Below are 121,896 nucleotides of genomic sequence, written 5' to 3'. Positions count from 1 at the left end.
TAACTAGACAGCAACACATCACATCAGTGTAATCTAATGTTAACTAGACAGTAACACATCACATCAGTGCAATCTAATGTTAACTAGACAGTAACACATCACATCAGTATAATCTAATGTTAACTAGACAACAACACATCACATCAGTATAATGTTAACTAGACAACAACACATCACATCAGTATAATCTAATGTTAACTAGACAACACATCACATCAGTATAATCTAATGTTAACTATACAACAACACATCACATCAGTATAATCTAATGTTAACTAGACAACAACACATCACATCAGTGTAATCTAATGTTAACTAGACAACAACACATCACATCAGTATAATCTAATGTGAACTATACAACAACACATCACATCAATATAATCTAATGTTAACTAGACAACAACACATCACGTCAGTGTAATCTAATGTGAACTAGACAGTAACACATCACATCAGTGCAATCTAATGTTAACTAGACAGCAACACACCACATCAGTATAATATAATGTTAACTAAACAACAACACATCACATCAGTATAATCTAATGTTAACTAGACAACACATCACATCAGTATAATCTAATGTTAACTATACAACAACACATCACATCAGTATAATCTAATGTTAACTAGACAACAACACATCACATCAGTATAATCTAATGTTAACTATACAACAACACATCACATCAGTATAATCTAATGTTAACTAGACAACAACACATCACATCAGTATAATCTAATGTTAACTATACAACAACACATCACATCAGTATAATCTAATGTTAACTAGACAACAACACATCACATCAGTGTAATCTAATGTTAACTAGACAACAACACATCACATCAGTATAATGTTAACTAGACAACAACACATCACATCAGTATAATCTAATGTTAACTATACAACAACACATCACATCAATATAATCTAATGTTAACTAGACAACAACACATCACATCAGTGTAATCTAATGTTAACTAGACAACAACACATCACATCAGTATAATCTAATGTTAACTATACAACAACACATCACATCAATATAATATAATGTTAACTAGACAACAACACATCACATCAGTGTAATCTAATGTTAACTAGACAACAACACATCACATCAGTATAATCTAATGTTAACTAGACAGTAACACATCACATCAGTATAATCTAATGTGAACTATACAACAACACATCACATCAGTATAATCTAATGTTAACTAGACAGTAACACATCACATCAGTATAATCTAATGTGAACGATTTCACCATGTTATAATTTCTGCTTGCCATGGCCACACTGCAGAGTTGTTGCAACATCATAGCCAGGTTTTCTAACCCAGGGGATATTCCAGCATCATGTCCAAATCATTTTAAACTTAATTGAGGTAGACAATCCATTTAGACACTTTAAGATGATTTGGACATGGAAGACCATGGACTGCTTATAGGGTGAGGAATTTAGTAATTTGGGTGAACTATCCCTTTAAGGAGGATTTTAAATATGTGAGATAGAAGATAATGTAGTGATATTATTATGGATATTTGAAGAGTTTCATTCCAAAACGCTGTATCCATTTTCAGAAATGTTGGTAAATTAGCTTTTATTGTTCAAAGAACTTATGTTTTGGAAAAAAAACTCTACATTTGGTCGCAATAACTAGAAAATCTCTTTCCTTTTCCAAGGCCAGCAATAGTTTGGCCTGAGGTGCCCTGCCAACTGCAGAAGCAATGAGTAGTCTTGGATTAGATCTTAGAGAAAATTGTATTAGATTTGTTCATATTTTATTACTTTTTGCATGATGGGAAGTCCAGGTTAAATTCGATTTACCCATATTGCATTAGTTGTTTTTAATTCAACAGAGGAGGCCAAACTAAATAAAGAAGGACCACAGGGCATAGAATCTAAAGATGTGATGACCATCTCTAATCAGTGCAGTTTATTGAAGTAAGTTTTCACTGCAATCATCACCCATCACACACGATATCTGAGAATCGGGTCTCGGACCAATAGGCTCTGAGAGAGCTACTACCCCTAGGCCATCAGACTGCTGAACAGCTAACCATAGCTATCTCCCTGCACAGACCTGCACTTTAGAGACTATTTGCTGCTCAGAGAATATCTGCACCTTGGAGATTGTTCGCACTGACTACACACACATCCAACCCTTACACACAAAGTTACAAATGAACCCACACACACAAACACCAATAAACACACACACACACACACACACACACACACACACACACACACACACACACACACACACACACACACACACACACACACACACACACACACACACACAAGCACAGAGTCTACAGTGCTGTTCTATTACATATTATATTGTAAATACAGTGTAGTCCAGTCCATTAATACTATGCAGACTACCCACTCCATTACTTCAACTACTTGTTATTTTTGACTTGATTATTTTATTGTTGTTATTGTTATTGATTTATGTACTGCATTGTTGAGGGAGCTAGCACATAATCATTTCGCCCACACCTTTTATAACTGCTGATTTGATTTTATATTAAATGTTCAGCCAAACGGTCTTATACTAACAAAGTTCCTAGTTGTGATGTTGTCAGATTTCCACACCACAAGTTGCCTTCTCACATCATACCTCGTAGTCCTTTCCTGCAGTCAAATGACCTAGTGGCCTCGAGTTATTGATTTTCTCATCATTTCATAATTAACATAATTTTAAAAACCAGCAGAAAATCCAGTGTTTCTATGTCAGTCTTCTGTGATGTATATAAAGTGTAATATTGGGAAGCAAACTAAAAATGGAATACATTTCAACTCTATATCTGACATGGTACAGGTGTCTTATTTTTTTAAAGTCCATAACCATGTGTGTGAGGTGGATACTTTAGTTTCAAAGTAGATTTGTTTAAGACTACCAAGAACCACACTGTGTGATCCTGGTCTAGCCCACTGCAGTAAAAGGATAAATGCTACAAAGTCGTCTTTCACTGTTGATGATTTCATCGCTCAAGAAATGTTTAGTTTCCCCCTTGAAAGTTTAGTTTCCCAAGCTACTGTTCACTTGCCACTAAAATCTCACTGAAACAGACACTTGTGCATTAGAATATTGCATATACTCTGACAAACCTGGCACTAATGATTACGTTACATGACACTGACAGCAACTTCTGATATCACACATAAATAAGCACTTCTCCAGCCTGTCTCAAACTCATCTCTGCACCATTCTTCTCCAGATATATAAAGGATGCTGTTGCCTAGTGCTCTTGTATGGGTATTATCTTGCATGCTGAAGGAAACAAGTATATGATTACAAAGCAGGTTCTATTGGAATATTGGAGGTCTGTTACATCAGACTGCCTATTCTCTTTTATTGGAGGTCTGTTACATCAGAATGCCTATTCTCTTTTATTGGAGGTCTGTTACATCAGACTGCCTATTCTCTTTTATTGGAGGTCTGTTACATCACACTTTGCCTATTCTCTTTGCTCTGAGGCACAGCTGATGTGTAGGTCAGGAATACATTTGGCCTAAGGCTACACTGTGAGCTTGAATGCTACATTTCTGGTTTTGTAGGGTTTATTTCCTCATGGTTTCAGAATGCCCAGCTCTAGGGTTAGGGGTTAATGTTAGGGTTAGGGTTAAGGTTAAGGTTAGGGTTAGGTTAAGGGTTACGGGTTAGGGAAAATAGGATTTAAAATTGGAATCAAACGTGTGTGTGTGTGTGTGTCTTCCTTGTTGTACAAAGGTGACTGTTTGAAGTTTTCCATGTTCATGTTTAAATTCCATATTGTCTCTTGTCAGACTGTAACTACGGGTGAGTGATGAGTGAGGAGTCAAATGCAGAGAGCGAAGTGAATGGGAAAAACGCTTTAATGTCCTTCAAAACGTAACAGGTCCAAACATGGGTGAGTGCCCTAAAACACTGGCGCTAAACAAACCCAAAACCTAGTTACAAACACTGGACAGCGAAAACCCAAAACAAACACGATACATCACCAAACGTAACAAACCAGCAAGCCCGCACAAACATCAGCGGGCAAAACGAACTTAAATAACACCCATCCCAAAACCCCAACAAGGAACAGGTGAAAACAATTAGACAAAAACAAACAAAAAGGAAAAAGGGATCGGTGGCAGCTAATAGACCGGCGACAACGACCACCGAGCGCCACCGGAACAGGAAGGTATTCGTGACAGTACCCCCCCCCCGACGCGCCGACACCGGACGGCCTCGGGGACGACCTGGGGGGCGAGGCGTAGGGCGATCCGGATGGAGGCGATGGAACTCCCTTAGTATAGTGGGATCCAAAATATCCCCCACCGGGACCCAGCACCTCTCCTCCGGCCCGTACCCCTCCCAGTCCACGAGGTACTGCAGGCCCCTCACCCGGCGTCTGGAGTCCAGAATGGACCGTATCGTGTACGCTGGGGACCCCTCGATGTCCAGAGGGGGCGGAGGGACCTCCGGAACCTCACTTTCCTGCATGGGACCAGCTACCACCAGCCTGAGGAGAGACACATGAAATGAGGGGTTAATACGATAATACGAAGGGAGTAACAATCAATAACACACCTCATTTATTCTCCTCAGGACTTTAAATGGCCCTACACACTGCGGACCCAGCTTCCAGCAGGGCAGGCGGAGGGGCAGGTTTCGGGTTGAGAGCCAGACCCTGTCCCCCGGTGCAAACACGGGGGCCTCACTGCGGTGACGGTCAGCGCTCTTCTTCTGCCGTCCACTTGCCTGACGCAATGACTCCTGGACGGCTCTCCAGGTCTCCTTAGAACGCTGCACCCACTCCTCCACCGCAGGAGCCTCGGTCTGGCTCTGATGCCATGGTGCCAGAACCGGCTGGTACCCCAACACGCACTCAAACGGTGACATGTTGGTAGAGGAGTGGCTTAGTGAGTTCTGTATCTCGCCCACTCCCCTGGCCGGTCCTGGCAATACGACCGCAGAAACCTACCCACCTCCTGGTTCACTCTCTCCACCTGCCCATTACTCTTTGGGTGATAACCCGAGGTCAGGTTGACCGAGAACCCCAGCTGCTCCATAAACGCCTTCCATACTCTGGACGTAAACTCGGGACCCCGATCAGAAACGATATCCTCGGGCAAAAAGACATGGGTGAATAGTGCCTCCGCAGTCTGCAGGGCCGTAGGGAGACCGGGCAACGGGATAAGACAGCAGGACTTAGAGAACCGATCCACAACGACCAGGATCGTCGTGTTCCCGTGAGAAAATCCACCGATAGATGGGACCCCGGCCGTTGTGGAACGGGGAGGGGTTGTAATTTCCCTCGTGGCAAATGCCTAGGAGCCTTACTCTGAGCGCATACCGAACAGGAGGAGACATAGAATCGCACGTCTCTCACCAAGGTAGGCCACCAGTACTTCCCTCTAAGACTTCGCACCGTCCTCGAAATACCCGGGTGACCTGATGAGGGTAGACTATGTGCCCATCGAATCAATTGATCACGAACAGCGAGACCAGGCTGTTAATCCCCCACCTGAACACTACGGTTTTAAAGCAGAATCCTCCAATCCCAGATCCCAAAGGCTGTAGTTAGACCAACTTGCACCTCTCTGGCTGGAGACTTTATCTACATTCCAAATGGCAATCCAGTGTTAAACACTGTTAAATAACACAAATATGGAAAACAATATTTTTTGTGAACAACTGTTTAATTTTGTCAATATGCAGTAACAAGATTGGTTGGCTATCTAGGTAGCTAGCTAGCAAACATAGCTAAATACAATAATAAAAGAGTCAATATCAGCATGTGAATTAACTACCTCGCTGTAAAATTGCCTAAACAAACTGCACTGTCAATTTATGAGTCTATCTCACTGAGGTCAACTTGCAGTTTGCCTCTGCCCAGAGCGAATGCAGAGTACGTTGCTAAGGCAACAATGGCCCTTTCCCAAATATCATACTGACACACAGATGGTACTTGAAGGAGAAACTGAGCTGTATAATTTGGTACACTGTTTAGATTAAGCACATCTAAGCGGGAATATATTCTTTGTCATGACTATATGAATGGATGGATCTTTTCTAGACAAGTAGGCCCATACTATCTATTGGCTCATTTGGCGATCTGGGGTGCAGGTAATTGTTTTAAAAGCTTTATGAAATGTGATAGTGTGTTATCCCCTATCTCCAGTGATGAGAACCATGTAGTTATGACGAGTTCCCACATGGGACAACTTAGAAGTTAAATCATGGGAAAATGTTTTATTTTACTCACGATAGAACACATGCTTTCACCAAATTGACAGGAGTTTCATGACTTTTATTTCTGGGGATGGACTATCCCTTTAAAAGGGGTTGTATTTACCCCAGCCTCATCCTTCAGTTGTATACCAAAACAAGTGGACTGCCATTTTGTTGTTTTTCAAATCCCAGATTGTAACTTTGAGTCCTGTATCGCCTGGGGAGAGGAGTTAATAGTATCTGTATGAAGCCTCTACTTCAGCCAGACTCATTAGCAGCTTGGCTCCTGGATAAGAGTTGGAGAAGCATCCGGTTTTGGAATGGATAGAGTGCAGACGGATAGGATATTTTTCAGGGTAACAATGCACTGTCGTAGGACACATTCAATCCCACTTATTGTTTGCAAGACAACCCGAGGCCCAAGTATAATTTCTCTTGATAGTTTTTTTGCAGAGATATTTATTATAGAGTTTTTTTGGTTTTGCTATGGCTCAGACACCAGGCTCACAATAAACACAAGAACAGTGTGACTAAACAACACCAATAAAGGATGGAATTGTGCCGCCTCGTCCTCAAACTTTCACTTTGGGGGTGTATCTGTTGTTCTTAGTGATTAAGCTTAGCTTGGAGAGTCGCCACAAAAAGTTATGTTTTCTCTTTGTCTTGTGCTTCTGGTTGACGGACAGTAGAGTTACACTGGCTGGTTTAAGCCTGAGGGCAATCCATTAACTTGAAACTGACAATAACTTTGAGATGAACTTGATCTACAACCATCACACATCTCTTCGGATCTGACTGACTGTGTAAGAGTTATGTTTTGTCTTTGTCTTGTGCTTGACCAGATCATTGAGTTCATCTGCCTGATTATAGATAGCCTAAAAGATCTAGCCATTAGATCCCTATGTATTTGTTATTATTCTTATGACAGGACAGTAGGAAGCAAGTAGGCTAGGGAGAAAGAAAAGGAATGGCACAGACAGATGACTGAGTCACGTCTCGAACCCCTGTCACCAAGATAGCATGTGTGGTCCAGAGTCGAGACTTATCGCTTGACCAAACTCCAACTTAGATAGCCTGCAGGCATTCTAATAACTCTGGAAATACTTTGAGATAGACTTTATACCAACTTCTAAAATACATCTACACAGTGCTTAACTTGGGATGAAAGAAGTGCAGGAGCTGTCCAAGACTTCTCCATGACGTTGAACCAAATGTTCCTGACTATTATTATAGCCTACATGGAATAGTAAGCATTATTGACACTGGAAGGCTGCTGTGTCTGATCCCATGCAGACCTACCATCTCCTGTTGTTGTGCCCTTGATCAAGGAACTTAACCCCCAACAAAGTGGAACTGTATTGTTAGTCACATGTTGTCAACACGTGGTCAACTCTCCATCTGGAGAGCTCCTGGGTGTTCAGGCTTGGCTTTTGATCCAGCCCCGAAACACCCAAGTATGCCTATCAAGGTCCTGTTGAGCAGCTGATGTTTAGGCTACAATGTGGTTAGACCAGGGCATGAACAAACGCCTGCAAAAGCCTGCAGTAGCTATCCTGGAGGATGGTTGCCACCCTTGATATCAAATATTGCAACATTACAACCAAATAGTTTTATTCAAAAAAGTATTCCCTTATTCAATGAATCAGGGATCAAATAGATAAGGTAGGCTACTTCAAAGCAAGTTATCTAACTAGACATGTTTATATAGCCTACAGCATAAGGCTAAAATATGAATATTTCAGGGGAGATCTATGGACATCAAGTTATATGTCAATTAAGATATTCTTATAATATTCTTTAGCGTTGTTGCAAAAAGGGAGGTTGCTTGCAAGTTTATGGTGTATTGCTATTTGAACTGTATTGATGTGGGGTGATACTATTGACATGTTGCCGGGAAGATTCATACCCTCTGCACTCGCCACTGGGAGGTAATACAGATTATTGCAAATCCTCTAATGTTGATGACTGGGTTCTTTCTTGGAAATTGTTTCTATGAAGTTGCAGTTAAATTGCTCTGCCATTTTTATTGTATCGGGTATTATTGGTTGGGTTACCCCTGTGCTGTGATGGGTGTTTTATATGGTGTGTCTTGTCTTTTCTCTCTACCGGCTAACCGTCAAACAGGCTATACTCTAGGCAGTCTCTTCTGCTGATGTGTGTGGGTAGTGGTACTCTATCCTACTCTTTTCCTTTCGACAGCAGTGTTGCCAACTTAACGACTTTGTCGCTATATTTAGCAAGTTTTCAGACCCCTCTAGTGACACATTTTCAAAAAAGCAACTAGCGACAAATCTATCGACTTTTTCTGGTGTTATTGAAGACTTTTGTAGACTCTGACGTGAAATCAAATCAAATCAAAGTTTATTTGTCACGTGTGCCGAATACAACAGGTTTAGACCTTACAGTGAAATGCTTACTTACAGGCTCTAACCAATTGTGCAAAAAAGTTGTTAGCTGAACAATAGGTAAGTAAAGAAATAGAACAACAGTAAAAAGACAGGCTATATACAGTAGCGAGGCTATTGGAGAGGGTAGTAAGTTTTAAGTTCCTTGGCGTACACATCACAGACAAACTGAATTGGTCCAGCCACACAGACAACATTGTGAAGAAGGCGCAGCAGTGCCTCTTCAACCTCAGGAGGCTGAAGAAATTTGGCTTGTCACCAAAAGCACGCACAAACTTCTACAGATGCACAATCGAGAGCATCCTGTTGGGCTGTATCACCGCCTGGTACGGCAACTGCTCCGCCCACAACCGTAAGGCTCTCCAGAGGGTAGTGAGGTCTGCACAACGCATCACCGGGGGCAAACTACCTGCCTTCCAGGACATCTACACCACCCGATGTCACAGGAAGGCCATAAAGATCATCAAGGACATCAACCACCCGAGCCACTGCCTGTTCACCCCGCTATCATCCAGAAGGCGAGGTCAGTACAGGTGCATCAAAGCAGGGACTGAGAGACTGAAAAACAGCTTCTATCTCAAGGCCATCAGACTCTTAAACAGGCATCACTAACATTGAGTGGCTGCTGCCAACACACTGACTCAACTCCAGCCACTTTAATAATGGGAATTGATTGAAATTGATGGAAAATACACTGCTCAAAAAAATAAAGGGAACACTTAAACAACACAATGTAACTCCAAGTCAATCACACTTCTGTGAAATCAAACTGTCCGCTTAGGAAGCAACACTGATTGACAATACGTTTCACATGCTGTTGTGCAAATGGAATAGACAACAGGTGGAAATTATAGGCAATTAGCAAGACACCCCCAATAAAGGAGTGGTTCTGCAGGTGATGACCACAGACCACTTCTCAGTTCCTATGCTTCCTAGCTGATGTTTTGGTCACTTTTGAATGCTGGCGGTACTTTCACTCTAGTGGTAGCATGAGACGGAGTCTACAACCCACACAAGTGGCTCAGGTAGTGCAGCTCATCCAGGATGGCACATCAATGCGAGCTGTGGCAAGAAGGTTTGCTGTGTCTGTCAGCGTAGTGTCCAGAGCATGGAGGCGCTACCAGGAGACAGGCCAGTACATCAGGAGACGTGGAGGAGGCCGTAGGAGGGCAACAACCCAGCAGCAGGACCGCTACCTCCGCCTTTGTGCAAGGAAGAGCAAGAGGAGCACTGCCAGAGCCCTGCAAAATGACCTCCAGCAGGCCACAAATGTGCATGTGTTTGCTCAAACGGTCAGAAACAGACTCCATGAGGGTGGTATGAGGCCCCGACGTCCACAGGTGGGGGTTGCGCTTACAGCCCAACACCGTGCAGGACGTTTGGCATTTGCCAGAGAACACCAAGATTGGCAAATTCGCCACTGGCGCACTGTGCTCTTCACAGATGAAAGCAGGTTCACACTGAGCACGTGACAGACGTGACAGAGTCTGGAGACGCCGTGGAGGACGTTCTGCTGTCTGCAACATCCTCCAGCATGACCGGTTTGGCGGTGGATCAGTCATGGTGTGGGGTGGCATTTCTTTGGGGGGCCGCACAGCCCCCCATGTGCTCGCCAAAGATAGCCTGACTGCCATTAGGTACCGAGATGAGATCCTCAGACCCCTTGTGAGACCATATGCTGGTGCGGTTGGCCCTGGGTTCCTCCTAATGCAAGACAATGCTAGACCTCATGTGGCTGGAGTGTGTCAGCAGTTCCTGCAAGAGGAAGGCATTGATGCTATGGACTGGCCCGCCCGTTCCCCAGACTTGAATCCAATTGAGCACATCTGGGACATCATGTCTCGCTCCATCCACCAATGCCACATTGCACCACAGACTGTCCAGGAGTTGGCGGATGCTTTAGTCCAGGTCTGGGAGGAGATCCCTCAGGATACCATCCGCCACCTCATCAGGAGCATGCCCAGGCATTGTAGGGAGGTCACACAGGCACGTGGAGGCCACACACACTACTGAGCCTCATTTTGACTTGTTTTAAGGACATTACACCAAAGTTGGATCAGCCTGTAGTGTGGTTTTCCACTTTAATTTTGAGTGTGACTCCAAATCCAGACCTCCATGGGTTGATAAATTTGATTTCCATTGATATTTTTTGTGTGATTTTGTTGTCAAAAGTATTTAATAAGAATATTTCATTCATTCAGATCTAGGATGTGTTATTTTAGTGTTCCCTTTATTTTTTTGAGCAGTGTATATCACTAGCCACTTTAAACAATGCTTAATATAATGTTTACATACGCTACATTACTCATCTCATATGTATATGTATATACTGTACTCTATATCATCTACTGCATCTTTATGTAATACATGTATCACTAGCCACTTTAAACTATGCCACTTTGTTTACATACCCTACATTACTCATCTCATATGTATATACTGTACTCGATACCATCTACTGCATCTTGCCTATGCCGTTCTGTACCATCACTCATTCATATATCTTTATGTACATCTCTTTATCCCTTTACACTTTTGTGTATAAGGCAGTAGTTTTGGAATTGTTAGGTTAGATTACTCGTTGGTTATTTCTGCACTGTCGGAACTAGAAGCACAAGCATTTCGCTACACTCACATTAACATCTGCTCACCATGTGTATGTGACAAATACATTTGATTTGATTTGATTTAAAAGTAGCGATGCGACATACAGACACCAGTTAGTCAGGCTGATTGAGGTAGTATGTACATGTAGATATGGTTAAAGTGACTATGCATATATGATGAAGAGAGAGTAGCAGTGGCGTAAAAGAGGGGCTGGTGGGTGGTGGGACACAATGCAGATAGCCCGGTTAGCCAATGTGCGGGAGCACTGGTTGGTCGGCCCAATTGAGGTAGTATGTACATGAATGTATAGTTAAAGTGACTATGCATATATGATAAACAGAGAGTAGCAGCAGCGTAAAAAGAGGGTTTAGGGGGGCACACAATGCGAATAGTCCGGGTAGCCATTTGATTACCTGTTCAGGAGTCTTATGGCTTGGGGATAAAAACTGTTGAGAAGCCTTTTTGTCCTAGACTTGGCACTCTGGTACCTCTTGCCATGCGGCAGTAGAGAGAACAGTCTATGACTGAAGTGACTGGGGCCTTCGACAATTTTTAGGGCCTTCCGCTGACACCGTCTGGTGTAGAGGTCCTGGATGGCAGGCAGCTTAGCCCCAGTGATGTACTGGGCCGCACGCACTACCCTCTGTAGTACCTTGATGAATCGCGCATGCGGGAAGCCGCCGCTGGCTGATCCCGCCCTGGCTAACATTTTTTTTTAAAGAACAAAATCTTTATCTTTACCCCTCTCTAATAATACCGCTACAACATGGCTACTGTTTAATGGAGGGGAATCCCAGCTTTCCACTGGTGCAGATTTATTTAGGATATCTACAGTGCCAATGTAAAGGTGACAATGACATTAATGCCTTGTTAGCTATAGTTTACTAGCGAGAAACTGCTACTAATTAGGTTTTGAATTGGCTATCTAGGTAGTCTGTGTCTGGAATTATTTTATATCCGCTGCTGAAATGTCGAGCTCTCTCTCCTCCGACAATGGCCCACTCGCACTGGCACGTAAACAGCACACACAAACATACACTGAAGGGGCATTACGATAATGGCTGATGTGTAGATTTTTTAAGTGATTGATAATATTTAAGTGTGTCTTCATGAATTACATTAACAAAAATGATGAAACAAATTTCTTTACAAATTTTACAACTTGGAACAGTGCACCATGCTCATTCAGGCTGGCGCATTTTCAATCTGTGTAATTACTGTCACCCAGATTCACACACTAGCGGCAAATAATCTTGAACAAAACGGAATCAGGTAATGAAAGCCCACTCTCTATAGCTATTCAATGTAGATCTCACCCTCCATTCCGCATTGATCAGCCTTTTTGCCTCTGTCTGTGAGTCTGGGCCGGCAATAGGCTACTTGGTCAAGCACTGCGTCTACAACTATAGAACGTGTCGTATACTTTGCCAATCTCCAGTCAGTACTAACTTCCACTGGTAGCATTTATAGTGATGACCATAGTAATATATTCAATTTAGCAGACGCATTTATCCGAAGCATTTTACAGTCATGCGCGGATACCAGAGGAGGCTGATGCGAGGAGCTATAGGAGGACGGGCTCATTGTAATGGCTGAAATGGAAAATTTCGAACTGAGTCAAACATGTGGTTTCCATATGTTTGATACCGTTCTATTTATTCCATTAATTCCAATGAGACCGTCCTTCTATAGCTCCTCCCACCAGCCTCCTATGGTGGATATATTTTAGGTATGGCGGACCCCTGGAATCAAACCCACAATCCCAGTGGGGGGGCAGAACACAGACATGTTTTATTCAGCATTAATAACATCCATAACAATAGGATCATCAGGAGAACTTCACCCCTATAGACAGACAAGAAGTCGCAGGGGAACTTCACCCCTATAGACAGACAGGAAGTCTCTATGGTCCATGGGAAGTGGATGGAAACACGTCACAGGAGGCTGCTGATAATGGCCAGAATGGAGCAAATGGAATGTCCTCAAATACCTAGAAACCATGTGTTTGATGTACTATTTGATACCATTCCACTGATTCCTCTATAGTCATTACCACAAGCGTGTTCTCCCCAATTAAGGTTCCACGACCTCCTGTGAAACACATTCAGGTATTATTCTCCATCCAAGGTCTGTTTATTAGGCCTATCTACAGAGCATTGTCATTCATTCACAGAAGGTAAAAGTAAAGCAGGTAGTGGAGAATTAATTACAGTAAAACTACATTCAGGAGAAAAGGGGCTTTAATACAATTTGATCATTAAAAGTCCATGACATTTACACAGTCATTGATCGAGCCATGAGCCTAATCCAGTATAATAAGATTTGAGTCAACGTTTACACACTTCCAGTCTTGACTGCTCCATGGGTCGGCTTTTCTTTCATCTCAGCCAGAACATATGAAATCAATATTACACATTTAGTAACAGCAAGGTGCAGACTTAATATGAATTTTGCAGATTAGTAGTATATAATTGCATTTTCCAATACATTCGTATCCAATGCATGAATCCTTTCTGAATAGGTTGAGAAAGTGTTCCGACTGTAAGAGACTGTTTGGTGTGTTGGTTTGAAAGGTTGATGAGGAAGTAGATGGGATAGAGGAGGAAGTTCTAAAACATTACCACAGATTACAGTACTGTATATTAGTCCCCCTGAGGCTCATTACTTTCCAGGTAAAACTAATCAAAATATTACTGTTGTCCACCTCCCTGAGAGAGTAGGCAGTACTAAGCATGGGTCGGAATATTACACAGACAAGCAGATTGTTATTTTCTTCCTGATGAATCCTTGTTTATAACAGGCATAAACAAAGGAGTAAAGACAGCCCTGGCCGAGACAATGCCTGAGAATAGTAGTGCATTGACACACACACACACTCACACACACACACACACACACACACACACACACACACACATTGGTGGTCTTCCGTAAAGGATACAAAAAGTGTTATAAAGCCTCCCAGGCCACCAAACAACTCGTTATAGGACTGTGTTGGGTAATTGGACATTCGTTATGTTTTTTTATTTTTATTAAACTGTCTTCTAGCTTCAAATAATACCATTGTCTAGTGTCAAACGGTGTTAACAAGGTTGTAAAGACAGTGGGCATAGTTGGCACAAACACTGAATCTCTAAATGGCTGGGAATCTACCAACCTAGGAAGACTGGGGACAAAATCGATGCAGTTAAATTGGGGTTAGCTGGGGTTTGTCCGCAAAACAAAACACAATCAGAATTCTATTTTGAAAACCTACTCTCTAATTGAGATAATAACTGTATTCTAAGAAGACAGAGAAAAGGCAATTGAATGATAGACGGTCCTATAAATTAAAAGTTGATTCTAGACCAAAACAACTTTTGATTAAAACCCCAAACTTTCCATAATTTTCATATACACAAGGAGGGATATCACATCACATATTTTCAGATATGATTAGTCCAGGTGTGAAAGTAGTGCAGAACAATGTAAATTAGAGAAACATTTCACTGTCATGAAGCAGACATCAAATTTACTTTGATGTCTGCTAATGATGAACTGCAGACACATCGTCGATCTACATCATTGTGCAGGTTAATTCAAACAGAAGGAATATATTAATGCTTCATTATGCTATTCATAGTGTTTGGGTCCACACTTATTGAACTAAATGAACAAAGGAGCCCTGCGGGACAGTTCATGCACTGTTACTGAGTCCCAAATGGCACCAGATTTGCTATAGTGCACTACTTATAGTGCACTAAAGTAGTGCAATATGTAGAGAATAGGTGGCCATTTGGGAGGAAACCTTTGAGTCAACTTTCATGGCTGCTTCTCAAGGCTAAGAGCCTCCAGAAAAGGTTCAACCCCCGGCATGTACAAAACCAGAATCTGTTTATGTGTGTGATTGCACACTACCATGATAGATTGATTGCATTTGAATAGCGTCTCTCACTGATTCTTCCGAACACTAACACCATATGTTGGAAACTTATAGCAATCACACAGCATGTCATCTATTTCAACTTCACAATCCAATTGTTTTCTTTCTGTCCATCTTTTCAAAAACAAACACTTGCATTACTGCCGGTAAACAATTCAGTGACTGTGAGGGGCATTGCCATGCAAAGGGATTTATTATACCACTGTAAAGGGGTGGGAATAGATCAATATACTAACATGAATGTTGGACAACTTTAATCGTATTTTATTTTCTGCATTGAAAAAAAATATTGTTCTATATATTTGATTGAATTGTATAACTTGTGAAATGAGAAGCAAAGGGTTGGGATTGGATGAGGGTCTGTAGTGTCCATCTCCGTGATGGAAGCCACAATCTATCTGCAATAATAAAGCTGATCTACCCCCTTAAAAAATACACTAACTTCCAACTTTGCCAGCACTGTGAGCAGAGGTGTAACGTTCGTCGTTGGGAGAGAGAGGACCAATGCGCAGCGTGGTAAGTGTTCATCTTGTTTTAATAAGAAATACTGAACACTGAACAAAACAATAAAACGACAAAACGAACAGTCCTGAACGGTGAAACAAAACACAGAACAGAAAATAAATCACCCACAACTCAAGGGTGAAAACAGGCTGCCTAAGTATGGTTCTCAATCAGGGACAACGATTGACAGCTGCCTCTGATTGAGAACCATACCAGGCCAAACACAGAAATACCAAATCATAGAAAAAAGAACATAGACTACCCACCCAACTCAGGCGGGAGCTCAAATGATTGCCTCGCCTGGTTTACCAACTACTTCTCTGATAGAGTTCAGTGTGTCAAATCGGAGGGCCTGTTGTCTGGACCTCTGACAGTCTCTATGGGTGTGCCACAGGGTTCAATTCTCGGGCCGACTCTCTTTTCTGTATACATCAATGATGTTGCTCTTGCTGCTGGGGATTCTCTGATCCACCTCTATGCAGACGACACCATTCTGTATACTTCTGGCCCCTCCTTGGACACTGTGTTAACTAACCTCCAGACAAGCTTCAATGCCATACAACTCTCCTTCCGTGGCTTCCAACTGCTCGTAAACGCAAGTAAAACTAAATGCATGCTTTTCAATCGATCACTGCCCGCACCTGCTCGCCCGTCCAGCATCACTACTCTGGACGGCTCTGACTTAGAATACGTGGACAACTACAAATACCTGGGTGTCTGGTTAGAATGTAAATTATCCTTCCAGACTCACATTAAGCATCTCCAATCCAAAATTAAATCTAGAATCTGCTTTCTATATCGCAACAAAGCATCCTTCACTCATGCTGCCAAACATGCCCTTGTAAAACTGACCATCCTACCGATCCTCGACTTCGGTGATGTCATCTATAAAATAGCCTCCAACACTCTACTCAACAAACTGGATGCAGTCTATCACAGTGCCATCCGTTTTGTCACCAAAGCCCCATACACTACCCACCATTGCGACCTGTACACTCTCGTTGGTTAGCCCTCGCTTCATACTCATCGCCAAACCCACTGGTTATCTACAAGTCTCTGCTAGGTAAAGCCCCGCCTTATCTCAGCTCACTGGTCACCATAGCAGCACCCACTCGTAGCACGCGGGTATTTCTCACTGGTCACCCCCAAAGCCAATTCCTCCTTTGGTCGTCTTTCCTTCCAGTTCTCTGCTGCCCATGACTGGAACGAATTGCAAAAATCTCTGAAGCTGGAGAATCACATCTCCCTCACTAGCTTTAAGCACCAGCTGTCAGAGAAGTTTACAGATCACTGCACCTGTACATAGCCTATCTGTAAACAGCCCATCTATCTACCTACCTCATCCCCATACTGGTATTTATTTATCTTGCTCCTTTGCACAACAGTATCTCTACCTGCACATTCATCTTCTGCCGATCTACCATTCCAGTGTTTAATTGCTATATTGTAATTACTTCGCCACCATGGCCTATTTATTTCCTTAACTTACCTCATTTGCACTCACTGTATATAGACTTTTTGTTTTCTTTTGTTCTACTGTATTATTGACTGTATGTTTTGTTTATTCAATGTGTAACTCTGTGTTGTTGTATGTGTTGAATTGCTACGCTTTATCTTGGCCAGGTCGCAGTTGCAAATGAGAACTACCTGGTTAAATAAAGGTGAAACAAATTTTAAACATTTAAAAAATACTGCACTATTTTTAATCAGAGCCCTATGGGTACCATGGGGGACATTTGGGACTCGAGATAATGGCAAACGTCCATAAAGATGGCAGAATTCAGATACGACGTCATTATTTTAGCACTATCCACTGAGGTTTTAAACAAAAGCGCTCAACATGGTTCAATGCACCTGTATACGGTGCTAGTAAAAATATTAACGGAGAACAATGTCCAATACAGGCACTACCTTTTATTTGAAGGATCTCAGTCGGGGTCTCAACTTACTGCTGAGAGTTCTAGTAGTAGAAAACACCAGGTACAAGCGGGCCCAGGTACGACTCCCAGCTAATCTGCCACTGCCACAATGGACATCAGAAATTGGCTTCGCCACAGTACCCAAACAAAGCAGAAAAAAAAGAGAAGCAGAGCGATGAGCAGCATCAAACCAATGAGGCTGCCACCAAGCCCAGGAGTGATGATGCTGCCGAGCTCCAGCTAGCTTCATGTGCAGAGCCTACTTTCAGCATTTGGTTTGCATTATTTTGGCAAGACAGCTGTGTGTACAGCTGCATTCACAAAGGCTGTTTGTAATAGATGCATTACCATATCTATCTTGTAGCCAATATTCATTACCAAAACGGCCTTGTGTAGGGCGCTGTCCATCGTGCTGATACAGCGCAGCGAAGGTAGGCTACAGACTTTGAGCAAATGTGTAACTTAAAAAAAACTCAATCAATGGTCTTGGAGTCTCGGCATTTGAACGTTATGTTTATTGTGGTATAATGTGATATAAGCTGAATTCAATATAATTCCGATGCAAGAACCCCAACAACTGTGCCCCCTCAACGATATCAACTGCCCCTTAATCACTTCATCCTTGCGCCGGGACTGGTGACAGTGTTGTGTTTATGAGGAGTTCCCTTGTGCCAGGCCCAGCCAATCCGAATGAGGTTTTCCCCACAAAATGGATTTATTACAGACAGAAATACTCCTCAGTACCACCTCAGACGATTCTGCCGGTGAAGAAGCCGGATGTGGAGGTCCTTTGCTGGCGTGGTTACACATGGTCTGCGGTTGTGAGACTGGTTGGAAGTACTGCCAAATTCTCTAAAAGGACGTAGAGAAATTAATATTAAATTCTCTGGCAACAGCTCTGGTGGACATTACTGAAGTCATTATGCCAATTGCACGCGCCCTCAAAACTTGAGACATCCGTGGTATTGTGTTGTGTGACAAAACTGCACATTTTAGAGTGAACTTGTATTGTCCCCAGCACAAGGTGCACCTGTGTAATGATCATGCTGTTTAATCAGCTTCTTGATATGCCACACCTGTCAGGTGGATGGTTTATTTTGGCAAAGGAGAAATGTTCACTAACAGGGATGTAAACTTTTTGTGTGTATGGAACATGTCTGGGATCTTTAATTTCAGCTCATGAAACATGGGACCTACACTTAACATGTTGCATTTATATTTTAGTTCAGTATTTTATATATATATGATCTTAAAACCACTTAGTGGGTTGAGGACAATTTGACCTGAAATTGACTCATAATTACAATAACTAAATATTTATTTATTTAACTAAATATTTCAATGCAGCTATGGGATACATGGGGGGTTAAATGTTCTCTTGTCAACGTCCTATATATAGTCTAATGATTATTGAGTGATGACGCATGCCAGCGTGCGATGCAGCGGTTGAGTAGTAGCCTGGGAGAGCTAGCATGGCACAACTGGAGCCTCCACACGGAGAGAGGAATAGGCTACTCACGCATTTTCGCACACGTCTCGGGTGGTGCACAGGACACCGCAGGGGTTTTATCACGACTTATCGCTTCAATAAGTCTCTAATAAGGACCCCGCTCTGCCTAAATAAAGGTGAAATAAATTAGCCAGACAGCAAATTAAATAATAGTAATCCGTCACTTACTATGGGGAATACGAAAATAACTCCAGAGGCCCTGCAAGAGCTACTTTACCGTTATAATTTAACGCGTCGGGAGTTTATTGAAATCTACAAAATCCAACCGCTGGTTTATACGCCTGAGCTTCCACCTGGAGCCAAGACAGCGTTCGTGATTGTGTACGCGGTTATTTTCTTGCTGGCACTACTTGGAAATAGTTTGGTTGTTTACATCGTGGTGAGAAAGCGGGGAATCCAAACTGCCACGAACATCTTCATTTGTTCTCTAGCAGTGAGCGACCTCCTGATTTCGTTCTTCTGCATCCCGTTCACTTTACTGCAGAACATCTCATCCGAGTGGCTAGGAGGTGAGAGAGTATTATCTATCTGTGTTTTATGAAGTGATTCACTTATAAATTGAGCCTGTTTTGTAAAAATTAACCTAACATGAATTCTGGATGGTTAGGGCTATTATGATAATGGGAGAGCCACGACTTTCAAAACCACAGCTATTGAGTCATCTACAATTTACTGCATCACCTTATAAAATAAATTCAAAATCGAAGATTTAATATAACTTAATTGACTTTTTTTCTGATGGTAATATAACCTATTTCGTTCACTACAGACAACCCAATAATAACTGAGGCTTTACAGTTTGCTGGTATAAGTTCTGACTATATAACAAATAATGTGAGAAAGCAGAGGTAAAGTGGAGGCTACTAAACATTCACACTAAAAAGCAATGGCTCCATTGGGGTTTCAAAGCTGTGGCTCCATGGGGTTTCAAAGCTGTGGCTCTATGGGGATTTCAAAGCTGTGGCTCTATGGGGTTTCAAATCTGTGGATCTATGGGGTTTCAAATCTGTGGCTCCATGGGGTTTCAAATCTGTGGCCCCATGGGGTTTCAAATCTGTGGCTCCATGGGGTTTCAAATATGTGGCTCTATGGGGTTTCTAATCTGTGGCTCCTTGGGGGTTTCAAAGCTGTGGCTCCATGGGGATTCAAAGCTGTGGCTCTATGGGGATTTCAAAGCTGTGGTTCTATGGGGTTTCAAATCTGTGGCTCTATGGGGTTTCAAATCTGTGGCTCTATGAGGTCTCAAATCTGTGACTCAATGGGGTTTCAAAACTGTGGCTCTATGGGGTTTAAAATCTGTGGCTCTATGGGGTTTCTAATCTGTGGCTCCATGGGGTTTCAAAGCTGTGGCTCCATGGGGTTTCAAAGCTGTGGCTCCATGGGGTTTCAAATCTGTGGCTCTATGGGGTTTCAAATATGTGGCTCTATGGGGTTTCAAAGCTGTGGCTCCATGGGGTTTCATGTCTTCATATTGATTGGTCTACTTAATTTCATTACATAAAACGTTAACTTTAAATCATGTCTAGTTTCAACATGGTGACAATTTAATGAGGACCACTGATTAGAAATGATGAATGCAACCAGAATGGGATGTTTCATCATTAGGCTACAACACCACAGATATGTCCCAAATAGCACCCTATTCTCTAGGTAGTACACTACTTTTGACCAGAGCCCATAGGGTCCTGGTCAAAAGTGGCACACTATATAGGCAGCATGCTACCGTTTAGGACACACGCACCCTATTTTCGTAAAGAATCACGCAATTTGTTGAATAAGGTCCATGTTTGCAAAAGTAGAGATTCTCATGATTCAAGAATAATTTCCCCTGTCTCTGTAAGGTCCCTCAGTTGGATAGTGAATGTCAAACAAGGATTCAACCTCAGAGCAACCAATGAGCTTTAAAAGTATGGAATACATTCTTAGACAGGCACAGATCAGGGCAGGTAAAAAATAAAATCCTAGCCACTGAATATCTCTTTGAGTTTGGTAATCTGTGGGTGGTGTGTCATATTTTTATTTTACCTTCATTTAACTAGGCAAGTCAATTAAGAACACATTCTTATTTACAATGATGTCCTAGGAACAGTGGATTGTTCAAGGGCAGAACAACAGATTTTTACCTTGTCAGCTCAGGGGTTTGATCTCTTGATCTTTTGGTTACTGGCCCAACGCTCTAACCACTAGGATACCTGCCGCCACAGACCCCATATCCCCCAGATACTGTAAAGATCTGGCCATCCTTCCTTACTGAGCTGCAGAATAAAATGGAAACTGCTCATGGATATTTCTCTGAGGCTGAAGATGATTTTAAACAGTCTTCATTGGCTGAGCTCATTGCATTCACTCCACATTACTGGCCTGTATGACAAAGTGAAAAGAAGGAAGTCTGGTTTAAAAATAAAAAAATCCCTTTCCAAATTACCATCCTGTTTGCAAAGCTCTTAAAATAAATAATGCAAGACAGCATCGTAAAGAAATGAACTTTTTGGCCTAAATTAAATTAATCAGGTTTTGATCAAATCCAACATAACACATCACAGAGTGAAACCCTCTCTAAAGCTCATTTCCTGCCATTCTAAACATTTTGCCATGTTCATATGATATCTGAGTGAGAGAGACTAAAAAAATCAATTGGGGCCCCCTAGGGGTCAGGGCCCCAGGCCACGTGCCTTGCGTGCCTGGTCAGTAATTCGGCCATGATTACTACAAGGTTTAGATAGCTGGCTAGACTAACTTAACCAGTAATCTATAAAATGTTAGATGACATGGTCTAACTGAGTGACTGTCAGTGACTGATATAACAAGAGGAAAACTGCTCAAATTTTGAAATTGCATGTTGTGTATCCTACTATCCTTACTAACAGTAAGCTGAGACCCCAACTGACTAGTGTGCATGGCTAAAGAGCTCTATTTTCATGTCATCTGACCAGAAAGTCAAATAAAATTTGATTCGATCTTTGGCCACGCACACCATTACTTGCCAAACAAAATATCTTTATCTGAGCAATTGTATTAGTATAAGATAATATAATTTCCCATTTTTTTGAGCTTTCAATATAGCTCAGTATTTATATTATTTATTTTATACAGTCTTTTTTGCTCAGCTTTATCAAGGGTGCCGATCATTTTGGACCTGTAACTGACATTTTCCCAATACCTCTTCCATTGTCCTGCCAACAAACTAATTCTGGTAAAAGCATTCAAACATCATTTCTATGATTTGCCTTAATTGTCTGGCAAAAAGAACCCATTTCTAGGAAAATCATTCAAGTATCATTATCCTGCGAACAGACACATCACTGAAATACCTCTAAGTCGATCCTCTGTCAGTCAAATAAACAGATTCTAGTAAAAGCATTCAAGCATCAATGTCAACCTTCTGTTATCAATCAAAAGGACACATTTTTGGGAAAATCATTCAATTATTATTATGTCCTCATTATATCATACATCATCCTTCCATTGTTAAGCAAACAGATACATACAGTGTAAGTAAGTTAAAACACAATGCATAACATTTTTGTAAGCCTTCCATTGATTAGCAACAAGACACATTCCTAGGAAAAGCATTCAGGTATTTCACCTTCATAAGCACTAACGCGTTTGACTAAACCGTTACACAAGATACAGATTTGTATAAGACTGGCGGTAAAGAAGAACAATATTTGCTGTCACATCTCTGGTCATGCATATAAGAATTGAATTGTGCACCAAATCAAGTAGAAAATTGGCCATTGCATGATTTATTATTTCTTTATTAGCAACCCTGGTGTCCACTAGCACCAGGGTTTTCATTGGCACCAGGTTGTCCACTAGCACCAGGTTGTCCACTAGCACCAGGTTATCCACTAGCACCGGGGTTTTCACTAGCACCAGGTTGTCCACTAGCACCAGGTTGTCCACTAGCACCAGGTTGTCCACTAGACCCAGGGTTTCCACTGGCACCAGGTTGTCCACTGGCACCAGGTTGTCCACTAGCACCAGGGTTTTCACTGGCACCAGGGTTTTCACTGGCACCAGGTTGTCCACTAGCACCAGGTTGTCCACTAGCACCAGAGTTTTCACTGGCACCAGGTTGTCCACTAGCACCAGGTTGTCCACTAGCACCAGGGTTTTCACTGGCACCAGGTTGTCCACTAGCACCAGGTTGTCCACTAGCACCAGGTTGTCCACTAGCACCAGGTTGTTCACTAGCACCAGGTTGTTCACTAGCACCAGGTTGTCCACTAGCACCAGGGTTGTCCACTAGCACCAGGGTTTTTACTAGCACCAGGTTGTCCACTAGCACCAGGTTGTCCACTAGCACCAGGTTGTCCACTAGCACCAGGTTGTCCACTGGCACCAGGTTGTCCACTAGCACCAGGTTGTCCACTAGCACCAGGTTGTCCACTAGCACCAGGTTGTCCACTAGCACCAGGTTGTCCACTAGCACCCTTTCGGACACAGAAAAGGACTCCTGTGGATCCCATGCATTGGGCCTGGTCAAAGGTAGTGCACTACATAGGAATTAGGTTGCCATTTCAGACACAGGCTTTGTCCCTCTCCTCTTATAGGTGTTCTGGTGTGCAAGACCATTCCCTTTGTCCAGACGACAGCAGTGGTGACAGGTATACTCACCATGGCGTGCATCGCTCTGGAGAGGTACCAAGGCATCGTCCATCCACTCAGCATGAAGAGACAGTACACACCACAGAGAGCCTACAGGATGCTGGGTAAAGTAAATATATGGTCCTGTATTAACAAATTGTCTTAGAGTAGACAGTAAGTAGATAGTAATTTTTGCTATTCTCTTTAGGGGAGAGAGGAACAAAGTCACCTTTAACCCTCCTCAGGGTTCGAAGTAGAGGCGTTGTTTTATTCTTCTGAGATACAAGAATTTAAGTCAAATCAGGTTTGACCTTCCTCAGAGCCTTATTTACAAAGCGTATCGGAATAGGAATACTGATCTAGGACCAGATTGTCCTTTCAGATATTAATGAGTAAGATTATATGGATACAGGGAGCAGCGGCGATTGGACAACAAAAAAAATAGATATATTTTTGGTACAGTGCCAGTCAAAGGTTGGACACACCTACTCATTCAAGGGTTTTTCTTTATTTTTACTAGTTTCTACATTAGTCCCGTAGTCGCCTCTTCACTGTTGACATTGAGACTGGTGTTTTGCGGGTACTATTTAATGAAGCTGCCAGTTGAGGACTCTAGTTTCTAAAACTAGACTATAGTTGTCCTTTTGCTCAGTTGTGCACCGGGGCCTCCCACTCCTCTTTCTATTCTGGTTAGAGACAGTTTGCCCTGTTCTGTGAAGGGATTAGTACACAGCGTTGTACGAGATCTTCAGTTTCTTGGCAATTTCTCGCATGGAATAGCCTTCATTTCTCAGAACAAGAATAGACTGACGAGGTTCAGAAGAAAGGTCTTTGTTTCTGTCCATTTTGAGCCTGTAATCGAACCCACAAATGCTAATGCTCCAGATACTCAACTTGTCTAAAGAAGGGCAGTTTTATTAGTTCTTTAATCAGAACAATATTTTTCATCTGTGCTAACAATTGCAAAAGGGTTTTCTAATGATCAATTAGCCTTTTAAAATGATACACCTGGATTAGCTAACACAACGTGCCATTGGAACACAGGAGTGATGGTTGCTGATAATGGGCCTCTGTAATCCTATGTAGATGTTCCATTAAAAAACGGCCATTTCCAGGGCCTCCCGGGTGTTCTAGGGCACTGGTCTAATGGTCTAGGGCACTACATTGCTGTGCTACCTGTGCCACCAGAGACTCTGGGTTCGCGCCCAGGCTCTGTCGCAGCCGGCCGCGACCGGGAGGTCCGTGGGGCGACGCACAATTGGCCTAGCGTCGTCCGGGTTAGGGAGGGTTTGGCTGTTAGGGATATCCTTGTCTCATCGTGCACTAGCGACTCCTGTGGCGGGCCGGGTGCAGTGCACGCTAACCAGGTCGCCAGGTGCATGGTGTTTCCTCCGACACATTGGTGCGGCTGGCTTCCGGGTTGGATGCGGGCTGTGTTAAGAAGCAGTGCGCCTTGGTTGGGTTGTGTTTTGGAGGACGCATGGCTTTCGACCTTCGTCTCTCCCGAGCCCATACAGGAGTTGTAGCGATGAGACAAGATAGTAACTACTAACAATTGGATACCACGAAATTGGGGAGAAAACGGGGTACATTTTTTTTTTTTTTTATTTTTTTTTTTTTTATCTGCCGTTTCCAGCTACAATAGTCATTTAAAACATTAACAATGTCTACACTGTATTTCTGATAAATGTTGTTATTTTAATGGGCAAAAAATGTTGCTTTTCTTTCAAAAACATGGGCATTTATTTGTGACTCCAAACTTTTGAATGGTAGTGTATATAGTGTATATATATATATATATATATATATATATATATATATATATATATATATATATATATATATATATATATATATATATATATATATTTTTTTTTTTTTTACTGAGGTCCGGACCTCTGTGTTCTCATATGTAGTTACGGCACTGGTAGAACCATGTCTTCATTTTGCTTTGTTCTCTTTGACTAGGAGTTGTTTGGCTTGCATCCATGATTGTTGGATCTCCCATGTTGTTGGTGCAACAGTTAGAGGTGGGTAAGATACTACACTCTGCGTAGTACTCCTGCCAATTGCTTTTAAGCTATTTCCCTGTCCAGATGTGTTAGATCTGTGATTACTTTGTGTGTGTGTGTGTGTTTGTGTGTGTGTTTGTGTATTCACACTTATGTCTCTCTCCAGGTGAAGTATGACTTCCTATACGACCTACACCACGTGTGCTGCCAGGAGCGTTGGCGCTCGGCCTCACACAGACAGCTGTATGCCACCTTCATCCTGGTAGTTCTGTTCCTCCTGCCCCTGGCGGCCATGTTGATCCTCTACACACGGATAGGGATCGAACTGTGGATCCGCAAGAGGGTGGGCGACTCCTTTGTACTTAACACCATGAACCAGGGAGAGGTGGGAAAGATCTCCAGGTCTGTATAGAGATACTGTATGACTCCATAAAAACACTTGTGTGTTCAACAACCTATACACATACATGGTAGTTACGTTCTGTAGGTACAGAGTGATTGCAGCGGACATGAGTCGGTACATGGTTGCTCATGGTCTTTTGATAAGGTAGCCCCTCTGCCTGCGACTTCAAAATCCGTGTCTAGAAAGAATATCCTGTTGGTCTGGTGGTCAAGATGTTGGTTACTCCTGTGGAAGATCCTGTCCGTGACATAATTATGATAATTTCACTGAATACTGAATATAAGAATATTATCATATGATCCAAAACGTTTCTTCATGTTAACCCGACAGATTAATATGTGTTTCTTATTCTTTGTTGGTGATTAGAAGGAAGAGGAGAGCCATCAAGATGATGATTACCATTGTGGTGCTATTCACTGTGTGCTGGGCCCCATTCCACACCGTCCACATGCTCTCTGACTACAGTAAGTCTGTCTGAGAAGCCAATAGCCATAAGACACTTCTCTTCTATACATCAATCAGTTGATCTGAAATAACACATGAATTCATGTAGTAACCAAAAAAAGTGTTAAACAAAACAAAACAAATCAAATATTCTTCAAAGTAGCCACCCTTTGCCTTGATGACAGCTTTGCACACTCTTGGCATTCTCTCAACCAGCTTCATGAAGAATGCTTTTCCAACAGTCTTGAAGGAGTTCCCACATATGCTGAGCACTTGTTGGATGCTTTTCCTTCACACTGCGGTCCAACTTATCCCAAACCATCTCAATTGGGTTGAGGTCGGGTGTTTGTGGAGGCCAGGTCATCAGATGCAGCACTCCATCACTCTCCTTATTGGTCAAATAGCCCTTATACAGCCTGGAGGTGTGTTTGGGGTCATTGTCCTGTTGAAAAACAAATGATAGTCCCACTAAGCGCAAACCAGATGGGATGGCGTAATGCTGCAGAATGCTGTGGTAGCCATGCTAGTTAAGTGTGCCTTGAATTCTAAATACATCACAGACAGTGTCACCAGAAAAGCACCACCACACCTCCTCCTCCGTGCTTCACAGTGGGAACCACACATCCAGAGATCATCTGTTCACTTGCTCTGCATTTCACAAAGACACGGCGGTTGGAACCAAAAATCTCAAATTTGGACTAATCAGACCAAAGGACAGATTTACACTGGTCTAATGTCCCTTGCTCGTGTTTCTTGGCCCAAGCAAGTCTTTTCTTATTATTGGTGTTCTTTAGTAGTGGTTTCTTTGCAGCAATTCGACCATGAAGACCGGATTCACACACAGTCTCCTCTGAACAGTTGATGTTGAGATGTCTATTACTTGAACTATGTGAAGCATTTATTTGGGCTGCAATCTGAGGTGCAGTTAATGAACTTATTCTCTGCAGCAGAGGTAACTAGTTATTCATTTTCTGTGGTGGTCCTCATGAGAGCCTGTTTCATCATAGCGCTTGGTGGTTTTTGTGACTGCTCTTGAAGAAACTTTCAAAGTTCTTAAAAATTTCCAGGATGATTGTCATGTCTTTAAGTAATGATGGACTGTTGTCTCTCTTTGCTTATTTGAGCTGTTCTTGCCATAATATGGACCTTGTCACAACACAACTGATTGGCTCAAACAAGGCAGACCTGTTAATTGAAATGCATTCCAGGTGACTGCCTCATGAAGCTGGTTGAGAGAATACCAAGGGTGTACAAAGCTGTCAAGGCAAAAGGTGGCTACTTTGAAGAATCTCAAGTATAAAATCTATTTTGATTTGTTTAACACACATTTTTGGTTACTACATGATTCCATATGTGTTATTTAATCATTTTGATGACTTCACTATGCCCTAAGGGTCGAAACATTGTTAATAAATATCACCTGGTAGCATGAGCAGCAGTCTGCGGCATGTTCCTTTCTGTTTTCCATGAGTTTGCCTCACTCCAGCACCCATGGAAAGTACCTGGACGTGTGTATGTTCTTCAGCTTTTGTTCACTATTCTACAATGTAGAAAATAGTCAAAATAAAGAAAAACCCTTGAATGAGTAAGTGTATCCAAACTTTTGACGGGTACTGTATATGTTTGATGAATTATTGAATTTGGCCTTTACTACTTTAGCCCATTGAAATGCACTGAATAACGCATTCAGAAATGGCAAAAGACAAAACATAAAAAATAAGGAAAAAGGTTTTGAAGTGTCTGTCCTATATCTAGGAGCTTTAAGAAAAGCTCAGGAAATATATGTTTTGGTACACATATTTAACCCCCTTTTTTTGTTGGCACAAAACTGCTTCTATACTTCAATATTATTATTATTTTTTTTACCGGTACCTCGTTACCTTCAGACAAGTCCCGTGACACTTGTGGGTGTTACGGTTTTCTTCGGGTGAAGGAGAGTCGGACCAAAATGCAGCGTGGTAATTTTCATACATGTTTAATGAAGACAAAACGAACAATACAAAAACAAGAAACAGACCGTGAAAACCTATACAGCCTATCTAGTTACAACAAACACAGAGACAGGAACAATCACCCATGAAACACTCAAAGAATATGGCTGACTAAATATGGCTCCCAATCAGAGACAACGATAATCACCTGCCTCTGATTGAGAACCAATTCAGACAGCCATAGACTTTGCTAGAGAACCCCACTAAACCCCAATCCCAATACCTACGAAAACCCCAAGACAAAACACACCACATAAATAAACCCATGTCACACCCTGGCCTGACCAAAATAATAAAGAAAACACAAAATACTTTGACCAGGGCGTGACAGTGGGAGTCATAGAGCAAAGCCGAGTCTCGTCTTTCCATAGAGTGGTCATATTAGTTTGTAGCCCAAACGGTTATGACGCTACAGACATAAGTTGGCACATTGGCTACCACTTCAGACGAGTCCCGTGGGGCTTGTGGGGGGTCATAGAGCAAAATGTAGAACACCATTGTGTTCATGAGAGTCTCATCTTTCCATAGTGTGGTCAAACTGTTCAGACGCTATAGATGTTTTTGTGAGAAGACCAATTTTAGGGATGTCTCCTGGTCTGACAAACAGCGCTGTAGCACTGCCACATTCCACCGCAGATGCGGAAGGCTGACATGGTGTTCATGAGTTTATCTGACACTGGGGAAGTAGATAAAGAACTTCAGTGCCAAAATTCGGAAGTATCCCTTTAAACAGATGGATATTGTTGGGTATTTTTGTATTATGTTAATTAGATTGACACATGGATGCGTCAATTGATTATTAAGGATTAAGTACCAGATGATCTAACAATCCCACCTATATCAATTCCACATTATCATTCCCATCCTCAGATTACCTGGACGAGCAGTTCAACGACATCACGGTGAACATGATCATGGCCATCGCCCAGGCCATCGGTTTCTCCAACTCCTTCAACAACCCTATCGTCTACGCCTTCATGAATGAGAACTTCCAGAAGAAATGTGTGTCCACCTTCTCCCAGTGCTGCCGACGGCCAAACCAGAGGGTTGGAGCTCTAGACGTCACCAGTAGATCCAAACTACATGTCCGTTTTACCCGACCGAGGGACAGACAAGAGGCGGCCATCTTGGAAGACATGTCCATCGTACAGGCCACCAGGACACAGATTAGTGGGATTGAGAATGGTGCCTTAAAGCTAAATACAGCTCCATCCTATGCAGAGGAGGAGATCTTGTTTGTGACCTGTGAGCCACAGACATGAGTGGAAGTCCGATGTAGATATGCCTATATTAGATTTGGGACTTCTATTCCCTAATGTGGTCCTGCTTGGCTCAGTTGGTAGAGCTTGCCCCGCCAGGGTTGTGGGTTCGATTCCCGGGGCCACCCATACGTAGAATGTATGTATGCATGACTGTAAGTCACTTTAGATGGAAGCGTCTGCTAAATGGCATCTATTATCAACAGTGAGGTTACAATTGAATCAAGTGATTGATGATCCTAAATAAAAGGACCAGTCATTCACACCTTACTTTTAAAGGACACCTAAAATCAGTGTGTAGGTTTCTTTTCTGGATTAGATTTGTATCTGAAAAATAATGGATATGACCACTCTACTCATGTGTGACCTTAGACATGAGATTCTGAACTCTGGAGAGAGCATATATGGCATCAATCATCCATATTGTATTTATCTACCTTGTTTTCCTCCACTTAGGGCCTGTCTGGTTTTATAGTGCTGCCTTTGAAAACTGACTATAGGTAGGGTATTGGTATCCTCCAGAGTTATGTATTATTTGTGAAGTTTGTGCGTACATTGTTGTGACATTATATAAAACTGTGCTGTGAAGTATTTCTCCATTTTCTTTGACAACAGATGAAAGCGTTGGAATGTGTCATGCAGGGGAGGTTAGTGAAATCACTGAAATCCTAAACAAAGAGTTGCAGTTTGCTTTAGAATGGGTTACCAGTAATAAACTGGTCCTGAACATCTCTAAAACTAAGAGCATTGTATTTGGTCAAATCATTCCCTAAGTTCTAGGCCTCGGCTGAATCTGGTAATGAATGGTGTGGCTGTTGAACAGGTTGGCAGATGTAGATAGGCCTGACTGCATGGCTTCTTGTTTTCATAAGAGACAATGTGATGGAAATTCCAAATTGTTTGCTTAGTCAACTTACACACAGCACTGACATACACACTTACCCCACCAGACATGCCACCAGGGGTCTTTTCACAGTCCCCAGGTACAGAAGAAATGAAAGAAAACAGACTGCCTCCCAAGTAAATCACCCATGTCCACACATGTCTGTGCCTCTACCCAGTCATGTGAAAGCCATAGTTTAGGGCCTAATGATTTTTTTTGTTGAAAATTGACTGATTTCCTTCTATGAACTGTATCTCAGTAAAATCTTTGAAATTGTTGCGTTTATATTTTTGTTCAGTATATGTAAATTGTAAAGTATTTTGTAATGTATTTTCGTTATGTGTCGGAACCCAGTAAGACTAGCTGTCGCCATTGATGTTTGCTAATGGGACCTTAATAAAATCAAATCAAAAATGTCATGCACCCATTATTTTAGAGGGTGCACGAAGTACATGAGAATGGAAGGTGGGTGGTATTCGGAGAAATTTGCTTTTTTCTAAAAACCTGAAACATTTTCCTGCAATCTAGAGCCATAATCATTATTCTTAATTCTATGTAAAAAAATAAATAAATAATAAGTATATTTTTCTGCATAGGTTATCTAAGCATACATCTTTAAAATTGTCATTTTAATTAATGATGGACATTGATTCTTTAAGAACTTTTATGCCTTAGTAGTTTTGTACATCTGCCACACTGGTATAGTATCATAACCCAAGAGTTAAAGCTATTTTAGTTTTTTCTAAAGTATAAAAACCTTGCCAGCAGGTATGCCAGCTAAAATAGACAAGCTACTCTAACTTGATTGATAGCCTGAAATAGCTTGGTAGCTAGTTATGAGGTTAGGAGATTGGGAACCTATCAACTGGCTAGTGTTGATAATGGGATATGTAGGAGGGTGAGCCGGTCAAGGATCGATTCAGACAAGGTGGTAAATTGTATGACAAGTGACAGTTTAATTATGAGTAAAGATATCTGGTACAACGTATACGGGCCCATTTCATTCGGTTCTTAAGGAACCAGCAGAAAAGAAGCCCCGCTAACAGTTTGCACATGTCTCATATACAGAACAGAAAGTAGGTTGATTCTAGAAGATCGGGTCTTCGGGTTGGTTCAGGCTGAGGTGTAGTCTTCTTGGATTGGCCCTGTTGGGCCGTCCGTCATCCCTCTGAGTCTTGTCGTGCCGTTCCTTGTCACACAATGTTCAGCTAAAAAAGGAGATTAGGTGTGTGCGCTGGTTTCTGCAAGTCAAGGCTGTCTCTTCCTCCCAATGTGTGGGTGTATGTCTTATCTGTGTGTCCTCGGCAGTTAGTGTGTGTAATGTGTGTGTGCTGTGTGTGTGGGTGTGGGAGCTATCCTGTATGGGACCTAACATGTTTTACTGTGAAAATACGTTGTCTCAGTTATAGCAATGTAATAGCAGTAGGCTGGTCACCTGCATAAGAAATAGCACTTCCTTACACTAGCTAAAGCCAATTTAATAAAATTGCTAGGTGGCTAGAATTACAGAGAAACAACAAAACATGTTTGCTTTATTTAATCATCAAGAAGGAATCAATCGGCTACATAACTTGATCAAATGAATTTACAAACATACCTCCTGTGAGTACTGACTATCACCGGAAGCTAAAATCCAATCACTTGACACTTTCTCTCCTACACTGACAATACTGTCTGCATACACTAGAGCAGGAGTATCTAGCGTCCTGCCTAGCATATCTTTGCTCAGTGGTGCACCTTGGAAGGAACTACTTAATATGGAAAATACCGCCGACAGATATGTTTATAAATAATTATGATATAACGTGGTCTAAAAAGGAAGTTAAGTAATTAATTTAACATCTGATAAATGTAACATCTGAAAAAAATTATCTGAAATTCCACTCTCTGGAATGTGATTCTTTGAGGTTCGAATCCATAAAAATAAATTAAATAACCATGTTACTGTGCATTTTAAGTCCAGTTTCTCATGGATTTCAATATGTGAAATCCGTGGTTCTGTTATCTTGGCCAGGTCGCAGTTGCAAATGAGAACTTGTTCTCAACTAGCCTACCTGGTTAAATAAAGGTGAAATAAAATAAAAATAAATGTTAATTGTTGGACATAAGAGACTGTAGAAACACCAGGAAATCAGCTCCAAGTGATTTTAATTTTGGAAATCTGCTCCCAAGTATTCCCATGCATAATACAGAGATGCGATCGTATACAAATGTAATCAAGGTTTGAAAAAATTATGATTTAATCTAATATCATATATCTTCGGGCTTCTTGCGGTCAATTTGCAGTCTACAAATTATTTGTAATTATGTCTGGCCCGCCGACCAGCCGCTCAAGAAAAAATCGGCCTGCGGCTGAATCTACTTGATGGTCCCTGCTCTACAAACAAGTAGTGGACACTGGAAATGTGTCTATTTTAATCCATGACCCAAATCACGGCCCAGGCTGTCATTGACGCTACTTGACTGACATCTAGAGGTATAGGTAGGATTTTCTCTCTATGATTTCTCTACTTCTCCATTACCGCCAATTTTCATGAATGACGTGGATAAAAATATTTCCATGTCATTCAATAATAAACAAAAGTATACATTAACATACATTGTTGCGTTAATAAATAATAATGTGGTGGACTACTTTTGGAAAAAGGGCATCAGAGCATGATTGTGTAACTGCTAATTGAATAAAATGGCCACCAATTAATACATGTGTAATCAATAAACATGTCATTTCTGAATGTATTGCATACAATTTTATATAGGATACTCATACTCACACATATAGGATACTCATACTCAATATAAATACATATACATTCACGTCAGTAGGTACAGAAAATAAAATACAGATTAATCATGGAGTATTTTTGGATAACACAAATGTGTCTGCCAAAATTACATGGGCATTTATTTTATTTTGTGACGTTTGATCTATTGTCATATACACTTAAGAAAATAGTACATACAAAGGACAAAACGACACGTTATATTTTCCTCCGTGTGCTCTCAAATAATCTGCATGTATTTTTAGTCAGGCAAGAATTTTGGTCGCACCGCTTCCATTCAGGCATTTGGTTGGCCAGCTTCGGGCCCTTCCTCCTTTTCCGCATCCCTGAGAGGCTGATGCCAAGATGGTGAGTCTTGTGGCATAAAATGTATAATTAAATCCTTCATATATCTTAAGCATCCTTTCGTCGTTGTTAAAGTCATGAAGTCCGAATACATTGACAAGCCATCCCTGATAGGAATATTACAACATTTACGTTGTAAAAGTTATTTTTAGTCCTTTAAGAACTGGTGGCCTAACCGAGCTCTGGCTTTTGGACCGCCTCTTCATTCGGTTGTGCGAGCCATTCAGTAATTTTATAACACATGACTTCTACTTTTCCACGACTACAAGTTGGTGACTACATTGTGTTTTTTTTACAGTATGATATAATGCCGTTATTTGGCCAGCACGGGCTTAATGGCTAGCTGTGGCTAACGGTAGTCTCCCTGACACAGCATGTCAGTTGTAAAGCAGCATTGTTATTCTGGATACTATCTAGCTAACGTTAAATGCCACAAGATGACTAACGTTAACTTACCACAAATGCATGATATTTGGCATGTACCTTGTAATCAATCCAACCAGAAGTACTCATGTCTTTGAAGTAGTTAGCTAACTACCTTCCATCTAAACCGGTCTAGCAAACGTTGTCCGGCTAACGTTAGTTAGGTTGCGAACTAAGGTCAGTGACGCTAGCAACCTGTCAGCATGATTTGGTTTGTAAGTACTTGGCATATTTTCCACGTAGCTAGCTACTAAATCTTACCTATGTAAGTCACGAAATACAAGGTAATGAAGTTGGCTAACTACCTCTAGCTGCCTGGTGTGAGCTGATGTGTTATTGTCATGCAACAAGTAACTTTTTTTTTATTTTGCCCCGCTAATCAACTAGCTACCTGACAGCCATCGTCTTTTTCAATACTTGTTGCTGTTTACTACTTGTATATATTATGTGTGTAGGGTCCCCAGCGTATCAGGATCCTGTTCCAGTCGTAATTTCCAGATTTTGTTGAAAGTAGTGGCTAGAATATAAACACTTCAATTACTGTAAAAAATTAACAATGTGTTCACCTGCAAGAAGGGGTCTGAAAAGCTACCTATAACGGTATTGTCAATCCAGTATTGTAAATGCTAACCTCTGTTTTCCATCTACTTGCAGAACGACACAGTAACAGTCAGAACCCGGAAGTTTATGACAAACCGGCTGCTTCAGAGGAAGCAAATGGTAAGCCCAAATGTTTCTTTCCTACCACTATAACATCAACACATGACCTCAATTGCTGTATACTGAGTGTTCAGCACACATTATTTATTGAAGCAATTGTCTGCAGTTTCCTTTCATTTTTATAAGTGCTGCGTGGTCTATAACTGTTTCTCCATTGTCTCCTTTTCTAGGTTGTTGATGTCCTCCATCCAGGCAAAGCCACAGTCCCTAAGACTGAGATCAGGGAGAAGCTGGCCAAAATGTACAAGACCACCCCCGATGTGGTGTTCGTCTTCGGCTTCAGGACACAGTTTGGTGGTGGCAAGACGACAGGTTTCGCCATGGTCTACGACTCTCTCGACTACGCTAAGAAGAACGAGCCCAAGCACAGACTGGCCAGGGTGAGTGGATGCTGAAAAAATGGAAATAAGTGTTGATGTTTTTTATTTTGGGGGGGGGGCTTTATTATTTTAATTTGTATGACACTATGTCTGTGTATAGTTTGTCCCATCAGTATCATCTATTGTCTGCTAGTGATGCACATTGCAAGCAGTGCTATTTTGGTAAATGTTTTTGTTCTCGCAGCACGGTCTCTATGAGAAGAAGAAGTCCTCCAGAAAACAGCGCAAGGAACGCAAGAACAGAATGAAGAAAGTACGAGGTACCAAGAAAGCCAGTGTGGGTGCTGCTGGCAAAAAGGTAACTTGGCTGTTCCTCCTATGGTGCATTCCTCTTGCTACAGTATGGGTGCGTCTCAATAGTCACCATTTTACACAAGCTGCTTTTGTTGTCCTTCCTCTGCTTTGATTTGAAAACGCAGTGGGTATAATGATGTATGTACAAGATGGTGTATGTACAAGATTTATGTTTTCACCCAAGAGAACTTCACATCTGTGCAGATGGAGGGGGCAGCTTAAGACTATTGAAACACCCCACATCACTTCATTCTTATTAGTTAATTATTCATTACATGCATATCTTTTCCACTTCCTAAGTGTTAGTTTTGTCTTTATTTATGTGTGCTTACTGTTTTAATGAGTCATCTTTTTCTCTCAAACTGTTCTTTGGGACTGTAGAAGGTAAATGTTTTCATCAGTAGACTAACTGCTGTGTGTAGATAATGCTACTGTGGTGTTCCTAGCTGACTTCATCCCAATCCTCCCTTTTTATATAACCAAAAAAGCTACTGCTACATGTGGATTTCTTTAACGTCCACATTGGGTTTCAGTTCAGTCCCCTACCAGTTAGAATGAGCAACTAAGTATTCACTCATGACCCTAATTTTGGTGAGTGTGAACTGAACACTAATAGTGGTTTAGATCCCAAGTTAAACCATATTGTGTGGTCTTAAGACTCAATAGTAGGTCGCCAAGTGGATCTCTGAAAGACTAGAAACTAGAGCCGTTTCTCAATTCATTCCCGGACGACCCCAATGGAGAACATATGTTTGTTTTAGTCCAGCACTAACACATAATTCAACTAGTCAAGTCTTAGTGCTGGGTTAGAACACAAATATGCACCCCCCCAAGAATGGATTGATAGACTTTCTAGCTGCATTTGTGTGTATTTATTGAAATTCCCACATCTAGTGCTCAGCACAGTTTGGCTTGTATTCTTTTCCTGGGTGGAGTTGACTGAATTTTGTAATTCATCTTCGGTGCAAATCTTATGCCTTTCAGGGGTCTACTCTGTGAGTAAAGTATTTAAGTAAAATAGCTTAACATTATCTTCATCCTTTTGCCTTTCTTTTGCCACCTGTGGATTTCTTTTACAGAAATGAGGTCTGTTCCAGGTATTAAGCAAAGCGGGCATGGCGTGCTGTTATTCATGTGTTGAAATCAACATAGACTCTTATATCCTGGTAGCGCTAGTTGAGACCGGTCTCTGCATGTCTCACCTGTAGTCTTTCCACAACCTTTTATCTACCAATACCAACCTTCCCTCTTCAACCCACCCTAATTCCCTAAACTCCTAAAGTTGGTACTTATACCCTGACAAATAATCTTATGTCCACTAACGTCATATCAACGTAAAGAAAGTCTAAATTACACTACTACTTTGCTTCTAAAAGTTATTATTCTTATTCTGCTGTTAAACTATTACATATTTGTATTTGTCAACCGCTGAGTACACTTATGCTAACATGCAGTACACGCGGTGGCCTCCGCTTGGCATGTAGTAAAGCAAGTCTAGAGTGATACATTGGAAAATAAGTTATAACCAACTACTGTCTGTGTGAGACAACTGAACCACATGTCCACTTATACAACTTTTCTGAAACATTAACCATCATAATTTCATTTAGGCATGTATTTAATGTAATGTTCTTTTATATATATGTTGATGTTTTATTATACTAGACTGCCAAATTGGTGTCTTCACTGAGCTGAAAATGTTAAGATGCACTATGCAGAAAGTTAGCCTAATTTGAGTTTGTGACAAAACAAGGAAGTATTGTCGAATCATTGTACCATCTAAACCACTGTGAAACATCTTTTCTATAACCATAACATATTGTATTTTCGGCAGTTTGAAGCTGGTGTACAAAACCAAAAGTAAGACACAAACCGAACTTAAGAACGGAAAGCATTGAAATAATGCACATAGAACAGATCTACTGCTTCTTAGACTTGCTTTCAATGAGAATGACAGATCTATAACACATTTCTGTGAATTTGGTTGGTTGCCCAATAAGTTTCATTGCGGCTTTATCTGTAATTTTGCAGTTGAAATTTTGGTGCATTTACTATAACCAATATGTAGGTTGAGCCCACGTCCCTAGCAAATGCATCTGTTCCCACACCCAATTTCAATACTATTACCCTCCTTCAAACCCTCAGCCCAAAAATGAGTTGGACCCCCCCTTGAGTATAGTGGTGGATAGATTGTAAACTTCTGTTTTGCAGATGAACTAACTTCCCTTCCTCTGTTTTCCTACAGTGAGCCCGGAGAATCAGGGATGGTCCTCGTGCTCAAGATGTTCTTGTATATTGTCATCAAATAAAACGTTTGGAAAAGTCACTCCTGTTTTCACAACTTATTTTTATATGCCCTGGACAAATTTGACACGTTTGTGTATACTGTTACATTTGCAGTGTGCGGTAAATATACTGAACAAAAATATCAATGCAACATGTAAAGTGTTTCATGAGTGAAATGAAAGATCCCAGAAATGGTCCATATGCACAAAATGCTTCTTTCTCATGTTTTGCACAAGTTGGTTTAGATCCCTGTTAGTGAGAAGTTCTCCTTTGCCGAGATAATCCATTTGGCATTGATTAAACAGCATGATCATTAAACAGGTGCACCTTGTTCTGGGGACTATAAAAGGCCACTAATGTGCAGTTTTGTCACGAGACTCGGATGTCTCAAATTTTGAGGGACTGCAATTGGTATGCTGATTGCAGGAATGTCCACCAGCGCTGTTGCCAAATAATGTTAATTTCTCTACCATAAACTGCCTCTGTTTTACAGTAGTTTAGGGGATAGAGGGATAATGAGGTAAATTGTTACTTGTACTACTGCGTTGATCTTGCATAAGTAATCTTGTGAGATTTGTGTGGTTGTACAAGCAGAGATGTAAGCGGAAGCGAGACATCCCACTTGCTCATTTTTTCCTGGTTACTTTCTTGGATCATATAGGCAATGAACTAAGCAGACCAGACCCAGCTGATATTGCATTGGTGTCGATGGGAGAGACGTTAAGCAGACCAGAACAAACGTTTTTTTTTTCCATTTGTAAGCGGCCTGAGTTAGACCTTAATTTATCCACCATCTACGGTACAAAGCTAACAGTAGGAGGCCCTAACAATAGGTGGGAAGGCAAGCGGTCTGCTTATTGCTTCAACCCCTCGTGAACAGATTGATGCGAGTCGACCCTGTCACTTTGTCTCTTATGCTGGTAAATGTAGTAATGGACCAGAAAATGAAGACTTCGGGGTCAAAGATTCAGAATTGTCTGGAGAGTGCCCCCTACTGGCCAACCAACATTACAGACTCCTGCTACATTCTCCTTTTAATACTGTTGAATGGTGTTCCCTTTGTATGAGTCTGAAAATATCCAATATTACCAAATGCATTGAATGTTGAATTACTGAGGTGATTTGTGGATAAACTATTGTCCTATATGATAATGGTCTCATACACTGGTCCAGTGTGTTCTTACTCTTTGTAGACATTTCGTTTGCTCTTATGACTTGAATATTTCTCACGATGAGAGAAGACATAAATGAAAGGCTTCATTCTAATGAAGTTGAAAATATTTAAAGTGTTTCGTAAAAATGGTTCCATTGTGTTCACCAAGACTGAAGACCCTTGGTGTGAGCACAGAGCTGAACCAATGGTGCTACGTTGCTGTAATTCATACTGATTTGTCTTGGGCTATGCACTTTGTTGACAACATACCTGGCTCCTACCAGGTGACATGGAAAGGTCAGCGTCCGCACCTCATTACTGCTGTCCCTGATGTCTCAACACTAGGTTCCTCTGGGTTCTCTGTACACAAACTTGCTTCTGTCACATCCTTACATGGTCTCATCACTTATGCTGATGGCACTCAACTCTTTCTCACATTCCATATGTGTATGATTTCTGTGTGGCTGGCAGACATCTCTGCTTGGATGTTGGCCTGCCACGTCAAGCTCAAACTATACAGCACAGCACTGCTATTCCTTCCTGGGGAAGGCGTGCCAGATCCAAGACCTCTCCATCACAGTTGACATACTCTACCTTCCAGACTAAATCATCTCTGTGGTTTTGGTCACGTTGAACTGATGGTGCTACAATGCAAGACTACTAATGCTGTAACCCATTGATTCACAGATTAGTTCAACCTGTACATGTTTATTCAATTGTATGTCTCAGGCTCTGCACTCTTGTCACCTTGGCATGACAGGTGAAGTGAAACAATGTGAGCGTGTGAGATCAGGCTAGTTTAACAAGGCAAGCTTTTGATACAACCGGGTAGTCATAAAAACATGCAGCCTGACCTTCACCTCAGTCTGGCGAACACACAATACATCAGTAGCCTTGTGTTAGCCAGAACAGATCACAGGGTAGCAGCTTGATGTAGAAGTACACCCCTGGACAGGACACTAGTCTATTGCGGATCTTTACCCCAAATCTAGCTTAATGCTGAGTGCCAAGCAGAGACGCATCAGGTTTTGTTTTTCAATTCTTTGGTATGACTCAGCCAGCGATTGAACTCGCAACCTTCCAATCTCAGTGCGGACACTAACCACAAGGCCACTGAGTTGTTACATTAGCTAGTTAGTTACAGTGTGGCATTCCTGGGACTATCGCTGACGATCAGGGTACTTCACCAGGACATCATTTTGTTAGCTGGGTAACCGCACCCAACCACCTACAATCTCATAATTTCAACAAAGGACAAAGAGTATGATTTGTAGTTCAACATGAGAGAGCACCCCAGACTTCTTCTGGCCCCACACACATTCAAATAAAATGTATTTACAGTGCCTTGCGAAAGTATTCGGCCCCCTTGAACTTTGCGACCTTTTGCCACATTTCAGGCTTCAAACATAAAGATATAAAACTTTATTTTTTTGTGAAGAATCAACAACAAGTGGGACACAATCATGAAGTGGAACGACATTTATTGGATATTTCAAACTTTTTTAACAAATCAAAAACTGTAGCGCCACCTTTTGCTGCGATTACAGCTGTAAGTCGCTTGGGGTATGTCACTATCAGTTTTGCACATCGAGAGACTGACATTTTTTCCCATTCCTCCTTGCAAAACAGCTCAAGCTCAGTGAGGTTGGATGGAGAGCATTTGTGAACAGCAGTTTTCAGTTCTTTCCACAGATTCTCTATTGGATTCAGGTCTGGACTTTGACTTGGCCATTCTAACACCTGGATATGTTTATTTTTGAACCATTCCATTGTAGATTTTGCTTTATGTTTTGGATCATTGTCTTGTTGGAAGACAAATCTCCGTCCCAGTCTCAGGTCTTTTGCAGACTCCATCAGGTTTTCTTCCAGAATGGTCCTGTATTTGGTTCCATCCATCTTCCCATCAATTTTAACCATCTTCCCTGTCGCCGCTGAAGAAAAGCAGGCCCAAACCATGATGCTGCCACCACCATGTTTGACAGTGGGGATGGTGTGTTCACGGTGATGAGCTGTGTTGCTTTTACGCCAAACATAACGTTTTGCATTGTTGCCAAAAAGTTCAATTTTGGTTTCATCTGACGAGAGCACCTTCTTCCACATGTTTGGTGTGTCTCCCAGGTGGCTTGTGGCAAACTTTAAACAACACTCTTCCATAAAGGCCAGATTTTTGCAATATACGACTGATTGTTGTCCTATGGACAGAGTCTCCCACCTCAGCTGTAGATCTCTGCAGTTCATCCAGAGTGATCATGGGCCTCTTGGCTGCATCTCTGATCAGACTTCTCCTTGTATGAGCTGAAAGTTTAGAGGGACGGCCAGGTCTTGGTAGATTTGCAGTGGTCTGATACTCCTTCCATTTCAATATTATCGCTTGCACAGTGCTCCTTGGGATGTTTAAAGCTTGGGACATTTTTTGTTTCCAAATCCGGCTTTAAACTTCTTCACAACAGTATCTCGGACCTGCCTGGTGTGTTCCTTGTTCTTCATGATGCTCTCTGCGCTTTTAACGGACCTCTGAGACTATCACAGTGCAGGTGCATTTATACGGAGACTTGATTACACACAGGTGGATTGTATTTATCATCATTAGTCATTTAGGTCAACATTGGATCATTCAGAGATCCTCACTGAACTTCTGGAGAGAGTTTACTGCACTGAAAGTAAAGGGGCTGAATAATTTAGCACGCCCAATTTTTCAGTTTTTGATTTGTTAAAAAACGTTTGAAATATCCAATAAATGTTGTTCCACTTCATGATTGTGTCCCACTTGTTGTTGATTCTTCACAAAAAATACAGTTTTATATCTTTATGTTTGAAGCCTGAAATGTGGCAAAAGGTCACAAAGTTCAAGGGGGCCAAATACTTTCGCAAGGCACTGTATAAAGCCCTTCTTACATCAGCTGATATCTCAAAGTGCTGTACAGTAACCCAGCCTAAAACCCCAAACAGCAAGCAAAGAACAGTGGCTAGGAAAAACTCCCTATAAAGGCCAGAACCTAGGAAGATCGAGAGGAACCAGGCTATGAGGGGTGGCCAGTCCTCTTCTGGCTGTGCCTAGTGGAGATTACAACAGAACATGGCCAAGATGTTCAATTGTTCATAAATGACCAGCAGGGTCAAATAATAATAATCACAGTGGTTGTCGAGGGTGCAACAGGTCCGCACCTCAGGAGTAAATGTCAGTTGGTTTTTCATAGCCGATCATTCAGAGTATCTCTACCGCTCCTGCTGTCCCTAGAGAGTTGAAAACAGCAGGTCTGGGACAGGTAGCACGTCCGGTGAACGGGTCAGGGTTCCATAGCCGCAGGCAGAACAGTTGAAACTGGAGCAGCAGCACGGCCAGGTGGACTGGGGACAGCAAGGAGTCACCCACTTTGCCAAAGCACAGCCCCCACACCACTAGAGGGATATCTTCAACCACCAACTTACCATCCTGAGACAAGGCCGAGTATAGCCCACAAAGATCTCCGCCACGGCACAACCCAACCAAGACAGGAATATCCCGTCAGTGACTCAACCCACTTAAGTGACGCACCCCTCCTAGGGACGGCATGGAAGAGCACTAGTAAGCTAGTGACTCAGCCCCTGTAATAGGGTTAGAGGCAGAGAATCCCAGTGGAGAGAGGGGAACCGGCCAGGCAGAGACAGCAAGGGTGGTTCGTTGCTCCACTGCCTTTCTGTTCACCTTCACACTCCTGGGCCAGACTACACTCAATCTTAGGACCTACTGAAGAGATGAGTCTTCAATAAAGACTTTAAGGTTGAGACCGAGTCTGCATCTCTCACATGGGTAGGCAGACCATTTCATAAAAATGGAGCTCTATAGGCTGTTTGCTTAGAAATTCTAGGGACAGTTAGGAGGCTTGCATCTTGTGACGGCAGGACCAAATCTGTATGTACGGCAGGACCAAATCGGAAAGATAGGTAGGAGCAAGCCCATGTAATCCTTTGTAGGTTAGCAGTAAAACCTTGAAATCAGCCCTTGCCTTAACAGGAAGACAGTGTAGAGAGGCTAGCACTGGAGTAATATGATCAAATATTTTGGTTCTAGAAAAGATTTTAGCAGCTGTGTTTAGCACTAACTGAAGTTTATTTAGTGCTTTATCCGGGTAGCCGGAAAATAGAGCATTGCAGTGGTCTAACCTAGAAGTGACAAAAGCATGGATGAATTTTTCTGCATCATTTTTGGACAGAAAGTGTCAGATTTTTTGCAATGCTACGTAGATGGAAAAAAGCTGTTCTTGAAACAGTCTTGATATGTTCGTCAAAAGAGAGATCAGGGTCCAGAGTAACGCCGAGGTCCTTCACAGTTTTATTTGAGACGACTGTACAACCATCAAGATTAATTGTCAGATCCAACAGAAGATCTCTTTGTTTCTTGGGACCTAGAACAAGCATCTCTGTTTTGTCCGAGTTTAAAAGTAGAACATTTGCAGCCATCCACTTCCTTATGTCTGAAGCACAGGCTTCCAGCGAGGGCAATGTTGGGGCTTCACCATGTTTCATCGAAATGTACAGCTGTGTATCATCCGCATAGCCGTGAAAGTTAACATTATGTTTCCAAATGACATCACCAAGAGGTAAAATATATAGTGAAAACAATAGGGGTCCTAAAACAGAACCCTGAGGAACACCGAAAATTACAGTTGATTTGTCAGAGGACAAACCATCCACAGAGACAGTAGGAAGAGGAGGAAGGGAAGCGCTACTAATGTACACAATAGTACATTTTAGTAGATAGGTGCTCTTTGGTAAAAGGGGTAAATTGGTCATCAAAAAGAAAGGAGGACCAAGGCACTCTTCATACAATTAATTAAAATGCCTTTATTAGTATGGCATGTTCAATAGAAACAAAGTTTTTTTTAAACCGACACGTTTCGGCTGCATGGCCTTCATCAGGAAGTACAAAAAAAAATACAATGTCCTCACTTGAACAGCTTTTCCAATTAGCCCTAATTGGAAGAGGGAGTGGTTACAAAATTGATTAGACACACCTAGTAAGAAATACTATACACATTAAAAGGTGAAATACTGTAGCTAGGTTATCATGCAAATACAACTCCAAGCTAGAAGTATCAGAACACTTAGAAAGGTAGTTGTAACCTTAAATATGACTGGGAGAAGTGTCAAGAATAAGAAAGCAATATATTCTATAGTACACTAGAACACAGCAAAACATGAACAACAACAGTCTAAACATAGCTGAGGGCAATTGAACAAAATGTTCACAAGATGACAGCAAATGGACCCATCACGACCCTACAGGAAGGGTGAGAAATCCATATCTTCATTTAAACCAGGGTATTTGGTGTCCTGTAGTTTGTAAATCCAAAAACGTTCCCTTTGATTTAACTGTTTAAGACCCCTTTTCTAATAGAGGCTGGAATATGATCAATACCCATAGCTTGTAGGGAGGCAGGGTTGCCATGGTGTAGGGACTTGTAGTGCCTTGCCATGGTGTAGGGACTTGTAGTGTCTTGCCATGGTGTAGGGACTTGTAGTGCCTTGCCATGGTGTAGGGACTTGTAGTGCCTTGCCATGGTGTAGGGACTTGTAGTGTCTTGCCATGGTGTAGGGACTTGTAGTGCCTTGCCATGGTGTAGGGACTTGTAGTGTCTTGCCATGGTGTAGGGACTTGTAGTGTCTTGCCATGGTGTAGGGACTTGTAGTGCCTTGCCATGGTGTAGGGACTTGTTGTGCCTTGCCATGGTGTAAGGACTTGTAGTGCCTTGACATGGTGTAGGGACTTGTTGTGCCTTGCCATGGTGTAGGGACTTGTAGTGCCTTGCCATGGTGTAGGGACTTGTAGTGCCTTGCCATGGTGTAAGGACTTGTAGTGCCTTGCCATGGTGTAGGGACTTGTAGTGCCTTGCCATGGTGTAAGGACTTGTAGTGCCTTGCCATGGTGTAGGGACTTGTAGTGCCTTGCCATGGTGTAGGGACTTGTAGTGCCTTGCCATGGTGTAGGGACTTGTAGTGCCTTGCCATGGTGTAGGGACTTGTAGTGCCTTGCCATGGTGTAGGGACTTGTAGTGCCTTGCCATGGGGTAGTCTTCATTACCTACCTGTATGGCGTACTTGTGTTCCACTAAGCAGTCTTGAAGGCGTCTCTTTGTCCGTCCAATATATAACACCTTGCACTGTGGACATTCCAATCTATAGATGTCATGAGTGGTTTTATAGTTAATGAAATGCTTGACGTAATACGCCATTTTGGAAGCTGTGTCAACAAAATACTTCTCCTGTGCAATATTTCTGCAATGGTTGCACTGGTTACATTTAAAAGAGCCCTTGGGTTTGTGGTCAAGCCAAGTTTTTGAGAGTCACCAGGAAGATAGCTGTGGACTAATTTGTCATTTAGGGTCGGACATCTCTTAAAGCTTATGACTGGTGGCGAGGGGAACACTTGGCGTGTAGTAGCGTATCACTTTGGATGATTCCCCAATTATTTTTAATGATTCTTTTAATGTTCTCTGCTTCAGTGCTGTATTTCATAACAAAATACACTCTCTCTGATGTATCACGAGACGCTCCCCTTCGCAACAAGTTCTCTCTGTCAAGTAATCCAGCCCTTATACCTGCATCTTTCAGGACCTGAACGCTATAGCCCCGATTCAAGAAGTGATTCTCCAATTCAGCAGATATGACACTGTAGTCTGTTTCCTGATCGCAAATTCTGCGGACTCTTTGGAATTGGCCATATGGAATGTTTTCTTTTAGCCTTTTGGGGTGAAATCTGTCTGCCCTCAGAATGGTATTCACATCTTCCTAAAGATTGATGTGTGCAAACAACCTTTGTCATTTTTACTAATGTCGAGGTCCAACAAATGAATGTTATACTTGCTGTACTCCATAGTTAGTTTGATGTTAGGGTTAATGTTGTAAAGGTATTGGTGGAAGGAAATAAGTTAATCTTCCGAGCCGGACCAAAACAGGCAAACATCATCAATATAGCGTCCCCACCATATAATCTGGTCAAAGAAATGGATATTAGAAGGATTCAAAATGAAGTCCTTTTCCCATTTACCCAAGTACAAACCAGCGTAGGAAGGGCTGTAGCTCCCATGGCACATCCTTTATTTAGAAATACGGTCCTGAAAGATAAAGATGTTACGATTAAGAGTCCATTCAGTCAGTGAGACAATGAATTCTGTAGGAGGCATCTCAGTCTCAGGCCGGGTACTCAAGAAATGGTGCATAGCTGCCAAACCCTGTTCATGCTCAATGGTGGTGTATAGAGACTCCACATCCATGGTGACTAAAAAAGAAGCTGTACCTACAGTATTTTGTTCAATTCTTTAATGTTGTTCAACACATCTGTGGTATCTTGACAATAGGCTGGGAGTAACGTCAGAAAAGGCTTAATGAAGTAATTGATGTTCTTAGAGATGGGTTCTGTCAGACTTTCATTACCACTAATGACTGGTCTGCTGGGGGATTTCAAGATTTTTGTGGACCTTTGGAAGAAGGTAAAAAGAAGCCAGACTGCCATTGAAAAGACATTTGAACTTATTGTCTGAAATGTAGCCATTCTCCTTAGCTTCTGTGAGGGTCCCTTTCAATTCAGTTTTTAGGTCCTCTGTAGGGTTGAAGGTAAGAGATTGGTAAAATTCATCATTGTCTAATTGACGGTAGACTTCTGTCACATATGTCTTTACTCCACACTACTGTAGCACCACCTTTGTCTGCTTTTTTAACCACAATCTGTTCATTTATGGACAATGATTCAATTGCATCCCTCTCTGTCTTAGAAAGATTACGTTGTGTTTGGTTGGAGTCAGTTTACCCTTAAACAGATTCTCCACATCAAAATTCACTTTCCTGGCAAATGTATTTAGTGTGGCATTCTGGACAATGGGACAAAAAGTGGACTTGGGCTTAAAAGGTGTTTTTGAGGGAACAGAAACTGGCGTCTGTAGTTGGAGAGAAGTTTTGCTTGTGCCAGGCCTTCAGATGTAGATTCCTGTAGAAACGAAATAGGTCAATCTTTGTATTAAATTCATTAGTTGAATATGTGGGGGCAAAGGACAGTCCTTTAGACAATACCCTTATGCAATCATCAGAAAGGGGTTCTCCAGAAATGTTGATCACAGCCTTGTTCTGGTCCTGCTCCGTGTGGTTGGATAATCTTGATTTCTTCCTCCCCCTCCGTGTTGGCCTCTTCCGCGTCCTCTCCCTCTCTTGTTTTGTTGAGGAACCTGCGTGACTCCTCTTCCTGATTCTGAATTCTTGCGTGTTGGTTTTCTCCACCTTGCCATCTCTATAGTCTACTTCATATCTTCTAAATTTTCTTAGCTTGTCTTGCTTCAGTGTCAGAGTGAATGTGTCTACTTTCTCTTTCAAGATCTCATCACATTGTGCTTTGTTAGAATTGTCAATGTGTTCTGTGATTTTCTTTTTACTTCAATTATCTGTTTGGGCTACTTGTCTGTCCTTTTTAGATTCTTCTATTCGAAGTAGCATTAGGTCAAAAGAACACTTGTTGAGAATAGCCTCCCATTTATCTCTAAATGCAGTTTTACCTTGTGCTCCATTAGTTGGAAACTTCATAATATGGAGGCCTCTGGGGATTAGGCCTTTCCTCCAATAGTCAGACAAGGTGATAGAATTGAGGTCAAGTTTGGTATATTTCTCCATAAGGTGTTGCAAGTCTCTGTAAGCCTTGTTTTCCAGTATTCTTTGTGGCTGTCCTCTCATCTAGCAATGAGGTAGTGGTAATAATCCTTTGGCCCTCTTCATGGGAATAGGAAAATCTTGTAGCCTCTTGAGTAAAATCCATAGTTTGAGTTGTAAAATGTCCTCAAAAACACAGAAAGTAATGACTGTGGAGCTGCTTCCTCTAAGCACCAACCAAGTGCTATGCTTAACTAGTAGAAGAGGAGGAAGTCCGTAATTTGCATTCTAATGATCATGATCTTTTCCTCAAAGAAGTTCATGAATTTATCACTGTTAAAGTGAAAGCCATCCTCTCTTGGGGAATGTTGCTTTTTAGTTTGCTTTGCGACAGTATCAAAATAAATGTAGGATTGTTCTTATTTTCCTCAATTAAGTTGGAAAAATAGGATGATCGAGCAGCAGTGAGGGCTCTGCACGGTACTGCCTTTCCAAGCTAGTCGGAAGACTTCCAGTTTGGTGTGGCGCCATTTCTGTTCCAATTTTCTGGAAGCTTGCTTCCGAGCTCGGGTATTTTCTGTATACCAGGGAGCTAGTTTCTTATGACAAATGTTTTTTGTTTTTAGTGGTGCGACATTGAGTGTAGCTACATATCAGGCCTATGAGGCTGTATGAATGACGCTCTAGACTTCTCTTTGGAGACATTTCATTCTCCCCATTAGCATAGCAGTAAACACTAATCAAATATGCACATAATCAGTGCAGTTAGTGACAGATACTCCCTCAGGACCCCTGAGGTTTGCATTGCATTACAATGGCTTGTGTCCCAAAGGGTGTCATTTCGGACGTAAGCCAATGCTTATTCTCTAAGCAGATGCCCCTACTACTCAAGGCAGCGCAGAATAATTATCTATAGTATCCAACTTACAATGCCTAATGTGGGCCCAGTTTCAAGGCTACTTAAAAAGTGTGATTTTAACGGAAATGAACAAGCCAAAGGAATGCAGTGCAAAATATGATGCAATAATAGACAGAATAGAACTCTGGTTTTAGAAGGGTGGGGCATCATTATTAGTATTTTAGTTACTTTCTAACACCAGGGTCAGTGCACTCTCGAATGTTGTTTTTTGCCATCATTGTAAACCTGCCACACACACACACTACACATACATTTATTAAACATAAGAAAGAGTGAGTTTTTGTCACAACCCAGCTGGTGGGAAGTGACAAAGAGCTCTTATAGGACCAGGGCACAAATAATAATATAATAATAATCAATAATTTTGCTCTTTATTTAGCCATCTCACATATACAATCTTATTTGTTCATCAAAAATTGTGAATAACTCACCACAGGTTAATGAGAAGGGTGTGCTTGAAAGGATGCACATAACTCTGCAATGTTGTACTGGAGAGAGTCTCAGTCTTAAATCATTTTCCACACACAGGCTGTGCCTGTATTTAGTTTTCATGCTAGTGAGGGCCGAGAATCCACTCTTACATAGGTACGTGGTTGCAAAGGGCATCAGTGTCTTAACAGTAATCCTAGATTCAGATCAAAACATCACCCAGATAGGCCAGTCGTGTGAGAAACTCGTCATCGTGCAAGCGGTCAAACAAGTGAAAATTATGGTCAGTAAAGAGAACTTTAAGCTCTTCTCTCAATAAAAAAAAACGTGTCAATACTTTTCCCCTTGATAACCATTGCTGTAAAAGCGTTACATAGTCGCTGCCCAAATCATTGCATAATGCAGAAAATCCACGAGAGTTCAGGGGCCATGCTTTAAAAGTTAACCATTTCCACTGTAGTGTCCAAAACATCTTTCAAGCTGTCCAGCATTTCCTTGGCATCAAGAGCCTCTCGGTGGATGCTGCTTGCACGCGCATTACCACTCCACTATGTCTCCCTGTCATATGGCTTTTGCGCCATTAGTACAGATACCAACACATCTTGACCACCAAGTCCATTTGATGTCACACATCTGTCCAGTACTTTAAACATATCCTCTCATGTTGTCCTGGTTTCCAGTCGTTTGCAGAAGAGGATGTCTTCCTTTATTGACCCCCCATAAACGTAACGGACCAGGAGCTGTGCCAGGCCCGACACGTCTGACTCACCCAGCTGTAATGCACATAATTCACTGGCTTGTATGCGAAGCAGTAATTATTACAAAACATCTCCTGCCATGTCACTGATGCATCATGAAACAGTGTTGTTTGATGGAGGATTGTCTGTATAGTTTTTTTGGCCTTTTCCCCAGGCATTGCCACAGCCATATCCGCTGCAGCAGAAATAATTAAGTCCTAGCCACTCGGTAGCGCACCATAATAGACGCTTCTAGCCCCTTCTTATTAATGGTATCTGTTGCTTTTATACATGTCTCACTACTCGAAAGTCGTTTATTCTCGCTCAAAAAACTCTCGCGGCTTATTTAAAAAAAAATTGTCATGCTTCGTTTCTAAATGTCTGCGCAAGTGTGACGGTTTCCCCCAAGAGGTTAATGTGATTGGATTTTAATTATCTGAATAGCTACCTGTATTTTTACATTGAATTGTTATTTCGCTGAACACTAGATTGTTTAATTAGATTTTTGGCAGTGAAACGAAGCTACTCAGGCGATAAAAAAAACTCACCCAAATGTATAGCCCCGTTGGAAAATATAAATGGACTGCTTTAAAATGTGAGAAAAAAAACTGTGTTCACGCGTACCCGAGTTTGGGAATACCTAATCTAGAGTTTAGCGTTGATAAGAACAAACAAAGGTTGTAGTAACAGAAGTTGCCACATGAGGGCTCTCCTTCCCTATCTGTCAGGGGCTGATACTTTGTAAAAAGACACACACACACACACACACACACACTCCCTCCCTCCCTCCCTCCCTCCCTCCCTCCCTCCCGGCAGCAGGCCTGTTTCAATATGCATGGCAATCCTCAGGAATAGCAGACAGAAAGGACAGAACCTGGGCCAGGGTTGTGGATGTGGAAGAAATACCCACATCCACAGTGTCACTGCAGCAACTCTCTGAAGCCTCTGTCAATAATATATTGAGCAACAGAACAATCACCACCCACAGTTTGACACACTTGGGATCCTAGAGTGGGAGATGCACAACTCAGTAGTCAAAAGTGGCTTCCTATCCTTAACTGTCTCCTTTTCTTGTCTCCTTTCCTTTCGAATCGGCTTCCAGCACATTGCTTTCACCATTCCTTTGTTTATGGACCAATGCAGGAGAGGGGACTGTGAAAGGAAGTCAGATGGAGTAGAGCGTATACAAGGAGAGCTAGCCAGAATGAGAGGAGATGAGGAGAGGAAGTGGTGATAGACTATTGAGATGCACCCTGGGTCTGTGGCAGAGCTGCTGCACGACAGAGACCAACAGCGGAGAAGTGAGACGTGTGTAAACTGCTGATTGGTAACGCTCTGGTGTCTGACTGCAGTCATTTCACTTGTCAAAACCTCCCCGTCGCCCTGTCTGTCCTTCTCAGTTTTCATTCAGTGTGTTGTGTCAATTGGAAAATATGCCACTTGTCTCCTCTGGGCGATGCGTTACTGTAGATTACCCTCTAGACAGTAACCATTTTTCCATCCACAGTTTTTATGCTAGTAAAGTCATACCATGTCAAAATAAAATCAGGACTGCTGTGATGGAAAAAAGGACGTTCAGTACAATTTGATAAATGCTGACAGATAATTTGCTCTATCAACATGGTCGGATCATTTTGTGTTGGTAAAATTAATTATGCAATAAATGGCAGTGGTAACTCCTTTATGTGCAAATATTTATATTATAACCATCATATTGAAGTAAACTTGGAGTCACTCAATGAGTGGTCCTCCCACTACAACTCGGGAAACCATGCGGTTTATTAGGCTACACATGAAATAAGTTATGATGAAGCCCCTGAGCCCAAGCCAATAAACATATATACAGTCTACAATACCAGTAAAAAATGTGGACACACTTACTCATTCAAGGGTTTTTATTTATTTGTACTATTTTCTACATTGTAGAATAATAGTGGAGACATCAAAACTATGAATTAACACATATGGAATCATGTAGTAACCAAAAAAGTATTAAACAAATCAAAATATATTTCAAAGTAGCCCCCTTTGCCTTGATGACAGCTTTGCACACTCTTGGCATTCTCTCAACCAGCTTCACCTGGAATGCTTTTCCAACAGTCTTGAAGGAGTTCCCACTATGCTGAGAACTTGTTGACTGCTTTTCCTTCACTCTGCGGTCCAACTCATCCCAAACCATGTCAATTGAGTTAAGGTCTGGGGATTGTGTAGGCAGGTCATCTGATGTAGCACTCCATCACTCTCCTTCTTGGTCAAATAGCCCTTACACAGCCTGGAGGTGTGATGGGTCATTGTCCTGTTGGAAAAAAAATGATAGTCCCACTATGTGCAAACCAGATGGGATGGCGTATCGCTGCAGAATGCTGTGGTAGCCATGCTGGTTAAATGTGCCTTGAATTCTAAATAAATCACAGACAGTGTCACCAGCAAAGCAACCCCACACCATCACACCTCCTCCTCCGTGCTTCACGGTGGGAACCACACATGTAGTGATTATCCGTTCACCTACTCTTCTCACAAAGACACGGCTGTTGGAACTAAAAATCACAAATTTGGACTCATCAGACCAAAGGACAGATTTCCACTGGTCTAATGTCCATTGCTCGAGTTTCCTCTTTCCCAGGCAAGTCTCTTCTTCTTATTGGTGTCATTTAGTAGTGGTTTCTTTGTAGCAATTCGACCATGAAGGCCTGATTCACGCAGTCTCCTCTGAACAGTTGATGTTGAGATGTGTCTGTTACTTGAACTCTGTGAAGATTTATTTGGGCTGCAATTTCTGAGGCTGGTAACTGTAATGAACGTATCCTTTGCATCAGAGGTAACTCTGGGTCTTCTATTCCTGTGGTGGTCCTCATGAGAGCCAGTTTCATCATAGCGCTTGATGTTTATTTTGCGACTGCACTTGAAGAATCTTTCAAAGTTCTTGACATTTTCCGCATTGACTGACATTCATGTCTTAAAGTAATGATGGACTGTTGTTTGTCTTTGCTTATTTGAGCTGTTCTTGCCATAATCTGGACTTGGTCTTTTACCTATTAGACGGAAGCCACTCCTCAGTAGAAGACACATGACAGCCCACTTGGAGTTTGCCAAAAGGCACCTAAAGGACTCACAGACCATGAGAAACAAGATTCTCTGGTCTGATGAATCCAAGATTGAACTCTTTGGCCTGAATGCCAAGCGCCACGTCTGTAGGGAACCTGGCACCATCCCTACGGTGAAGCATGGTGGTGGCAGCATCATGCTGTGGGGATGTTTTTCAGCAGCATGGACTGGGAGACTAGTCAAGATCGAGGAAAAGATGAATGGCGCAAAGTACAGTACCTTGATGAAAAGCTGCTCCAGAGCACTCAGGATGTTAGACTGGGGTGAAGTTTCATCTTCCAACAGGACAACGACCCTAAGCACACAGCCAAGACAACGTAGGAGTGACTTTGGGACAAGTCTCTGAATGTCCTTGAGTGGCCCAGCCAGAGCCCGGACTTGAACCCAATCTGACATCTGTGGAGAGACCTGAAAATAGATGTGCAGCGACGATCCCCATCCAACCTGATAGAGCTTGAGAGAATCTGCAGAGAAGAATGGGAGAAACTCCCCAAATACAGGTGTGCCAAACTTCTAGCATCATATCCAAGAAGACTCGAAGCTGTAATAGCTGGCAATTATAATTGTCTGAATACTTATATAAACGTGATATTTCAGTTTTAAAAACCTGTTCTTGCTTTTACCATTATGGGTGTATTGTTAGTAGATTGATGAGTAAAACACATTTTAAAATCCATTTTAGAATAAGGCTGTAACGTAACAAAATGTGTAAGAAGTCAAGGGGTCTGAATACTTTCCGAATGCACTGTATTAGGTAAGTAGTAGATATTTTTGTATTTGTCTTTACTGCAAATGCCAACCACAGAAGGATTCAGGAGCCCACCCTCAATGAGTGTAGACAGCCTGCTGCTGCCTGCTGCTGCCTGCCGCCGCTCTGACTAATCGTCAGATGGGGGAGTTGAAGAGGTAGGGGGCCCACGTGGGTAACTGGAGGGCCCTGCCTTGATTGGGTAACTGATTAATATTATTATTATTTGTAATTCATAATGAATGAATGTGACTGGTCAATTGTGTGAGTCAGGGGCTGGGCCCAAGCCCATAGGCAGTGGTGGGAAAAGTACCCAATTGTCATATTGAATAAAAGTAAAGATACCTTAATATAAAATGACTCAAGTAGAGGTGAAAGTCAGCCAGTAAAAAACTACTTGAGTAAAATTCTAAAAGTATTTTGGTTTTAAAAATACTTAAGTATCAAAAGTAAATGTAATTGCTAAAATGTACTTAAGAGGCCTCCCGGGTGGCGCAGTGGTTAAGGGCACTGCACTGCAGCGCCAGCTGTGCCACCAGAGACTCTCTGTTGCAACCGGCTGCGACCGGGAGATCCGTGGGGCGACGCACAATTGGCCTAGCGTCGTCCGGGTTTGGGAGGGTTTGGCCGGTAGGGATATCCTTGTCTCATCGCGCACCAGCGACTCCTGTGGCGGGCCGGGCGCAGTGCACGCTAACCAAGGTTGCCAGGTGCACGGTGTTTCCTCCGACACATTGGTGCGGCTGGCTTCCAGGTTGGATGCGCGCTGTGTTAAGAAGCAGTGTGGCTTGGTTGGGTTGTGCATTGGAGGACACATGACTTTCGGCCTTCGTCTCTCCCGAGCCCGTACAGGAATTGTAGTGATGAGACAAGATAGTAGCTACTAACAATTGGATACCATGAAATTGGAGAGAAAAAGGGGGTACATTTTTTTTTTTTTTTAATGTACTTAAGTATCAAATGTAAAAGGATAAATCATTTCAAATTCCTTATATGATGCAAAGCAGCTGGCCACATTTTCTAGTTTATTATTTATTTAAGCATAGCCAGGGGCACGCTCCAACTCAAACATAATTTACAAACAAAGCATGTGTTTAGTGAGTCCGCCAGATCAGAGGCAGTAGGGATGACCAGGAATATTCTCTAGATATTTATGTGAATTTGACCATTTTCCTGTCTTGCTAAGCAGTCAAAATGTAACTAGTACTTTTACGGGTTTTTTTGTGTCTATTTATCCGACCACAGGAGCCCACTCTCAATGTTCAAAATACACCATTGAGCATAATTTAGCCACAGAGGATCAATAGTTTTAAAAAACTAACTGTGGATAGAATGTTATCACAAGCCATACAGGTAACTGCCAAAATATAGGAAACAGCAACATAAAACGTCTTGCAAGGGTGTTGGGCCACCACGAGCTGCCAGAACAGCTTCAAAGCTCCTTGGCATAGATTCTACAAGTGGACCTAAACCATACCAAGAAAATGCACCCCACATACCATAACATAAACCATGTATCCATAGTTTAGTCAAGTGTTTCCTTTATTTTGGCAGTTACCAGTTGCCTACAGTCAGGAAGGCCGCAATGTGGGCAGCATGCACATCAAATATACAGCTTGTTGCGTTGCTGCCATAGACACATAATCCATAGAAGGGTTTTGGAACCTCTTACCCTGGAAATTTGACTGTTAAACTCATGGGTACACTAGCAATGGATGCCAGTCCTGACTTGAATGGGAACGGCCAACTATGGATTATTTTTCTATGGTTGGTTGCAGCTGTCTGTTTACCTTTTGCAAATGTAAAATATAATCGTGTGAAAAATGTACAGTTTGGAAAGCAAATGCCTGCCGCTGAAAAGAGAAGACTAATCTGTCTATAGAACCATTACAACATTTTTTCCTTAACAACTAATTCTGAACATCAGAATGCTGCACTTTGTTTCTCCCGGTTACTGATAGGCATGCGCCCATCAAGAAACTGACTGTTAGAACGGCCAAATGGATAGATGATGAATTGAATAAATGTATGGCTGAGAGGGATGAGGCAAAGGGAATAGAAAATAAGTCTGACAACACAGCAGACAGGCAAACATACAGTAAATTGAGAAATCACGGAACTAAACTAAACAAAAAGAAGAAGAACTATACTATGGAACAAAGATAAATGATATAAAGAATGATAGTAAAACGCTCTGGAGTACTTTAAATTAAATTCTAGGCAAGAAAGCAAACTTGGCTCCATCTTTCATTGAGGCAGATGGCTTATTCATAACAAAACCCTTGATATTGCCAACCACTTTAATATGTTTTTTGTTGACAAGATTAGTAATCTTAGGTAGGACATGCAAACAACAAATGCTGAGTCTTCATATTCATGCATAATATACCAAATAATGAAAGACAAGCACTGTAGTTTTGAGTTCCATAAAGTGGGTGTGGAAGAGGTGAAACAATTGTTGCTATTTATAAATAAGGACAAACCACCTGGTACCAACAACCTGGATGGTAAATTGCTGAGGTTGGCAGCGGAATACATTGTGACTCCTGTTTGCCGCATTTTCAATTTAAGCCTAGAAGAAGGTGTGTGCTCTCAGACATGGAGTGGGGCAAAGGTCATTCCGCTACCCAAGAATAGCAGAGCACCCTTTAATGGCTCAAACAGCCTACCAATCAGCCTGTTACAAGTGCTTAGCATAGAGCTTAGCACTTAACATAGAGCTTAGCACTTAACATAGAGCTTAGCACTTAGCATAGAGCTTAGCACTTAACATAGAGCTTAGCACTTAGCATAGAGCTTAGCACTTAGCATAGAGCTTAGCACTTAACATAGAGCTTAGCACTTAGCATAGAGCTTAGCACTTAGCATAGAGCTTAGCACTTAGCATAGAGCTTAGCACTTAGCATAGAGCTTAGCACTTAGCATAGAGCTTAGTACTTAACATAGAGCTTAGCACTTAGCATAGAGCTTAGCACTTAACATAGAGCTCGAGTCAGTTTTAGAATGGGTAACTAGCAAATGGCAGATGCTAAATATCTCAAAAACTAAAAGCGTAATTTTTGGGACAAATCACTCACTCAACAATAAACCTAGTTTAGATTTATTAATGAATAATGTGGCTATTGAGAAAGTTGAGGAGACTGAACTGCTGGGTGTAACCCTAGACAGCAAGGTGTCATGTTCAAAACATGTACTGTAGACTCAATGGTTGTTAAAATGGGAAGAGGTCTGTCCATGATAGGGCGTTGCTCCGCCTTCTTGACAGCTCAGTCGACCAGACAGATCCTAAAGGTCCCTCGTTTTGTCGCACCTGCTCTACTGCCCAGCTGTGTGGTCATGAGCGGCAAAGAAGGACACAGGTACATTTCAGTTGGTCCAGAACAAAGCAGCACGTATCACACCTAGATGTACATGGAGGGAAAGTGTCAGTGACATGCATGTCAGTCTCTCCTGGCTCAAAGTTGAGGAGAGATCGACTGCATCACTATTGGTCTTTGTGAGAGGCATTGATGTGTTGAAGGTTCTGAACTGTCTGTTCAAGCAGTTGTCACACAGTTCAGACACTCATCTGTACAACACAAGACATGCAGCCAGAGGTCTATTCACAGTTCCCAGGTTCAGAACAGAGGCTGGGAAACACACAGTATTAAATAGAGCCGTGACTTCATGGAACTCTCTGCCAGCCCAGGTAGCTCAAGATAGCAATAAAACTAGCTTAAAAAAACAGATAAAAGAGCACCTTACGGCACAACAGGGACTGTGAAGAGACACAGCCATGTGATATATCTTGTATTGTAATGTGCACTGTACTATGTATTAGACCGACATGAACTAATTAATTTGTAGGCTATGTGTGACATTTTAAATGTATGTATTTCAGTCCTTGACTAATAATGTTCTGTAATATATATTATGTAATGTTTCATGTGGACCCCATAGAAGAGTAGCTGGTGCTTTTGCAGTGGCTAATAGGGACTCTAATGAGAACCAAATACCAAAAACTTCCAATTTCTTGCAAACCGCTACACTGTTTTTCAAAGTACCTCATCTTGAGATAGGCTATTGCCAAGAGCAGTGCATCAGCCATCACCGTGAGAAGTAGCCTATGGCCACAGGAGGTTGCTGGCACCTTAATTGAGGGGGACAGGCTCGTGGTAATGGCTGGAGCGGAATGGTGGAATGGTATCAAATACGTCAAACACATGGTTTGATGCCATTTCATTCACTCCGTTCCAGCCATTATTATGAGCCGTCTTCCCCTCAGCAGCCTCCACTGCCTACGGCTTCATGTTCATCATTAGGTGAATCAGTGTGCCACTGGATATTTTATTTAGTAGCATACTGTAGCCTATAATAAATAAATATATATATATATATATATATATATATATATATATATATATATATATATATATATATATATATATATATATATATATATATATATATATATATATATATATATATATATAGCACCAGTCAAAAGTTTGGACACCTACTCATTTGATGTTTTTACTTTATTTTTACTATTTTCTATATTGTTGAATAATAGTGAAGACATCAAAACTATGAAGCAACACATATGGAATCATGTAGTAACCAAAAAGGTGTAAAACAAATCAAAATATATATTATATTTGAGATTCTTCAAAGTAGCCACCCTTTGCCTTGATGACAGTTTTGCACACTCTTGGAATTCCCTCAACCAGCTTCATGTGGTAGTCACCTGGAATGCATTTCAATTAACAGGTGTGCCTTGTTAAAAGTTCATTTGTGGAATTTCTTTCCTTCTTAATGTGTTTGAGCCAATCAATTGTGTTGTATGTCCACATGCTTTTGTGTGTGTGTGTATGTATATATATATATATATACATACATACATACATACATACATACATACAGTTGAAGTCGGAAGTTTACATACACATAGGTTGGAGTCCTTAAAACTTGTTTAACAACCACTCCACAAATGTATTGTTAACAAATTATAGTTTTGGCAAGTCAGTTAGGACATCTACTTTGTGCATGACATAAGTCATTTTTCCAACAATTGTTTACAGACAGATTATTTCACTTATAATTCACTGTATCACAATTCCAGTGGGTCAGAAGTTTACATGGATGAAGTTGACTGTGCTTTTAAACAGCTTGCAAAATTCCAGAAAATTATGTCATGGCTTCAGAAGCTTCTGATAGGCTAATTGACATCATTTGAGTCAATTGGAGGTGTACCTGTGGATGTAGTTCAAGGCCTACCTTCAAACACAGTGCCTCTTTGCTTGACATCATGGGAAAATCAAAAGGAATAAGCAAAGACCTCTTGGGAGCAATTTCCAAATGCCTGAAGGTACCACGTTCATCTGTACAAACAATAGTACACAAGTATAAACACCGCGGGACCACACAGCCGTCATACTGCTCAGGAAGGAGACTCGTTCTGTCTCGTAGAGATGAACGTGCGAAAATTGCAAATCAATCCCAGAACAACAGCACAGTAACTTGTGAAGATCCTGGAGGAAACAGGTACAAAGTATCTATATCCACAGTAAAACGAGCCCTATATTGACATAACCTGAAAGGCCACTCAGCAAGGAAGAAGCCACTGCTCCAAAACAGCCATAAAAAAGCCAGACTACGGTTTGCAACTGCACATGGGGACAAAGATCGTACTTTTTGTAGAAATGTCCTCTGGTCTGATGAAACAAAAATAAAACTGTTTGGTCATAATGACCATCATTATGTTTGGAGGAAAAAGGGGGAGGCTTACAACCCGAAGAACACCATCCCAACCGTGAAGCACGGGGGTGGCAGCATCATGTTGTGTGGGTGCTTTGCTGCAGGAGGGACTGGTGCACGTCACAAAATAGATGGCATCATGAGGAGAGAAAATTATGTGGATGTATTGAAGCATCATCTCAAGACATCAGTCAGGAAGTTAAAGCTTGGTCGCAAATGGGTCTTCCAAATAGACAATGACCCCAAGCATACTTCCAAAGTTGTGGCAAAATAGCTTAAGGACAACAAAGTCAAGGTATTGGAGTGGCCATCACAAAGCCCTGACCTCAAGCCTATAAATTTATGGGCAGAACTGAAAAGCGTGTGAGAGCAAGGAGGCCTACAAACCTGAATCAGTTACACCAGCTCTGGCAGGAGTAATGGGCCAAAATTCACCCGACTTATTGTGGGAAGCTTGTGGAAGGCTACCTGAAATGTTTGACCCAAGTTAAACAATTTAAAGGCAATGCTACCAAATACTAATTGAGTGTATGTAAACTTCTGACCCACTGGGAATGTGATGAAAGAAATCAAATCTGAAATAAATTATTCTTTCTACTGTTATTCTGACATTTGACATTCTTAAAATAAAGTGTTAATCCTAACTGACCTAAGACAGGGAATTTTTACTAGGATTAAATGTCAGAAATTGTGTAAAACTGAGTTTAAATGTATTTGGCTACGGTTTATGTAAACTTCCGACTTCAACTGTATATACAGTGCCTTGCGAAAGTATTCGGCCCCCTTGAACTTTGCGACCTTTTGCTACATTTCAGGCTTCAAACATAAAGATATAAAACTGTATTTTTTTGTGAAGAATCAACAACAAGTGGGACACAATCATGAAGTGGAACGACATTTATTGGATATTTCAAACTTTTTTAACAAATCAAAAACTGAAAAATTGGGCGTGCAAAATTATTCAGCCCCCTTAAGTTAATACTTTGTAGCGCCACCTTTTGCTGCGATTACAGCTGTAAGTCGCTTGGGGTATGTCTCTATCAGTTTTGCACATCGAGAGACTGAAATTTTTTCCCATTCCTCCTTGCAAAACAGCTCGAGCTCAGTGAGGTTGGATGGAGAGCATTTGTGAACAGCAGTTTTCAGTTCTTTCCACAGATTCTCGATTGGATTCAGGTCTGGACTTTGACTTGGCCATTCTAACACCTGGATATGTTTATTTTTGAACCATTCCATTGTAGATTTTGCTTTATGTTTTGGATCATTGTCTTGTTGGAAGACAAATCTCCGTCCCAGTCTCAGGTCTTTTGCAGACTCCATCAGGTTTTCTTCCAGAATGGTCCTGTATTTGGCTCCATCCATCTTCCCATCAATTTTAACCATCTTCCCTGTCCCTGCTGAAGAAAAGCAGGCCCAAACCATGATGCTGCCACCACCATGTTTGACAGTGGGGATGGTGTGTTCAGGGTGATGAGCTGTGTTGCTTTTACGCCAAACATAACGTTTTGCATTGTTGCCAAAAAGTTCAATTTTGGTTTCATCTGACCAGAGCACCTTCTTCCACATGTTTGGTGTGTCTCCCAGGTGGCTTGTGGCAAACTTTAAACTACACTTTTTATGGATATCTTTAAGAAATGGCTTTCTTCTTGCCACTCTTCCATAAAGGCCAGATTTGTGCAATATACGACTGATTGTTGTCCTATGGACAGAGTCTCCCACCTCAGCTGTAGATCTCTGCAGTTCATCCAGAGTGATCATGGGCCTCTTGGCTGCATCTCTGATCAGTCTTCTCCTTGTAAGAGCTGAAAGTTTAGAGGGACGGCCAGGTCTTGGTAGATTTGCAGTGGTCTGATACTTCCATTTCAATATTATCGCTTGCACAGTGCTCCTTGGGATGTTTAAAGCTTGGGAAATATTTTTGTATCCAAATCCGGCTTTAAACTTCTTCACAACAGTATCTCGGACCTGCCTGGTGTGTTCCTTGTTCTTCATGATGCTCTCTGCGCTTTTAACAGACCTCTGAGACGATCACAGTGCAGGTGCATTTATACGGAGACTTGATTACACACAGGAGGATTGTATTTATCATCATTAGTCATTTATGTCAACATTGGATCATTCAGAGATCCTCACTGAACTTCTGGAGAGAGTTTGCTGCACTGAAAGTAAAGGGGCTGAATAAAGTTTTTGATTTGTTAAAAAAGTTTGAAATATCCAATAAATGTCGTTCCACTTCATGATTGTGTCCCACTTGTTGTTGATTCTTCACAAAAAAATACAGTTTTATATCTTTATGTTTGAAGCCTGAAATGTGGCAAAAGGTTGCAAAGTTCAAGGGGGCCGAATACTTTCGCAAGGCACTGTATTTATTTATTTTTTATTTCACCTTTATTTAACCAGGTAGGCTAGTTGAGAACACCTTTATTTAACCAGGTAGGCTAGTTGAGAACACCTTTATTTAACCAGGTAGGCTAGTTGAGAACACCTTTATTTAACCAGGTAGGCTAGTTGAGAACAAGTTCTCATTTACAACTGCGACCTGGCCAAGATAAAGCATAGCAGTGTGAACAGACAACAACACAGAGTTACACATGGAGTAAACAATAAACAAGTCAATAACACAGTAGAAAAAAAAGAAAAAAAAAGAGAGTCTATATACATTGTGTGCAAAAGGCATGAGGAGGTAGGTGAATAATTACAATTTAGCAGATTAACACTGGAGTGATAAATGATCAGATGGTCACAGGCAGCAGAGAACTGGAACGAAAGGCGGCCAAATGAGGTGTTGGCTTTAGGGATGATCAGTGAGATACACCTACATATACATATATACATATACTGTACAATATGTGTCCCTTCATTGGCCGGGGCTGATCATCACACACTGATTTTTATCTACAACAAGTCAGTTTGGTGGAAACACCATTGGTGAGAAAATGTGCATATTTCCTTTCTTCAGATTTTAGAATAGTCGCTTTGAAAATCTGTCGCAAATTGGATGGAAATCTAGCATGTGATTTTGGAGGTTTTAGGCTATCATTCCATGGCAGAAGAAGAGCTACAGACCAGACATCAGTATAGCTAGACTGATACAGACCAGTGTACATGACATCAGAACAGCTAGACTGCTACAGACCAATATACAGGACATCAGAACACCTAGACTGCTACAGACCAATATACAGGACATCAGAACACCTAGACTACTACAGACCAATATACAGGACATCAGAACACCTAGACTACTACAGACCAGTGTACAGGACATCAGAACACCTAGACTGCTACAGACCAATATACAGGACATCAGAACACCTAGACTGCTACAGACCAATATACAGGACATCAGAACACCTAGACTACTACAGACCAGTGTACAGGACATCAGAACACCTAGACTACTACAGACCAATATACAGGACATCAGAATACCTAGACTGCTACAGACCAATATACAGGACATCAGAATACCTAGACTGCTACAGACCAGTGTACAGGACATCAGAACACCTAGACTGCTACAGACCAGTGTACAGGACATCAGAACACCTAGACTACTACAGACCAGTGTACAGGACATCAGAACACCTAGACTGCTACAGACCAATATACAGGACATCAGAATACCTAGACTGCTACAGACCAGTGTACAGGACATCAGAACACCTAGACTGCTACAGACCAGTGTACAGGACATCAGAACACCTAGACTACTACAGACCAGTGTACAGGACATCAGAACACCTAGACTGCTACAGACCAGTGTACAGGACATCAGAACACCTAGACTGCTACAGACCAATATACAGGACATCAGAACACCTAGACTGCTACAGACCAGTGTACAGGACATCAGAACACCTAGACTGCTACAGACCAGTGTACCGAACATACACAGGCCACTCCAATAGCATTTTTCCCCTTTTTGTTTTAAATTGCTGATAATGTTGATAATCAAGATTATCTATGATGACATCCCTCTCAACCCTCCAAAAAGTTACTGGTAACCTCTCATTTCTATTGCAGAATATTAAGGTATATTTACCTGAAAGTGTACATGAATTTATGAGTGATGAGGCTATACCCAGGCTACCGGCCTAATTTGAGCGGATATTGCTCTGCGGCCACACAGTCACATTCCCCCTTGTCTTGTTTATAAACAGGCTGTGTCCCAAATGGCACCCGATGCCCAGTGCACTTATTTTGACCACAGCCCATAAGGTTCTGTCCATAATGAGTGCACTATATAAGGAATATGGTTCCATTTGGGATGCAGACAGTGTTTGGAACAGATCTCCTTTGTTTTAGTGTGACCTTTCTGGGGTAATTTGCATAGAAATACCCTGGGAGGGAGAGAGAGAGAGATAGATAGTTTAAATGAAGTGATTATAGTGCTGTGGTATCAACTGCTCTCCTCAGGATACACCTCTCTCTCTCTCATTGTCCATTAGTGAAATATGAAATGTATTTCCTTGCATATAGAGTTACTACAATTGACTTAAACATTTCCAACAGCATGATCAACCTTTATCATCCTACACTCTGAGTGCCAGGCTTCTACGCGTTACAAGACTACCGTTGCACCTTAAGACTGCACTCAACCACAAAGTTGTATTTTTGGCCTGGAACCCAGGGATTTGACACACTTTTACATCTTAACAAACTCTGAATGTAGGCCAGCCAGACAACTCTCCAAGTAAAGTGTCCTTCCCTATGGTCTGTTCCCGCTGGGCACACCACATCATTTTAATGTGGATAATTGGGTAATATTTGTTTGAGATGTTGATTACAACCTATATTCACCCACTCAAAAAGACAGCAAAAAGTTAGTTGAATTTCCAATGTGTTATCATTATGCTTTCAATCATCTAAATGAAAAACCAATGTCTGATTTTTGGTTTAGTTGTCACCCAAATGTGTCATCACTGCACTTTCAACCATTTAAAAGCACAACAAAGTTTAAATGGGAATACAATGTCAGATATTTGAACATTAATACAACTTAATATGTAGTCACTGTGCTTCATCTAATAGCAGAGTTGAGATTACATTAAAAGTACATGGTCGATGTGATCAATGCCGTTCGAGATTCCAAGCAGATTATTACAGCAATGGTGAAGAGCTCCACAGACCTGCGATGACCTATGCATGCTGTCTTGAACATGCTTTATGTGATTACATGGGAAGAACCTTTGTTAAGGTTTTCTTCCTCTGAAGAGGAGGTGTAGCAGGGATCGGACCAAAATGCAGCGTGGTTATCTTCATACATCTTTAATAAAGACGATACAATACAAAACAATAAACGTGAAAAACCTAAACAGCCTTATCTGGTGCAAACAGAGACAGGAACAATCACCCACGAAACACTCAAGGAACATGGCTGCCTAAATATGGTTCCCAATCAGAGACAGCGATAAACACCTGCCTCTGATTGAGAACCACTCCAGGCAACCATAGACTTTCCTAGACTACTCTACTATACCACAATCCCATAACCTACAAAAACCCCAAGACAAAACACACCACATAAAATAACCCATGTCACACTCTGGCCTGACCAAAATAATAAAGAAAACACAAAATACTAAGACCAGGGTGTGACAACCTTAGAGTTACAGTAACCTCAACATGTGAACATGGATGTGTTAATAATTTTAAGTTTGAATAACTACTGTTACATTCGTTTGTAAAAATAGGCTATTCACTGTATTACCAAAATAATATTGAATTGTGTTTGGTTGATAACGCAATCAAATATCAACATTTATATCACAGGAGGTTGGTGCCACTTTAATAATTTGGGAAGGATGGCTGAATCAGAATAGTTGGAATGCTATCAAATACATCCATTTGTTCTGTTCCGTTGGTTATTATGAGCCGTCCTCACCTCAGCAGCCTCCTGTGCTATATATCTACTGCTTAGATAGCTTCATCTGAGCCATTGGCTTTATCCCATTATTTGACTTTTACTTTTGGTTGAGTTGGAAACTTGAATCAAACATACTGTATCATATTTTTACTTTTTGACAGGTGAATAATCTATTTATTGTAGACATTTTTTATATTGAATTGCGTTTGGTTGTCAACACAACCAAATATCACCATTTGAAGGAGATGTATCTTCGGATTGGATAGTTCCATCTATGCCACTGACTTAGTTTGGCTTTACTTCCAGTTTGTGTAAAATTGAATAATTGATATGTTGGATTCACATCTCCATCTCAACCAAAAATCTAAGTTAAAGAATAGAACAACATCAAATCAAACTTTAAATTTACTTTAAATAAAGTTTGATTTGATCTTGTCCTATTCTTTAACTTAGATTGTTGGTTAATTTGTACACAAACTGGAATTAAAATCAAACTAAGTCAGTGGCACAGATGGATCTATCCAATCAGAAGATACATCTCCTTCAAATGTTGATATTTGGTTGAATTGACAACCAAACACAATTCAATATCACTAAATATCATTACAATTAAAATCAAGCCCAGTTTGAAACCCTAGGTCTATTGTATTGTCTATTTATTGTTGAACACTTAGTTGAATTGAAACAATAGCTGTTGATGACTGCAAATGCTATATAGGCCTGAATAGCATCATTGATTATATATAAGTGATACAGTGCATTCAGAAAGTATTCAGACCCCTTGACTTTTTCCACATTTTGTTACATTACAGCCTTATTCTAAAATGGATAAAAACATTTTTTTTACTCATCAATCTACCAACAATACCCCATAACGACAAAGCAAAAACAGTTTTTTTTTCACAATTACAACAGTATTCAGACCCTTTACTTGGCAGCGATTACAGCTTCGAGTCTTCTTGGATATGATGCTAGAAGTTTGGCACACATGTATTTGGGGAATTTCTCCCATTCTTCTCTGCAGTTCCTCTCAAGCTCTATCAGGTTGGATGGGGAATGTCGCTGCACATCTATTTTCAGGTCTCTCCACAGCTGTTAGCTCGGGTTCAAGTCCGGACTCTGGCTGGGCCACTCAAGGACATTCAGAGACTTGTCCCAAAGTCACTCCTGCATTGTCTTGGCTGTGCGCTTAGGGTCGTTGTCCTGTTGGATGGTGAACTTTCACCCCACTGGGGAGTCCTGAGCGATCTGGAGCAGGTTTTCATCAAGGATCTCTCTGTACTTTGCGCCGTTCATCTTTGCCTTGATCCTGACGAGTCTCCCAGTCCCTGCTGCTGAAAAACATCCCCACAGCATGATGCTGCCACCACCATGCTTCATCGTAGGGATAGGGATAGTGCCAGGTTTCCTACAGACGTGACGCTTAGCATTCAGGCCAAAGAGTTCAATCTTGGATTCATCAGACCAGAAAATCCTGTTTCTCATGGTCTGAGAGTCCTTTAGGTGCCTTTTGGCAAACTCCAAGTGTGCTGTTATGTGCCTTTTACGGAGTGGCTTCCGTTTGGCTCAACTCTACCATAAAGGCCTGATTGGTGGAGTGCTACAGAGATGGTTGTCCTTCTGGAAGGTTCTCCCATCTCCACAGAGGAACTCTACAGCTCTGTCAGAGTGACCATTGGGTTCTTGGTCACTTCCCTGACCAAGTCCCTTCTCCCCTGATTGCTCAGTTTGGCTGGGCGGCCAGCTCTAGGATGAGTCTTGGTGGTTCCATACTTCTTCCATTTAAGAACGATGGAGGCCACTGTGTTCTTGTGGACCTTCAATGCTGCAGAAATATTTTGAAACCCTTCTCCAGATCTGTGCCTTGACACAGAGCTCTACAGACAATTCCTTCGACCTGATGGCTTGGTTTTTGTTCTGACATGCACTGTCATCTGTTGGCCCTTCTATAGAAATGTGTCCACAGGTGGACTCCAATCAAGTTGTAGAAACATCTGAAGAATGATCAATGGAAACAGGATGCACCTGACCTCAATCTGTGTCTCATAACAAAAGGTCTGAATACTTATGTAAATAAGATATTTATGTTAAAGTTTTTTATACATTTGCAAAACTGTTCACTTTGTCATTATGGGGTTTTGTGTGTAGATTGCTGAGGATTTTTTTTATTTACTCATTTTTCGAATAAGGCTGTAACGTAATGTGGAAAAAGTCAAGGAATAATTTCCAAAGGCATGGTCACATTTAATTTGCTCTGTTAAACCTACCCTCTGGAAGGACTTCGATAGTAACAGTGAATCTGTTTAGTTTTTTCGTGGAGATTGCTCAGCAGTCATTCTCACGATACACATTGGTACTAGTCAGTGACAAATATAATTTCAGGGCTTGGTTGAAACCCTGGATTGAAGTCCAAAGGATGGCTGTAGATAGAGGAGGTGCTGCCCAGACCAGTGTTTTTTTGGTTCTAATAGTGGATATATGGAAGATCGAGACATTGTTTTAAAGGAACAAATTCAACAGTTTTCAACACAAGTTTTGTCTATGTTGAAATTTGTTTACCATGATGCATGACATAATCCTTTGGTTGAAACTCCACCCTGAAAACAACATCTTATGTTGATGATTTGTATTTTCTACGTAGATTCCACAAATTACGTTGAAACGTCATTGATTCAACCAGTTTGTGGCCAGTGGGTTCCTCTGAGATGGGTGGAGAGAAGAAGTGTGTGTGTGTGTGTGTGTGTGGAGAAGAAACATTGTCTTGGAGGCACAGTCATTGACACATTTTTTTGAGCACAGAATTTCCTTCACAGAATTCATAGTAGGTCACCATGGCTTCCCCTACGTGGGCTAGTTAAGCAAAAAGGCCAGAGGAGGTGTGGTATTGTGGTGTATGGCCAATATACCACGGCTAAGGGCTGTTCTTATGCACTACGCAATGCGGAGTGCTAGGAGACAGCCCTTAGCTGTGGTATATTGGCCATATATCACAAACCCCTGAGGTGATTTATTGCTATTATAAACTGGTTACCAACGTAATTAGAGCAGTAAAAATAAATGTTTTGTCATACCCATGGTATACGGCTTTTAGCCAATCAGCATTCAGGGCTGGAACTACACAGTTTAAAATCTTCAATAAATGCTGGTCAACCAAGATTAAACACAGTCTGAGAATTACGGCCTGTATTCATAAAACATCTCAGAGTAGGAGGAGCAGATCAGCACTCTTGCCTCAAGATGCTTTTTGAATACTAAGCCTGGATCCCAATTCAAACACAACCCACTGGGCTCACACTGGTCCAATCAATGTTGTTTTCACATCAGTTCAATGAAATTAAGTTGAACCAACGTGGAATAGACGTTGAATTGACGTCTGTGCCCAGTGGGAAGAGACCTTACACCGGTGTAAAATATCCTTACATTTCTTAGCTCCACAAAACACAACTTAATCGGACTAATTCAATTGACAATAGTCTCCTAGTCTCATATAGATGCACAATGTTACATCAATCACTGATGCCTGTGTATGTACATGTTTTTCCACAAGGCAGTACAACACAAATTTTAGTCTACCTGGGTGACCTACAAACAGGCTGGCAGCTTCATTTATCTCAGCTGTGTACTGTTAAGGTGTTGGGTTATGCCCACTGTTTAAATCCCGGAGCCGGGTTGACACTGAGTGGGTGGGTGAAGACAGTGAGCTTACAATGAAAAGAGAGAGACAGCAAAGAGAGAGAGGGAGGGAGGCAAGAAGAGTGCGATAGAAGAGGAAGAGAAGAGAGAGAGAAGATGGAACGAGAGAAAGAGGAAGAGAGAGTGGAGGAACAAAAAGAGAGTGAGAGGGAGGAGAGTAGATGACTTCACTACATGCAGACTCATTAGATATACAGGGTCTCTCTCTGCTGTACTCTGCCTGTGTGGCAGTGGGAGGTTTGACATAAGTGGCGCTTTCAACTCAGGGACTGGTAACAGATGGCGTTGAGAAATTAGGCTCATCTACGCAGCCAGCCAGGCAGCAGCCCTGTTTCTGTTGCTCTCTCCCAGGAGCATCTCTCTCGCTCTCTCCTCACATTCTCCTCCTCTCTACCTCCCTGCACTCTTCTCTCTCATCCTCTCTACCTCCCTCTCTCTCTCTCTCCCTACCTCCCTGAATCCCTCTCTCTCTCTACCTCCCTGCATCCCTTTCTCTCGCTCTCTACCTCCCTGCATCCTACTCTCTCTCTCCACCTCCCTGCATCCTACTCTCTCTCTCCACCTCCCTGCATCCTACTCTCTCTTCCTCTCTATCTCCATCTATTTCTCTACCTACCTGTATCCCTCTGTCTCTCACTCTCCCTACATCTCTACCTACTTGCATCCCTTTCTCTTGTGCTGCATATTAAACAGCCCTCTGTTTAGAGGGTGGTTGTTGCAGGAATCAAGGCTGGGAAATGGTCTCTGTCACCTGGGCCTCTTGTCTGCCTCACTGGACCCCAGCACCAGATGGCGGGGCCATTCCAAAGGCCTCCAGGGGCCAACAGAACAGAGGCAATATAAAGAGAGAAGGTTTTCTCTTTTCCAGAGGTCTTCATTCTCTCACTATGTGAGACTTTAGACAATGTTGGAGAAAAGGCATCTGTGAAATGTACTTATTTTATCTGTGGCTTAGGTGCTGGTGTGTTCAAATAAAGCTGTTATCCTTCCATTGTGTATTTAGTAGACACATGTTTGTTTGATGCAAACAAATGATTACCTGAATTTACAATTCATAAAAGTCACTCTTGTCAGAACAGTGCACATGTTTTGGGCTTTAGCTAAGTGACAACTGTAGTGTTTGATAGTGTAGTAGGGGTGGATTTGTATCAGTTGTGGGATCATCACTAATCATCCTGCAGTCCTGCGGCAGCCTATCAGTCCCACACATACTCTGCATCCCAAATGGCACCCTATTCCCTACATAGTGCACTACTTATGACCAGAGCACTATGGGCTTTGGTCAAAGCATTGCACTTTATAGGTAACATGGGCCATTTTGGGATGCAGACATACTCATCAGTATAGTACAGCTGGCAGTTGCTAGGAGCTGATATGTAAACTGATCCCTTCTTCTGTGGCTCCAGAGGTGATTTGCTATTGAGGGCAAGCTGAGTTTGGTGTAAATCCTAATCATCCCTGCCACACCTCAGGCCTGTTGTCGTCCGCAGCCGCAGCCGCCGCCAGGGCCGCTGTGTGTCTTTCTCTTTCTCTCTCTCGCTCTCTCTGTGGGGAGCGGAGCTACGTCAGCTAGCTCCAGCCAACAGCTACAGCGCTATTGTGGAATATCTGTTCACTGTCTGACAACAGTAGAGCTGTGTTGTGTTATGTTACGTTCTTTCAAGACAACAGTAGAGCTGTGTTGTGTTGTTTTTATTGTACTTTCAGAGGTTCAGGAGGATGTGCTTTCAAAGGGATGGGGTGAGAAGAGAGTGGAAAGTGAGAGGGGGAGGTAGTGGGGATAGGTCTGGGAGAGAGGGGGAGGTAGTGGGGATAGTGTTGGGAGAGAGGGAGAGAAGGAGGAGGAGGAGGAGAAGGGGGAATAAGAAATGGGACGGCAAGAGAAGGGAGAGAAACAGTGTGTTAGGTAGAAGAGAGAAGGGAAGAAGGGAGAGAAACAGTGTGTTAGGTAGAAGAGAGAAGGGAAGAAGGGAGAGAAACAGTGTGTTAGGTAGAAGAGAGAAGGGAAGAAGGGAGAGAAACTGTGTGTTAGGTAGAAGAGAAGGGAAGATAGATGTTAGAGGAGAAAGAGCAAAATGTGGTAAGGGAGAAAGGAAGGGAGGAAGGGACTGTATTAGGTAGAGAGAGGTAAGTGAGGAGAAGAAGGGGCAGTGAGGTAAGGGAGGAATGGACTGTATTAGGTAGAGAGAGGTAGGGGAGGAGAAGAAGGGGCAGTGAGGTAAGGGAGGAATGGACTGTATTAGGTAGAGAGAGGTAGGGGAGGAGAAGAAGGGGCAGTGAGGTAAGGGAGGAATGGACTGTATTAGGTAGAGAGAGGTAGGGGAGGAGAAGAAGGGGCAGTGAGGTAAGGGAGGAATGGACTGTATTAGGTAGAGAGAGGTAGGGGAGGAGAAGAAGGGGACAGTGAGGTAAGGGAGGAATGGACTGTATTAGGTAGAGAGAGGTAGGGGAGGAGAAGGGGCAGTGAGGTAAGGGAGGAATGGACTATTAGGTAGAGAGGTAGGAGAAGGGGACAGTGAGGTAAGGGAGGAATGGACTGTATTAGGTAGAGAGAAGTAGGGGAGGAGAAGAAGGGGCAGTGAGGTAAGGGAGGAATGGACTGTATTAGGTAGAGAGAGGTAGGAGAGGAGAAGAAGGGGACAGTGAGGTAAGGGAGGAATGGACTGTATTAGGTAGAGAGAAGTAGGGGAGGAGAAGAAGGGGCAGTGAGGTAAGGGAGGAATGGACTGTATTAGGTAGAGAGAGGTAGGAGAGGAGAAGAAGGGGACAGTGAGGTAAGGGAGGAATGGACTGTATTAGGTAGAGAGAGGTAGGAGAGCAGAAGAAGGGGACAGTGAGGTAAGGGAGGAATGGACTGTATTAGGTAGAGAGAGGTAGGAGAGCAGAAGAAGGGGACAGTGAGGTAAGAGAGGAATGGACTGTATTAGGTAGAGAGAGGTAGGAGAGGAGAAGAAGGGGACAGTGAGGTAAGAGAGGAAGGGAGGGATCAGTAATGAGGGGGCAGCAGATGTGAGTGACAGTATGATGGAGAGCTTTCTGTGATGGCCATGCAGTACCCTCCTCTCCAGACTGGGAGGTGTGTGTGGGAGGTCACCAGGGAACTGTGTGTGTGTGTGAGTGTGCATGTGCAAGTGTATGATAGGCTTAGAGGCCTTACATGCACCTTCCTGATGTATTTTTAAAATGCTCACTGCTCCCCGATATTAGGAGCCCCGGTGCACCCCCAAAGTCTTCCCCCTCCTCCTGTCTCTCTGGGGACTCCCATATCCTGTTCCTTCTCTCGAAGTTCCTGTTATTGCAGTTACCTGGCTGTGTGGGATCCAGGCAGGCAGGCGGAGAATGTGACCCTCCAGATGTGGGGAAAGCAAAAAGTTAAAAACCTGCCCTGGAGTGTATGTGTAGGGGGATGGGGGGTGGGTTAGTGTGTGTTTGTGTGTGTGTGTGTGTGTGTGTGTGTGTGTAGTGGTGGCTTCCTTTTAATGATCAATTCAAGCTGGTTGTGGAGACATGGGTTGGGTCCCAAATGGAACCAAATTCCTTATATAGTGCACCTCGTTTGACCAGGGCCCATACGGCTGTCAACAAAAGTAGTGCATTATACTGTATAGCGAATAGGCTGCCATTTGGGACACTGGCAAGTAACCCTCCCTCCAGCAGAAAGTAGCTGAGTGTTATTTAGAACCCAGCAACACAATTAGTGAAACAGCATTCTATTGTATTTTATGAATAATAATAATTTTAGAATGAATCACTTGAGACTGCAGAGAGCAACACACAACATTAATTATGAACAAAATGCACACAATAATAATTAAACAATATCAATTATTAATGTTATTGAATATGAATTGTTGATTGTAACAGTTGGTAAGCAACTAGCTGTATCTACAGTATATGGTGTTAGACTAGATACTAAAGATATCACTGCTTATCATCAATGAACAATTACAATGAACAATTACAAAATGGGCTTTCAATTTACTCTGCTTTATTTAGGAACACATACATGCAGATATGAGCGTTGTTATTACATCTTTACACACACACACACACACACACCGGCATCTCTCTCCACCACTCATTGGTATTCCTGTTCATATTACCCCCTTCAATCACTGGCGGGAAAACTGAAATTAATGGTAACCGTGTGAGCAATCTCTCAGTGTGTGTTCCAAATGGCACCCTATTCCCTACATAGTGTACTGCTTTTGACCAGAGCCCATAGTCAAAGGTAGTGCACTATGTAGGGAATATGATGCCATTTTGAACACAACCCTCTCAGTGATTCATTAAACAAGGAATGACATGAATAAAAAGGTAGATCGGCTCATATTGCCTCTCATAGCATTCTGCTCCTGTCTCAGGAGGGATAGATAATTCATTCTGTTGTCAGGGGCAGCAGGCAATGCACATGTCTACACATACATAGTTATGTCAGACCTGGCTTCAAATACTATTTGAAATCTTTCAAATCCTTGGACCGTTTGCTCTAGCCTGCCTGAAGTGTCTGATGGGGTTGGTTTAATGTTTTGGAACTATTCGATTGGTCCATTAAGCCAGGTTAACTCAATAACACCCAGATTAAGTATTTGAAATAGTTTCATATAGAATTTGAATCCAAGTTTGCTGCATAGTGCTATGCAGAACGGCTGAGTCTAACAGCGTTAGGTTACAATATGATGGAGGTAACCTATTGCATAGTGCTATGCAGAACGGCTGAGTCTAACAGCGTTAGGTTACAATATGATGGAGGTAACCTATTGATTTGTTGGTCTGATGTTGTTTTGCCTCAATGCCTTTATATGATCCCAAGTGAGTATATAGTAATGGGACGACATTCTGGCCATGGCCGTTTGAGTGATCATCTCATCAGTGATGCATTATGGGTAAGGGGGTAATACATAGTGGGCGGTGGAGGGGGCAGGTAAAAAAATGTGGGTGGTCATGTGACCTCACCACACTCTCTTGTAATGACATCAGAGACCCCTGGTGGGAGTTCATATTTTCTGTATTTGTATTTTTGTTATTAACACTTAAAAACAAACCAAATCCCTGTTTGTTCAGTGTGTCATTGATAGAGATGGTCACAGTAGATTTAGGTCAAGCTCCAGTTGTTAGTATTGAGTGGTGAGGCAGTGGAGAGTGTGTGTGTGTGCATTCATGAATGAGGGTTTGTGTGAGTGAGTATATGTGTCTGAGTGAGTTAAGATGTGGTCCGTAACAGTGACCTAGCAAGAAGGTCAGGAATTTTGATTTCTACCTCCACTACAATAATGTAGAGTTCTACACACACACACACACTACAATGAGGTAGGTAGAGCGCTACAAGCTCCAATGCATTGGTGAAAGAGCAGAGAATCCAGATTCAAATCAAAACTTCCACAAACAAGTTCACCAGTGGGATTGAACCCACAGACTCAGTTGCTGGAGCTCACTGCTTAGACCACTGTGCCACTGTCTTAATGAATGGCTAAACTGAACTGTGGAGTTGTTTTTCTGTTTCAACCCTGTCCCAAATCTGGAGCAACTTTGACGTTTTACGTTAGAGCAACTTCTAAATTTATTTGGGGAAACATGGAAAAAAATGAAATTCTGCAGTGAGATTGCGAGAGCTTCTTACGCAAGAGATACCAGAGCTGTGTTTCATTCAGTGATAATGGATAATAAGGGCTGAAAGCTTCGTCATTCCTGCAGGCCACTCATGCAGACCCTTTCTCTGCTTTCCCAACTACACAGATTAATTTCCTTTCCACACCTGTTTTCAATAAGCAGACATGATGCAGAAACATCCGCTTTATTTCATTGAAAAGCTTGGAAGACAAAACTGGGAAAAAACATGAACATTCCTGTTCGATTAGTCTAAAGGTACCATTACATCCCTTTCTTCTCTCTTTGTCTGTGAATATGGTCTAGACAAAATGAAAACAAGCCCATGTTGTCACGAGCATATTGATCAGAAATCACCTTGAAGGAGAAAATGAAGACAAAATAGGATGATACACTTGGATATTACAGTACACACCATATGTTTTACTATCCACACACACCATGTGTTTTACTATCTACACACACCATATGTTTTACTATCCACACACACACCATATGTTTTACTATCCACACACACACCATATGTTTTACTATCCACACACACACCATATGTTTTACTATCCACACACACACCATATGTTTTACTATCCACACACACACCATATGTTTTACTATCCACACACACCATATGTTTTACTATCCACACACACACCATATGTTTTACTATCCACACACACACCATATGTTTTACTATCCACACACACCATGTGTTTTACTATCCACACACACCATATGTTTTACTATCCACACACACCATATGTTTTACTATCCACACACACCATATGTTTTACTATCCACACACACACCATATGTTTTACTATCCACACACACCATATGTTTTACTATCCACACACACACCATATGTTTTACTATCCACACACACCATGTGTTTTACTATCCACACACACCATATGTTTTACTATCCACACACACCATATGTTTTACTATCCACACACACACCATGTGTTTTACTATCCACACACACCATATGTTTTACTATCCACACACACCATATGTTTTACTATCCACACACACCATATGTTTTACTATCCACACACACACCATATGTTTTACTATCCACACACACACCATATGTTTTACTATCCACACACACACCATATGTTTTACTATCCACACACACACCATATGTTTTACTATCCACACACACCATATGTTTTACTATCTACACACACCATATGTTTTACTATCCACACACACCATATGTTTTACTATCTACACACACCATATGTTTTACTATCCACACACACCATATGTTTTACTATCTACACACACCATATGTTTTACTATCCACACACACCATATGTTTTACTATCCACACACACCATATGTTTTACTATCTACACACACCATATGTTTTACTATCCACACACACCATATGTTTTACTATCTACACACACCATATGTTTTACTATCCACACACACCATATGTTTTACTATCCACACACACCATATGTTTTACTATCTACACACACCATATGTTTTACTATCCACACACACCATATGTTTTACTATACACACACACCATATGTTTTACTATCCACACACACCATATGTTTTACTATCCACACACACCATATATTTTACTATCCACACACACACCATATGTTTTACTATCCACACACACACCATATGTTTTATTATCTACACACACCATATGTTTTACTATCTACACACACCATGTGTTTTACTATCCACACACACCATATGTTTTACTATCCACACACACACCATATGTTTTACTATCCACACACACACCATATGTTTTACTATCTACACACACCATATGTTTTACTATCCACACACACCATATGTTTTACTATCCACACACACCATATGTTTTACTATCTACACACACACCATATGTTTTACTATCCACACACACCATGTGTTTTACTATCCACACACACCATATGTTTTACTATCTACACACACACCATATGTTTTACTATCCACACACACCATATGTTTTACTATCCACACACACCATATGTTTTACTATCTACACACACACCATATGTTTTACTATCCACACACACACCATATGTTTTACTATCCACACACACACCATATGTTTTACTATCCACACACACACCATATGTTTTACTATCCACACACACACCATGTGTTTTACTATCCACACACACACCATATGTTTTACTATCCATACACACACCATATGTTTTACTATCCACACACACACCATATGTTTTACTATCCACACACACCATATGTTTTACTATCCACACACACACCATATGTTTTATTATCTACCCACACCATATGTTTTACTATCTACACACACCATATGTTTTACTATCTACACACAACATATGTTTTACTATCTACACACACCATATGTTTTACTATCCACACACACCATATGTTTTACTATCCACACACACACCATGTGTTTTACTATCCACACACACCATATGTTTTACTATCTACACACACCATATGTTTTACTATCCACACACACCATATGTTTTACTATCTACACACACCATATGTTTTACTATCCACACACACACCATATGTTTTACTATCCACACACACACCATATGTTTTACTATCTACACACACCATATGTTTTACTATCCACACACACCATATGTTTTACTATCTACACACAACATATGTTTTACTATCCACACACACCATATGTTTTACTATCCACACACACACCATGTGTTTTACTATCCACACACACCATGTGTTTTACTATCCACACACACCATATGTTTTACTATCCACACACACACCATATGTTTTATTATCCACACACACACCATGTGTTTTACTATCCACACACACACCATATGTTTTACTATCCACACACACCATGTATTTTACTATCCACACACACACCATATGTTTTACTATCCACACACACCATATGTTTTACTATCCACACACACACACCATATGTTTTACTATCTACACACACCATATGTTTTACTATCCACACACACACCATATGTTTTACTATCCACACACACACCATGTGTTTTACTATCCACACACACCATATGTTTTACTATCCACACACACACACCATATGTTTTACTATCCACACACACACACCATATGTTTTACTATCTACACACACCATATGTTTTACTATCCACACACACACCATGTGTTTTACTATCCACACACACACCATATGTTTTACTATCCACACACACCATATGTTTTACTATCCACACACACACACCATATGTTTTACTATCTACACACACCATATGTTTTACTATCCACACACACCATATGTTTTACTATCCACACACACACCATGTGTTTTACTATCCACACACACACCATATGTTTTACTATCCACACACACCATATGTTTTACTATTCACACACACACACCATGTGTTTTACTATCCACACACACCATATGTTTTACTATCTACACACACCATATGTTTTACTATCCACACACACCATATGTTTTACTATCTACACACACCATATGTTTTACTATCCACACACACACCATATGTTTTACTATCCACACACACACCATATGTTTTACTATCTACACACACCATATGTTTTACTATCCACACACACCATATGTTTTACTATCTACACACAACATATGTTTTACTATCCACACACACCATATGTTTTACTATCCACACACACACCATGTGTTTTACTATCCACACACACCATGTGTTTTACTATCCACACACACCATATGTTTTACTATCCACACACACACCATATGTTTTATTATCCACACACACACCATGTGTTTTACTATCCACACACACACCATATGTTTTACTATCCACACACACCATGTATTTTACTATCCACACACACACCATATGTTTTACTATCCACACACACCATATGTTTTACTATCCACACACACACACCATATGTTTTACTATCTACACACACCATATGTTTTACTATCCACACACACACCATATGTTTTACTATCCACACACACACCATGTGTTTTACTATCCACACACACCATATGTTTTACTATCCACACACACACACCATATGTTTTACTATCCACACACACACACCATATGTTTTACTATCTACACACACCATATGTTTTACTATCCACACACACACCATGTGTTTTACTATCCACACACACACCATATGTTTTACTATCCACACACACCATATGTTTTACTATCCACACACACACACCATATGTTTTACTATCTACACACACCATATGTTTTACTATCCACACACACCATATGTTTTACTATCCACACACACACCATGTGTTTTACTATCCACACACACACCATATGTTTTACTATCCACACACACCATATGTTTTACTATCCACACACACACACCATCTGTTTTACTATCTACACACACCATATGTTTTACTATCCACACACACCATATGTTTTACTATCCACACACACCATATGTTTTACTATCCACACACACACCATATGTTTTACTATCCACACACGCCATATGTTTTACTATCCACACACACCATATGTTTTACTATCCACACACACCATATGTTTTACTATCCACACACACACCATATGTTTTACTATCTACACACACCATATGTTTTACTATACACACACACCATATGTTTTACTATCCACACACACCATATGTTTTACTATCTACACACACCATATGTTTTACTATCCACGCACACACCATATGTTTTACTATCCACACACACACCATATGTTTTACTATCCACACACACCATATGTTTTACTATCTACACACACCATATGTTTTACTATCCACACACACACCATATGTTTTACTATCCACACACACCATATGTTTTACTATCCACGCACACACCATATGTTTTACTATCCACACACACACCATATGTTTTACTATCCACACACACCATATGTTTTACTATCTACACACACCATATGTTTTACTATCCACACACACACCATATGTTTTACTATCCACACACACACCATATGTTTCACTATCCACACACACCATATGTTTTACTATCCACACACACCATATGTTTTACTATCCACACACACCATATGTTTTACTATCCACACACCATATGTTTTACTATCCACACACACACCATATGTTTTACTATCCACACACACCATATGTTTTACTATCCACACACACACCATATTTTTTACTATCCACACACACCATATGTTTTACTATCCACACACACCATATGTTTTACTATCCACACACACCATATGTTTTACTATCCACACACACACCATATGTTTTACTATCCACACACGCCATATGTTTTACTATCCACACACACCATATGTTTTACTATCCACACACACCATATGTTTTACTATCCACACACACACCATATGTTTTACTATCTACACACACCATATGTTTTACTATCCACACACACCATATGTTTTACTATCCACACACACCATATGTTTTACTATCTACACACACCATATGTTTTACTATCCACACACACACCATATGTTTTACTATCCACACACACCATATGTTTTACTATCCACACACACACCATATGTTTTACTATCCACACACACCATATGTTTTACTATCTACACACACCATATGTTTTACTATCCACACACACACCATATGTTTTACTATCCACACACACCATATGTTTTACTATCTACACACACCATATGTTTTACTATCCACACACACACCATATGTTTCACTATCCACACACACCATATGTTTTACTATCCACACACACCATATGTTTTACTATCCACACACACCATATGTTTTACTATCCACACACCATATGTTTTACTATCCACACACACACCATATGTTTTACTATCCACACACACCATATGTTTTACTATCCACACACACACCATATGTTTTACTATCCACACACACCATATGTTTTACTATCCACACACACCATATGTTTTACTATCCACACACACACCATATGTTTTGCTATCCACACACACACCATATGTTTTACTATCCACACACACACCATATGTTTTACTATCCACGCACACACCATATGTTTTACTATCCACACACACACCATATGTTTTACTATCCACACACACCATATGTTTTACTATCTACACACACCATATGTTTTACTATCCACACACACACCATATGTTTTACTATCTACACACACACCATATGTTTTACTATCTACACACACCATATGTTTTACTATCCACACACACCATATGTTTTACTATCTACACACACCATATGTTTTACTATCCACACACACCATATGTTTTACTATCTACACACACCATATGTTTTACTATCCACACACACCATATGTTTTACTATCTACACACACCATATGTTTTACTATCCACACACACCATATGTTTTACTATCCACACACGCCATATGTTTTACTATCCACACACGCCATATGTTTTACTATCCACACACACCATATGTTTTACTATCCACACACACACCATATGTTTTACTATCCACACACACACCATATGTTTTACTATCTACACACACCATATGTTTTACTATCCACACACACCATATGTTTTACTATCCACACACACCATATGTTTTACTATCCACACACACCATATGTTTTACTATCCACACACACACCATATGTTTTACTATCCACACACACACCATATGTTTTACTATCTACACACACCATATGTTTTACTATCCACACACACACCATATGTTTTACTATCTACACACACCATATGTTTTACTATCCACACACACCATATGTTTTACTATCTACACACACCATATGTTTTACTATCCACACACACCATATGTTTTACTATCTACACACACCATATGTTTTACTATCCACACACACCATATGTTTTACTATCTACACACACCATATGTTTTACTATCCACACACACCATATGTTTTACTATCCACACACACCATATGTTTTACTATCTACACACACACCATATGTTTTACTATCCACACACACACCATATGTTTTACTATCCACACACACACCATATGTTTTACTATCCACACACACACCATATGTTTTACTATCCACACACACACCATGTGTTTTACTATCCACACACACACCATATGTTTTACTATCCATACACACACCATATGTTTTACTATCCACACACACACCATATGTTTTACTATCCACACACACCATATGTTTTACTATCCACACACACACCATATGTTTTATTATCTACCCACACCATATGTTTTACTATCTACACACACCATATGTTTTACTATCTACACACACCATATGTTTTACTATCTACACACACCATATGTTTTACTATCCACACACACCATATGTTTTACTATCCACACACACACCATGTGTTTTACTATCCACACACACCATATGTTTTACTATCTACACACACCATATGTTTTACTATCCACACACACCATATGTTTTACTATCTACACACACCATATGTTTTACTATCCACACACACACCATATGTTTTACTATCCACACACACCATATGTTTTACTATCCACACACACCATATGTTTTACTATCTACACACAACATATGTTTTACTATCCACACACACCATATGTTTTACTATCTACACACACCATATGTTTTACTATCCACACACACACCATATGTTTCACTATCCACACACACCATATGTTTTACTATCCACACACACCATATGTTTTACTATCCACACACACCATATGTTTTACTATCCACACACCATATGTTTTACTATCCACACACACACCATATGTTTTACTATCCACACACACCATATGTTTTACTATCCACACACACACCATATGTTTTACTATCCACACACACCATATGTTTTACTATCCACACACACCATATGTTTTACTATCCACACACACACCATATGTTTTACTATCCACACACACACCATATGTTTTACTATCCACACACACACCATATGTTTTACTATCCACGCACACACCATATGTTTTACTATCCACACACACACCATATGTTTTACTATCCACACACACCATATGTTTTACTATCTACACACACCATATGTTTTACTATCCACACACACACCATATGTTTTACTATCTACACACACACCATATGTTTTACTATCTACACACACCATATGTTTTACTATCCACACACACCATATGTTTTACTATCTACACACACCATATGTTTTACTATCCACACACACCATATGTTTTACTATCTACACACACCATATGTTTTACTCTCCACACACACCATATGTTTTACTATCTACACACACCATATGTTTTACTATCCACACACACCATATGTTTTACTATCCACACACGCCATATGTTTTACTATCCACACACACCATATGTTTTACTATCCACACACACCATATGTTTTACTATCCACACACACACCATATGTTTTACTATCTACACACACCATATGTTTTACTATCCACACACACCATATGTTTTACTATCCACACACACCATATGTTTTACTATCCACACACACCATATGTTTTACTATCCACACACACACCATATGTTTTACTATCCACACACACACCATATGTTTTACTATCTACACACACCATATGTTTTACTATCCACACACACACCATATGTTTTACTATCTACCCATATGTTTTACTATCCACACACACCATATGTTTTACTATCTACACACACACCATATGTTTTACTATCCACACACACACCATATGTTTTACTATCTACACACACCATATGTTTTACTATCCACACACACACCATATGTTTTACTATCTACACACACCATATGTTTTACTATCCACACACACCATATGTTTTACTATCTACACACACCATATGTTTTACTATCCACACACACCATATGTTTTACTATCTACACACACCATATGTTTTACTATCCACACACACCATATGTTTTACTATCTACACACACCATATGTTTTACTATCCACACACACCATATGTTTTACTATCCACACACGCCATATGTTTTACTATCCACACACACCATATGTTTTACTATCCACACACACCATATGTTTTACTATCCACACACACACCATATGTTTTACTATCCACACACACACCATATGTTTTACTATCCACACACACCATATGTTTTACTATCCACACACACCATATGTTTTACTATCTACACACACCATATGTTTTACTATCCACACACACACCATATGTTTTACTATCTACACACACCATATGTTTTACTATCCACACACACCATATGTTTTACTATCCACACACACCATATGTTTTACTATCTACACACACCATATGTTTTACTATCCACACACACACCATATGTTTTACTATCCACACACACCATATGTTTTACTATCCACACACACCATATGTTTTACTATCCACACACCATATGTTTTACTATCCACACTCACACCATATGTTTTACTATCCACACACACCATATGTTTTACTATCCACACACACACCATATGTTTTACTATCCACACACACCATATGTTTTACTATCCACACACACCATATGTTTTACTATCCACACACACACCATATGTTTTACTATCCACACACACACCATATGTTTTACTATCCACACACACACCATATGTTTTACTATCCACGCACACACCATATGTTTTACTATCCACACACACACCATATGTTTTACTATCCACACACACCATATGTTTTACTATCTACACACACCATATGTTTTACTATCCACACACACACCATATGTTTTACTATCTACACACACACCATATGTTTTACTATCTACACACACCATATGTTTTACTATCCACACACACCATATGTTTTACTATCTACACACACCATATGTTTTACTATCCACACACACCATATGTTTTACTATCTACACACACCATATGTTTTACTATCCACACACACCATATGTTTTACTATCTACACACACCATATGTTTTACTATCCACACACACCATATGTTTTACTATCTACACACACCATATGTTTTACTATCCACACACACCATATGTTTTACTATCTACACACACCATATGTTTTACTATCTACACACACCATATGTTTTACTATCTACACACACCATATGTTTTACTATCCACACACACCATATGTTTTACTATCCACACACACCATATGTTTTGCTATCCACACACACCATATGTTTTACTATCCACACACACACCATGTGTTTTACTATCCACACACACCATGTGTTTTACTATCCACACACACCATGTGTTTTACTATCCACACACACACACCATATGTTTTACTATCCACAGACACACACACACACACACACACACACACACACACACACAGAATAGAAACTCATGTTCTCTGCTCCAATAAGGAGGGGGGGGGGGGTGAAAGTGGTGTAGGACAGAGTGAGTTTTAATGTGCAGAGCTGATGTGAAATGTAATGTATATCCCTTTAATCTGGCTCTCTATCCGCCTCCCTCTCGTGTGTGTGTGTGTGTGTGTGTGTGTGTGTGTGTGTGTGTGTGTGTGTGTGTGTGTGTGTGTGTGTGTGTGTGTGTGTGACAGAGAGCCAACTCCAAGCTAATTCCGCCGCTGTCAAATTCCATCGTCACTTACCTGGCAAACGAGCAGTAGTAATGACACCAGCCTGATGGCCTGCGTTCACACACACACTTAACACAAACACATTTCACACACACACACTTAACAGCAGCCGTAATGTTTGGCAGACATCCATCCGAAGTAATATGCTGGATTAATACGCTGACATGATTTTCTACACGGATGGGTTTTGTTTTAATAGCATCGTGTGTGTGTGTGTGTGTGCATGCGTCTGCATGTGTGTGCTTCTATGATGGGGTTTTATCCAAATTGTCTCTGAGGATGTGTCTTTATGGCGCTCACTCAAATTTCAAATGGAAATGATGGACAACTACTACCACACGTTGTAAATTCGAAATATATGGGACAAGGTTAGCAGCCAGATATTGTATTTGCTGCAGTTGCAGAGTTACTCAGCATTCAGTACTTCAGGGTATGAGTAGCCTATATGGTGACAGAAACTGTTGTCTTGCGTAGCCATCCTTCCAAATATTTTGAGAAGGTTGTACTCCCAATTCTACATGGACTGTAAAAAATCCATTGGTTACTGAGTAAAAATATTTAAAGTTGACTTAAGTCCCTTTTTGAGGTATCTGTACTTTACTATTCATATTATTGCCACCAGATGCATTATGTACTGCAGTGCATCTCCTCCTCATGGACTGCACCAGATGCATTATGTACTGCAGTGCATCTCCTCCTCATGGACTGCACCAGATGCATTATGTACTGCAGTGCATCTCCTCCTCATGGACTGCACCAGATGCATTATGTACTGCAGTGCATCTCCTCCTCATGGACTGCACCAGATGCATTATGTACTGCAGTGCATCTCCTCCTCATGGACTGCACCAGATTTGCCAGTTCTTGCTGTGAGATGTTACTCCACTCTTCCACCAAGGCACCTGCAAGTTCCCGGACATTTCTGGGGGGTATGGCCCTAGCCCTCACCCTCCGATCCAACAGGTCCCAGACGTGCTCAATGGGATTGAGATCCGGGCTCTTCGCTGGCCATGGCAGAACACTGACATTCCTGTCTTGCAGGGATTCACGCACAAAACGAGCAGTATGGCTGGTGGGTCATGTCAGGATGAGCCTGCAGGAAGGGTACCACATGAGGGAGGAGGACACTAAAGAGGCCTTTCTACTAAACACAAAAAAAAATATGCCCAGGGTACTGCAGTGCATTATGTACTGCAGTGCATCAGTGTTGAGATTGCCTGCAATGACAACAAGCTCAGTCCGATGATGCTGTGACACACTGCCCCAGACCACGACGGACCCTCCACCTTCAAATCGATCCCGCTCCATAGTACAGGCCTCAGTGTAACACTAATTTCTTCGACGATAAACGCGAAATCGACCATCACCTCTGGTGAGACAAAACCGCGACTCGTCAGTGAAGAGAACACTGATGGAGGGATTGTGCGTTCCTGGTGTAACTCGGGCAGTTGTTGTTGCCATCCTGTACCTGTCCCGCAGCTGTGATGTTCGGATGTACCGATCCTGTGCAGGTGTTGTTACACGTGGTCTGCCACTGTGAGGACGATCAGCTGTCCGTCCTGTCTCCCTGTAGCGCTGTCTTAGGCGTCTCACAGGACGGACATTGCAATTTATTGCCCTGGCCACATCTGTAGTCCTCATGCCTCCTTGCAGCATGCCTAAGGCACGTTCACGCAGTTGAGCAGGGACCCTGGGCATCTTTTTTTTTGTGTTTAGTAGAAAGGCCTCTTTAGTGTCCTAAGCTTTCCTAACTGTGACCTTAATTGCCTACCGTCTGTAAGCTGTTAGTGTCTTAACGACCGTTCCACAGGTGCATGTTCATTAATTGTTTATGGTTCATTGAACAAGAATGAGAAATAGTGTTTAAACCCTTTACAATGAAGATCTGTGAAGTTATTTGGATTTTTACTAATTATCTTTGAAAGACAAGGTCCTGAAAAAGGGATGTTTCTTTTTTTGCTGAGTTTATGTACTTTTTACTCTCATATATTTTCCCTGACACCCAAAAGTACTTGTTACATTGCGACTGCTCAGGCAGAACAGCAACATGGTCCAATTCAAGCACCTATCAATATAACGTTTTGTCATTCCTACTGCCTCTGATCTGGCGGGCTCACTAAACACAAATACAGTGTTTGTAAATGTGAGTGTTGGCGTGTGCTCCTGACTGTCCCCAAAGAAAATTAGATGAAAAAATGGCACCGTCTGGTTTGCTTAATAAAAGGAATTTGATGTATAGCATTTACTTTTTCTTTGTACTTTTACTCAAGTATAACAACTGAGTATTTTTTCCACCCCTGTACTTAAGTACATTTGAAACCAGATACGTTCAGACTTTTACTCAAGTAGTATTTTACTGGGTGTATATTAAGATAGCTTTACTGTTACTCAAGTATGATAACTGAGCACTTTTCCCACCACTTAGAAAATCAGCCATTGACCTTGCAGAAACTGTTTAAACCTGATGTATAGGGTATGGGTGGGGCCATGTGACCTGGCCAGGAAAAACTACAAGGTTCATAACTTAGTCAGCTGGCCAGGAAAAACTACAAGGTTCATAACTTAGTCAGCTGGCCAGGAAAAACTACAAGGTTCATAACTTAGTCAGCTGGCCAGGAAAAACTACAAGGTTCATAACTTAGTCAGCTGGCCAGGAAAAACTACAAGGTTCATAACTTAGTCAGCTGGCCAGGAAAAACTACAAGGTTCATAACTTAGTCAGCTGGCCAGGAAAAACTACAAGGTTCATAACTTAGTCAGCTGGTCAGGAAAAAATATACAAGGTGCATAACTTAGTCAGCTGGTCAGGAAAAACTACAAGGTTCATAACTTAGTCAGCTGGCCAGGAAAAACTACAAGGTTCATAACTTAGTCAGCTGGTCAGGAAAAACTACAAGGTTCATAACTTAGTCAGCTGGTCAGGAAAAACTACAAGGTTCATAACTTAGTCAGCTGGCCAGGAAAAACTACAAGGTTCATAACTTAGTCAGCTGGTCAGGAAAAACTACAAGGTTCATAACTTAGTCAGCTGGTCAGGAAAAACTACAAGGTTCATAACTTAGTCAGCTGGCCAGGAAAAACTACAAGGTTCATAACTTAGTCAGCTGGTCAGGAAAAACTACAAGGTTCATAACTTAGTCAGCTGGCCAGGAAAAACTATTTCCGCTAAGTATAGGAGCTGAAGATGCACAAGGGAAAACTGCAGAATAATTATCAAGATGAACAGAGGAGAATCACAGAAGAGAATCACACTACTTCTCTCCCATCATTTTACTGTGATAGAAGGTGTCTGGAACGTTGTGACTCCTTCAGGTTTGTTCAACCTGATTAAGTCTATTTGGACATATGGTGAATGTTTTATGGAATTCCATGCAGCAAGGTTGAATGGGTTTACTGTAAGTGTCAGATGAAGTGCGTGCGTGTGGGTGGTCGGATAGAACTGTATTTCGAAGCAGGTGAATTGAGGTTCACCTTAGCTTCAAATCCCAGATGAGGTGTACCTTGGAAAGAGTGACTTCCACTTGCATCAGTATTTCAACCAGTGTAAATGGATTATGACTATGTACTGAGAAGGCATGTGTCCCAAATGGCCCCCTATGGATTATAGAATTCACTACCTTTGACCAAAGCCCTATGGTCCCTGGTCAAAATGGTGCACTATATAGGGAATAGTATGCCTTTTGAGACGCAATAGTGTGCCTTCTTAAGAGCATTAATATATCAAGCAGAATCCCCACAGAATAAGCTGCTCCCTCTTGTGCGGTGGACTGTGGCGGCACGAAACAGAGATGGAATGAATGGTGAGAAGTGCTTATGAAATATGGATATGAGAGAGAGCAGAGAGAGCAGAGAGGAGAGGGCTCTGGAAGTTGACACTCAACTGCAGTCAGCACTTTTAGTTTATCCTCAAATTTGACATGAAGTTACTTTAGATATCTCACCCCTTCACTTTAGCCTCAAAGTAGGGCTAAATCCTCCACCTTGGTGTACAGTATGTTACTCATCTGTTCAATTTGCATGATTATTTACTTACTTTGTGTGTGTGTGTGTCAGGAAGTAAACAACTAGTGAATAGTTATGGTTCCTCTAACTAACTTAAGGTGACGTATGAATGGTTAGACGGCTGCAGGCGTAAGTATTCCAGTAGTAACCGCAGCGATGTTTAGAGAGTCCCAGACCTGGTGTTTACTCCTACCACATTCAACCCACTGACTATCTTCCTTACCCATGATGCAAACCACACATCACACCAACCAGCTCCAACCAAACAAGAATAAATACGGTAATGTTGTGGTTGACTGAGATGTGATGGTTTATATTGACGGCGCAGAACTTTACGCTTGGTTCTCTGTGTGCACAGGAGGCTTGTCGGGTCTTATTTTGTAGTCAACCATGCAGCAGTACTTAGCTGTGCATGGTAACTGCAGATAGCAATTACATTCTCTATCAAATCGGTTTCAAAATAATTACAGTGTAGGTACAGTAAGTAATAGTACCATCAAATAAACAATTCCTTATATTGACATGGTATCTCTGCAGCTTAAAGTAAAGCTTGACATGATCTCTGTAATACTTCCCTATCAAGCTTCTCTATAACCAGACAAAGGTCAAATGGAGAGTGATTGATTGAATTGATGAGTTTGATTGATGAGTATTGTCATGTTGGAGAAAAAAGCTGGTTTGCATGAATACTCAAGCCCAGCTTAAAATCAGCATTGTCCTTGTTAGTTATAGTGGTGAGATTAGCATGCTATCAATGGTCTCTCTCTCTCTCTGTCTCTGTCTCTGTCTCTCTGTCTCTCCCCCTCTTTCTCTCTCTCTCTTGCCCCCCTCATCTTTCTCTCCCTCCCCCTCTCTTCCTGTCAGCCCCCCTCTCTTCTCTTCAGCATCAAAGGAGAGCCTTGAGGCCATAGTTTTCTAATATTGTCTCGGAGTCCTTGTTTTTCACCAAACTACTGAGGAAACATCAAAGTGAGTTTGAAGAGTGGGATCATCACTCCAAAACCAAATGCTTCCACCTGAACCCTGATCTATGTAGAGACTCCTCCTGACTTGACCTGATGTGCTGCAATTGGCTTGTTTCTTTTTAATATTTTGAAACCTGTTAGACTGTGAATATTAAATGTTAAATCACAGGCTCATTAGTGATAAGAAGGATCATGCTGATTTAGAGGATAGAGGGATAGAAATGAACAAGATACTGATCTTCTCTGTGATACTGACAAATGCGCATATACACACACACACACACACAACCCCCCACCAAAGTATCATATAGCTATGACCTGGTTGTTACTGTGTGAGTGGCTCTCTCTCTGCAGGGAAGTGTAAACAGCTGCAGTTTCAGAACAGGGGCCTTGGGCTCTGTGACATCATCACTGCCCGACACACACAGCACAGGACCATCTTATTTAAGTGATAATGCCCGAGAAGCAGGTGTTTGGAGGATATATTGGCACGGGTGTTGTTAGGCCCGAGATGAAGTCAATATGTCCTCCAAACACCGGCTTCGAGGGCATTATCACTTTTATACAACGGGTAACCAACATACTCAAATAATGATTGACATATTCTCATTAAAAACGTTATTTTTACGAATTTATTCATACTATTTCATCCTTCCACAAGATTTAGTCCCGAAATAAAATATAGGATTGCTACCCAAGCCGGCTGGTTGTTCGTTTTATTGGTCGGTTGCCAGAGACCCGACCCCATCTTTCAGGCTTTTTGTTCTGTATCTATGGACGAGACCCAGTCGTTCGTTCAAAATTTTCCATTGCCATACTGGCCGGTAACGTACTTATCCCTTGTTGCTAGCTAGCCAACTACGACTAACTTACAGTCACGTCAAACAGTGGAGCCAGAATAACAACAGTCTCTGTATTTGTTTAAGCTGTTTTCTAGTGACATTATTTGGGTACATCCATAACAATGAGCTAATGAGGCTTGATTTCACCTGGCATAGAAAATGTGCTCTCTCATCAGGACACTTGTTCAGAGGAGCTAGCCAACAATACAGCTAACAAAATTACTTCAAACTGAAGGTGGAAGACTGCAAACTGGCTGCCCTTGGTTTAGTTTTACCTTTTTTCAAATGGCATTTCTTTGTAAACTCAGCAAAAAAAGAAACGTCCCTTTTTCAGGAACCTGTCTTGCAAAGATAATTCGTAAAAGTCCAAATAACTTCACAGATCTTCATTGTAAAGGGTTTAAACACTGTTTCTCCATGCTTGTTCAATGAACCATCAACAATTAATGAACATGCACCTACGGAACGGTCGATAAGACACTAACAGATTACAGACGGTAGGCAATTAAGGTCACAGTTATGAAAACTTGGGACACTAAAGAGGCCTTTCTACTGACTCTGAAATACACCAAAAGAAAGATGCCCAGGATCCCTGCTCATCTGCGTGAACGTGCCTTAGGCATGCTGCAAGGAGGCATGAGGACTGCAGATGTGGCCAGGGCAATAAATTGTAATGTCCGTCTTGTGAGATGTCTAAGACAGCGCTACAGGGAGACAGGACGGACAGCTGATCGTCCTCGCAGTGGCAGACCACATGTAACAACACCTGCACATCGGATGGGGCCACAGTGTCTCCTGACCCCTCCTGTCTCAGCCTCCAGTATTTATGCTGCAGTAGTTTATGTGTCGGGGGGCTAGGGTCAGTTTGTTATATCTGGAGTACTTCTCCTGTCCTATCCGGTGTCCTGTGTGAATTTAAGAATGCTCTCTCTAATTCTCTCTTTCTCTCTCTCGGAGGACCTGAGCCCTAGGACCATGCCTCAGGACTACCTGACATGATGACTCATTGCTGTCCCCAGTCCACCTGGCTGTGCTGCTGCTCCAGTTTTAACTATTCTGCCTGTGATTATTATTATTTGACCATGCTGGTCATTTATGAACATTTGAACATCTTGGCCATGTTCTGTTATAATCTCCACCCGGCACAGCCAGAAAAGGACTGGCCACCCCACATAGCCTGGTTCCTCTCTAGGTTTCTTCCTAGGTTTTGGCCTTTCTAGGGAGTTTTTCCTAGCCACCATGCTTCTGCACCTGCATTGCTTGCTGTTTGGGGTTTTAGGCTGGGTTTCTGTTCAGCACTTTGAGATATCAGCTGATGTACGAAGGGCTATATAAATAAATTTGTTTTGATTTGCACAGGATCAGTACATCCGAACATCACACCTGCGGGACAGGTACAGGATGGCAACAACAACTGCCCGAGTTACACCAGGAATTCACAATCCCTCCATCAGTGCTCAGACTGTCCGCAATAGGCTGAGAGAGGCTGTATTGAGTGCTTGTAGGCCTTTTGTAAGGCAGGTCCTCACCAGACATCACCGGCAACAACATCACCTATGGGCACAAACCCACCGTCGCTGGATCAAACAGGTCTGGCAAAAAGTGCTCTTCACTGACGAGTCGCGGTTTTGTCTCACCAGGAGTGATGGTCGGTTTCGCGTTTATCGTCGAAGGAATGAGCGTTGCAAGGTCAGTACTCTGGAGAGGGATCGATTTGGAGGTGGAGGGTCTGTCATGGTCTGGGGCGGTGTATCACAGCATCATCGTACTGAGCTTGATGTCATTGCAGGCAATCTCAATGCTGTGCGTTACAGGGAAGACATCCTCCCTCATGTGGTACCCTTCCTGCAGGCTCATCCTGACATGACCCTCCAGCATGACAATGCCACCAGCCTTACTGCTGGTTCTGTGCGTGATTTCCTGCAAGACAGGAATGTCAGTGTTCTGCCATGGCCAGCGAAGAGCTAAGATCTCAATCCCATTGAGCATGTCTGGGACCTGTTGGATCGGAGGGTGAGGGCTAGGGCCATTCCCCCCAGAAATGTCCGGGAACTTGCAGGTGCCTTGGTGGGAGAGTGGGGTAACATCTCACAGCAAGAACTAGTCAGATGTCTGTGGAACTTGTTCAGTTTATGTCTCAGTTGTTGAATCTTATGTTCATACAAATATTTTCACATGTTAAGTTTGCTGAAAATAAACACAGTTGATAGTGAGGACGTTTCTTTTTTGGCTGAGTTTATATTTCCATAAAAATGATGCCAGCTGATTCATGATTTCGACTGGCTGAGAATCGCTGCCTGCCTCTCTCTCTCATCCCGACTCCCGACCCCTACACATTCATTACTATTGGACAGTTGGAGATCGAGTTTGAATATTGAAACAATGTTGCAAATGTCGGAGAGATAGACAGCAAGGTTTATACAAATCTCCCCTGTTGAAAACTAAATGTTAGTCTAAAAGAAATGTGAGATAATGTCTAGATGCTTTTTATAGTGGATATAACGTTTATAAAGTGCCTGGCTGTGCTGATGAGACGACGCAGTCAGGATTACGCAGTCAGATGGAACAGAGTAAATGGGCATTTTAACATAATAGATTTAGCTGGTGGTAACTTGTGGAATAGACACCGGCTAGAATGCACTTTTAACCAATCAGCATTCAGGATTAGACCTACCTATTGCATAACATATTATGCAGAACAGGGAGAATACCTGGTGTGGCTCAGAACTCACTGCTGTATTTCTGCATGGTTCATTGTGTTGAAATGCGTGTGGTTTCAGATTGTAATGTAACCCAGTGGAGGGTGTGTAGCCCTGTTTTCTAGAACTAGGCAATGCTTCTAAATGTCCTTTGTCATATTGTCACTTTATCTGGAAACTTTAAGCATATTTCCCCTCTTTTTAGTGTCATCCTTCATGCAGTCAAGACACGCGCACACACACACACACACACACACACACACACACACACACTGTCACATCTAGATTATGATTTATGCAAATGAGCTGTCAGGGGCTTGTGAGTCAGCAGCGATACGACGTGTGACCATTGCCAGGATACGAAGGAGAGGACAGCAAGGAGAGACGTTTATCAGGACACGAATCAGAACACAATGTTTGGGAGAGAGCTTGTAGCTATTACATTTTTTACATTTTAGGACCCATGTAGGTATAAAAAATAAATAAAACAAAAATATTAGAAAAAATGTTGAATTTGGCCTTTCCTACTATAGCCCATAGAAACACATTGAAAAACACATTCATACATGCGAAACAGACAGTCAAAAAATAAATCATGAGGAATAAGGTTTTGAAGTGTCTGTCCTATATCTAAAAAAAGCTCAGGAAATCTATATTTTTGGACACATATTTAACCCCTTTTTTTGGTTGGCACAAAACTACTTCCATACATTTTTTAAAGCAGTCCCATGATACCTGTGGGGGTTGTAGCAAAATGGAGAACACCGTCATAATCGTGAGAGTTTCCCCTTTCCATAGTAGGGTTATATTAGTTTGTAGCCCAAATGGTGTGGACGCTACAGACAGAGACAGAAGTTGTACGTTGGCACATCGGCGGTACCGACTAGTCCTTTGGGGCTTGTGGGGTCGCCGACCAAAACGGAGAACACCGTCGTCTTTACGAGAGTCTCATCTTTCATAGAGTGGTCATATTAGTTAGGCCAAACCGTTCGGATGCTACAGAGGTTTTCGTGGTCTGACAAACTTTCCCCCGCAGATGCAGAAGGTCGACAGAGGCGGATGCGGTGGACAGAGATGCAGCCCATACAAAAACAGATATCTCTAGTTTAAACTGACGGATGTTGATGGCGAGTTTTTTATTATGTTCATTAGATCGACGCACAGGTGGATTGATGAATAAATGACTCTAAACATGTATTTTTTTGTAACGTATAATATTTATTAGAAGAAGATATGCCACTTGGTAGATGCTTTCATCAAAGTAACTTACAGTCATGCATGCATACATTTTTCATGTGGGTTGCTCCAGCGGGATTTGAACCCACAACCCTTGGGTTTTCAATCAGATTTGGAATGAGAATTTTCTTGAGAGCTGAGAAGGTGAACCCCATTATATTGCCGCTGTTGTCTTTAGCCTGAGCGAAAGTCTGTTACGTAGCCAAAGTCCACCTTGCTATCATTTGGTTGGTTGGTTAGACATGAGTTTGGTTAGGCAATGGTGCATGTCGGTATTGAGGTCATTTCTATGCTTTGGAGAATCTGACTGTTTGTATCATTGTTGTGTTTGGACTGAATGTCATAGTTAGCCATGATGTAACTGTGTCTTCAGGTGCAGTTACATGACGTCCTGTGTGGATTATAGCAGTCATTACATCCAGATGTGTGGAGTTGAGATGAACCTCCTCCCTCTTCCTCTACAGATCTGCACCAAGGGGTTTAGCATCAGATTAGTAGCAGAACCTGGCCCTCAAGGTTTTCAGATGTTGCACTGATTTAAAGATTTCTAAGTAATGTACAAAAAATATTTTGGTTTTTGTATGAGAAACAATGGTCCCTCTTCCCAAGGAATTTATGGTTGATTAGTTTAACCAGCTTGTGCTGGGTTAGAACAAAAATATGCAGATCCCCCCCCTTCTCTCTCTCACCCTCTCACCCTCTCTCTCTCTCCCCCTCTCTCATTCAGTCAGCAGAAACAGGACCTCCTTGGTCTGGTTTGGGTTTCTGATATAATCCTTAATAAATGAAAGCTCTTATATCATATGCCCTGGGGTGAGGCTGGGGCTGGCAAAGACATCACATATGGCAGGAGAGCAAAGAGACTGTGACAGTTCCCCTGAGAGAGAGATGGGGGGGGGGAGAGAGAAAGAGACAGAGAGGGAGGGGGGAGTTGGAGAGAGAGGGAGAGAGAGAGAGAGAGAGAGAGAGAGAGAGAGAGAGAGAGAGAGAGAGAGAGAGAGAGTTTTTGAGTTTTTATAAAACCTTTATTTTTTACTCAAATGTTAACATAAAATAATGACACACTGCCTTTTCAGAAATAAAACAACAAATGTAATTCCTAAACAAAAATAAATACATAACATATACATTCAACTTATTTCAGCAGCAAAAAATAATTTCCCCTCCTCTACAAAACAAAGCGCTCCTTCGTAGGCCCACTTCTCCTCAAATAATAGGAGATCTTTTACAGCTGAAAAGAACTCAAAATCTACTTTTATTCTTGCTTTCACTAAACCTTTAAAAACACATCTTACATCCTGCCCATATCCCGTTTCTATCTTATGTTTCCTACTCAGAAAAATTGACATCTTAGCTTGTCCCAAAACAAAATTTAACATTTGACATTTTCTTTTCTGTTGTTTACTATAATGAAACCCCAAAATAAAAACAGTGTTATTGAAAAACTCCCCTACAGCTTTAAACAAAGATTCCAGCATTTCGAATAGAGGTTTTATCCTCTCACACTCCATAAAACAGTGAAAAATGGTTTCTCTTATATTACAAAAAGGACATCCATCTCTAACATCTGAGTTAATAACAGATACAAAAGCATTAACTGCAATGATGCCATGTAAAACCCTCCATTGCATATCACCAGTACCCTTTTGTAACGGTGGTTTGTACAGTGCTCTCCATGCTGGCTTTACCTTGTCATCAATGCCCAATTTTACCCTCCATGGAGTATCTTTTCTATTTTTCAATTTATCTTTATTCAACACCTTGACACACCCTCTATACAATTCCTTCCCATTCACCTCATCCAAACCCACCTCCTCCAACCCTCTCAAATCCAGCAATAACGCCTTTCTTTCTGACTCTGGGATATTTGGTGTAATCCCTAGTTTTGGAAATGAGACGTCTTCATCTTGCACAATCTTCTTGTGGCTACTAAGCATACCCCATTCTTCCGCTGACAGAGCCTTCCTACAGCTCCCCAGCATTTGTCCGACAATCCTTTCCGACCTCATCCCCAAATGTTCTGCCATCCGTCTTCTATCCATTAAGGCGGGCCCAGCCATGGCCATTAACTGTCTTAAGGTGATGATTTTCCCCTTCACCAGAATCTTGGAGAAATGTGGAACAGCTGCAGTTGTACAGTCCAGTCTTGCCCCATACACCAGAGGTTCCTCCAACAGCCAATGCACTGACTCCGCTGAAGTTCTTCTGGACACCTTCATTACGCTCCACACTCTGAGAAGGCCTCTGTAAAACGGAGGTACTCCCTCCCTAGAAATCTGGCTACTATCAACCAGAAATAAAGCCTTCTTTAAACCTAATCCTCCAACCCGCTGTAATATAAGACCTGCCACCCCTCTCCACACCACATTTTCCGGTCCATAAAGCAACCTTTGAATAAACTGAAACCGGAAAGCAGCAGCCCTACTAGCAAGATGTACAAGACCTTGTCCCCCCTCCTCTTTTGACAAATACAAAACACTTTGTGGAACCCAGTGATATTTATCCCAAAAGAAATCCACAATAATTGCCTGTATCTTAGCCAGAAGGCCAGATGGTGGTTCTAAAACTGACAACCGATGCCACAGTGCAGATGCAATCACATTGTTAACTATAATAGTACGCCCCCTATATGACATACGAGATAGTAACCAACGCCATCTCCTCATCCTCCCTTCCACCATTTCAACCACCCCACTCCAATTTTTTTCCATAGTCCCCTCATCTCCTAGGTACACTCCAAGATACTTAAAACCTCCCTTACACCATTCTAGCCCCCCTGGCAAAGCCATGATCCCCCCAGACCATTCTCCAATCTGTAAAGCACAACTCTTTTCCCAATTTACCTTTGCAGAGGATATTCCCCTAAAACGATCAACCATTAGACTCAAACTATCCACCTCCGCTTGATTTTTCACTAGCACAACTACATCATCAGCATAGGCTGAAAGACGAATAGGAGGAATATCCTCTGAAAGGCACACCCCTGCAATACGACTTCTAATGCTATTTAGTAGTGGCTCTATAGCAATAGCATATAACATCCCTGACATAGAACATCCCTGCCTAATACCTCTACACACTTTAAAAGGAGCACTCAAACCACCGTTAACTTTCAATACACTTTCAATGTCACCATATATCACCTTTATCATGGCAATAAAACCAGAGCTGAACCCAAACGCTTCAAACGTGTGCCATAAATATTGATGTTCAACTCGGTCAAATGCCTTTTCCTGATCAATTGAAATTAGACCAGCATCCAACCCAATAGCCCTAGAGACGTCCAAAAAATCACGAATCAGAGAAATGTTATCCCCTATCTGCCTGCCAGGAACACAGTAGGACTGATCCGTATGTATGATTTGCCCCATCACCTCCCTCAGCCTGTTGGACAAAGCCTTTGACAATATTTTATAATCAGTACACAATAAAGCCACCGGCCTCCAGTTCTTCACCTCCCTCGGGTCACCCTTTTTAGGCAGTAGGGTGAGGACAGCCCTTCTGCAGCTTATTGGTAGTAACCCTCCGGTTAAACTATCATTAGCTACTTCTAACCAATCCTCTCCCAACATAGCCCAAAAAGACTTAAAAAAGTCAACGGGAAGCCCATCAATGCCTGGTGCCCTTCCATTTTCCATTCCTTTTAATGCAGTGTATAAATCCTGCAAAGACAATGGTTGCTCAAGCTCAACCTGAGCTTCTGCAGGCACCTTTGGGAGCCCATCAAAGAACTGCTGTGTCACTGTTTTGTCCTCTTTGTACTCACACTTGTAGAGCTCAGCATAGAACTCTACTGCCCTCTTTCTAATTTCACTAGGGCTAGTGAGCTCTTGTCCAACAGCTGATTTGAGACAATGAATAATTTTTCTTTGTCCATTCTTTTTCTCTAAACCAAAGAAAAATTTGGATGAGGCATCCATTTCAGATATGCCCTGAAATTTACTTCTCACCAATGCCCCCTGTGCTCTGATACCCAGCAGATCTGCCAATGCAGCTTTTCTCCTCTTGAGGGCCTGAGTATGGCCTCGATCTCCTGTGGTCTCAACCAACGTCATGAGTTCCACTATTTCAATCTCTAGGGCTTTCATTGATCTGATGATATCCTTGGTGACATTCCTCGTGTATTGATTACAAAATTGTTGAATCTGGATTTTCCCTATATCCCACCATTGTTGAAGGGATACAAAACTGGCCTTTTGAGACCTCCACCTCTCCCAAAAAAAACTGAAACAATTCCTGAAGTGAGCATCACTCAATAAAGTTATATTAAAATGCCAGTATGCGCTTTTAGGTTTTACATCGTTAATGAACACCACCTCTGTTATTAAACAATGATCAGAAAATCCCACTGGAGTTATCACACTTGATTTACAGACCTGAGATTGATGCTCAAAAACATAAAACCTATCTAACCTGGCCATAGAGATGATGTTCTCTCTCACATGCGCCCAGGTGTACTGCCTTGTTCCTCCATGTTGACTCCTCCAAATATCACACAGTTCATTTGTTACAATAAGGCGTTTTAAAAACGTCCTTGAGGCTATATGAGGTTCTTGGTGATTTCTATCTAAATCACTAACTGTGCAGTTAAAATCCCCAGCAATAAACAAATAATCTTCTTTGTTACATTTCTCAATGGTATTTGATAATGTCTCTAAAAAACATACCCTCTCAACTGTCACCACTGGGGCATATACATTTATCAGACACATATTGATGTTTTCATACCTTGCTCTAACTTTTAATAACCTCCCCTCAACTACCTCTTCAACCTCATATGACAAAGGCAAAAACCCTTTTGAGAACAAGATAACCACACCCCCACTTTTTGAGTTTTTATGACTACACACCACTGTCCCCCCCCACTCCTGTTGCCACATAACTTCATTTTCCAAATTACTATGCGTTTCTTGTAGAAAAATTATGTCACTTCCCTTTCCCCTCATTAACTCGTACACCATGGCTCTTTTTTTAACATCTCTTGCCCCATTTACGTTTAAAGAAGAGATCTTAAAACTGCTCATGGATAAGAAAAAAATACAGAGGAAGATACAGCCACCACATCTCTTTACAGAGTTAAAACTGCAACTGAACTCTTTCATTTTCTTTAGAATTTGCATCACTTATTACTCTCGTGACCACTTTCTTGAGTCTAGCAATTTCAGGGCTTTTCAAACCTCCCCCTGTAATTTTTGACATCAGAAACTTTGCTGATTCAATAAACAATTCACGTTCAGGGAAAAAATCAGTTACATTGTAATCCTGCATATATTTCTTCCCTTTTGTCAACTTCAGAAATTGACGTATCTTCTCAATCCCATACCTCCCTTCCACCCCATCTATCTCACTATATTGTTGTGACGCGTCAGATGACTCACTCTCGCTATCCTCCCCAGAAGAAAACCCCATCTCTACAACCTGTTCATCTTCACCTGATTTATCCATCTCTACCTTTCTCTTAGAATTAGACCCTTCACCACCCCTTAAATTCTTCCTTTTACTCCTCGGTATTTTGAAAACATCCGCTTCCTTTTCCGTTATTTCAATCTCCTCTTGACCTCCAATTTCATTTTCCAGCACCACCTCAGCGACGGCAGTCGCAATCTCACCTAGTGTTTCCCCTCCCTCTTTGTTCTGATCTACCACAATTGCCCCCGTATCCACAATGCCTTCCTCTCCTACTTTTCCAACCACATCTGCCCACCTTCTCTCTTCCCCTACACCTGTAGTATTTTCATCCCTTCGCTGTGGTACGTTAGTTGCACCCGCACTAAAGCTACTACCAGGCTCAGCGCGTTCATTCTCGGGACAATTACGCACCAAATGCCCCTCTCTTCCACATCCAAAACATTTCATTGATTCAGTAGATGCATAGAAGACATAATCAAATCCATCAATCTTAAAACTAAACGCTAAATTCAGTTCATCTCCTTCCTTTTTTAAAATCATATGCACTTGTCTCCTATGAGACACGACATGTTTCAACAACGGAGATTTGCATCCAAAAAGAACCTTCTTTATTGTAGATACGATTTGACCATGACGAGATAACTCTCGCTCTAACACTTCATCTCTAACAAATGGTGGCACGTTAGAAAGCATAACTTTCTTCGCCGGATTCATAAGCGGAAATACCGGCGTCTGTGTCTCCCGCAACACAACACCCCTCTCAACTATCTTATTCACCTTTTCAATTGAATCTAAGAATATCACTACAGCGCTATTCATCCTTGAGGCTGATTTGATGCTATCATACCCAATGATAGCACCCACAGCCAAGCTACATTCTTCCACTGAACACCCAGCCGCAGCAGGAATTTTTACTCCATGCCTCCGACTAAGTTTTTCAAACTCTACATTTCCGCGAGTGGCCATTGCAACCAGCCCCACCCGCTGGTTGTGCCCTCGCGAAAAACCAACCTATATATGTACATACCAAAACCCAATAGAGTGAAAAGAAATTTCATTCGCGCTCACAAACACTCTGCTTGACGACTCACTCCCAGCATGCACTCCAGAGAGAGAGAGAGAGAGAGAGAGAGAGAGAGAGAGAGAGAGAGAGAGAGAGAGAGAGAGAGAGAGAGAGAGAGAGAGAGAGAGAGAGAGAGAGAGAGAGAGGAGAGAGAGAGAGAGAGAGAGAGAGAGAGAGAGAGAGAGAGAGAGAGAGAGAGAGAGAGAGAGAGAGAGAGAGAGAGAGAGAGAGAGAGAGAGAGAGAGAGAGAGAGAGAGAGAGAGAGAGAGAGAGAGAGAGAGAGAGAGAGAGAGAGAGAGAGAGAGAGAGAGAGAGAGAGAGAGAGAGAGAGAGAGAGAGAGAGAGAGAGAGAGAGAGAGAGAGAGAGAGAGAGAGAGAGAGAGAGAGAGAGAGAGAGAGAGAGAGAGAGAGAGAGAGAGAGAGAGAGAGAGAGAGAGAGAGAGAGAGAGAGAGAGAGAGAGAGAGAGAGAGAGAGAGAGAGAGAGAGAGAGAGAGAGAGAGAGAGAGAGAGAGAGAGAGAGAGAGAGAGAGAGAGAGAGATCTTCTCTCCACCAGCAAATGACTGAGTAGATTGCCCTTGTGTTGGTCAGGAACGCTTACATTGACTCTAATGGGGGACAAGCGTGTGCGACCTGCCGAAGGTTGTACTAGTAATTATGCCACTTAGGACTATTTGACAAGTAAGGTTGTATCGGCAAACAGACACGAGAGGGCATTCCAATATGAAATGCATTTCATTACCCCTCACCTCCTGCTGCCTGTCAGACAAGAAAATATCAATCTCCTGTTCTCTTCTCTCACCGTGGAACACCTGCATATCCACAATGACCTAGTAGAGATGGGTAGAACCAATAGAACATTTGGAACTATTTTCAGTGTTCTATTCCATTCATACTGTAGATCTTTGCTGTTTATTTCATCTGTCCTGGACACACTATGTAAACATAGCTGCACTTGACCAAATTTCGCAAGATTTTAGTTCTGGGTAACTGAGATTACTGTTTATTTTACTCTACAGGTCATCATTGCAGATGGGAAGGAGTTTTTTATTTCCAGTGTTTGTAATACCTGGACATGTAAGTAATGCTGCAAAACAGACTGTCCTCAAAAGGACAATGAAGTCCTTGAGGAAGATAATTGTGTGGTCATAGCCCCATCGGTAGCATCATCACTATCATCATCATTACCATTATCTCTAATGCTCATCTTCCTGAGAGAGAGAGATAAAGAGAGGTAGACAGACAAAGAGAGTGGGAGAAAGAGAGAGAGATAAAATGCAAGACAGTGTGTGTGTGTGTGTGTGTGTGTGTGTGTGTGTGTTTTGTGAGAGTCAGGGAGAAAGTGAGAGATAGACAGAGAGAACCAGAGAGAAAGGAACAAAGAGAGAGAGAGGAACAGAAAGAGAGGAATGGTTTTGTGTTGAGCCCTGAGCAGCAGGCAGCTCTCTCTGAGGCTAACAACAGCAGCAGATGTGAGCAGGAGGACGCTGCCAGACAGAGAGAGGGTGTGTCCCAGATGGCACCCTTTTCCCTATATAGTGCACTTCTTTTGACCAGGGCCCATAGGGTATAGGATGCCATTTGGAACGCAGGCAGAGAGAGTGGGCTGATGTAACAGTTTGCTGGGTGAAGGTGTTTCTGGTGCTCATTTCATTTGCTCCATGCAAGCTGTGAGCTATTGCAGGGGAGACTTAAATCTTGCTGTGTGTGTGTGTGTGTGTGTGTGTGTGTGTGTGTGGACTGTACAGCAGAATTCAGGAAGAAGCTCTCCAGCACTCCAACACCAGATGAGAATATAGTTACCATGGAAACACATGATTACTATGGAATGGAGTAATCATGTGTTTCTTTGGCACACTTCAGAGACAGGAGATGCTTCCCAATTGGCATCCTATTCTACAAAGTGCACTACTTTTGACCAGGACCCAAAGGAAGGTCAGAACGGCTATGGTTTTTAATTTGATGCTTTTATGAATTTCACTAGCAACAACAGAATAAACACATTTTGAATTGCATACCTACAGTATAAAATAGGAGAATATCCTATTTCTAATGATGTCAACTTTATTTCTCAACTCCTAATATTGAGCCAATTACACTCACTGGAGTTAATGACACTAACTGGAGTATCTGACAGGCTTTGATAAAGCACCAGCGAATAGTGCCTCGCTCACATGCTAGTCGGAACTCTGAAATGTGCAACTTGTTAACTGGTTGAACGCGGCGCGTGTATAACTACAACCAGTAAGCAAGTAGGAGATTTCCAAGTTTTCTATTTCCGACTAGCACATGAACGGCATAGGCTACCAGTGCGGCAAGTCCCGCTGGCTGCTGGTAAGCTTTCTTGACTTTTTGCCAACACATAGCTAACCTTTGTTTAACCGGTTGCCGGTTTGCCTGGGAGGAGTTCCCTGGGCAAGAAAAAGTTGAAGACCCCTGCTCTAGAGGCTGCTAGCTATCGAGAGTTACCTTTCATCTCCTTGGAGGCTTGTTGCTTTTATACTGAGATCACGACAGGACACAGAAACATGGCGCCAAACAGCCAGCCAGCCAGCCTCCTGCCATGCAATAATAAGTGCTCATGGTTGGGAATGAGATACTACTTTACTTACTGCCGGTTGGGTTGGATATTAAAAATGAAATAGGGGGCTGTTAGCTGGGCAGGCTCAGGTGGAGCTTATCTGTTTTTGATTAAAAAAGAGGATCTGCTTCCATCTCGATACTCTGATAAATCAGCATGGCGCAAGCAGACAGATCTGTGCTTTACAGGAGACATGAGTGCTCCATGCTTGTCAATACACATTGAGACTGTGTTTCTCCTCTCAGACAACCCTACTACAGGATCTCTTAGCAGAGCAGCTGGGCCTCTGTTCTCCACATTGAGACTGTATTTCTCCTCTCAGACAACCCTACTACAGGATCTCTTAGCAGAGCAGCTGTTCTCCACATTGCCTGCTGCTCCATCCAGCTACACACACCTGTAGTGAAGTATGGACGATGTATATACCAGTGGGGCAAAAAAGTATTTAGTCAGCCACCAATTGTGCAAGTTCTCCCACTTAAAAATATGAGAGAGGCCTGTAATTTTCATCATAGGTACACTTCAACCATGACAGACAAAATGAGAAAAGAAATTCCAGAAAATCACATTGTAGGATTTTTAATGAATTTATTTGCAAATTATGGTGGAAAATAAATATTTGATCACCTCCAAACAAGCCAGATTTCTGGCTCTCACAGACCTGTAACTTCTTCTTTAAGACGCTCCTCTGTCCTCCACTCGTTACCTGTATTAATGGCACCTGTTTGAACTTGTTATCAGTATAAAAGACACCTGTCCACAACCTCAAACAGTGACAATCCAAACTCCACTATGGCCAAGACTAAAGAGCTGTCAAAGGACACCAGAAACAAAATTGTAGACCTGCACCAGGCTGGGAAGACTGAATCTGCAATAGGTAAGCAGCTTGGTTTGAAGAAATCAACTGTGGGAGCAATTATTAGGAAATGGAAGACATACAAGACCACTGATAATCTCCCTCGATCTGGGGCTCCACGCAAGATCTCAACCAATGGGGTCAAAATGATCACAAGAACGGTGAGCAAAAATCCCAGAACCACACGGGGGGGACCTAGTGAATGACCTGCAGAGAGCTGGGACCAAAGTAACAAAGCCTACCATCAGTAACACACTACGCCGCCAGGGACTCAAATCCTGCAGTGCCAGACGTGTCCCCCTGCTTAAGCCAGTACATGTCCAGGCCCGTCTGAAGTTTGCGAGAGAGCATTTGGATGATCCGGAAGAAGATTGGGAGAATGTCATATGGTCAGATCAAACCAAAATATAACTTTTTGGTAAAAACTCAACTCGTTGTGTTCGGAGGACAAAGAATGCTGAGTTGCATCCAAAGAACACCATACCTACTGTGAAGCATGGGGGTGGAAACATCATGCTTTGGGGCTGTTTTTCTGCAAAGGGACCAGGACGACTGATCCGTGTAAAGGAAAGAATGAATGGGGCCATGTATCGTGAGATTTTGAGTGAAAACCTCCTTCCATCAGCAAGGGCATTGAAGATGAAACGTGGCTGGGTCTTTCAGCATGACAATGATCCCAAACACACCGCCCGGGCAACGATGGAGTGGCTTCGTAAGAAGCATTTCAAGGTCCTGCAGTGGCCTAGCCAGTCTCCAGATCTCAACCCCATAGAAAATTAAACCGAATAGTATCTGAGTCCAGAAGATAAATAACAATGCGCATGCAGGTATTGTTGAGTCACAGTAATAGGCTATCACCACAGCAGGACAGGAGACCGTGTGGGTACCTCACCACAGCAGGACAGGAGACCGTGTGGGTACCTCACCACAGCAGGACAGGAGACCGTGTGGGTACCTCACCACAGCAGGACAGGAGACCGTGTGGTTACCTCACCACAGCAGGACAGGAGACCGTGTGGGTACCTCACCACAGCAGGACAAGAACAAAGAGAAAGACCAAATGAGACCCCTTTCTAACCATCTGATTGTTTGGATTAAAAATCCAAGTTGTAATCAGTAGCATGTCGTCACTGCTTCACAGAGGTTTGAGCGGCAGGTAGCCTAGTGGTTAGAGTGTAGGGGCGGCAGGTAGCCTAGTGGTTAGAGTGTAGGGGCGGCAGGTAGCCTAGTGGTTAGAGTGTAGGGGCGGCAGGTAGCCTAGTGGTTAGAGTGTAGGGGCGGCAGGTAGCCTAGTGGTTAGAGTGTAGGTGCGGCAGGTAGCCTAGTGGTTAGAGTGTAGGTGCGGCAGGTAGCCTAGTGGTTAGAGTGTAGGGGCGGCAGGTAGCCTAGTGGTTAGAGTGTAGGGGCGACAGGTAGCCTAGTGGTTAGAGTGTAGGGGCAGCAGGTAGCCTAGTGGTTAGAGTGTAGGGGCGGCAGGTAGCCTAGTGGTTAGAGTGTAGGGGCGGCAGGTAGCCTAGTGGTTAGAGTGTAGGGGCGGCAGGTAGCCTAGTGGTTAGAGTGTAGGGGCGGCAGGTAGCCTAGTGGTTAGAGTGTAGGGGAGGCAGGTAGCCTAGTGGTTAGAGTGTAGGGGCGGCAGGTAGCCTAGTGGTTAGAGTGTAGGGGCGGCAGGTAGCCTAGTGGTTAGAGTGTAGGGGCGGCAGGTAGCCTAGTGGTTAGAGTGTAGGGGAGGCAGGTAGCCTAGTGGTTAGAGTGTAGGGGCGGCAGGTAGCCTAGTGGTTAGAGTGTAGGGCGGCAGGTAGCCTAGTGGTTAGAGGCAGGTAGCCTAGTGGTTAGAGGCAGGTAGCCTAGTGGTTAGAGGCAGGTAGCCTAGTGGTTAGAGTGTAGGGGCGGCAGGTAGCCTAGTGGTTAGAGGCAGGTAGCCTAGTGGTTAGAGGCAGGTAGCCTAGTGGTTACAGTGTAGGGGAGGCAGGTAGCCTGGTGGTTAGAGTGTAGGGGCGGCAGGTAGCCTAGTGGTTAGAGTGTAGGGCGGCAGGTTGCCTAGTGGTTAGAGGCAGGTAGCCTAGTGGTTAGAGGCAGGTAGCCTAGTGGTTAGAGTGTAGGGGAGGCAGGTAGCCTGGTGGTTAGAGTGTAGGGGCGGCAGGTAGCCTAGTGGTTAGAGTGTAGGGCGGCAGGTTGCCTAGTGGTTAGAGGCAGGTAGCCTAGTGGTTAGAGGCAGGTAGCCTAGTGGTTAGAGGCAGGTAGCCTAGTGGTTAGAGGCAGGTAGCCTAGTGGTTAGAGGCAGGTAGCCTAGTGGTTAGAGGCAGGTAGCCTAGTGGTTAGAGGTAGGTAGCCTAGTGGTTAGAGGCAGGTAGCCTAGTGGTTAGAGGCAGGTAGCCTAGTGGTTAGAGGCAGGTATCCTAGTGGTTAGAGGCAGGTAGCCTAGTGGTTAGAGGCAGGTAGCCTAGTGGTTAGAGGCAGGTATCCTAGTGGTTAGAGGCAGGTATCCTAGTGGTTAGAGGCAGGTATCCTAGTGGTTAGAGGCAGGTATCCTAGTGGTTAGAGGCAGGTAGCCTAGTGGTTAGAGCGTTGGACTAGTAACTGAAAGGTTGCAAGATTGAATCCCCGAGCCGACAAGGTAAAAAAACATTTTCAAAATCTGTTGTTCTGCCCCTGAACAAGGCAGTTAACCCACTGTTCCTAGGCCGTCACTGTAAATAAGAATTTGTTCTTAACGGACTTGTCTAGTTAAATAAAGGTCAAATAAAATAATTAATAAAAACAATAATGGAAGATGTGGAGAGAAACAGAGAAGGCTGAATTACCATAGAAATCATATAGATGGCATAAAAGTTCTCCGCAGAGGACACGTTTCAGATAGATATCAAACATGAATACTATAGTATTACTCTACCACACGTTATACTAGTCCGTCCTCTGGGTACTGGAGAGAGAGAGAGGCATTTAATCGTATTGATGGGGGAAGGGCTGACTATCCCCTTAATAGAGTATTTTGTGTTTTGGGCCATTTGGCCCCAGGTGACAGAGCACATTTGGGTGCAGGACCTACCACACACAGACACACACACATACACACGCACACACTCACATACACACATATACAACACACATACACACGCATACTCTCTCTCTCTCTCTCTCTCTCTCTCAGACTCACACAGGTTCAATGGCAGAAAATCCATAGCTTTTTCTAGGAGAGATTCCATTAGATAATAGATATGGAATCCATCTGGATTCCCACCTAATCTTCTCACAGGGTGCAGGATCAATATTGAGGTTGCGTCACAAATGTCACTCTATTCCCTACATAGTGCAGTACTTTTGGCCCTGGGCTACGGTCAAAAGTACATAGGGAATGGGGTGACATTTGGGACCCAGTCGGGGGCTTCAGCTCAGCCTCCAACAATAACAGGAAATTGATGGGACAGTGGAGAGTGAGGATGTGTGTGTGTGTGTGTGCGTGCGTGCGTGTGCGTGTGAGTTGGGAGAGCTGTAATGACACAGATTGGGCAGCCTTTCACTGGGCTGCCGTCAATCCGAGGGAGAGTTAATTGGTTGAAGACTGTTCTGAGTGAGGAAGGATTGTAGGTGTTGAGAAAGGTCATGTAGCAACACAAATAGAGTTTAGAGAGGTGCCTCATGTTTTGGAAGATGATAAAGTAGGTTCTTCATTTCTTTCAGGTAGGTCATTTTATAAAAGTTTAAATTAGATTTAGTCTACAGCTAAAAACACGACTTACTCATTGTGTGTGTGTGTGTGTGTGTGTGTGTGTGTGTGTGTGTGTGTGTGTGTGTGTGTGTGTGTGTGTGTGTGTGTGTGTGTGTGTGTGTGTGTGTGTGTGTGTGTGTGTGTGTGTGTGTGTGTGTGTGTGTGTGTGTGTGTGTGTGTGTGCAGTTACACCCGCAGGTTTTCCGGAGTGCAGCCCGTCGTGGTTTCCTGTTGGACTTGCCAAGTGCAGTATTTACGGAAACTGTTGCCGGGCAAAATGTTCCTAACAGGGTTCCGTCTGCGGAACACTGACTGAACACCCTAAAGGTCAGGGTAGGGTCACCCAGAACAGGGACTGCCTCGCACACCAGTCAGTGCATGGTGGGTGGGACCATCTTCTTTTTTTATCTCACAGACTCTCGGCAACTTGACTGGAACACTCCTGGGTACACTCAACATGGCCACCGGTCCACCCATCAAGGAAGGTTGACCTGAATGGGAACTGAGAACTGATCGTCAATCCCACCTCAGACCTCAAAACAGTATGCCTAAAAGCACCAGCAGGTGGCAGTATTCACAATGAATTCCCCTGCTGTATAGGGAGGCCATCCCAATCCTGGAGTCTCTCTTTCTCTTTCTCTCTTTCTCTTTTTCTCTCTCTCTGTCTCTGTCCTCTTTCAATGAATCCTCACACTCTTTGAGGGCCCTCCTCTACCCCTCCTCAGCCCTCTCACCATCCTAAAGGATTAACACTCACTTGGGTCGTTGGAGGACGATTTGGGTCACGGGAGAACAGTACATTTCTTTTTTGGGTCTCAAACTGAGTGTGCAACATTATGTTAATATAAGCTTCATTTTGAAAGCGAATGTTTTTGTAAAAACAAAAGAAGGTTATTAAGAATAGTTCTTGATAATGATCAACCACACGAATGGTGTTAGGTGTGAATCAACGTGTGGTTATTGCCCTTTATGAATCTTCTCTATCTGTGACTTCTGCTGTGAGGGAACCCTGGGCTGTCCTGTCATCTGTGTATGTCTGTCCCAGCTGTGTGATGTCATCAGAAGGAAGTTCTTCCACCAGGCCAGACACAACCTGTTTGCTCCCGTCAGGGGCCAAGGGCCAGGGGGCCGCCGTAACACACGGTAACCTGACACGCCATCAATGTCGGGGAGAAAACTGCTGGTCTCTCCCAGACAAGGGCGTTATTTATTTTCTCTGGACTTGAGGAAATTCAATTCCTCTTCCTCCTAGTCACTCAGCCTTTGCAGCCTTCAGACTGAGGCTTGTCTTGAACTCTCAGACAGAGAAAAGACCCCATTTTGAGAGACATAACAGAATGGTTTTGAGGTCAGTGAGAGAATTATAGAGTTGTATCACATTCATTTTGTTTCTTGAGCAATTTGTCATTTGATCCAATCAATGTTTCAAATGTTTCTCAGAAAGCATTGGCTGGTGCTAGGCTAGCCGCAGAGAGGACAGACACAGAGACGACTCTCATGATTTTATGTAATCTCAGACTTCTTACACATGCTTCCCTCACTCCAGCCAGATCTCAGGATTATTCACTTTTCTGCCTCATCAAGTCATTCTAGGATTAGAGGCGTGAGAAGGATAAATGTGCATTGCATCCCTGTAAATAATCAGAAGTCATGTAAATACTTCAGTTTGAAAACTAGCTTGTCCAAAAACGTGGTCACTTGGCAAAACGTTGCCCGGTATGGTGTAAATTGAGCCACGGGACATGGTAAGTTAAGCTACCTACACATTTTTTGTACTGAATGAAATATTACCACAACCTCTTAAAACTATCTTATTTCCCAAACACAATTCAACACAATCACTTTTTTGTATTTTAACAATTTGAAGCATATTTTAACACAAGCTTAACTCCTAACAAACACGTTGTACTTTTTAAAACAATTTTAACATAGGCCAGGCCCTGTTGTTACCTCATATCCCAGGGATAATAGCTTGTATTACACCTGGGAAAAAGACACTGCTCAACTTGCCATTGGCTCAACTTACCCCAAGGCAAACATTTTGACAATATTAGCCCACACAGTTACAAGGATGCACTTTCTTGCTAGGTTTTGGACCTCATATGGAAGCTTACAGAGACCCTCTGAAGCATTGAACAATCTTTAAATGATCTACTTTGGTTTAGATACAAGCATCACGAAACCTCTAACACAGTTAAGTAATTTGACTTGTCGAAAATCTTTTTCATTTTTTTTTTACCTAAGTTGCTTACCACCTTTTCCATGTGTGTTTAATAAAGATTGAGTGGTTTCATGCTTAAAGAAATGTATGTTATATGATACAGCCTCTTCAATTCGCAAAAACAGCATACCAGAAACAACTCTATGAATTTGAGTGTTACCATTTCTCCAGCCCATCCTTCAACTTAGCAAACCAAGTGGGGGGCTTCCGTTATGTTGTTGTCCAAATAGATCAGTTGCCTGACAACGTCACGTAAATGATGCGTGCACATCTTTGAGGCAGAAAGCTGTGTGTTGTTGTGGTTCTGGATGGTCAGATAGCGAGCACCAATTACAAGACGCTGTAATGTGGGGAATCGTAGGTGTCTCGTTTCAGCTCGCTGTATCTCGTTATTGATACCATGTCCTGTTTTTAGGTGTTTTGACTCATGTCACGTCTATGCTAATATGGTAAAAGAAATTGCTAGCTAGTTAACCAACAACTGCAACAATGTATTTGACAGACAGCAAGTGCTCATTGTGCAAATTTATTTAGGTTTTCAATAAACATTTGGAAAGAAAAGGGAGTTTACATATTGTCAACAATACTTTGATTCTAAGCCAACCCCGGCTGTTTTGCCCCAAGGGTTGCGCACACATCGATTTTGTTGCTAAACAACCCACCCGTCGATTAAGGAGTTGGCCTTTATTTAGCCAAAACACAGCCGAATCGACACCCATAACAACATGGCCCATTTACTTACTGCAGCCCTTAACCCAGCAGCTTCAAAACACTGACGCATCCACCGGCTGTTGGAGAACGGAGCGGTCGATGGACTTAAAAGGTTATGCTGGATCAATAGCAAGTTGTTTTGGGCACCAGAGCTATTATATTAATGTCATCCTGAGGAATAGTCCCTGTCCAGGCAGGGTGGCCTGTCTGCTCTGGTCTGGTCCTGTTTTAATAAAGCATCTCAGAGTATTGAAGTACTGATCTAGGATCAGCCTTTCATATCATAAGGAATACGATTACATGGGCAGGGGGGAGATGATCCCAGATCAGCAGCACTCATACTCTAAGAAGCATTATGAATAAGGACCCTGGTCTCCTCTTTAGGCCCTGCCAGAGGGAGCCTTACATGGCACACCCCTGGTCCATGGGCTTTTACCCTGGTGTTTTACTGGAGATAGTCACTATTAAGGTAGTGACATGCCAAGTGTAATCATTTGATATGTTTGATGTGGAAAATGTGTGAGGGGTGACACTGATGTGTAATCTGGCATTTACTCAACTCTCTCTTTCTCTCACATACTTTTTCTCTCTCTCCCTCTCTCTCTCTGGTCCATGTTGCCTCCAAGGTCAGATGCTGCATTGCATAATAATGTAAACCCAGGGCTCAGAACAAGGCTCACACATACGCATGCTTGCACACATGAGCAGACACGCAACAGAGCCATGACGAGGAGAGGAAAAAGCCTTCTATTAATAGACAGCATCACAACTTCATCTCCAGCCGCAGGGCAGGCTAGAGTGCCACTGATGCTTTCAACACAGATTCCATCATAAGCATAGCCTGGCATAGCATAGCCAAACTGATTTTGCTGTGTTTCACCAGTGTTCTTCTTAAGCGATATCAGTTTGGATGAATATGCTATCATAGTCAGTCCCATCTAAAGGAACAACTTCTACCAACTACATACAGTATGTGTGTGTAATCTTGACCTTGACCTTGAGGTCAGATAAGGCTATTAGGTGACACATAACATGTAACTGGCATATGTCACTATTGTGACATGTTTTAATGACATTGCAAACTCTTGTTTTACAGGTTTAACAATAATATCTAGGTCTTTTTAAGCATGAAAACAAACAACTGGTAGCCCCCACATTTCATTACGCAAAGCAGAACCAAAGTTCCCCCTCTTCTCCACCTCCTTCCCGTGGCCTGAGGGAACTGTTAGTGGTGTGGATGCTGCCACTCTAGTGTGAGTGCTCCGCCGATCTATCCCTCACTCTGCTCACTCCGTTTCACTCTGCTTCTCTCTGCCGCGCTATCCCTCACTCTTCCTCACTATTCCTCTCTACCTCACTCTGCCTCGTTCTTCCTCGCTCTGCCTCGCTCTGCCTCTCTCTGCCGCGCTATACCTCACTCTGCCTCGCTATCCCTCACTCTGCCTCACTCTGCCTCCCTCTGCCCCACTCTCCACAGCCAGTCCAGCTCTTCAGCGTGGGGTGCAGCCTATCTACTTTATCTGTCACCGCTAGAGAGAGCGAGTCAAAGAGAGAGGAAGAGAGAAGAGATGGAAGAGAACGAGGGAGAGGGGGGAAACTAAAAAGCCACCTCAACTCTCCAAAACGGGCAGTCAGAAGCATCTGTTTTCTGTCTCGTTCTCTCTCTCTTTCTATCTTTCTCTCTCCTCTCTCTCTGTTTCTCAGACTCTGAAGAGAATCAATAAGGTACTCAAGCGGATTTCTCTCGTGTTGTTTTCAAATGGAACTCCTCTGCCTTTCTCTGTGGCGGCTGATCCATTCACTACCCTGCCAACATACACACCTCCCCCTCAACAATACGTGTGTGTGTGTGTGTGGTGTGTGTGTGTGTGTGTGTGTGTGCGTGCAAGCAGGATTTTGGTGTAGGTGGAGAACAGCAGGTAGAGGATCTGTTGTAAACAGCCATCAAACCTCTGTGTGTGTCACAGATGGCACCACATTCCCAATTTAGTGCACTACTTTGACCAGGGTCCATAGGGCTCTGGTCGAAAGTAGTGCACTACATATGGAATAGGGTGCCATTTGGGATGCATCTCTATTTGAACATAGAGAACTGATGTCAGCACAATTGAGAGTCTCCCTCCATCATGCTGTATGAAAACCTGGCAACATCCATCATCACTCCCCCATACACTGTCAGAGACACACACGCAGGCATGCACTTAGGTACACACTCACACACACACACACACACATGTACACACGCACACCCTGTTAAGAGAGTCTTGATTGTTTTAATTGTTCATTAACAATATCAACATAACACACTGCCTAACATCATGCATTACTACACAGTAACTTGTTGGAGCAAACATACTAACACTCAGACATACTAACACTCAGACATATTAACAATCTGACATACCAACACTCAGACATATTAACAATCTGACATACCAACACTCAGACATACCAACACTCAGACAAACTAACACTCAGACATACCAACACTCAGAAATACCAACACTCAGACATACTAACACTCAGACATACCAACACCCAGACATACTAACACTCAGACATACCAACACTCAGAGATACTGATACTCAGAGATACTGACACTCAGACATACCAACACCCAGACATACCAACACCCAGACATACTAACACTCAGACATACCAACACCCAGGCATACTAACACCCAGACATACTAACACTCAGAGATACTAACACTAAGAGATACTAACACTCGGGCATACCAACACACAGAGATATTGATACTCAGAGATACTGACACTCAGACATACTAACACTCAGAGATACTAACACTCAGAGATACTAACACTCAGAGATACTAACACTCAGGCATACCAACACTCAGAGATACTAACACTCAGACATACTAACACTCAGACATACCAACACCCAGGCATACTAACACCCAGGCATACTAACACCCAGACATACTAACACCCAGACATACTAACACCCAGACATACCAACACCCAGACATACCAACACCCAGACATACTAACACTCAGACATACTAACACTCAGACATACCAACACCCAGACATACTAACACCCATACATACCAACACCCAGACATACCAACACCCAGACATACTAACACCCAGACATACTAACACCCAGACATACTAACACCCAGGCATACTAACACCCAGACATACTAACACTCAGGCATACCAACACTCAGAGATACTGATACTCAGAGATACTGACACTCAGACATACTAACACTCAGAGATACTAACACTCGGGCATACCAACACTTAGAGACAATAATACTCAGCGATACTAACACTTAGGCATACTAACACTCAGACATATTAACACCCAGACATACTTAACACCCAGGTATACTTAACGTCCAGACATACTTAACAATCAGACATACTTACCACTTAGACATACTTAACACCAGACATAATTAACACTCAATCAAACTCAACACTCGGACAAACTCAACATTCGGACAAACCTAACACTCGGACATGCTTAACACTCGACATGCTTAACACTCGACATGCTTAACACTCGACAAGCTTAACACTCGGCATGCTTAACACTCGACAAGCTTAACACTCGACAAGCTTAACACTCGGACATGCTTAACACTCGGACATGCTTAACACTCGGACATGCTTAACACTCGGACATGCTTAACACTCGGACATGCTTAACACTCGGACATGCTTAACACTCGGACATGCTTAACACTCGGACATACCAACACCCAGGCATACTAACACCCAGGCATACTAACACTCAGGCATACCAACACTCAGAGATACTGATACTCAGAGATACTGACACTCAGACATACTAACACTCAGACATACTAACACTCAGACATACTAACACTCAGCGATACTAACACTCAGAGATACTAACACTCAGAGATACTAACACCCAGACATACTAACACTCAGAGATACTAACACTAAGAGATACTAACACTCGGGCATACCAACACACAGAGATACTGATACTCAGAGATACTGACACTCAGACATACTAACACTCAGAGATACTAACACTCAGAGATACTAACACTCAGAGATACTAACACTCAGAGATACTAACACTCAGGCATACCAACACTCAGAGATACTAACACTCAGACATACCAACACCCAGGCATACTAACACCCAGGCATACTGACACTCAGACATACTAACACTCAGACATACCAACACCCAGACATACTAACACCCAGACATACTAACACCCAGACATACCAACACCCAGACATACTAACACCCAGGCATACTAACACCCAGACATACTAACACTCAGGCATACCAACACTCAGAGATACTGATACTCAGAGATACTGACACTCAGACATACTAACACTCAGATATACTAACACTCAGAGATACTAACACTCAGAGATTCTAACACTCAGAGACACTAACACTTAGAGACAATAATACTCAGCGATACTAACACTTAGGCATACTAACACTCAGACATATTAACCCCCAGACATACTTAACACCCAGGTATACTTAACGTCCAGACATACTTAACAATCAGACATACTTACCACTTAGACATACTTAACACCAGACATAATTAACACTCAATCAAACTCAACACTCGGACAAACTCAACATTCGGACAAACCTAACACTCGGACATGCTTAACACTCGGACATGCTTAACACTCGACATGCTTAACACTCGACATGCTTAACACTCGACAAGCTTAACACTCGGCATGCTTAACACTCGACAAGCTTAACACTCGACAAGCTTAACACTCGACAAGCTTAACACTCGGACATGCTTAACACTCGGACATGCTTAACACTCGGACATGCTTAACACTCGGACATACTAACACTCGGACATACCAACACCCAGGCATACTAACACCCAGGCATACTAACACCCAGACATACTAACACTCAGGCATACCGACACTCAGAGATACTGATACTCAGAGATACTGACACTCAGACATACTAACACTCAGCCATACTAACACTCAGCCATACTAACACTCAGCGATACTAACACTCAGCGATACTAACACTCAGAGATACTAACACTCAGAGATACTAACACTCAGAGATACTAACACTCAGAGATTCTAACACTCAGAGATTCTAACACTCAGAGATACTAACACTCAGAGACAATAATACTCAGCGATTCTAACACTTAGGCATACTAACACTCAGACATATTAACACCCAGACATACTTAACACCCAGGTATACTTAACGTCCAGACATACTTAACAATCAGACATACTTACCACTTAGACATAATTAACACTCAATCAAACTCAACACTCGGACAAACTCAACATTCGGACAAACCTAACACTCGGACATGCTTAACACTCGGACATGCTTAACACTCGACATGATTAACACTCGACATGCTTAACACTCGGACATGTTTAACACTCGGACATGCTTAACACTTGACATGCTTAACACTCGGACATGCTTAACACTCGGACATGTTTAACACTCGGACATGCTTAACACTTGACATGCTTAACACTCGGACATGCTTAACACTTGACATGCTTAACACTTGACATGCTTAACACTTGACATGCTTAACACTTGACATGCTTAACACTCAGACATGCTTAACACTCGGACATGCTTAACACTTGACATGCTTAACACTTGACATGCTTAACACTCAGACATACTTAAAGCTTTATTTTCTTTGTTCTCTAATGATGCATGCACTCAGCTCCCTTGAATCTGCGTGCGTGCGTGCGTGTGTGTGTGTGTGTGTGTGTGTGTGTGTGTGTGTGTGTGTGTGTGTGTGTGTGTGTGTGTGTGTGTGTGTGTGTGTGTGTGTGTGTGTGTGTGTGTGTGTGTGTGTGTGTGTGTGTGTGTGTGCAGCCCAGTCAAGCTGAAGTCACCCCACATATAATCCATCCATCTTGCTGGCAGCCATCTGGCTATGTTGTTCTGAAGCTGCAGCAGTGGGCCTGCCCTGTGACTGCTGACAACAAGACTACTTTGAACTCGGATGGAGTGTGTGTGTGTGTGTGTGTGTGTGTGTGTGCATGTATGGATGTACGTGCCACGCGCGTGTGTTTAGCTGAGTGACCGGTAGCAGGTCTGCTGACATCCGTAATGAACCTTGTCGTCTTTGGATGACATCATAAAACCATGATTGATGACCCAGAACGGATAGCGCTATGATGCGGCTGAAAAGTAGATGACAATAAGTAAAAACGGTGCACTTAAGCGCAAAGCCTTGGTTAAGGTCTTTCAGGCTTTTGTTACATATTGAAATCCTTCTCTATAGCAATAATTTTGCAGCTGGTCTGGATCTGTTCACATACAGCAGTTGGTAAAGTCTTCTTATAATATTTACAGACAATTAGGTGCTTCAAGAATATCAGGCAACAATCCCTCTCACAAGATGCCTGAAAAATATTAATACACGTAAAGTGGGTTATAATCGTAATTCTAAGGAGACTTAATACTAAGTAAGAAAACACATCACAGAAAGTGGTAACATATCTCAATTGTCTCTGTGATCCCGAAAGGATGTTAGAAAAGATAGCGGCTTCATACACTTCAATAGAAATGTTTTGTTTAAACAAACACTTGTTGCATCACAGAGAGATCCTCCTATATCAAACATGTAAACCACAGAGATGGTTCAGATCACAGCACATGACATGTTCCGAGCAGCACCCCCCTGACATTGAACATCGTCCTCCTCCCTCCTCCTCCCTGTTCTGTACAACAGCTGTAATTACACACTACACATTCTCTCTCTCTCTCTTCAATTCAAGGGCTTTATTGGCATGGGAAATATATTAACATTGCCAAAGCAAGTGAAGTAGATAATAGACAAAAGTGAAATAAACAATAACAATTAACAGCAAACTGTAAAGGGTCGATGTGCAGCAGGTGGGACGGAGTCAGGCGCAGGACACCGAGGATGAGTAATAACGGACTTTTACTCAAAACGTCAACAAAATAAATTCCACGCAGGGAAAACAATCCAGCTTACAAAATAGTAGCAACAGCTAAACACAGAACAAACACGCACAAAACCATGTGGGAACCAGAGGGTTAAATAGGGAATAACTAATAATGTCATGGAAACCAAGTGTGTACAATAAAGACAAAACAAATGGACAATGAAACGTAGATCGGTGGCGGCTAGAAAACCGTTGACGGCTACCACCGAACGCCACCCGAACAAGGAGAGGCACCAACTTTGGCGGAAGTCGTGACACAAACATTACACTCAGAAGTTCCAAAAGAATAACTGTCAAATTATGTATATATACAGTGTTGTAACAATGTGCAAATAGTGAAAGTACAAAAGGGAAATAAATAAACATAAATATGGGTTATATTTACAATGGTGTTTGTTCTTCACTTCACCCTTTTTTTGTGGCAACAGGTCACAAATCCTGCTGCTGTGATGGCAGACTGTGGTATTTCACTCAGCAGATAGGGGAGTTTCTCTTTCTCCCTCCCCCTCTCTCTTTCTCTCTCTTCCACATCTCTCCACTCCCCCCCCCCCCCCCCCCCCCCTCTTTTATAACAAACACAATCTCCTTCTAAGAAACGGTCCCCGAAATAAAAATGACTGACTGCCGGTCGGAGCTGGTGATGTCAGCCACCAAATTTATCCCTGTCAGCCTGTGTGGAGAGGAGTTCTGTCCTGTGTGTGTCCTGTCTCGACTGGGAGGCCAGGGTGTCCTTGAGACCCTCTGCTCTGTGACAACCAAGTCCGGGTGGATTGAAGCCTCCATAATATTAATACCTGGGTGGGGTGAACCCCCAGAACATTACTGTCACTAACACTGAAGGAGGGAAGCTAAGGCTAGCTGTTAGACAGTGTGTGTGTCCACATGGCAGAGGAGAGGATTCATCTCTAATATTTCTGAACCTGGATGTGTATGATATTTCTATACTATTTAATATTACTACTACATCTAAATCAACGAAAAAGTCCTCCAAATAGGAGACTAACCCTTTGCTCTCTCTTCTCTCTCTCTTCCTGTTCTCACCCTTTACGGCCCACCAGGGGGCTACTTTTCAACAGAAAAGCCTGTGTGTGTATGTGTGTGTGTACTGTATGTGTGTGTGTATGTGTGTGTGTACTGTATGAGTGTGTGTGTGTGTGGCCAACCCTGTTGTGCAGTGAGAAAGGGGAGACCTAAACCATTTAAATCAATCACCGACCCTAGAGGAACTGCCTATGGAAGCACATTCAGCTGTTGTAGTACTTAACTATCAGAAATTGTTTTTAGATGGTAAACCACTCCAGTCATTGATAATATCTTAGAAAAATACAAATTAGTAACTTTAAAAGTGCATTTGAGGGCAAGTGTCTTTCACATCTCATTAAAGTTGATCAAATAAAATCAAGTGATTTTATTTGCCTAATCTGATTTAGGCCTTCCAAATGTTACTGTTATGAAAAATAATAATAAGAACATTATTGGAACTATACTATATCAACATGTTAGTAATTTAGCAGACGCTCCTATCCACAGAGACTTACTGTCACGTCTGCTCCCGCTCCCCGTACCTGCTTTGTCTCTCCAGCGTCATTCCATGTGACACTTACAGGACCAATTAGGGTTAAGTGCCTTGCTCGAGGGCACATCAACACATTTTTCACCTAGTCAGCTTAGGGATTCAAACCAGAAACCTTTCAGTTACTGGCTCAACGCTCTTAACCGCCAGGCTACCTGCTGCCGCTAGGGTCAACCAAAGTCCCAGTACATGACTTATTATACCATTATTACATGACTACAATTTACTGCTTGTATTGGATAAAACATATATAAAGAATTATGCACTACATGGAATGCAGCAACACTGCATGGTTTGTGGAGAAAGAAAGCGAAGGAAGGTGGGGGAGAGAGAGAGAGATAGAGACCCAGAAAACACTAGGGTGTTAAAACAGTACCAGTCAAAAGTTTGGACACACCTACTCATTCAAAGGTTTTTCTTTATTTTTACTATTTTCTACATTGTGGAATAATAGTGAAGACATAACTATAAAATAACACATAAGGAATCATGTAGCAACCAAAAAAGTGTTAAACAAATCAAAATCTAGTTCATATTTGAGATTCTTCAAAGAAGCCACCCTTTGCCTTGATGACAGCTTGGCACACTCTTGGCATTCTCTCAACCAGCTTCATGAGGTACTCACCAGGAATGCATTTCAATTAACAGGTGTGCCTTTAGTAGAAGTTCATTTGTGGAATTTCTTTCCTTCTTAATGCGTTTGAGACAATCAGTTGTGTTGTGACATGGTAGGGGTGGTATACAGAAGATAGCCCTATTTGGTAAAAGACCAAGTCCACATTATGGCAAGAACAGCTCAAATAAGCAAAGAGAAATGACAGTCCATCATTACTTTAAGACATGAAGGTCCGTCAATATGGAAAATGTCAAGAGCTTTGCAAGTTTCTTCAAGTGCAGTCGCAAAAACCATCAAGTGCAATGATGAAACTGGCTCTCATGAGGACCACCACAGGAAAGGACCCCTTCTGCTGTAGAGGATATGTTAATTGGAGTTACCAGCCTCAGAAATTAGAGTCCTAATTTGACATTTTTGGTTCCAACCTCTGTATCTTTGTGAGACGCAGAGTAGGTGAATGGAAGATCTCCGCATGTGTGGTTCCCACCGTGAAGCATGGAAGAGGAGGTGTGATGGTGTGCGGGTGCTTTGCTAGTGACACTGTCTATGATTTATTTAGAATTCAAGGCACACTTAACCAGTACGGCTACCACAGCATTCTGCAGCAATACGCCGTCCCATCTGGTTTGTGCTTAGTGGGACTAGCATTGTTTTTCAACAGGACAATGACCCAACACACCTCCAGGCTGTGTAAGGGCTATTTGAACAAGAAGGAGAGAGATGGAGTGCTGCATAAGCTGACCTGGCCTCCACAATCACGTGACCTCATCCCAATTGAGATGGTTTGGGATGAGTTGGACCGCAGAGCTTTATTTTATTTTTATTTCACCTTTATTTATCCAGGTAGGCCAGTTGAGAACAACTTCTCATTTACAACTGCAACCTGGCCAAGATAAAGCAAAGCAGTGCGACAAAAACAATCACGCAGAGTTACATATGGGATAAACAAACGTACAGTCAATAACACAATAGAAAAATATATGTACAGTGTGTGCAAATGTAGTAAGAATAGGGAGGTAAGGAAATAAATAGACCATAGTGGCGAAATAATTACAATTGATCATTAACACTGGAGTGATAGATGTGCAGATGATGATGTGCAAGTAGAGATACTGGGGTGCAAAAGAGCAAGAAAAATAAATAACAATATGGGGATGAGGTAGTTGGGTGTGCAATTTACAGATGGGCTGTGTACAGGTGCAGTGATCGGTAAGCTGCTCTGACAGCTGATGCTTAAAGTTAGTGAGAGAGTCTCCAGCTTCAGTGATTTTTGCAATTTGTTCCAGTCATTGGCAGCAGAGAACTGGAAGGAAAGGCAGCCAAAGAGGTGGGGATGACCAGT

The 121,896-nt window shown here is 42.0% G+C and overlaps 2 protein-coding genes and 1 long non-coding RNA gene across 6 annotated transcripts; all 3 read left to right on the top strand.

Moving 5' to 3' along the window:
- The first annotated feature begins 18,917 nt into the window (after window positions 1-18,917).
- On the top strand, window positions 18,918-31,071 carry qrfpra (pyroglutamylated RFamide peptide receptor a). The gene is made up of 6 exons (XM_036986856.1): window positions 18,918-19,601; window positions 23,649-23,807; window positions 25,651-25,712; window positions 25,861-26,096; window positions 26,464-26,561; window positions 29,403-31,071. Exons 1-6 carry the CDS (start codon window positions 19,262-19,264, stop codon window positions 29,792-29,794), a joined length of 1,287 nt encoding a protein of 428 aa, XP_036842751.1. The 5' UTR covers window positions 18,918-19,261; the 3' UTR covers window positions 29,795-31,071.
- Window positions 31,072-33,711: 2,640 nt separating this feature from the next.
- rps24 (ribosomal protein S24) lies at window positions 33,712-37,945 on the top strand. Of its 4 annotated transcripts, XM_021613497.2 has the most exons (7): window positions 33,712-33,805; window positions 34,880-34,945; window positions 35,116-35,325; window positions 35,510-35,623; window positions 36,001-36,003; window positions 36,699-36,716; window positions 37,865-37,945. In XM_021613497.2, the coding sequence occupies exons 1-6, from the start codon at window positions 33,803-33,805 to the stop codon at window positions 36,702-36,704; spliced, it is 402 nt and encodes a 133-aa protein (XP_021469172.2). In that variant the 5' UTR covers window positions 33,712-33,802; the 3' UTR covers window positions 36,705-36,716; window positions 37,865-37,945. The 4 variants fall into 4 exon arrangements, with proteins under 4 accessions (XP_021469172.2, XP_021469181.2, XP_021469190.2 ...); XM_021613506.2 differs by lacking the exon at window positions 36,001-36,003; XM_021613515.2 differs by lacking the exons at window positions 36,001-36,003; window positions 36,699-36,716.
- Window positions 37,946-43,938: 5,993 nt separating this feature from the next.
- On the top strand, window positions 43,939-110,746 carry LOC118965609. The gene is made up of 3 exons (XR_005053019.1): window positions 43,939-44,328; window positions 102,328-102,385; window positions 108,638-110,746. It is a non-coding gene; the product is annotated as an uncharacterized LOC118965609 (long non-coding RNA).
- The last annotated feature ends 11,150 nt before the right edge of the window (window positions 110,747-121,896 follow it).

The sequence above is a fragment of the Oncorhynchus mykiss genome, chromosome 1, assembly GCF_013265735.2.
Source record: "Oncorhynchus mykiss isolate Arlee chromosome 1, USDA_OmykA_1.1, whole genome shotgun sequence".
NCBI lineage: Eukaryota > Metazoa > Chordata > Actinopteri > Salmoniformes > Salmonidae > Oncorhynchus > Oncorhynchus mykiss.
Note: the sequence above shows the minus strand (reverse complement) of the source record. Positions and strands in the feature narration are given on the sequence as shown.

Bases quoted from the DNA above. Each gene is read 5' to 3' on its own strand.
- rps24 (XM_036986845.1), top strand. The intron at 34,946-35,115 runs GTAAGCCCAAAT...CTCCTTTTCTAG, and splicing joins TGCTTCAGAGGAAGCAAATG to GTTGTTGATGTCCTCCATCC. The intron at 35,326-35,509 runs GTGAGTGGATGC...TTGTTCTCGCAG, and splicing joins CCAAGCACAGACTGGCCAGG to CACGGTCTCTATGAGAAGAA.
- qrfpra (XM_036986856.1), top strand. From the start codon at position 19,262: ATGGGGAATACGAAAATAACTCCAGAGGCCCTGCAAGAGCTACTTTAC. The intron at 19,602-23,648 runs GTGAGAGAGTAT...CTCCTCTTATAG, and splicing joins CTCATCCGAGTGGCTAGGAG to GTGTTCTGGTGTGCAAGACC. The intron at 23,808-25,650 runs GTAAAGTAAATA...CTCTTTGACTAG, and splicing joins GAGAGCCTACAGGATGCTGG to GAGTTGTTTGGCTTGCATCC.